The following is a 144,179-nucleotide window of genomic DNA, read 5'->3' on the forward strand; positions in this document are numbered from 1 at the left end:
TTGAGCCAGTCCTGGGAACCAAACTTAGAGAGGGGAGAGCACATACTATTTTACATTGCTTGAATCTTTTCATAAAGACATTTAATTAATGGAGAAAAAGTTATATACCCAAAAGTAGAAAAGAAGCGGAAAGGAAAACTGAGCAGCTTTGAACGGCAAACTAACCTTTATCTGTTTACTATCATTTACTGTTATATCTCATTGGTTTTTTTCTTAAACATAGTCGTCCTTTTAAACGACGAACGTCAGAAATTGAAAATCCCACTCAAATCATGTTAAGAATTTTCTTTGTTTTTTTTCCCCCCATAAAAGTATCCTATACTCATTTGATCTTCTGCATTTATAAAGCCATTCATCTTATAGCTGCCGAAGAAGGTTGACTTAAGCGACACACAATCTCTACCACCACTCTTTTCAGGGCGGTGGGCGTAGTCGCGCGGGGTATTGTGGGTGTGCGCGCGCCGCGGTTTTGTTTACAAGCGGAGGAGGAGAAGACGCAGAGTGCAGAGATGGGGAATTGTCACACGGTGGGGCCTAACGAGGCGCTGGTAGTGTCCGGTGAGTGGGGGGGCAGGGGCTATGAAGGGAACTTGATCTGGAGACGAGGGGGGGGGGCGCCCATGGGGCATGAGGCAGACCCGCTTTGGGGAGGGTCTGGAATATGAAAAGAAAACGATGGACAATATGGCCAGAGGAGCACTCACTCCGAGTGTGAGCAAGGAAAGAGACTTGAGAGACGGGCTGAGCTCTGAGGGTGACCTACCATATATAATAATAATAATAGGGTGGCATATGCAGAGAGGCTTAAGGTACGATGGTCCTGCTCTGTGGGCGTGACACGGAGGAGACTTATGTGTGCTGAAGAGAGGCCAGGGGAAAGGAGACGGAAGTGGGACTCCTCCGTATATAGTAAGATGGGGTGACTAGGGTTTGGGTTTCTTTATGGGTGGCCCATTTGTAGTCGGGACGATTGTGAAAGGATTATTATTTTTTTCCTGAAGATCCTAGTGTTTCGCTTCCAGGTCCTGGATCTGTTATCTGGGAATGCTGTAGGGAGGTGTCATTCCGCTGGATTAAATAAACGTTTGCTATGAGGCTGTGTAATGGGGAAATATTTAAAGTGGAAGGCATTAACATAAAGGAGTGTTGAATTAGCGATTATTTTTGGTTGAAGTGATGTGAAACTAAAATGTGTGTGCGCTTTCTCTTTCAGTTGGAGAAGGATTGCATGCCCATGGGTCTGTTTTGTTTTTATCCTATTAGGGCGTGTCTCTTTTGAGCTCCCGTCTTTTTGGACCGGGTTCATTGTGAGAAATGATAAAGGCTTGGACCACTTCTTTAAAGGTGTCTGTACCGGTTACAGTTATTAGTAATTATTTTCTTGCATGTATACTACAATTTTAAGATGCTTTTGTATATGGAAGTAGACTTCTAATTCTGAAAAAAATATTTATCTGACATTTTCAATGTGATAAATGGATTTTGCAACTGTAGCAGGGTTTTGGACTTTTCTGTAGATGGATTTTAAATGTACACTACACTATAGTGAAAACTCTAACTTCTATAGGAGAATGCAAACTCGATAGAAAATATACCAACCTACCAAGAGGAGTTTGATTAATATAAATAATGGTAGTATGGAGGTGTCCCTTCAAATTGGTGAAAAACAAATTTTATCACCCCTTATATCACTTAAGTCTTAACAAATAGAACCTCAAACCTCCTAGCAAGGAACAATACCAAAGTATTACCAATCCTTTGCATAAACAGGAGTAGGTTAATATCATAGGTTCTGTTTAAGGGAGAAAAAAGAGAAAAAAACCCCAACGCAAAAACTCATGCTGCATGAGAAAACCGTATGGGATAAAAAACTCTCTTCCCCTCTTAAAGACTATATGCAAATTGTAAATTTAAACGGACACCAAAAAACCCAAACTACCCCCAAACTGACCCCAGCCAGTAAAGGACTACCTACAAAAGCCCCCTAGGAGGAAGAAAACCTGAAGTTCAATTAGAGATAGCATAAAGCCTCAAGTAGATATACAAAGAAACCTTCTCTATCCTGCCGTAATATGTAGTGAATAAGGTTTACTTAACTTAATCCAGGCATGGCAACTTCAGGAGAACTTTCAATCAAAAAATCCCCCCTAAAGGGACTCCGGAGCCCTATAAAATTTCTGCAGCGGCGAAAAAAACCGCCAACCCTTCAACAAGAGCGCCTTGTTTCACCAACCTCGTGGCTGCTTCAGGAAGGGCGCTTCACATCCATCTGGAAAAACAAAGCCAAATTTACACTGAGAACTAAAGCGTCAGTCGTATGGATCCCAAAGATGGTGCAGGAGCCATCTTTGGGATCCATACGACTGACGCTTTAGTTCTCAGTGTAAATTTGGCTTTGTTTTTCCAGATGGATGTGAAGCGCCCTTCCTGAAGCAGCCACGAGGTTGGCGAAACAAGGCGCTCCTGTTGAAGGGTTGGCGGTTTTTTTCGCCGCTGCAGAAATTTTATAGGGCTCCGGAGTCCCTTTAGGGGGGATTTTTTGATTGAAAGTTCTCCTGAAGTTGCCATGCCTGGATTAAGTTAAGTAAACCTTTTTCACTACATATTACGGCAGGATAGAGAAGGTTTCTTTGTATATCTACTTGAGGCTTTATGCTATCTCTAATTGAACTTCAGGTTTTTTTCCTCCTAGGGGGCTTTTGTAGGTAGTCCTTTACTGGCTGGGGTCAGTTTGGGGGTAGTTTGGGTTTTTTGGTGTCCGTTTAAATTTACAATTTGCATATAGTCTTTAAGAGGGGAAGAGAGTTTTTTATCCCATACGGTTTTCTCATGCAGCATGAGTTTTTGCGTTGGGGTTTTTTTCTCTTTTTTCTCCCTTAAACAGAACCTATGATATTAACCTACTCCTGTTTATGCAAAGGATTGGTAATACTTTGGTATTGTTCCTTGCTAGGAGGTTTGAGGTTCTATTTGTTAAGACTTAAGTGATATAAGGGGTGATAAAATTTGTTTTTCACCAATTTGAAGGGACACCTCCATACTACCATTATTTATATTAATCAAACTCCTCTTGGTAGGTCACTACACTATAGTGTACATTTTATAATATCCTGGAGAAAACTGAATTCTTTGCCGATTGATTGGAGTGCACAAACTATTCCAAGAACTTTGCACATGAGTTTTTGAGATCACACGTCCCCTCAGGTACAAAGAATCAAGTTGAGCCAGAGACAAAAGAATATAGCGCTATAGAAATGATAAGTAGAGGTAGAACTGACTTTCTGGTTGGCTTTAGGAGGAGGCTGGTTCATTTGTTTTTGTTTTTTGTTTTTCTTGTAGCTTAGAGCTGTTGCTGAGGGGATCCAGGGGGAAAGGCATATTAGTTATTTTATAATAATAATAATCATCATCATAATGATCAGACTTGACTGTTACAATGTTTGGCATAGATGGAAGGGAAGAATAATAGCCATACTGAGTCAGACCAATGGTTCATCTAGCCTAGTATTCTGTTTCTCAACAGTGACGAATCCAGGTCACAAGTACCTGACAGAAACCCAATTAGTAGCAATAGTTCATGCTACCAATCCTGGGGTAAGCAGCAGCAGCTTCCCCTATGTCCATCTCACTAACTGCTTATGGACTGTTTCCTCCAGGAACTTGTCCCAACCTTTTTTTACTACTACTACTACTTAACATTTCTAGAGCGCTACTAGGGTTACGCAGCGCTGTACAAATTAACAATTAAGGACGGTCCCTGCTCGGAAGAGCTTACAATCTAAAGGACGAAATGTCAAGTTGGGGTAGTTAGGTTTTCCTGATTAGGTGCCGAAGGCAACATTGAAGAGGTGGGCTTTGAGCATTGATTTGAAGATGGGTAAGGAGGGGGCACGGCGTATAGGCTCAGGGAGTTTGTTCCAGGCATGGGGTGAGGCGAGACAGAAGGGGCGGAGCCTGGAGTTGGAGGTGGTGGAGAAGGGTACTGAAAGGAGGGATTTGTCTTGAGAGCGGAGGTTACGGGTAGGGACGTAAGGGGAGATGAGGGTAGAGAGGTACGGAGGGGCCGCAGATCGAGTGCATTTGTAGGTGAGTAAGAGAAGCTTGATCTGTATGCGGTATCTGATTGGGAGCCAGTGGAGTGACTTGAGGAGAGGGGTGATATGAGTATATCGGTTAAGGCGGAAGATAAGACGTGCGGCAGAGTTCTGGATGGACTGAAGGGGGGATAGATGGCTACGTTGGAGGCTGGTCAGGAGTAGGTTGCAGTAGTCAAGGCGAGAGGTAATGAGAGAGTGAATGAGAGTTCGGGTGGTGTGCTCGGAGAGGAAGGGGCGAATTTTGCTAATGTTATAGAGGAAGAAGCGACAGGTCTTGGCTATCTGCTGGATATGCGCAGAAAAGGAGAGGGAGGAGTCGAAGATGACACCGAGGTTGCGGGCAGATGAGACGGGGACGATGAGGGTGTTATCAACTGAGATAGAGAGTGAAGGGAGAGGGGAAGTGGGTTTGGGTGGGAAAACAATAAGTTCAGTCTTAGACATATTCAGTTTCAGGTAGCGGTTGGACATCCAGGCAGCAATGTCGGATAAGCAGGCCGAGACTTTGGCCTGGGTATCTGCAGTGATTTCTGGTGTGGAGAGATAAAGCTGGGTGTCGTCAGCATAAAGATGATAGTGGAAACCATGAGAAGAGATCAGGGAGCCTAAGGAAGAGGTGTAGATTGAAAAAAGAAGGGGCCCAAGGACAGATCCCTGAGGAATTCCAACAGAGCGGGATAGGGGAGGACCATGAGAGTGTACTCTGAAGGTACGATGGGAGAGATAAGAGGAGAACCAGGAGAGGACAGAGCCCTGGAACCCAAGGGAGGACAGTGTGTCAAGAAGTAGGTTGTGATTGACAGTGTCAAAAGCGGCGGAGAGGTCGAGGAGGATGAGGATGGAGTAGTGGCCTTTGGATTTGGCGAGGAATAGGTCATTGCAGACTTTAGATAGTGCCGTTTCTGTTGAGTGTAGGGTGCGAAAGCCGGATTGAAGCGGATCGAGGATGGCATGAGAGGAGAGAAAATCAATGCAGCGGCTGTGAACGGCGCGTTCAAGTATCTTGGAGAGGAAGGGTAGGAGGGAAATGGGGCGGTAGTTGGAGGGACAGGTAGGGTCAAGTGATGGTTTTTTGAGGAGTGGAGTGACGACAGCATGCTTGAAGGTGTCCGGGACAGTTGCAGTGGAGAGAGAGAGGTTAAGGATATGACAGATGGTGGGGGTGATGGTAGGAGTGATGGTGTTGAGTAGGTTAGTGGGGATGGGGTCAGAGGAACAGGTGGTGGCTTTCGAGGAGGAGAGGAGATGGGCGATTTCCTCTTCGGTGATAGCAGGAAAGGAGGAGAAGGAGGCCTGGGTAGGTTGGATGAGAGAGTGAGATATAGGCTGAAGAGGAGGAGAAGGAGTAGTGGTGAATTCGAGGTTGATCTTCTGGACCTTGTCACGGAAGTAGTGGGCCAGGAATTGAGGAGAGAGTGAAGGGGGGGTGGGAGCAGAGGGCACTTTGAGGAGGGAGTTGAGGGTGGCGAAGAGACGACGAGGGTTAGAGCCGAGGGAATTGGTCAATTGGATGTAATAGTCCTGCTTAGCGAGGAATAGTAACATAGTAACATAGTAGATGACGGCAGAAAAAGACCTGCACGGTCCATCCAGTCTGCCCAACAAGACAACTCATGTGTGCTACTTTTGTGTATACCCTACTTTGATTTGTACCTGTGCTCTTCAGGACACAGACCGTGTAAGTCTGCCCAGCACTATCCCCGCCTCCCACCACTGGCTCTGGCACAGACCGTATAAGTCTGCCCAGCGCTATCCCTGCCTCCCAGCCTCCAGTCCCGCCTCCCACCACTGGCTCTGGCACAGACCGTATAAGTCTGCCCCGCACTATCCCCGCCTCCCAACCTCCAGCCCCGCCTCCCACTACCGGCTCTGCTATCCAATCTTGGTTAAGCTCCTGAGGATCCTTTCCTTCTGAACAGGATTCCTTTATGTTTAGGGAGGATTGGAATGAGGATAGCATGAATTTGAAGTGAATGAAGTCAGTAAGGGTGCGAGATTTCCTCCAGAGGCGTTCAGCCGAACGGGCGCAGGAGCGAAGGTATCGGGTGCAAGGGGTTAGCCAGGGCTGGGGATTGGTACGCCTTGTGGGCCGGGAGGTGGACGGTGCAAGGGTGTCTAGAGCAGAGGAGAGAGTGGCATTGTAAGTGGAGACAGCTTTGTCAACAGATGTGGAGGACAAGATGGAAGGGAGGAGAACAGAGATAGTAGAGGATAAGGTGGAGGGGTCAACAGCCTGGAGATTTCTGGACTTAGTAGTTAGTGTTGGGCGAGATTGAGGGGGAGGGTGCTGAAGTGTGAATGTGATAAGGTGGTGGTCGGAGAGAGGAAGGGGTGAAACGCAGAAAGTGAAGGGTGAGCAAGTAGAAGAGAGGACGAGATCAAGACAGTGGCCAGATTTGTGAGTAGGGGTGTTGGGGCTCAGTTGGAGGTTGAAGGAGGAGGTAAGAGTAAGGAACTGAGAAACATATGAATCGGAAGGGTTATCAATGTGGATGTTGAAATCACCTAGAATGAGGGATGGGGATGAGGGCTCAAGAAAGACGGAAAGCCAGGCATCGAAGGCGGTAAGGAAGGATGGGAGGGATTTATCAGGGGGGGTGGTAAATGACTGCAACTCTGAGTGGCAGTGGGTGGAATAGACGGATGGAGTGAACTTCAAAGGATGAGAAGCTGTGAGACTGAGGTAGGTGGAGAGGTTGGAAGCTGCAGGAGGGCGAAAGTAGTGGTCCGACGCCGCCACCGCGGCCGACTGGGCGGGGCGAATGGGAGAAAAGATAACCTCTGTGGCATAGGGCTGCGATTGAGGCAGAGTTGTCCGGGGTGAGCCAGGTTTCAGTTAGGGCGAGCAGATGAAGGGAATGGGAGATGAAGAGATCGTGGGTGAAGGCAAGTTTGTTGCAGATTGAGTGGGCGTTCCACAGGGCGCACGAGAAGGGGAGGAAGGAGGGGGGGAGGAGGGGAATAGGGATGAGATTGGAGATATCGCGGGAACGTTTGCATAGATGAGATGAGGACGAGGACAGGACAGGAGTAAACCCAGATAAGCTAACTGCCATTACCACATCCGGCAGCCAGCTCTAGAGCTTAACTATTCTTTCAGTGAAAAAATATTTCCTTTTATTTTAAAAGTATTTCCTTGCAACTTCATTGAGTGTTCCCTGGTCTTTGTACTTTTTGAAAGAGTGAAAAATTGATTCCGTTTTAACCATCCTACACCACTTAGGATTTTATAGACCTCAATTATATCCTCCTGCAGCCTTCTCTTTTCCAAGCTGAAGTGCTCTAACCTCTAGCCTTTCCTCATATGGGAGGAGTTCCATCCACTTTATCATTTTGGTCGCACCTTTTTGAACCTTTTCTAATTCCGCTGTATCTTTTCTAAATGAAGGGCTGTGGTGCCAACTTGTTGCTAGAATCCCAAAAGGACTGGATGATAATAATAATTAAAAGGCAAGAGGGTGGCTTATAAGGGTGGATTTCATTTTGTTGTGAATGTTTATTGTAGGTATAGTTGGTGTATATATTTCAGAAATGATGTTTCCTTGGCATTCAGATATTCCATATCATCATGCTGATCAATCCATAGACTGGTGGGTTGTGTCCATCTACCAGCAGGTGGAGATAGAGAGCAATCCTTTTGCCTCCCTATATGTGGTCATGTGCTGCCGGAAACTCCCCAGTATGTTCTCTATCTCAGCAGGTGGTGGTCACACACAGCAGCAGCTCTGGCTAGGTCTCCAAGCCTAATTTTTAGGTTTTGTTGAGTACCTGGGGTTGAGGGCTCTTCTTGAGCAAGTGCAAACCTGGTGGCGCCAGGTCTCTCCTTTTCTCCCCCCTCCCGCTGGCTCCGTTAAAGGCGTTTATTTTGACGTTTATTTAAACGTTTATTGCAGCTACTCACTGGGACACCAGGTCGTTACAGCTCGGAACGAGAAACAGGTAATTTTTACCTTTTTATAGCGGGCAGGGGGTTCCCCGATCGATCTCCACGTGGCCTATGGCGTCGGAGGGCGAGGGCGCGAAGAATCGCTCCCCGGACCGCGTGGGCGCTTCTAGCGGGGATGCGGGGGTCTTAAAGTCTGATTCGCCCTTGTTGGGTGTCAGTTCGGAGGCCGGTCAGTGTCCCGGGTCTTCCTCCGGTGCGGCGGTTTTTCCCGCCATAAACGCCCATCCCCCGCTGCTCGCCTCCGCCATCTTGGCCGGCCACTCTGCTCGGACGGCTTCTTCTTGGGCCGCCTTTGAGCTGGGAGACGTTAATGCCATGGCCGCCCTTGATTTGGGCGACGGCAAAAAAGCGGCTAAAGTTAAGCGCCGTTCTTCCCGCGCGGCTCCTTCGCGGAGTGTCGCACCGGACGCCATCTTGGATGCGCAGCATGTTTCTCCCCCGCTCTTGTGAGCGCCGATTGAGGGTGCGTCTAGGGCTGTGGCCCAGGCTGCTGAAGTGCACAGTCTGGGGGGTTTCTCCCCCGAGTTATTTTGCTGCTGCATCAGGCCTTCCTTATGCAAAACGCTGCCCCTTCTCCCTTGTCCGATAAAGGGGTGAGGCCCCCGGAAGTAAACGCCCTCGGGTGGATTCCCAGGCCTTAGAGGACTCTGTTTCCTCTGATGTAGATGAGGGCAGCGTATCTGAGTTCTCCCAACGGTCCTTTGGGGATTCCTTGGAGGAGACGGATTCCCGCTCGGATGGAGCGGATGACCCCTCTGCAGCGCGGATCTTTCGCTCAGAGGATTTGCCCAACCTGTTAGTGCAGGCCATGAGCATTTTGAAGATTTCCTCTCCAGAGGACGTCTCTCCCTCAGCCCCTGTTGGCTCCGCCATTATGCTGGGGACGAAGCTCCCGCCTAGAACCTTCCACGTGCATGATGCCATGCACACCTTAATTTCGGCTCAATGGGACGTCCCGGAAGCGAGCCTCAAAGTGGCTAGGGCTATGTCCCGCCTTTATCCTTTGCCTGAAAGTGAACGGGAGGCCTTTCTTTGGCCTACCGTGGATTCTTTAATCACTGCGGTGACTAAGAAAACGGCGTTGCCGGTGGAAGGTGGCACGGCCCTAAAGGACGCCCAAGATTGGAGGCGGCCTTAAGGTCGTCCTTCGAGGCGGCTGCTTTAAGTTTGCAGGCCTCAGTTTGCGGCTCCTATGTGGCCAGGGCGTGCCTCACGATTGTGCAGCGGGCTTCCCCCTCGGATCCTTCCTTGAGGGCTGATTGGCCGGCCCTGGAATCGGGCTTGGCTTATTTGGCCAGACTTACTGTATGATGTCTTGAGAGCCTCGGCTAAAGGTATGGCTCAGACAGTCTCTGCGCGGCGGTGGCTTTGGCTGAAACATTGGTCTGCTGACCACGCCTCTAAGTCCCGCCTGGCTAAGTTGCCTTTTAAAGGCAAGCTGCTCTTTGGGGTCGAGCTGGACAAAATTGTGACCGATCTCGTCACGTCTAAGGGCAAGAGGTTACCAGAGGTCAGGGCTCGGGCCAGTGCTCGCCCCGGTATCTCCAGAGGACGGTTTCAGGAAGCCCGGGCAAGTCGGGCTCCTCTGCCCCCTCTTCCTTCAAGAGGAATTTCTCCCCCAAGCAGCATTTCTTTCGCAGAGACCGCCGTCCCGGAGGTGCGCCCTCCGGTCCTCCCCCAGGGTCTCGTACCCAATGACGGGGTCCTGGTCCATGGCCCAGTGCAGATTGGAGGACGCCTGTCCTCGTTTCTGGGCGAGTGGACCAGGGTAACTTCAGACGCTTGGGTGCTGGAAGTCATCAGAGACGGCTACAAGCTAGAGTTCTGCCGACCCTTAAGAGACGGGTTTGTACTCTCTCCCTGCAAGTCTCCGGTCAAAGCTGTGGCAGTGCAGCAGACCTTGGACAATCTGATCCGCCTGGGTGCGGTCGTTCCGGTGCCAGAAAATCAGCTTGGCAATGGACGTTACTCCATTTACTTTGTGGTACCAAAGAAAGGAGGTTCTGTACGGCCTATCCTCAACCTCAAAGGGGTCAATCGGGCCTTGAAAGTTCGGCACTTTCGCATGGAGACTCTCCGCTCTGTTATAGCGGCAGTGAAGGCAGGGGAGTTCCTGGCATCCTTGGACATCAAGGAAGCGTACTTGCATATTCCCATCTGGCCTCCTCATCAACGCTTTCTGCGTTTTGCAGTCCTGGGCCGACACTTCCAGTTCAGAGCCCTCCCGTTCGGGTTGGCTACTGCTCCGCGGACCTTCTCCAAGTAATGGTGGTCATCGCGGCCTTCCTGCGAAAGGAAGGAGTACAAGTCCATCCTTATCTGGACGACTGGTTGATCCGAGCCCCCTCTTATGCAGAGTGCGGCAAAGCTGTGGACCGGGTGATTGCTCTTTTGAGCTCCCTGGGGTGGATCATCAACTGGGAGAAAAGCCAGCTGCGCCCGACTCAGTCCCTGGAGTATCTGGGAGTTCGATTCGACACCCAAGTGGGCAGAGTGTTCCTGCCGGACAATCGGATTGTCAAACTTCAGGCTCAGGTGGACCAGTTCCTAGTAGCCTCTCCGCTTCGGGCTTGGGACTATGTGCAGCTGTTGGGCTCTATGACGGCCACGATGGAAGTAGTGCCCTGGGCCAGGGCTCATATGAGACCACTACAACACTCTCTACTGCAGCGCTGGACTCCGGTGTCGGAGGATTATGCTGTGCGCCTTCCCTTGGACCCAGCAGTGCGCAAGGCGCTGAGCTGGTGGCTGAAGACAGACAAGTTGTCTGCAAGGATGCCTCTTGTGACCCCGGAGTGGATTGTCGTCACGACGGACGCCTCTTTGACGGGCTGGGGAGCCCACTGCTTGGGAAGGACAGCGCAGGGGCTCTGGTCTCCTGCAGAGGCAAAGTGGTCTGTCAACCTCCTGGAACTCAGAGCCATTCGGTTGGCGCTTTTGGAGTTCCTCCTGGTACTGGCGTTGAAGCCAGTACGGGTCCTGTCGGACAATGCCACGGCTGTGGCCTATGTCAACCGCCAGGGAGGTACCAAGAGCGCCCCTCTAGCCAAGGAAGCCATGAATCTATGCCAGTGGGCGGAAGCAAACTTGGAACAGCTGTCAGCTGCCCACATTGCCGGAGTCATGAATGTCAAGGCGTACTTTCTCAGTCGCCATACCTTGGATCCCGGAGAGTGGCAGTTATCGGCTCAGGCGTTCTTGGACATCACGAAGCGCTGGGGCCAGCCGAGCCTAGATCTGATGGCGTCATCGGCCAATTGCCAAGTGCCGCGCTTTTTCAGCAGAGGACGGGACCCTCGATCTCTGGGAGTAGATGCTCTTCTCCAACAGTGGCTGACACAAGAGCTTCTCTATGTGTTCCCGCCCTGGCCCATGTTGGGCAGGGTACTAGACCGGGTGGCAAAGCATCCGGGCCGGATAATCCTGGTGGGTCCGGACTGGCCCAGACGTCCCTGGTATGCGGACTTGATCAGGCTCTCAGTGGACGACCCTCTGCGGCTGCCAGTGGAGCAGGGCCTGTTGCATCAGGGTCCCGTGGTGATGGAGGATCCCTCCCCCTTTGGTCTTACGGCCTGGCTATTGAGCGGCAGCGTCTGAGGAAGAAGGGCTTCTCAGACAAGGTCATCGCCACTATGCTGAGAGCGAGGAAGCGCTCTACTTCTACTGCTTACGCCAGGGTTTGGCGTACCTTTGCAGCGTGGTGTGAAGCAGGCTCACTTCACTGCTCCAATTTCTTCAGTGCTGGTGTTCCTGCAAGAAGGTCTGGAGAAAGGCCTGTTGCTCAGTTCCCTTAAAGTCCAGGTAGCGGCTCTGGCTTGCTTCAGGGGCCGCCTGAAGGGTGCTTCCCTGGCTTCGCAGCCAGATGTGGTACGTTTTCTCAAGGGAGTTAATCACCTGCGCCCTCCTCTGCACTCAGTGGTGCCTGCGTGGAATCTCAACCTGGTGCTAAGAGCCTTGCAGAAGCCGCCTTTTGAACCCTTGTCGAGGGCATCTCTGAAAGACCTGACGTTGAAAGCAGTCTTTTTGGTGGCTATCACTTCAGCCAGAAGAGTTTCCGAGCTCCAGGCACTCTCTTGTCGAGAGCCTTTTCTGCAGTTCACTGAGGCAGGAGTGACTATTCGCACAGTGCCTTCCTTCCTGCCCAAGATTGTTTCTCGCTTCCATGTGAATCAGCAGCTCTGTCTCCCTTCCTTTCGTAGGGAGGACTACCCAGAGGAATACTCTGCTCTCAAATATCTGGATGTGAGACGAGTCATCTTCAGATACTTGGAAGTGACCAATGATTTCCGGAAATCGGATCATCTGTTTGTAGGTCCTCGTAAGGGTCTGCAGGCTGCTAAGCCTACAGTGGCAAGATGGGTCAAGGAAGCCATTGCAGCGGCTTATGTGGCCGCGGGGAAGGTGCCGCCTATCCAGCTGAAGGCTCACTCCACTAGAGCTCAGGCGGCCTCGATGGCAGAGGCCGGGTCCGTCTCCTTGGAAGAGATTTGCAAGGCGGCAACTTGGGCATTGGCCCATACCTTCTCCAGGCATTACCGCTTGACTGTGGCTGCTCGGGCGGAGGCCCGGTTTGGAGCTTCAGTGTTGCGGTCAGGGATTTCAATGTCCCGCCCTGGGTGAGTACTGCTTCGGTACATCCCACCAGTCTATGGATTGATCAGCATGATGATATGGAAGGTAAAATTATGTATCATACCTGATAATTTTCTTTCCATTAATCATAGCTGATCAATCCATAGCCCCTCCCAGATATCTGTACTGTTTATATTCTGGTTGCATTTCAGATTCAAGTTTAGTCTTCAGTTCCTGTTCAGGAGGACTTCGTGTTCAAGTTTTTTCAATTGGATTCTTCAAGAGTTGAGACGAGTTTGTGTTAGTGAGCTGCTGCATTCCTCTCCCCTCCGTTTTACGGGGCTGGATTGAGACATAAATTCTGCCGGCGCTCCCTCCCGCTTCGTGCGGCTGTAGGGCAGCTTTGTACCCCTCCCGCTTCGGCGGTGTTAGGGTCAGTCAGCTCCTCCCGCGGTTGCGGTTGCAGGATAAGCCAGATCCCCCCGCATCGGCGGAGTGGTGTCCCTCCCCCGCTCCGCGGGGATGAGCTGGACGGATTCCCCTCCCCCACTTGTGTGGGGATGAGCTGGGTTAATTCCCCTCCCCCGTTTCGGCGGTGGTGAGCTGGGCAGAGTGTCCCTTTGTGGGTGTAATTCTCTAAGTGCTGAGTCCTGCGGATGGAGCTTGGATATCGACTTACTGAGGAGTTTCCGGCAGCACATGACCACATATAGGGAGGCAAAAGGATTGCTCTCTATCTCCACCTGCTGGTAGATGGACACAACCCACCAGTCTATGGATTGATCAGCTATGATTAATGGAAAGAAAATTATCAGGTATGATACATAATTTTACCATCCATAAAGAACTTTCAGGTATGTTAAAACTAGAAATGTTTGCAAATGAGTCAACAAATTGGGGTGGAGGAGCGGCCTAGTGGATAGAGCACCAGTCTTGACATCCAGAGGTACCTGGTTCAAATTCCACTGCTGCTGCTTGAGATCTTGGGCAAGTCACGTAACCCTCCATTGCCTCTGGTACAAACTTAGGGCCTCTTTTACAAAGCCACGCAACTGAATTTCTGTGCAGCAAATGAGAGGAAGCCCATTCTGCTGACAAAGCAGTAGAATTTTAACAGACACCCAACTGTCCCTGTTTCTCACCTAACCTACCCCACCTTTTTCCTGTGAGACTCATTGGAATGCTTTTGTGTTTCACTTATTTGTAAACATTTGCTTATTTATTTATTATTTATTTATTGCATTTGTATCCCACATTATCCCACCTCTTTGCAGGCTCAATGTGGCTTACAATTCATCATGGGTACTGGAAATAGAAGAGAATACATGTGGTTTTACAGCGGGTTATGTGTTACATGGTGGTGAAATACATGACAGTGTTAAAGCAAAAGACATTATAAGACAATTCTGGAAGTTTTAGAGATTGTACAGTTACACATGTTGATTTTTGTGATATGTCTTGTCGAAGAGAGAGGTTTTCAGTAGTTTGCGGAAATTGGTCAGTTCATAGACCGTTTTCAGGTTGATGTGCCGAATATTAGTCTGGCTGCCGTGTTCTGGGCTGTCTGGAGTTTTTTAAGTATTTGCTCTTTGCAGCCGGCATAGAGTGAGTTACAATAGTCCAAATGACTGAGTACCAATGATTGTACCAGATTGCGGAAGACAGTCCTTGGAAAAAATGGTCTAACTCATTTTAGTTTCCTCATTGAATGAAACATCTTTTTAGTTATGTTTTTCACATGATTCTCAAGTGTTAGGTGTCGATCAATGGTGACTCCAAGAATTTTTAGGGTATCCGAAACTGGTAGATTTAGTTTCGGTGTGTTGATGGTAGTAAATTTATTCTTGTTGTATTGCGAGGTGAGTACCAGGCATTGGGTTTTCTCTGCATTGAGTTTCAGCTGAAATGCATCTGCCCAGGAATTCATAATATGTAGGCTTTGCGTGATTACATTGGAGATTTCCCTTAGGTCTTGTTTGAATGGGATGAAGATCGTTACATCATCAGCGTATATATATGGGTTTAGGTTCTGATTCGATAGTAGTTTGGCCAAGGGTGTCATCATTAGGTTGAATATGGTCAGTGAGAGGGGGGATCCCTGTGGAACTCCGCATTCAGGTGTCCATGTAGCTGATGTAGTCGAATTTGATGTCACTTGATATGAGCATGAAGTTAGGAACCCCTTGAACCAATTGAGAACGTTACCTCCGATTCCGAAGTATTCGAGGATGTGTAATAAAATTTAATGGTCAACCACGTCAAATGCACTTGACAAGTCGAATTGTAACAGTAGAATATTATTGCCATTTGCTATCAGTTGTTTGAATTTGGTCATGAGAGTGACTAGTACGGTTTCAGTGCTGTGATTAGAGCGGAATTCCGACTGGGAATCGTGTAATATTGAGAACTTGTTTAGATAATATGTGAGTTGATTGGTCACCAAGCCTTCTGTTATTGTAATTAAGGGAATAGATGCTACTGATCTATAGTTCATTAGCATTTTTCTTTGCATCCTTGGGTATAGGGGTGAGTAAAATATTGCCTTTCTCCCTTGGGAAGAGTCCATTTTGTAGCATAAAGTTCACATGGTTTGTTAGGTCCGTTATGAATTGTTGGGGGCCGACTTCATGAGGTTGTTTGGGCATATGTCTAATTTGCAGTGAGATTTGACGAATCTTTTAAGCGTTTGTGAGATGAGGACTTCCGGTAGTATTGTGAATTCAGTCCAGATCCTATCCTGTCAGCTGGGTAAATTCCAGGGTCTGGATTTAGGCAGTCTAGGAGTGTGGTGTATTCGATGGGGCTGACAGGTATTTTAAGTCGCAGTTGTATAATTTTCTCCTTGAAGTACTTCGCCAAGTCGTCAGCTCCTGGTGTGTCTTTGCTGTTGTTGGTGACTGGAGTGGTATCTAATAGTTTATTCACGAGTTGGAAGAGTTTGTGTGTGTCTTTGTAATTTGGTCCAATTTCAGTTTTGTAGTATTGTCTTTTGGTTTGTCTTATGGTATATTTATATTTCCTTCGGAGTTGCTTCCAAGTGTTAAGTGTGGGCTCATCTTTCTTTTTGTTCCACGCACGTTCTAGTTTCCTGACTTGTGTTTTGACTTTTTCAGCTCTTCGTTGAACCATGGTATTGAGTTCTTTCTGTGCGAGGTTCTGGTTTAGATTGGGGCAATGTTGTCTAGTATTAATTTACATCTATTATCCCATTTTGAGAGGAATTGGATTGTGTCTGTTTTTATTGTTCATCCGTCGTCGTAGATCTGTTGCCAGAATTTAACCGGATCTGTTTTTCCTCTTGTGGTGTAAGTCTTTCGTATTTGTTTGTTAGGTAAGTCTTTCATTCTCCATTGGAGGGTAATATGTGCTTTGTAATGGCCTGACCACAGTATAGGTGACCATTTAGTATATGTTAATATAAGGTTTGAGTCTTGGTCAAATTTGTGTGTTATGATGTCTAATGTGTGTCCATTTTTGTGTGTTGGTTGCATATTTGGACCTTGTAGATCCCATAGTTGCAAGAACTCTTTGCAGTCTTGGGTGCTTGTCGTGGTGAGATCTTCCAGGTGTAGGTTAATATCTCCTATTATGATGAGGTTAGAGGAAGAGATAAAGGTATTCGAGATAAAGTCCATGAAGTGTGTTTGGCAGTCTCGCCAGTTGCCTGGTGGTCTGTAGAATATGACTGCGTTAAGGTGTTCCTGCAATTTTGGGTGACTGATTCTTATGGAAGCGATTTCAAGTTGTCGCATTATGGATTCAGCTGTGTTTGTGATATTGAACTCAGATTTGTATATTATGGCTATTCCTCCTCCTCCTTTTTCCATTTCTTGTCCAGTGTGTGATTTTGTATCCTGGTGGGCATAATTGTAAGATTATAGGATCTTGAAGGTTGTGGACCCAGGTTTCAGTAATGAATAGGAAGTCAAGGTTGTCTAATCAGAAGAAGGGTTACCTTCGAAAAATAATGAAAAAATATATTGTCAACTAAAAAAGGTATCATTTTATTTTATTTTCTATGTTTTGATATATTTCTATTTATTACCAGTTATTAAAGAATTTGATATATTGCCTATCATAGCTATCTGGCAGTAGAAGAGCCTAGAAAACAATTATTAAACACCATTAACACTTTTTAGGGTCTGCACTCACAAACAAATCTACTAGAAAATATCTTTGGGGATGGACATCCAGGTGGACTATATGGTCAAGCATGGTTTTGGATCAGCACTTGACATTACTTATGATGTTGAGGGATGGGTGAAGGGGGACTCTGGGGATCTTTTGTTTTAAGCTTTTGTTTTTGTTTTGTCTTTCTTGTAATTGTAATAAAAGACTAAAAAAACATCTCTGGAGAGAATGCCGTTTTCGCATCCTGTTCAAACTTCTTCTACTAACCTATAAATGTACTCACTCTGCTGCTCCCCAGTATCTCTCCACACTCGTCCTTCCCTACACCCCTTCCCGTGCACTCCGCTCCATGGATAAATCCTTCTTATCTGTTCCCTTCTCCACTACTGCCAACTCCAGACTTCGCGCCTTCTGTCTCGCTGCACCCTACGCCTGGAATAAACTTCCTGAGCCCCTACGTCTTGCCCCATCCTTGGCCATCTTTAAATCTAGACTGAAAGCCCACCTCTTTAACATTGCTTTTGACTCGTAACCACTTGTAACCATTCGCCTCCACCTACCCTCCTCTCTTCCTTCTCGTTCACATTAATTGATTTGATTTGCTTACTTTATTTATTTTTTGTCTATTAGATTGTAAGCTCTTTGAGCAGGGACTGTCTTTCTTCTATGTTTGTGCAGCGCTGCGTACGCCTTGTAGCGCTATAGAAATGCTAAATAGTAGTAGTAATTTATGCACATCAGCTTGCTGATATGTGTGGTGCCATAGCCCCCCCCCCCCCCCCCCCCCCCCCCCCCCCCGTTTACTAAGCGTCGCAGCAATGCTAACACAGCCTATTTAAAGTGAATGGGTTGTATCAGCATTAGCTCAGGGCAGTCGCTAGCGTGGGTTAGTAAAACATGGGGGTAGCCTCCTAGAATTCGTTGAAGCCTCCTAGAATTTAATCCTTTTTTGTATCCAAACTTGTATGTCTGTGAATTGGACAACCATGCCTTCTTGAAGTCAGCAATTGAAGCTCTTTTTTTTTTTCACAGCAGAGAGCACAGTGTTGCATATACATTACATATAATGGTACTGTTTTCACAATTCCAGATCTGTAAAGGACGCTGCAGGTGTGAAATATGCTGTACGTATCTCTTATCTTTGTCAACAAATAGATGAATTGGACAAACAGGTGTTGTCATCTAATGGTGCTAACAAGGAATAGCGCTCTGAATTCAGAGAAAACATGCAAGATTTTTCTGAGTATGCACCGGAGTTCCCATACACCATTCATAAAAGGGTCATCATGACCAATTTTAGAGGTACATATTTTATCTTTCCCATGCACCTGCCCCCCCCCCTTTAGTTCCATCAGTCTACTTTTATTCATGCTATCATCCAGCCAAGTGCATTCATTGCTTTTTCAAAGTTGTTTCTACAGCTTACGATCACCATATATTTTCCTTAATCTTTTCCTCATTTGATTTTTTCCCCCCATCCAAATCCCCCCCCCCCCACCAAAAATAAAATAAATAAAAATACTTTACTTTTTCTCCTCCTTACCCATTAACAGTTGAGTTCTATCTAGTGAGCTGGGTCTTCATGTCTGTGAGATTCATGCACTGTCCCTGTAGACAGAATGTGGCAGTTTCTGACACCTGTGTTTGTTAGTGTTGCTGTTCTAAGTGTTATTTCCCAGGGTAAGAAAATAGAGAACCTTCAAAATGAAGGGTCTACATTCATCCATCCCCAGCTCTACTACATCTCCATGGCGGTAAAATTCAAAGGCTAATCAAAAAAGACATCCTTGGAAAGAGGAGCTTGCTCCCCACCCAACCCCCCCACCCCCCCCCCCCAAAAAAAAAAAGTGGGGGAAAAAAAGTAGATCTCAAAGCATCTCAGTTTCTGGGGCAGGGATCTTCAGTGTAAGAATTGGCAGTCATTCTTACAAAGCTACCTGTTCTTTTACTGTTGGCCCAAAGATTTGGCACAAAAGCACTAATTAGTAAGTACAAAGTTCATTTAAAGCTGAGAATTAGTGTTGCAGCATAGATATTTACATCTGAAAAAGAGGAATCCTCTGGTCATGACACATGGTGCAGAATCCCTTGGCTCAATTCTTGGAGCATAAAGAATCAGAGCACCACAGGAGTCTACAGAATGAAACACTCTTCTGTAACACCAGTTGTAAAGGAAGTGCATGTTTTACCTTTCTGCATATAAAACAATTTGCCACCTATCAAGACACATCAGAATTCATAGATCTAACCAGGTCAGTCTATAATGACACTTCTCCCGCATTCATAAGGAAAAATGATTCAAAGAGCAAAGACCGTTCTTCTTTTTCGGACTCCCATTCATCTAAACAGCTCTGGGAAGGTTAGACAAGGAGCTGCCCACAGTTCTTCTCTACTATTTATTTCTGGAGTGCTATTAAAGGCATAGGAGCCTACTTTTCAAAATAATTGGGAGTTCTGAACCCCATGGAAATTACTTCTTGGACACAAAGAGCTTGCTCAATATTGGGAATGCTCAAGCATCCACAGAGTTGGCTCCTATGACTAGATGTATGCAGTGCTGTACACAAATATGTAAGAGACAATCTTTACAAATTATTGAAGATAGACAAAGAGGAGAAAATGGCCAGGGAGTTTAATTATAGGAATTTATTTAAAAAATGAATATTAGGAGAGTCACGTGACGCTATGGTGAAGAGAGGTTGCAGGTGAATCTCTCTCCGAAGCCTGCCTGAGAATCCCCGCATTTCAAGGAGAATTAAACCCTTCTAATTTGCAATAATCGCTAGAAAAGAACCCAGGGCAACAATCTGGTCGAGCAGAACGAGAGAAAAACTAGATATGACGACGAAAGCAGCCCAAAAGAAAGACAGAGGGGAAGGACGGCCGAAGACAAAATGGCGACGGCCTTCCCCGAAACCAATCCATCGGTGTCTTCGGCGTGGGTGGCTGAGATCACCTCCGAATTAACGGGGGTGATGGAAGATCTATTAGATCGTCGGCTGATTCCGCTTGACCAAAAATTGGATACTAAATTGGAACAGTTGAATACGAAAATAGAGGATTTGACTAAGGAGTGCATAGCGTTCCAAACTACAGTCAGCGAAGTGGAAAACAGGCTGACGGGAGTGGAGGACTCTCAAAAAACTGTGCAGAAAACGATATCCGATTTGGAATCTAAAATTGAGGATTTGGAAAACCGTTCCAGACGGAATAACATCCGATTGGTTGGCTTACCTGAAGCGCTCGGGGGAAAACAGCTGGAGAGGATTCTAGAACAATGGCTGACCAAAAGTATTGAATTTCCAGCAGAGCTTGGTCCTTTAAGAATTGAACGAGCGCATCGGCTGGGAGTTCGCCAGATGAACGCTGTTAAGCCACGAGTAATTATCTGCAAAGTACTCAATTTTATGCACAAGCAATACATTTTGCAGGCAGCAAGATCAAATAACTCTTTGACTTATGAAAAAGCAAAAATACTCTGCTTTCAAGACTACTCAGTAGGTGTTGCAGCCAAGAGAAAAGCGTTTTCTACCGTGTGTTCAAAATTATTTGCTTTGAAGATCCGTTTTAGCCTGCAATATCCGGCTACATTGAAAATAACACATGGGGGCAAACTACGATCATTCACGTCTGAAAGGGAGGCAAAAGACTTTATTGCGCAGATAGAACACTCGGATAAGGCTGTTCCTGAGGACACAGAACCTGCGTGAGCCCGAAAAGAGCGGCAGCTATGAGGCTGGGAGGAATCTAGCTCTGGATGCGATTAACTATATTCAACAAATTTGAAGCAGGAGAACTCTTAAGGGGCAGATACCATTGAGAGACTCTGGCACAGATGGTGATAGAACTGCTAATCGGTTTTGTTGGTATTTAAATTTTATGTTAATACTGTTATGATGGTTCTGCTCAATATAAAGGGGGGAGTTTAAGAAGGGGAGTATATTTAGAAGTTTAAAGGTTGGGAAATGTTAAAATGTAAAACACGAAAGAATAAGGTTCTAGAAGAACTAAGAACTAACAGAAATAAGGGGAGAAGGTGGGTTAGCGTTAAAAAGTGACAGCTTCATATAAGGAAGCACATGGTAAAGGGAGATGGGGAGGGAGAGGGAGGGATATGGGAGGGAGGGATGGGCTAGCGGGGAATTGGAAGCGGAGAGAATTGATGCGGAGGGTTAAATATGTCAAAGAAATGGAAGGAAAGACAAGTTGTACCATAAAATGCATTAACATCAGACTAAGAGAGCAGCTAATATGTGACGAGATGGGGAGCCATAGGCTGGGATGGCTTCTCATGAATTTAAATACGAGTTTGTCAATTAAGGATAATGTGAACTTATATTACACAAGATGATTAAAATTGTCACTTGGAATATAGGTGGTATACACTCCCCTATTAAAAGATCTAAAATTTTGCAGCACTTGCAAAGACTAAGGGTAGACATAGCGATACTGCAGGAAACCCATTTATCTGATGAAGAGCACGCAAAGTTGGTTAAATGGTGGGTGGGAGACTGCATTGCTTCACCAGCGGTGGGCAATAAGGGGGGTGTGGCCATCCTTATCAGGAAAGGAGTGGTGACCCAAATTCATAATCAGCATAAAGATACAATGGGTCGCTTTGTGTTTTGTAAGGTTACTATTGCCAGGAAACAAATAATTTTAGGTGGTGTGTACGCCCCAAATACACTGGACCTTAAATTTTATAAAAAAGTAACTACAACCATTGCCAACATGGAGGCCTTACCGGTGATATTGGGTGGAGACTTTAATATGCCATGGAATCCACAAATTGATAAGTCTCATCCATCAATGGCGCGAGGGGAAAGGAACACTAGAGGTTTACCTGACATGTGCATTACACTAGACCTTTTAGATGTATGGCGCACGTTACACCCAACAGAGAGAGAATATACACATCAATCAAGGGCTCATCAAACCCATTCTAGAATTGATTACCTGTTAGTGTCACGCAAGATTTTTACCGATATACAAGAAGTAGAAATTGGGCCTTGTTTGATTTCAGATCATGCCACAGTTTGGATGACTTGGAAATTAGGAGATAATAATTCTCAAAGAGGGGGAAATTGGTCATTTCCTAGTTACCTTTATAAAAGTGGGAAATTTAGAGAATATTTAATAGCTAAATGGGAGGAGTACAAACACTTCAATGAAGGATCAGTACTAGAGGCGCCCACGTATTGGGAGGCAGCAAAGGCAGTCATCCGAGGGGAAATTATCAGCTATGTTAGCAATTACAAAAAACAACGTGATAGAGAATTATTGAGATTAGAAAAAGAACTTTTACGCTTGACTACTCGATATGGGCAAAACCCGGCTTCAAAGATACATAAAGAAATAATTTCAGTCCAAACAGAGATAAATGCACTGCTGCATGAGAGGGCAATAAAGTCCCAAAGTTATTATCGTTTCCAACTTTATAAACATGGGAACAAAAGTGGTAAATTCATGGCTAAACTGATTGCACCACAATCAACAGCAAGATACATAGGTGCTATTAAAGGCAAAGACGGAAAACTAATAAACAAGGATGAAGAAATCAATAAAGTTTTTCAGGTTTACTACCAACAGCTCTATAGCGCAGGGGAGAATCAGGGTTTACAGAATGATCTTTACTTGCAAAATATTGACACCCCTTTGCTGAGACAGACAGAACTCCAACAATTGAACGAACCCATAAGTTGTGATGAAATTATATGGGCAATTGGCCAAAGCAAATTGGGAAAGGCACCCGGACCTGATGGCTTAAAATCTGAATTTTATAAATTGTTAGGTGAAAATATAGCCCCCATATTAAATGAGGTATTTAATGAATGGGTGATGAAGGGGAAATTACCGGAAAATCTTAACTTGGCTCAAATTATAGTGCTGCCAAAGCCTAAGCGCGATGCGCAATATGTATCCTCCTACAGACCTATTTCACTTCTGAATTGTGAAGTCAAATTATTTGCAAAAATATTAGCCAAGAGACTAGGGACGGTACTACCAAATTTGACACATGAAGCACAGGTGGGGTTTGTGCAGGGTCGATCTGTAACTAAGAATTTGCGAAGTATTCTATTATCTTTGGAACATCTTAAAGGGTCTGCAGAAAGTGCTTTATTGGTCAGTTTTGATGCTGAAAAGGCATTTGACCGTGTGGAATGGCCTTTTTTATTTTCAGTTTTAAGTAGATATGGGTTTTCGGGATGGTTTGTACAAGCCATTAAAGCACTATATACCGCCCCTAGAGCACGGATCATGGTAAATGGAATGGTATCGGCAAATTTTGAGATCATGAGAGGGACACGCCAAGGATGTCCACTCTCCCCGTTACTATTTGCATTATACTTAGACCCGTTGATACGAGACATAATTTCAATAAGATCCATTAGGGGAGTGGAGATTGGATCGATGACATTTAAAATTGCAGCATTTGCGGATGATTTGCTGGTAGCACTTACTGAACCAAAGGCATCACTTGCAGATCTTCTAGAAATGATTAAGGAATTTGGAGATCATTCAGGATTCAAATTAAATCTGGATAAGTCAGAAGCCCTGGCGATACCAGTTAATACCAAATCTCTTTGGGGAGCAGAATTCCCGCTGAGATGGGTAGAGGGTTCTTTTAGGTACCTGGGAATTTTGCTTGCTTCTCAGACAGGAGACATATACAGCCTAAATGTCAATAGATTGTTCAGTCAAACAGAACAACAGCTGGCAACCTGGAAGATGTTACCGGTGCCACTAATAGGTCGAATTTGTCTCATACGAATGGTAATATTACCCAGATGGCTATATGTATTACAAGTCCTGCCATTGAGATTGTTACAGAAAGATATCAAACGATTCTATCGAATGATAGGACAGTTCTGTTGGGCAAAGAGAAAGGCTAAACTGAAGTTGCAGTTGATGCTGGGGAACTGGCAGCAGAGTGGATTGGGATTGCCTAATCTACAATACTATAATCTGGCAAGCCTGTTGCGGTTAGTGAGAGATTGGATTTTTTCTGCAAATACACACACCCCGCTAGAATTAGAAAAGATATACTTTAGCCCTTACAATATGGTGACCTTGCTGCATCTCAATAATAAATCGGTGCCAAAGAAATTTAAGGGTAGTATAATACTGGCTCCTCTACAAGAGGCATGGAAATACTTGGGGACAAAACTGGGGGGACAGCCGAATATGACAGAATGGTTGACCATAAGGGGGAACCCGTTGTTTACGCCAGGATTGGAAAATCAGGTGTTTCGGAGGTGGGCAAGGAGAGGGCACACATGTCTAAAAACAATAATAGATTTAGAAGGGAAAATTAAACCTCTAAGTCAACTAATACCCACTGACGCTGCACACTGGGAGGACGTGTTTGGGTATGGTCAGATAAAACACTATATACAAACACTTAATGCAGAAGAGCTTAAGTTTCAATTGGGGGAGAAAATTAAACAGTTTTATGATGAAATATCAGAAGAAGCCCCCACAATTTCGCAGCTCCACAAACAATTGTGGACTTTGAGGTCAGATAGAGATTGGTCACAACTTCGCCGTAGGTGGGAAGCAGATACAAAAGTAGATTTATCTAATTGGGACATAGCAGCACACATACGGAACATCCCTAAACTGATTAATGGAGCAAACTATAGAGAATGTGCATTTAGAATAATACATAGAGCATACTTCACACAACGCCAGTTCTATAAAGTAGGAGGGATTGACACACCAATCTGTATGAAATGCACACTGGAGGAAAATTCGTTCTATCATGCATTTTGGGAATGCACAAAAATACAGCTTTTTTGGGAAAAGATACTGGCATTTATGAATTCAATCATTTCAAGTACTATAGTGGGCACTCCGGTGCAATTAATATTGGATTGCCCAAGAGCATTCAGTGGCCTTACGGCAGATGAAATATTGTTAAGTCGCAAATTATGTTTGGTAGCCAAAAAATGTATTTTGCAATGTTGGACTTCGGATAAACCCCCAGATTATTGGCAATGGCGAAATCAGGTGCATCTTTTAATGACATGGGAAGCAAGGAATGCAAAAGGCTCCTGTCGTGGGAAAAAATGCTTCCTTAAAGTTTGGGGGCCTATGTTGGATACCTTAACGCAGAGAGGTCGGAGTCTTGTACTCAATAAGCTTTGATAATATTATAGAATAATGGTACACTTACCTGAACTCATAAGCACAATTTAATTATTAATGAATAGCAGGGGGGAGAGGGTGGGGAGAGAAGAAGGAAGGGGAGAAGGAGGGGGGAATATAAAAGATGACTGTGATGTATATTTAACAAAACACCCCCTCCTTAAATGTACGTTTGGCTGTTAATGAGCATGTTTGGGAGGGTAGGCAAAGAGACCAGGGGAAGATGCATAAAACTATTGATGATGGAATTTATTGCTGTATACAAGTTAATATGCTGTATTACTTATAATGCTCAATAATAGAAGTATTGGCAATGTTAAAATGTTTATAATGTTGAATCATCAATAAAAACAGTTGAAATATAAAAAATGAATATTAAACAGTGCAAAGGGGTTAGGATTTAAAAGCAGCCTAAAACTAAAGGTGAGCGCTGCGTATGCCTTGTAGCACTATAAGATGCTAAATAGTAGTAGTAGTAGTAGTAGCTGGGTTTTGAATAGGGCCAGAGATGGAGCATGACCTACCGACTCTGGAAGGCTATTCCAGGTGTGTGGCACAGCAAGGTAGTAGAAACGGAGTCTGGAGTTGGTGGTGGAGAAGAAGGGCACAAATAAGAATGATGACTGAGTAGAGCTCAGAGGAGGGATGTAGAGAGATACTAAGGAGCTGCAAAATTAATACTTGCTGAATAACAAGTGTATTAACTGTAAGCAGAGAGGGAGCCAATGAAGTGAGTGTAGTAAAACTGGCAAAAAATAAGTATTGCATCAGATTTCTGAATAGATTGAATGGGAGAGAAATGGTATAGTGGGAGACTGTGAGGAGCATGTTGTAGTAGTCTAAACAGGAGGTAATAATAGTGTAGGTAAGGATTTTGGTAGTGTATTTTGAAAGAGATGAATTTTAGTGATGATAGATGGGTTTTAGCGTTTGTTGCTTATGTGCAAGAGAGAGTGGAGGCTGTATGAATTTCAGATTTGGTGCTGAAACTGGCCCGAAATCTGAATTCATCCTTGTTTTGTTGCAGTTTCACCTACTGCCTCTCTCTCCTCCCCCCCCCCCCCCCCCCCCCCAAATAGGAGTAGGTTACCACACCCACTCTGGACATACCTTTAGGCCCACCTCAGGCCAACCTTAGAGTCCCTGCCATCTAGTGACTAGTCAGGGCAAGAGCAGCCCCCAGTCGCTTTTGCCTAGGCCAACTCCACTGTCAAAATGGCTGCTAAGAACCCCATCTGCAGTCTTACAAGGCTGCCTGCTGGGGTTTGTGACAACTAGTTTGAGATTGGAGCTGGTATGGGCAGGAATGATGCCTAATTGGAGCCAGCATGAACAAGAGTGGCACTAGTTAGAAATACCATGTCCTTTACTGCTGTGTTAATAAAATAATGTCTTTGCTGCAGGTGGTACTCCTAATTGCAGAGTTACAAGCCACATAAAATGGGTGGTACATAATGTAACTGTGAGGATATTAGGCATCCAATAGAATACGCTAGTAAAGTCTGTTCACTGAATCTCTTCGCTTCTCAAAATGGGTTACTGTCTCTAGGAATTGAGTCTTTCCTCTTCTCACTCACAGTAACTTCATGGAACTCTGGCATGTTGCTGTTAAAATGCAAGTGTAAAACATTCAACATCCAACATGCCATTTGAAGTGTGATAAGAAAATGGTAAATCTTTGTTCTGCTTATTGGAGTTAGGGAATGAAAGAATGTTGGCAAATGATGATGTCACCACTAGGTAACAGACTAGAAACTTCAGGATTCAAAACATTCATACATGCTGACGATGTTACCATATATCTAACCTTCAAAAAGAACTGTCAGGTTCTCAGGTTCAGAGCCCGCGGGGCCGGGCTCTGGAGCAAACGTGAGCCCTTGGGCTGCTGCCGAGGAGCGACAGCAGCAGGCAAAACCCACCAACCAACACTGGGTAAGCACACCGGTAGGGACTGCAGGCACTGCCCAGCGAACCGGAACACATGGACTGGAATCCCCCGGACTGGAGGACACAGGACTGGAACACTGGACTGCAATCCCCCGGACTGGAACACACACCGGACCGGAACACACTGGACTAGTCCCCCGGACTGCAGGACACAGGACTGGAACACGGGACTGGCGCACACTGGACTGGTCCACACAGCTTCACCTGCACTTAGCTACTAAGCCCCCCAAGAGTTGAGCTCATGGGTTCGAGTAGCCGGCAGGACTTACTGGACGACACAGGGACCAGGACTAGAAGAAGCTGTAACTGAAGTGCACCTAACTCCTAAATTGACCAAAAGTGTTCCTAAGCCTAAACTGATCTACGTGCTCCCCAATCCCTAAACCAGCAGGAGTGTTCCTAACAGTAAACTTACAAAAGGACTTCCTAAGCCCTATACTAAACAGGAGCTCCTAATCCCTGCTCAAGAAAGGGACTTCCTAAGCCCTAAACTAACAGAGCAGGGAACTAAACACAAAGCTAACACAGGTGCTACTAAGCACCAAGCTACAAGCAGAGCTTTACACTAATAAGCTAAACACAAAACTAACCAGCTACCTAAGCACTGCTCTAGCTAGCTAGATACAACTAACAAGGTGCTTCCTAAGCACTACTCTGGCAAGCAACCAGAAGAGCTCCTAGCACTAAAAGGGAAGACAGGGGAGCTACAAGGAAAAAGCAGTGAAGCTCACACATAAGCCAAAAGTGCTTCTAAAGCACCAAACACCAACAGCAAAGACTGCAATGCTCCCAATAGCACAAACACCAGAAGTATTTCTAACAGCAACTCAGGCAACACACAGCTGTAGTAAAGTAAAACAATTAACCCCATGCTGCTGGAAGCTGCCAGCACAGAGAGACAGAGCCAGCTCAGAAAGGACAGAGAAAAGAAACAAGCCAGCTAAGAAGCTGACCCCCAGGAAAGAGGTAAGTTTGAGAGGGGTTCAGACCCCAATCATAACAAGAACATTCAAGACATCAGACATCTTATAAAAGACAAAACTTGGCTTAAATTTGATGGAAACCTGGCCCTCAGAATCCAAACTAAAGCTAAATAAAAAACCTAAATTCATGGTAATTAACAACCTATTTTACCAAAACAACTACAACAGTTTCACAATTGACAACACTTGTTCCCCATTGACAATAATCTGAAATTTCTAGGTATAATGATAGACAAACATTTAGCGTTTGATAATCAAGTTTCCTCAGTAATCACAAAATCTTTCAGGTCTCTTTGGAAACTAAAAAGGATCAGACCCTATTTCCCATCAGAAACATTATTGGTACAATCACTAACGTTATCCCAATTTGATTATTGTAATGCCTTTTATGCTGGCTGTAAGGAGTACCTGTTGAAAAAACTCCAGCTCAAAACACTGTATCCAGGTTCATAGACAAAATCTCTTGTTTTGAAAGTGCTTCCCTTTTATTAATCAAATTACACTGGCTTCCCATCAAAGCGAGAATCACCTTCAAATTATGTACCTTTTTCAAATCCTAAATGGCATGGCTCCAGACTATGTGGTACCATTAATAAACTTACCTCAAAGAAACGCTAAATATGAGGCAAGAAACTATCTTGGACTACATTGCCCAAATTGCAAAAAGTGATATACAAAACTGTCCACTCTGCAGACTTCACTTACCTAGTAACCAAATGGTGGAACTCCTTACCACCCAAGATAAAAATATATACAGGAATATACTAGATTCTGCAAAATCCTCAAATCGTTCCTATTCAAACAAACCCTCACAACGAACAACCATATCTCAAACAACTAATTATTACCTGGTTATTACTCTATTTACCATTAACATTCTCTTTGCTTCATGTACAATTTCTTATTCATAATAGATTTTCTAAATGTTAAACATCCATAGCTATCCCAGTACATTTATGATACTGTATTGTAAAATTGGATTCTTAACAACAAATTACTTTCTTATGCATTATTCTTTATGTATCCTATACTGTTTATTGTAAGCCACATTGAACTCAAACTTGTTTGAGATAATGTGGGATATAAATGTTATAAATAAATAAAATAATCCCAATGTATGTAGTGCTTTTCTTCCTCTTCCTACATATACTTCCAACTCTTAGACTGTATATAAACTTTCCAAAGGAAGTGGGAACAGTGTTCTTCAGCTACAACTAGAGAATCTGAGAAATAGGGGGAGAGAGTGGGTGACTTCAATTGACTCATAGCTGGAAGTTATTAAACTCTTGGTTAGTAATGTTTAAATGCATTTCATGTGCTATGGTTTGTCTCCAGGTATTTCTTACATGTTTCTTGTGTTTGTGAATACGTGCTGCTTATTTCTAATTGAGATGCTAAAGTTTTAAATCCTGATTGTGTCATTACATGATTGAAAAGAATATGGCATTAAGGGCTTCTTTTACAAAGCCTCACTAGCGATTCCTACACGGCAAGTGAGAGGAAGCTCATTCAATTCCTATGGGCTTCCTCTCATTTACCGCACAGAAATTGCTAGTGTGGCTTTTGTAAAAGAAGCCCTTAATGCCATATTTTTTTCAATCATAATAAGAACAGTTGAAAACTAAATGGAATCTGTTTATGTAACACTGTATAACACTGTACATGCTCCCAAAATTGTTGAATAGGTTTGTGCAGCGCTCCGTACACTTTGTAGCGCTTTAGAAATGCTAAATAGTAGTAGTAGTAGTAGATTCACAAATCTAATACATGACCTAATATAACTGCCCCTTGGTGACATTGCTTTTGGTAAAAACTCTGCTGACCTCTCAAAATAGATTTGTATTTACTTATTCCAATTTACCATCCTATCTTGGGTGGGGGTGAGGCTTGCAGATCGCCTCTAAAATTCATCTCTGTTTTTAAATTCAGAAGTCCTGTAAGCTCATGCTTCTAATTAGAATGACATAGTTTAAATTGTTTTTGAAAATGTGCTTGTGCCCATATGATGTCTGATATTATCTGTGTGCTGCAGGTGGCTGCTGCGGATCGGATGAAAAACAGTATGTGTATGGAGGATGGGCATGGGCCTGGTGGTGCATTTCTGACACACAAAGGTAAGGAAACCTTGGAGCCCAATTTTTATGTAGCAGTGACACACACTGTTTATTTCTTGGGGAATTTTGTGCAGTGTTTAGAAATTCTGCATACTTTGTGTCAAAATAGCACAATATAATTCACTCTGAATAATTAAAGCTGTTGTACATATCCTGCAAAAGTAGATTCCATCAGGCTGCCTCCCACTCTTTCCTCAGTCACCCGATTTGAAGTTCTTTCCCTAAGCTTAAGCCCTCTGCATGTATTTTTTTTCTCTCTCTCTCATGTGCGTTCACTCCTACACTATCATTTTCTTTCAATAAACTAAAGCTCTCTGCACGTGTAGCGGCTCCTCTTGCCCAGCCTCCATTCTTAGCTCCATGAAGTGATGTAGTAGCTGTTGCCGCCTCTGTCCTGAAATGGACGTCCAGCTTGTGAAGCCTCTGATCCTCTGGTGATGATCCCTACGCCACAAAGGATGGAAGGACAGGGAATCCTCCAAGAAGGAGAGATAGGGATCCTGATATGACAGGACATTAAACTTTCCTGCCAGCCCAGCAGCTGTTGATCTCTTGTGGTCTGGTCTGACTTCACCATTACCTGCTTCCTTGTCTTTAGCAGCGGATGAATCCATTACGAATGGGTTGTGTCCACCTACCAGCAGGGGGAGATAGAGAACACTGAAAACCATAGTGCCTCTAGGACGGCTAGCTTCATCTGCCTCTCAGTATTTCTCTATCTCCCAGCAGGGTTGGACACAGCTTGTTCAGCTCCTTGAAAATTCTGCCTGGGGTGGATCCTGTGCTTTTGCCAGTTGTAGCAGGGGTGTTGAGGCTAAGTGGAGCCCACTTTAAAGGCACATAGGTTCGCCCTTTCCCTGCCTTTCCCTTCCCCCTGTGTGGATGCAGGCATATAGGTTCCCCCTTTCCCTGCCTGTCCCACCCTCTTCTGCCTCCGGAGTGCCTCTGCAGCTTGGGACTGGAGAAGATCTAGGGCAGTTGGGTAAAAACCTGAGGGACTTCCAAGTCTCGGAGATTGCCAGGGGACGAGTTTAAGGATGATTTTTAACCCGCTTGGTTTTGTCGTAGGTTTTGTGGGGCCAGGAAAACCACTTTCAGGGTTTCCACTTCCACTACGACAAGCCACCTGGCTGCTGATAGAATGAGCTCTGTTTCAACTCCAGGCCAGCCATGCCTGCTGCATCCAATGATGGAGTCTCAGTTCACTCCTCAGGCAGGACTCCTGTACTGGTTTCAGGAGGAGTGGACCAAGATTACCTCAGTTCAGATGTGTCTTAGTTTTTCTATTGCACAGTTACAACCTGGACTGCACTACAGATTTTTCTTGGAGTCTACATGCAAGCTCAAACGCTGTCAGGCAGTTGTTGCCACCTTGCCAATGTTTCTTCCTTTAGGCACAGTCGAGTCTGTGCCCAGTTGCAATTGGGGAATGGAAAGTTGTTCCCTTTGCTTTGTAGTTCTAACCAGGGAGCTTCCTTCCAGCTGAGTTTGGACATCATAAGAGTCTAGGGTGTTCACGTTTCAGCTTTTCACAATGGGAACATTGCAGTGTGTAATAGTTCTGTCTGGTGGGGAGAGTTTCTAGCCTCCCTGGACCTCAAGGAAACTTACTTTCATATTCCCAGTGCTCCTTGCTGCAGAGGGATCTTAGCAATTTATGACCATGTCATTCAGCCTTTCCATGTTGCAGATGACATTTTTGCAAGGTCATGGTGGCAGCTTTCCTTCGCAAGGATGGATTGCAGGTTCAGCCATATCTCGTGACTGGCTGATTTGTGGCTCTCTCTATCAAGAGACTCTGCAAACTTTACCCAAGGTACCTACTCGTCTTCAGTCCTTAGGATTGGTAATCAGTGTCACCAAGAGTCAGTTGTTTCCCTTACAAATCTTGGCTTATCGGGGGAGTGCTGTTCCATATAGGCTTAGGAAGTCCTTTCTTTCTTTTGCTCCTCAGCAACAGGTGCCAACCCAAGTCAGGTTTTACTTTCTCTACCAAGTCCAGGATATGGGAATAGGTTCAAGTTATGGGCACAAGGTTCTCTTTTTTGGACATTCCCCCATGGGCCTGAGTCGTATCAGACCACTTCAGGGGTTCCTTCTCTGCTTTGGTCCCCATCTCTATGGTTCCCTTCAAGCCAACTTAGTCTCCATGGGTGATTTCAACACAGCTTTCTGCTGATATTTCAGTTCTGTCTCCCTGAAGGTGGCTATCTGCAACTTGTAGGCTGCTAGGCTGTGCCATAGCTGGCGGCAACAGATTTCAGAGCCCTTCCAGAAGGCAGACAGTCAACTGCCTCCTCACTTGCCAGATGTAGTCGAGGCAGGCTTATTTGCCAGTTTTCTTCTATGATTTGTTTTGGGTGTCACATCAACAGACATTTGTGGCAGTCACAGCCTGCCATTTGATGTGGTTGCGCTGCTGGGTGGGGAATGCAGCTTCTAATGATGGCTGGTTCAGCTCACTTTTCAGGGCAGCTATTGTTTGAGGACTCCATGAAGTTGGTGGAAGACCTGGGTGACTTATAGACTCGGCGTCTTCCTGAGGACATGTTTAAAAGTTCTTTTCGGTTGGGTCAGGCTCGCCCTTATATTTACGATACCAGGGCTATCGTCCTGGGCAGCCTAGTTTTCTTTAGCGATCCAGTCCAGGCAGGTTCTCGGAACTCCCAACTTCATCTGTTTGAGATCCTCTGGATTTCTACTGGTGACGGGCGCACAGTGCTGTCTTTTCTGCATACGGTGGTTTCTGCCTTCCATCCCTTTTCACCTTTTTCTCTTCCCGCTTCTTGGATGTTGACCATATACTCCTGTACTATTTGGAAGTGACCAGCGAGTTCCGTGGGTCAACTCTTTGCTTCTTGCTTTGCTCAGGACCATAGGAAGGTACCATAAGAAGGCTCACCATTTTTAGATTGGCAGATGTGGGCATAGCGGTTTTGATGTCATGAGGAGCAGACCTTTTGTAGAATAGGCGTCAGTGTGAAGCTGAAGAGCTGTTTCGCATAAGTGCCATTTTATTCAAAATCCTTTTAGGGGAGCAGCTGCTCCCCTTGCACTCCACCTAGCTATGTCTCTGCATAGTGGGATAGTGCCTGGGATGACCCACTTAGCAGAAGTGACTTCCTACATAGCCTTATGCACTGCTAAAGACTGTAGTGGTCTTCTAGTGCTCACCATTTTAAGATTAGCAGATGTAGTGGTGGCAGGATCAGAAGCAGACATATTCAGAACCTGGAGAGCCTTAGGTTTATAGGAAGGTAGTGACTCCTTACGAAACACCCACACTGCAGTAGGATCATCGGATTCCTGACCTGCTGAGCAGAAACGCCTCCCGGCATACCCTCATATTGTCCTCTTGCTGGTCACAAGAAAGGGCATCTGGTTTCAAGAGCCACAGTGGCCGTTGGCTAAGAGAGGCAATTTCTTCAGCTGGCCTCTGTATGGGACAGTCTCTCCCGTTGCGAGTGGCAGTGCTTTCTTCCAGAGCGCAGTTGACTTCCTTTTCGGTATCCCGTCTGGCTTCCATGGTTGCCCTTTGCAGTTCGGCCACTTGGTTCTCTGTCCTGCTGTGGATGGCTTTTTTGCAGATCACCCACTTGGTCTGCTGTCCTTCCCTTGCCAGGCTTTGCAGGCTTGGCATGGCAGTTCTAGGCATTCCAGATTTGACGTGGCAGCGCATGTAACCGCGGCCTGTGGATCATTGCTCCAGTCTGCTGAGGTTGTAGTACCCCGCCCCACTTGAGGACTGCTTTGGTACATCCCACAAGTCTCTGGATTGATCTGTGGGACGCTATGGAAGGTAAAATTAGTTCTTACCTGATAATTTTCTTTCCATTAGTCCCAACAGATCAATCCAGAGGCCCGCCCTTTGTTATTCTGGGTTGAGTGTTTTCTTCTAGTTGCCTCAGTTTCATCAGATTCCTTCATTTGATTTTTGGCTACAAAAAAAAAAAAAAAGCAAAACATAAAAGAAACCTTCTGTTACCCTCCTGCAGGAGTGGTTGAGGAGCTTACATGGGCTTTATGCAGGCAGGAGAGGACTTCTTCTTCCTTCTTCCACTGCTTTGGTATCGACAATACTGAAGTTAAGGTGACTACACATGACCACATATAGTAAACCTCTGAAGTTCTCTCTATCTCCGCCTGCTGGTAGAGGGACATAACCCACAAGTCTCTGGATTGATCTGTTGGGACTAATGGAAAGAAAATTATCAGGTAAGAACTAATTTTACCTTACTGATGTTTGCCACAATAGAACAGACTTGGGGAAAACCCCAAGTGAACTGATGCAGAGATGGGGGGCTACCAGCCAGCTCTAAGATAGAGGAAGCAGCGTCTTGCAGATGTAAGACAGACCAGAGCTCTTTAGACATGAAATAGAGCAGCCTTCCACAGGTCTGAGCTAGGGCTGGCAAGACAGCAGATAAACTAAAATATGCTACTTAAGAGGTGAAGTAGCACAGGGTTCCACTGACCAAAATCAGGGCATGCTTGTGCAACCCCAACTAGAGTAGGCTCCTGGCAATCCAAATTAAGGTAGACACTAGCAGAGCTCTTTGCAGCCCTAAAATACCAGGATCCTCATTAAGTATGACTTACACCAGGCTGCTGCAAGTCCAAAATAGAGCCAGGTGCTGCAGGTCTGAATCAGAGGAGTATTCACCACTCTAAAGTATAGCTATCTTCTGAAGATTAAATTGGAGCAGCTTTCCGCAGCTGTGGAATAGAGAGGACATATACACATTCACATAGGAGGAGAACCTAGTAGCCTTGAAATATCAGACCAGTGTCTGCGGCATCCAAATAGAGGAGACATGCATAGCTGTGACTATAGCAGAAGAGTGCAACACTAGAAAGTAGTGAATTAATTCACTGTAAATGTTTAGGTCTTTTTACCACCTCTCCAAATCTTCATATACCAGTTACCCACAATTCGTAGAGATAAAAAACTGAAGCTGCCGCTTATGAGAAAAGTAATTTATTTACTTACCAAGTATTGATACAATTAATATTTTCTCATGGGGGATAGAACTGCTGCATACATATGCTCTCTTTATCTATCACTCCAACATACTGAACTGAAACAGCTATTTTTTATACACTTGTATTGAACAATGATGATTTACAAGGCTTCAGCAAGTTATCTTACTCGGGATCATCTGGTCTTCTTTCAAAACTATCTGGTTTCCCTCACCTGCTAGACCACTTTCTCATGTTTGTTTATGCTTCCTCCTTTCCCAGGCCTGTCATGTCAACCCCTTTACAGATATCGGGCTATGTGTAACAAGACATTGTGGTTATAGTGAAATGTAAGTTGCCCCTCTTCAACCTTCCCCGGGCCTTATGTTACTTACAATATCTTCCCATCTAAATGATCCCGGAGGAAGATAACAATGCTAGACAAAGGAAATCATAAAAGATTTAAACATCATCAATATACATCTTCAATCTGTGTTAATGTGTAGTTTTTCATACAGAACATTGTGTCCTATGGGTTCTCTCTTACTTAAAGCAGTTTCAATTAAACGTTGTACTAAGCTTCTGATACAAGGTATTACACAACAGCCAAGAAGTACAAATACAGCAATAATGATTATCAATGTGGTCAAACCAGATAATATGAAGGTTTTCCATAGCATGGTGAACATTGTATAAGCAGTTAACATCAATAGTACATAAAACAGCCCACGATGCAAGGAGATAATTCGGTAAGAAAAATAAAATCTTTGGAAAAGTCCATAGTATGTAAACGATTAGAAATCAGAGTATTCAAAGTCACTTAAAATTTCGTTGATCTGATAAATAGACAATCTTGACATTAGAGAAATTTATAAGTCAGTGTAGGTTCTGGTATTGTGAAGCAGCAGTCTGTATATGGTTGAGAGGCTCACACAGGCAGGAACCTAATAAGAAAATGAGACCCTAATTCTGTACTGAATGAACATTACACTTTAGCTGTAACCATTATATTTTAGCTGTAACTAATGCATTAGAAATGTTGATAAGAGACAGAATATAAGTAGTTAACAGGCCTAGGTCTCCTGTAAGTCTCCTATTTATAATGCTTTTGCTACCATCACCCCTTCTGTCTGGCATTTTCCTGGGAAAGGCAAGGCAGAGATGTTTGGGCTTATAAACAGTCACCTTCCGATGAGTGATAGAGTCTGGGAGAATCAGCTAACATTGACAGTGTTACATCAGTACCATCAATCAGACCAGTGGGAATTTCAGTTACTTCTTTAGCCAACTCATTAGCCATATGATTACCATTAATTTCAAATAAAAACAGTGTCTGTACGTAAATTTTCCTATAGCGTTCTTATAACACAGCAAACACTCTATTTCACAAAGTGATGTAACTCAGGAAATGCCCAGTAAAAGAAAGCATACTTCTGATTCCATTTCTATATGTGTGAATGAAATGAGGAAAAAAAACATAGCTAGAATCTGTGACTATGTACAATTTCAATAAGTATTTCATCCGCAGTGGAATGTATGTAAGGGGTAACATAAGGACAGACCAACAAATGAAAGACAAAGAACCAAAAGGTTGTAAATTAGATCATGCTATTGAAATGCAGTACTGGGCAGGGCATATCCTTTAAATAAACATGGAGTTATTCACAAGTATGCATGATAAAAAAAATTTTTCTTTTATGATGCAAAGGTAGTGCCAGGTCAGCAGTTAATTGTTTCGGGCTAAGAACAAAAGGTAAAAATCCTTATCAGTAGTGCTGGAATGCCGCTGTAGGTAGTTCATTCAGCTGGCCTTGCTGGCCCTGACTGGAAAAAAAAAACCTGTTTATCATTTAAATGGAGACCAAGCTATTTACACGGGAACATTGCTAAGTAAACATAACAAACAGAAACGCCGATAATATACTTAAACCAAGCCATTCATGCCAGACAAAGGAAACAATTCATCTGTGCACTCAGATGATCAAAAGAAAAATGCTGCTTACAGCTAAAATTAAATATATCCCTAGTTACAGTGCTTTAGAGTCATGAAATCAAACATTCAAAAAAATAAGGATGTAGAGAAGTTTCCTGTGGCCACCAAGAATTTCCTCCAGCAATCCTGTACTCCTTTTTGGGGTTTTTTTTTCATAAAGCACTGTAGCTTTAGCAATCCAAGCAACTGTAACCATCTGGAAATAAGAAAACTACATCACAAAAATTAGCATGCCATCAGAAATACAAGAGAGTAAAAGTTTGCAACATATAGATAAAACAGGAAAAAATAATGTTGGCATGAGCATGTCAGGAAATCTAATAGCTAATGTAAAAGCTACCTAGCTATGAACCATACAACAGAATTCAGAAGAATTAATGGCAGTAAAAAGTACAGATCCTAATGAGGTAGACAAAGGTGCATCCTTGGCTGACCTTTACAAGATTCACATAGATCAGGCAAGAAATAGCACATAAACATTTGCAAGTCTTATGAACAAATTTGGAAATTAAATATTGTATTGTATTTTAAATATAAATCACATTCCTCCTCTGTGGTGTGAATCGGGCCCTGAAACACAAAGCAGTGGGAAAGAATGGTATTCCACATACTGTAAAAGAAAAGCAAATTTGGTGTAATTTAAATATAAAATGCAGTTAAATCAGCAGTAATAGGGACAGCCGAATAATCCCATAAGATTTGAGTGAGAAAAAAATCATAACGAGAACAAAGGCACTGTCCCAGAGAAAGTTCAATACAGGACATAACTGATGGGCAAAACGAATTTGCACAGCTCAAAGAAGATAGCAAAAGGCAATTTAAAAAAACCCCAGTTTATTTCAAAGAAAAAGTCTCTGTACAATAAAGTTCAGGAATCTCTTATAATGCTAAAAGTTAGTGCTCTCAAACAAAGTAAAGTTTCTGCCACGTAACTTAAAACAAGGCAATTAACAAAAGAACATGGCTAAATATACAGGCAGCTGATCTTCCTGAAAGAAAGCACAAACTGGACTTCACTCACGCCCACACCTTATGAAGGATAGCAAAAGAAAGAAATGATCGCTGCTTTCAATCCAGACAACCTCTGCTGGGAAGCACGGAAAAGAATGTTTAAAAAGATATGACTTTCCTATCCCCCAGATCAACTGCCAAAAAAAATAAATGTTTTAGTACACAAAACAGCTCTCTTTTATCAAGTAACACAGACTGTTTGCAACTAAAAAAAATATCCCTCTGTTCGCTACTAAGAAATCTCTCTGTACAATAAACTCTCCACTGTTTCTCAACTTATTTCAAAGTTCAAACAGTATTAAATGCTGTGACAAGCTGTTAGCCCTCTCACAAATATCCAAGTCTCTCAACAAGAGTACAAGATAATGGGGCAGGAAAGATCCCTCCTTAAACCAGGACAAAAAAGAGGTAGACTTTAGCAATTTATGGCATTTTACATTGTACAATTTAATATCCTGAGCCATTCTTAAGGAAAGAACAGTACATACGCAAACTACAGATACTGACTTTTTATCATGCACCCTCTTCCACAAATCATTTACAAGTTCTTTCTCCAATAAAGAATTACTGGTGCACGCAATTTTAAATGCACTATCCATTTCCTACCCTCAATGAAATTAGTTGAGAATTAAAAATTAACTTCTCTCTTCAAAATCTAAATAAAAAAACATAGCAATACTTACAGCAGCCGACTTCAAACTTATTTACGCGCACACTTTCAAGTATACCTGCGACGTCTGTACCTCTCACCACTTTTATGCTGGTGAACTTTATCGCACCCTGTGGCCTTCCCCCACAGGATTCAATACCACTTCTCAATTTGTCAGCTCCGGAGGATCCCTTCTCTGAGCTATCGATAAGTCTCCACAGACCAGCTGCAGGAATAGTCCAAGCTTCTTTTATTGGGGCAATCATGTGTAATCCTATCGATGTGTTAGGTTTATTTGAAGTGTCAGACATGACGATCAAACCAGGATAAATTTGTTTATATCCCACGGCTGTACCACAGGGAATTAGCTTAGTTTGGGATAATTCCCTGGTCACGGGATCCGCTGATGCCTGCTCGTATGAAGGAGGGCATGATGGGTTGGTTGGTGGTGGTGGTGGTGGTGGTGGAAATTTAGAGGAGTCAGGTAGACTCTGGGATTCAAGCAATTTTTCATCCACCAAAATCCATTTATTAATAGCTTGTAAATGTTTCAAACGTGCTTTACCCTTTTTATTTTTCTCATCATCCTAATTAATAATTTGCACCTCCAACGTTCTATGTCTGGCTGCCTGGGTTCGTAACATCTCCTGACTTCAGCCAGCCTCCAGCGTTCCATTCCCCCTCACTGTCCCGCCCTCGCGTCAAGACGTAGTGACGTCAGGAGGGATGTTATGAACGGAACGGAAGCCAGCACCAGCCAGCCAGAGAACGTTCAGGTACAAATCGAGGGGAGGAGAGAATCGCGGGAGATCGAGGGGAGGGAGGGCAAGGCAGAGGAGAATTGATGGATATGGATGGGATGGGAGGACAGTAGAGGAGAGAATCGCGGGACTCGGATGGGAGGGCAGGGAAGAGGAGAATCGCTGGACATGGAGGGGAGGGCAGGGGAGAGAGAAAAAAAAGCTTACATGACAGCCTTCTTAGGGCCCGTTTCATTGTTGAAGAAACAGGCATGGTTCCACTAGTAATCAATTAATTGTGAATATAGCAGAAGTCTGCAATACTGTAAAGTGAGAAGACTTGGTGCAGTTGTGAACATTTCTTTTAAAGTATTTTGTACTAGCCCTCCTGCTTCTCCCCCACTTTTTTCTCTAACCTGTTTTTCGCTGGCAGCAAATAACTAGTTTTAGTCACTGCATGGCAGATTCTTCTGACCACAATGTGGAGGAAAAGTGCTGCTGGTTTTACTATATTGCATGCTGCAACTGTGTTTATCGTTTTTTACCATTAGGGGAGAGTGTTATTTTAGTCCCCCTATAGGTTCTTCTTTATAGTTTACAAGCTTTGTATTATCTTGTGCATTTGACATATGCATTTTTGGACCTATGTATTGTGGATTCCTGATGCAGGCTCTATAGCCGAAACACAGCCTGTGTCGAGTCCTTTTTATGGTTGTGTATTTCTCCATGTGTTTTCATGCAAATTGCTGTCAGTAAAAGGTTTTTAAGAGACCTTTCTGGCTACACACTTATCCATGGTCATCTCCAGAGATTTAATTGAAGTCATTCACAAGATAGCTGTGAAATGGGAAGTAATATGCCGGACATTGATTGATGTGTCCCTGATGCAGAGTTGTCTAGAAGCAAGGGAATCTTCGATTTGCTACAGGAAGAACTGTTCCAGCAGTTGGTAATGGAACGCATGCAGGATGGAGCTATTCTGGACTTGGTGCTTACAAATGGGGAGAGTGTTTCTGATGTTACAGTGAGTAACCATTTGGCATCTATTGATCACCGAATGGTGTAGTTCAATATTGAGAAAACGAGGAATGGAAACAAGAGTCGGGCTCTTCAAGAAAGACCCGAGACATTGAGTGAGGGTGGTGAACTTTAATAACTCAACAAGGTACCATATTTCAGCACACAGGGTGCCTTCTTCAGGAGTCTGCACAGATACAAATAAATGCATATCAACAAAACGTTTAGAAAAGTATGCTAAAGTTTGACATGGACATTGAATATGCAATAGGGAATAAAAAATCTAAGAAGTATACAGACAATCAATTGAACTTTAAAGTGAGTACTAGGCGTATATAAACATAAAAAAAAAATTTAATGGAAAGCTTTATAAAAAAAAAATCTTGGAAAAAGTACAAATCACTATATGAAAAGGGTTACAGGGAAGACAAACCAATGTACAAAATTGCCATTATAGGGTCGACAGAGTTTTATGTTGCATTATGTACTGTATATGAAAAAATGTAAGTGAGGCAGGTGAAACCAGTGATTTCTAAGACAGAAGGTAGTGGTAAATGGAGTTTGCTCTGGAAAAAAATGATGTTATCTGTGGTATGGCGCAAGGATCCGTCCTTGGGACGGCTGTTCTTAACAGCTTTGCAAGTGATATTGCGGAAGGACTGTCTAGTAAGGTTTGTCTTTTTGGGATGATACCAAACTCTGTAATGGGGTAGACATCTCAGAGGGTGTGGATAGCATGAGGAGAAATCTAGTGAAGCTTGAATAATGGTCGAAAAATTGGCAGCTAAGATTTAATGCTAAAAAATGCAGGGCCATGCACTTGGGCTGAAAAAATCCCAGGGAATCGTGTATAGTATAGGGGGTGAAGTACCTCTGTGTACAAAAGAAGAGAGGAACTTGGGGTTGATTGTATCTGATGATCTTAAGGTGGCAAAACAGGTAGAAGAGGCGATGGTCAAAGCCAGAAAAATGTTTGGGTGCTTAGGGAAAGGAATGGCCAGTAGGAAAAAAGAGTGAGAGTGCCATTGTATAAGTCTCTGGTGAGGCCCCATTTAGAACATTGTGTGCAATTCTAGAGACCGCACCTTCAAAAAGATACAAGTAGGACAGAGTCGGTCCATAGGGCAGCTACAAAATTGGTCAGTGATCTCTGTTTTATAAACGTATGGAGACAGACTTAACATTCTCAATGTATACGCTTTGGAAGAAAGGCGGGAGAGGGGGGATATGATAGAGATGTTTAAATATTTCTGTGGCATTAATGCACAGGTGGTGAGCCATTTTCAAATAAAGTAAAATTCCAGAATGAGAGGGCATAGGATGAAGTGAAGAGGTTATTGTCTCAAGAGAAATCTAAGGAAATACTTTTTCACGGAATGGGTGGTGAATGCTTGGAATAGCCTTCCAGTAGAGGTGGTAGTGATACTATGAATGAATTCAAGAAAGCATGGGACAGGCACATGGAATCGCATAAGGAGAGGAGGAGATACTGAATGCTGCGGATGGACAGACTGGATGGGCCATTTGGCTTTTATCCATCTTCATGTTTCTAAGTCTGCAGCACTTGAAAGTGAGGAAATATATGTAGCTGTGACTATAGTAGAAAACTGCTGCACTAAAAGTGAGGAGACTTGTGCAGTTCCGACTATAATAGATGTCTACAGCGCAGAAAATGAGAAGGCCCAAGAGGCCTAAAGAGAGAAGACTTCTGAAGGTTTGAAATGTAGGAGATGGCTACAGCTCCAATATAGACTTCCTACAGCTGTGAAAGAGAGGAGACTTCTGGAGCTCTGAAAAATAACAGACGTTTGCCTCTGTACTGGAGAAGAGACTGCTGAAGCTTTGAAATAAAACAAAAGTCAGAAACTCTGAACATCTGAGGCTCCCAATGGTAGCAGCTATCTGTACTTACAGATGCCATGTGGAGCTGTGAAAAATAAGAGGGCCTCAACTGTGAAAGAGAAATCTCCTGAATCTCAAAGGCCAGCATTCCACGGGATCAACATATATGAGATCTGAAACCCATGAACTGCTTTAGGGTAGATGCCAAGAACTTCAATTGCCATAACAAAGACAGGGATTGACTGCCACAGAAAACTCAGCTTGAAAATCTCTGTAGTACTGCCCTGTAAAGCTTTGCCACATCGAGCTGTCTCCCAGTTCATCTCGTCTTTGGGGGTGGTTTCTTGTGGAATGCCAAAATGTTGGAGATTAAAACACACTAGACCAATAGAAAAATCACAACTGTTCCCCAAAGTTACAAGGCGCTAGTGTCCCTCTTGCTGCAAATAAACAAAAACAACTGGAGGCCCAAGAGACTTCATTTGGTTTTGTTTTTTTTTTTTAATTTTTATTTATCATTTTCACATTTTTACAAGCATTTACTACTTGAATAGGTAATACAGTTAAGAAATCACCACATAATTAGGCAAAATAAAACAGGAAAATATTTCAAACTTATATTAGACCACCAAATTTGGAGGGGCTAAGAGCCGTTGTCTTAGGAGAAAGAAATTTAGTGGATCACATGGCAAGATTGAAATAAAGCAATAGCAGATTAAACAAACCCCAAATTTATATATGATTACTCTCCCCACATCTTAATCTTAAGGCAAAACGTAACGGTTTAGATTCAAAAAGCATTATAGTAATTTTTTCTGTGAAATAAATTGTTTTAAGTGTTCGGGTTCAAAGAAAACATATTTTACCCCTAAATATTTAATATTGCATTTACAAGGATAGTTCAAGTGGAATGAGGCTCCTAGAGACAAAGTTTCAACTCGAAGTGCTAAGAAGTCTTTCCTTCTGCTTTGAGTTTGTTTAGTCACGTCCGGGAATACCCAGATTTTCTCCCCATAAAATGGGGTTTGCAAGTTCTTCAAAGCCATCCTTTGTTAAGGAACTGTGAAATTCACAAGATCTGAAGGACCCCACGTATCTGGAGTTAGCCAAAGATATTCGGGATGCAGAGTAATGCTCTAAGGAAACTTGTGGTTGCTGAAGCTACCTCTGAGCTCCCAATGAGGAAAAAATGACATCAAAACTAAAGCCTCCCCCACCCAAAAAAAAAACAAATCCTGCAGGACTGCCAGAGAAATAACTTCTATTCATTTTTTAGTTCCCTGTTAAGGCAGCTTTCTCACCTTGCAGCCAAGCTGAGGTAAACCAAAAGACTAGGTGCCCAGGGAAGCAACAAAATGCCATGCGACCAAGCAAAGGAGAACTAGATAGAGGCGTCTGATGAACAAGTAACAAACTTACCTCAAAGCGCCTCCCCCCCCCCCCTTTTTTTTTTTTAAGAGAAAAAGTGAAGGGGAGAAGGAACCTGGCAACACCAGCCTCACCCTGGCTCCTGGCAATCTAGAGCCCCAGTTGCCTGTCCATACTCTGAATAGAGAAAGAGGGGAAGTAGGGATCCAGCACCACCAGGTATCTCCCCAGCTCCAGGGAAGCTAAGCATAATGAAAAGGGAGCCTCTTCCCATCGGCTGGACTCTGTGTTCAACTGACACCCCGGCAATCCACCGGATCAGGAGCTGGTTGATAAGTACCACATGGGAGCTGGAAACACAAAAATGCTGAGCATTCTGGGACTGTGCAGTGCCCTTAAAGGGCAAATTGCACAGAACAACTTTCTTTTTATGTCTTCATCCACTGGTGGGCATACACAACAGTCCGATTGCTCTGGTCTGGGATGGATGCAAAAGAATGCAATTGTAAAAAAATTTCTTCTGATGAGTTAAATAAGACTTTTGGGGGAGATATTGGATAAAACCAGTAATTTTTTAAGAGAAGCAACAAGACGTAAATAAAATCCTTGTAAAGCAAGTAATGGGAACAATTGGGCTGCTTATCTCATCTTATGTACAGCCTTCAAACTGGGGATGGCCTCATTTGTCATGGTTTTTACCAAATAATTTAAAACAAATGCATATTTTCAGTTCCGTTCCTTGAAATGAACTGAATGGCCACCTGATCAAAAATAAGTTTGATCCATTATAGTCAGAAAACCACCCTCTGTCCTTGCTTGGCCAAACCAAGGAGGTTTAATGACAGGAAGACAGCACAACGTCAAAAAGCTAAAGCCGGTTCCCCCAGCAGCTGCCATCCTGGTATGTCCAAAACAAACAGTCAGCTGCTGCATCCATGTTGTTGTGCATTGTTATTATATCTCAGTTATATTTTGAAATGTGCTGGCTTGTGCAGCATAGGGATGTACACAGAGGAACTACATTTGGGAAGCTTTCAAATAATTTTTTTAAAAACTGTCTGAGCACATGGGGCAGTGAAAGGCTTTCAGGGGTTCTGTGTGCGCGACAATGAGCTGAAAGAGAGAGGAAGACGGAAACTTGCTGGTCAATATTCAGCCCATACCAAAGCTGTTTAACCGGGCAGGAGCCTTTTCTGCCCAACTATATTGCTTTGCATTGGGCAATTGTAGTCTAATCACATCAGACAGACAGGAATTAATATTCATTATGTGCTAGATGCTAAATGTTAGAAGGTAACCAATTTTGTAACTTGCACATGTATCAACTTTTCATATAACTTGCAATTCGTGTTCTCTAATGTTGTTTTTTTGTTTTTTTTTTTTAGATAAATAAATAAAGGTATATAGCACAGCACTGAAATCCACAAAACAAGGTCTGGAGCACTGACAAAAACATAACCCTCCTCCCCTCCACAGAGCCTCAAACTCCCTGATCCCCTCTTAACAGAAATAATGCAAAACCAAGGAGGTTTAATAAAATAATATAAACCTCACAAGTTTTGCTATTGTTTTCAATAGTGATTGCTATTTTTTTGGACAAACCAATATTGCAGCAAGTTCCGCCCACTGTCTTCAGCCCAGATAATGGGCCAGATAGGCTTATTATTTGGATTTTGCTCACATGTTGTCTCCAGTCATTAAACCTCCTTGGGCCAAATACAGCAGAGCTACCTTGAGAAAAAAACAAAGACGCAAGAGTTGACTTGCCAATCATGTAGAAAACTGTTTGACAAGTAGCAAAAGAAACATGTCCCAGTCTCAAGTCTTTCAAATCCCATGGTTTATGATGTCAGCAGGAAACTGAAAACAAATCATTTTCTGTTTATTTACTTTTCTAGATTTCACAGGAATAGAATGGCTTGTTGACTTCATTCTAGGAAAGTTTTTTTACAAAAATAAAGCCAATAATATCACATTTAAGCCCCGATGCGCAAAATTGGTGCTATTCTGAATAGCACCGTAAAAATACTTTTAGCTTGGATGCCTACATTTAGATGCAGGAAACAGATGCCAATGTGTGTTCTCACTTTAGGTGGTTTAAATCTTTTATTTATTTTTGCATGGATGCTTTAAATTTAGACGGAGGAAACAGGTGCTAAAGTGTGCTTTTGCTTGGGTCTGGTTGTACGGGCTTCTTTCTGCTTCCAAAAGCAATAAAACTGGCAGATTTTGCAGAAAGAAGCATGAGAATCCATGGGAAATCCTCTCTTCCAACACCCTTAAACCTGCTCTCTTTCCTGGCGTTATTTTTTTGCAGTGGTAAAGCAGTTTTGTATCGGGCGTTCTTTTGTGAACATTGAGGAGGAATACAAAATTACCTCATTAACATGAGCTTCACTACATTCACATGCTACTTGAGTTGTTTGTATGCTTGTTTGATTCCACACTCCGGGCCTCTGAACATTCTGTGCAGGTAAATGCGGACGCCAGTACGGCGCTAATGGCCTCTAGTGCCGCATTTTACTTTTGAGCATTGGGGCCTTAAGGCTCTGGCACAGTTAGAGAGGAGCTGAGCTGCTGTACTGCTATGTATTTACAGCCTGCTTCACTGACACAGACTACTCAATAATTACTGTGGATTCTTTTGGATTCGTATTAGGTAAATGAGACCTTTATTAGAGGTGCTAAAATCTACAATGATTAAGATATATACAATGATTAAGCTATATACACACAATGATTAGCTATATAACTAAAAAGATAGCCTATCTATAAACAATCATTACATCACTGGTCTCTACATCCTAAGCAATGCTAAGAGTTCCTAGACCAGGAAAAGAAGCAATAATACACTATACACAATCATCACTGGTCCTTACATCATTCAGGCTCTTATCAGCTGGGGGGGGGGGGGGGTGCCCTGTTCACAGCGAAAGCCAGGAGTTTCTTGACCAGGAAACATGGTTCTCTGCACAGTTCGTACGTTACTCACAGATGAGCTCCCAATTTCACTGAAAGAAACTTCCCTTTTTATTAGGCTTAAAACTCATGTTCAGAGCTAAGGAAAATTACAGGATGCTTCTCTGTTTAGGTAAACAATCCATACTGTGGGAATGTGGTCACATGTTTCCTAGTCCAGGTGGTCAGTCTGAACTCAAAAACAGGCCCTATCTTTCCCTTCACATAACAAATGAATTAGAGCTGTGTCTTCTACATTCCAACTTATTTTCACACGATCAAAGTCAATCATTCCCAAACAGAACCACTTCTAATAAAAAATGTAGACCCCGAGTGCACTGGTCGGTCAAGGCAGAGTTGAAAAACAAATCTTTTAAATTCACTTGTATTACAGCTGCCTGATCCAGCTTTTCAGAAAAAAAAAAAGCTGCTTGTCCTGCAACTGTGGACTGTGCATTAGAAAACAGAGGAGACTTGACTTTGAAAGAGCAGAGTTCAGGCAGGGGAAATTGGGGTTAAGAGTATATAGACGCTGTCTTTGAGTGTGTAAGTCACTCTGCTACCAAAGTCTAGCATGCTATGTGAGTGCATAGTGACCACCCTTACTAGTCAGGGTAGAGATCACATGCATACACTGCAAAAATAAAAATTCCGGATTACTGTAGGAATGTAGCTATATAAGATAACTAAGATAAGTGCTGTATGCTAACTGAATAATGATAGTGGCAGTGCAAAATTGATAAAAGATTAAAAAGTATAAAAATTAAAGAAAACGGAGGTTTTTGAGCCAATGAAGAATCCAATCCTTGAGAGTCACACAAAACATTGAAATAGTGACCGGGGATAAACAGAGGCTTTTCCCTCCATTAATTAGAAAAATTAGTAAATACAACGTTATAGCAACCACTGAGAAGGTATTTGGAAGTAATTTTATTGATTTTGTGATTGAGTCCTTTTGTTTTAAAGGTACCTATATAAGATCAACAGACTGGCTTGCTCTAGCCATATATTCTCAGGATGGATAGTGGTACACAGCTTTAGAGGCACTGCTTCAATATGCATTAGAATTCTTCATTGGTGCTGCTTTTACCTGCCTCCTGGTCTTCATTCTGCTACTTTGATTTCACATGTTGGTCCTTTTGTCCTAGAAGCTGTATTTGTGGCTGGTGGAATACAGATGAATGTTGAAGCTGTGATCTTTTCAGTGTAGGGGCCCTGTGTGTTTTTATGTGATCTTTTTGGTAGTGCCACAAAATAGGCTTTTGCTATCAAATTCTCCTGGGCAAACCCGTGTGTGGGAGTAGGTGGACTTGGATGCTCCTTGCTGGATAAATCTATGAAAGGAATTTTGTTTGTGCAGCACAGCTTTAAGCATATGTTACGCAAAAACTTTCGTAAGTATCTTGGAAGCCAGACAAAGTTGTTGAGGGATATCTGGTCTTCTGAAAAAGTATGCTTGGGGCCAGTGGCGTAGCTATGGAGGGCCTGGGCCCCCCCCCCAAATTGGCTCTGAGGCCCCAGGTTTGGCTGGTGGGGGTCCCTGAACCCAACCCCCCGCCAGCTGCAGCGTTTATCTGTCCCGCACTGGTCTCGCACTTGCCTCTTCTCCTTCCAGTCGCGCCATGCATGCTCTCATTGTAATGAAATTGAGTATGCTCGCACATGCTCAGTTTCATTAAAACAAGTGTGCAGTGTACGGAGCGCTGAAAACAGGAGAGGAAGCAAGTGTGAGACCAGCGCGGGACAGATAAACGCTTCAGCTGGCAGGCAGCAAAGGTACCTGGCAGGGGGAGGGGTTGGAAGCGGCAGCAGGGGAGTTCAGAAGTGGCGGGGAGGGGCAACGACTGGGGGAGGCGGGCTAAAATGTCCCCCCTCCACACACACACTTTCGGCTGTGGCCCCACCTCCCGCCGAGATCTGACTACGCCCCTGCTTGGGGCTCAGATTCAGTGAAACTCAAATCCAGAAATTTTGAAAAAGTAGATTGTCTACTGCTGTACTAGTCGCTGTTTGATGTGTGTTCATTAACTAAAAGGCATTTATACATTTGATTAAATATTTCTTTAGCAAAGGTAGCAACCATTTTTATTTTGTCTTTTTTTATTTTTTATTTATTTTGTCTTTACAAATATGGTAACCCTAGTTTTCATGGCACTCTTGATGCTGTTGAATCTGTGCCAATGACAGCCAGCAAGTTTTAAGCAAGTTTGATTAATAGTGAGATTTTCTATCCATTTTTAAAAGTGCAAAACTGCTTCCCCCATTATCTCGAATGGAAACAAATGAACCAAACAAGGTGATCTGAAAACAAATAGAACAAGTTTTGTTCGGTGCATACTGCAAACCTATTTCAAAGAAGATTTCTAATGAAACACTTGTCTAAGATTGAACTACAGTGGTCCAGTCTCTAATTCAGTTCATTCAGGTACTTATATACATGGTTGCAGAGATTGTTTAGACAATTTGAACGGATTACTGTCTCAAGCTCCCTGTTTGATCTTTGCAGTTAAAAAATTTCAATTACTGAGAAATTGAGTGACAGCTTCATGTGAAATTGTCTATATAGTCTAGCTGGTTACATCATCCATACTTTCAAATATCGTATGCAGCTTTGGATTACTGATAACACACCAGTAATCTCCATTTAGTCTTCTGCACCACATAATGTGAATTATTAGTTCTCATTTTGTGACAGGTGGTTGTAAAACAAAATCTAGTAACACAAATGGAATACTTCAGCTACCCAGCCGCTAACCCCAACTATTGCATGAACAGAAGTAATTGCATCCCATAAGCACCTGGCATTTGATCAGGATCAATGCAGTATCTTCCATTGTAAGGCCCAGATGCCCGTAGCAGTGCCCATTGACTCAAGTACAGCTTCCTGACTCTTTGTCCACTCCCCCCTTCCCAGCTCCTCCAGAGACTTGCTGCTGGCATTGCCTCTGGACTAGAGATCCATTTTTTTGTTTAGTGCTGTGCAGCTCTCAATTTAAATCATACAGTTCCTTACCTTCTACATCATTCTCATAAGACTCTGAACACCATTGCAGTTTTGGCACTGCACATCTGTTACTTGCGTGATTATGGTGACTTAAAAAAAAAGCTAGAAAAACTGTTCCAGAGGGGGTGCCTGCAGCAAACTTCTGAAGAAGGTGAAGGGGGAGTTAACAAATGGAAGGCGGTTAGCTTAGCAGAGTTTAAAAAGGGGTTAGACAGTTTCCTAAAGGACAAGTCCATAAACTACTACTAAATGGACTTGGGAAAAATCCACAATTCCAGGAATAACATGTTTAGAATGTTTGTACGTTTGGGAAGCTTGTCAGGTGCCCTTGGCCTGGATTGGCTGCTGTCGTGGACAGGATGCTGGGCTCGATGGACCCTTGGTCTTTTCCCATTGTGGCATTACTTATGTACTAGGGGAAGGGGAGAAAAGCAAGCTTCATAGGGATGTGGATGGAGACGGGGATGAGTTTGACTGGAATTTTTTTTTTTGTTACATTTGTACCCCGCGCTTTCCCACTCATGGCAGGCTCAATGCGGCTTACATGGGGCAATGGAGGGTTAAGTGACTTGCCCAGAGTCATTGTGGAGAGAGTGTAGGATGAGATGCTGGAAGGGGAGAGAGGGAGTGCAGCAGAGACGGGTTGGGGAGGCAGGCTTTGTGTAGGAGCAGACAGTTTTATGTGAGTTGCTCTGAGTGCTCCTAAGTAGCCAGACTGACTGCATTATTGGAAGGGATCATCCCGCTAGGCTGGCCACATCACTGGAGTGAGGACTACTTCCATCCCCACCCCTCCAACCTGTAGCACCAGTTACTTTTGTTCAGCAATGATCCTGGTGCTCACATTGAAGTTTATTTGCCCTTGTGAGAATAGTAACAAGCACTACCTAGAGCCTTCACTATACCAAGACCATCTAGTTTTAGTTCTTGTTAAAGTTGCAGTACATTTAATTGAATGGTTTACATTCACTTTCCCCAGGAATTGAAATGTCCTAGTATCTGGCCCAGTCTCACTAAAACACCAAATTAAAAAAAAAAAAAAAAAAAAAGGCAAAACTTGTAACTTTCTCAAACTACTGTGTCCCAGGCAAAACCAATTTGTTTGCCTAAATTCGCAACATTCAAATTACATGATGAAAAATGTAAACATTAAAACAACAAACTTGAAAATCTTCCTTTTATAGCAGAACCCATTATATCAAATGGTATTTAATATTTGCAAATAGAATCCCAATTCATGCTCATAACTTAGTGTGCCCCAGCTTTCCTTTTGGTGGAATGAGTGTTCTCTCTGGTAACTGCTTTGTGTGTTTGCTGTCCTCCTACCCTTATTTACTGCTGTTCAGACTGTCATTGGAGGTTATGACCATCCTTTGTCGCTGCGAGAATATTGAGACATCGGAGGGGGTCCCGCTATACGTAACAGGGGTTGCACAGGTAATACAGCACAAGCTTCCTAACTGTGTGTCTAATTCTCTTCTCCTTTCTCTATTTTTGTGCAGCAGCAGCAGCAGTGGAATTTCAAAAATGAAAAAACACTAACCTTTTTATTTTTCCTGATGGTACATGAAACTTTGCAATCTCTCGTCTCCTCCATGCTCTGGTTCTTGGCAGTATAATGCTTCCTGCAGTTGTTATAGAGGTAATGTAGAGTGAGGGCTTCTAAAAAAAGCTATCTTGATCATGGCAGCAGAACTGCTATCTTGGGGAAAAAAAAAACTTAAGATACTGTTTTAAGTATTTTAAATAATTCTTTTGATGATTTATGAATAGTTTTTGATGTTTTTGAAATATATTTTAAAATGAATGTGCATTCTTCTAGTGTCCATATGAAAAACATCTCAGAGAAGGTCTTAGACACACTATGCTGTGAGTAGTCCTGATCACCGAGTAGTAGACGGTGGGCCCTACTGTATGCCGTTTGTTTGTGTACATGTTATGCATCCCTAGCGCCTCAGCAGTATGGGTTGTGAAGCTCCCCTGTAAAAATACTTGTAATTCATGCGTAAAGGGCATTTTAATGATAGTTTGGCATCATTTTATGACCATCAATTTGACTATCAGAAGTGTATAAAAACAAATTCTTTTATAAATCATGGGCATGTAACATTATCCCTTATCACTGATTTTTTTTTATGTGGATGCAGGATTGTGACTGATAGTTACAAACAAGATAATTGGAGTTGCACAGATATGAAGCATTCATCTACATGCGTGCAAAAGCATAACCTATCTGTGGACCCGTATTCCTGATCAGCCAAGTTGAGTTCGCAAGCTGAATATGGAACTCAAAAAAACTGAAAGTGGGAACTTGGTCAAGGCAATAAAATTACTGCTTTGTAGTCTTAAACTTGGATATTTAACTGCATTAGGTGCTCACACTGAACATTACCTGTATACTTTCTGCAGCTAGCAAGGGGGGAAGGTGATGAGCTCACGTGTGTTACCTGGAATCGTGCAAATGTTTTACATTTTTTGGCAGGATTTCCCTAGAGATAATGACGTTACAGCCAAGGTGTGAGGACGTAGAGACGGCCGAGGGGGTAGCTTTAACTGTCACAGGTGTGGCACAGGTACAGTAATTCACAAAACCTCATTTTGGGGATGCATGTGTCTAATTTGTTTCCTCATTGTTTTTCTGTCTTCCAAAAGTAACTCCTAACACTGGGGAAACTCTGTATTTTGCATCAATGCAGTGTTCTGTTCACCAGCATCCAAAAGGGATCAAAACAAGTTTCTGTACTTGATGTTTACTTGTGGTGTTTTTTGGTTTAATGTTTTCATTTCCTTGCCAAAATAAGAAATCTTTAATAAGGAATTGACTGTTTGGTTCTAATTGGAGATGTAAAATTGCTGGAAATTTTGAAGTGATTGGAAACTTTACCATTATTTTTTGAGGGGAAATGGATATTTTGGCGAAATATGCAAAGTAAACATTGTGTATACTATTTAAACTTTACTGTTTCAAAATACAGCATGAAACTATGTACAGCTCAATTAAATTTAATATAAAGCCAGTACCCAACAGTTATTACGGATTATCCCATGCTAGAAATCAAATCAACCTATGAACTGCTGCAGCCCAGATATCTGAACATACAGTATCTGAAATTTTACCACTAGAAAAATTAAGGAGTAGTGTTAAAAATAAGAACCATCAACAAAATAGTAAATTGTTTCTGACTTCAAATAATAAAAGTAATATTTCTGCAGTCAGCATTAGCTGGAATGAAACTCATTCTTTTCTGATCCCACCCTTTTCCTTAAATATCACAGTAGGAATCCCTCTTTTAATCTTCAGTTCTTTAGAAAACAATCTACAATTTCAGCCGATTGCTATAAAGGCACATATGGATTAGCCATGCTTTAACTGACTACTACTTAAACATTCAGTCCACAGCAGTCGCTGGGCACTGGCATTGAATATCCAGGCCAGCCACTGACATAACACCCATGTAATTTAGTTTTCAAGAGCTGTGCTCCCTTCATCAGATCAGTGAAGAAACATCTTAGATACTCTGGGATTCATATGGAGTGGAGTCTGTGTAGGCAGGAGAGTCTCCTGCCCACTTAAATCCTGCTCAGCAGGCTGTCCCTGAATATTCAGCGACATCTGCACAGTGCAATTGAATATACCCTCTGACTGCTGTGGCACTATGCAGTTGATGTTGGAGTGCTTCTGACTGGTGTCAGGGAGAAGGTAGCAGTTATGTGGGTACCAGGCATATGTGGTACAGATGACTTTTGTGCAGTCCTGTCTTTGCCTGTTTAGCTATGCAGGTGCTAGGTGAATATTATTATTATTAACATTTGTATAGCGCTATCAGACGCACACAGCGCTGAACACCTGACACAGAGAGACAGTCCCTGCTCGATAGAGCTTACAGTCTAAAAATATAGACAAGACAGTTAAGGGCGAGGAAAGTACTGGGTGAGAAGGAACAAGGATAGGGGAATTGAGTAGTGGTTAAGAGCCAAAAGCAGTGGTGAAAAGGTGGGTTTTCAGCATAGATTTGAAAACAGGTAGAGATGGAGCTAGGCGTACAGGCTCAGGAAGTCCATTCCAGGCATAAGGTGCCACGAAGGAAAAGGAACGAAGCCTGGAATTAGCAGTGGAGGAGAAGGGGGATGACGAGAGATTTGTCCAGTGAGCGGAGTTTACGAGGAGGAATGTAGGGAGAGAGGAGAGGTAATGGGGGGCTACAGAATGGATGCATTTAAAGGTCAGTAAGAGAAGTTTGAACTGTACGCGGAAGCAGACAGGGAGCCAGTGAAGTGACTTGAGTGGGCTAGTGTGGGTAAAACGATTTTGGCGGAAAATAAGTCGTGCTGCAGAATTTTGGACAGACTGGAGAGGAGAGAGATGGCTGAGCGGAAGACCAGTGAGATGCAAATTGCAATAATCCAAGCGAGAGGTGACACGGGTTTGGATAAGGGTTCTGGTAGCATATTCTGAGAGGAAGGGGCGAATTTTGCTAATGTTGTAGACAAAGAAGCGACAGGTTTTGGCCGTCTGCTGGATGTTAGCGGAAAAGGAGAGGGAGGAATCAAAGATGACTCCTAGGTTGCGAGCAGATGAGACAGGGAGGATGAGGGTGCCATCTGCTGAAATAGAGAATGGTGGGAGGGGCGAGGTGGGCTTGGGGGAGAAGACAATAAGCTCAGTTTTGGCCATGTTCAGTTTCAGGTGGCGGTGTGACATCCAGGCAGCTATGTCGGTCAAGCAGGCTGAAACTTTGGCCTGGGTTTCAGCAGTAATGTCAGGTGTGGAGAGGTAGAGCTGAGTGTCGTTGGCATAAAGATGGTACTGGAAACCGTGAGATGAGATCAGAGAGCCCAGGGAAGTAGTGTAAATGGAAAAAAGAAGGGGGCTGAGGACAGATCCCTGAGGAACTCCAACTGAGAGTGGGACAGGGGTGGAGGATGATCCACCAGAATATACTCTGAAGGTACGGTGGGAGAGATAAGAGGAGAACCAGGAAAGAACAGAACAGCCATGAAATCCAAACGAGGACAGTGTGGCAAGAAGAAGATTGACAATGTCAAAAGCAGCAGATAGATCGAGCAGGATAAGGATGGAGTAATGGCCTTTGGATTTGGCGAGGAATAGATCATTACAGACTTTAGTGAGCGCTGTTTGTTGAATGTAGAGGGCGAAAGCCGGATTGAAGCGGATCAAGGATGGCATGAGAAGAGAGAAAATCAAGGCAGCGGCTGTGAACGGCACGCTCAAGTAACTTGGAGAGGAAGGGTAAGAGGGAGATGGGACGGTAGTTGGAAGGACAGGAAGGGTCCAATGACTGTTTTTTTGAGGAGCGGTGTGACCACAGCATGTTTGAAGGCGTCAGGGACAGTTGCAGTGGAAAGAGAGGGGTTGAGGATGTGACAGAGGGGGTGATAGTGGGAGAAATGGAGTTAAGTAAATTGGTGGGAATGGGATCAGAGGGACAGGTAGTGCATTTCAAGGAGGAAAGAATGTGTGCGATTTCCTCTTCGGTGATATCAGGAAAGGAAGAGGAGGCATTGGTTGGGTGATTAAGGGAGTGGGTTAAGGGAAGAAGAGGAGGCGGCGGCTTGGCAGAGAATCCAAGGTTGATCTTCTGGACCTTGTCATGAAAGTAATCAGCCAGTGATTGAGGAGAGAGAGAGGGGGGTAGGAGCTGAGGGTACTTTGAGGAGGGAGTTCAAGGTAGCGAAGAGGCGACGAGGGTTAGAGCCAAGAGAATTAGTCAGTTGAGTGTACTAGTCTTGCTTGGCGAGAACTAGGGAGGACTGGAAGGAGGTCAGCATAAATTTGAAGTGAATGAAATCGGCATGGGTGCGAGATTTCAGCCAGAGGCGTTCAGCAGAGCGGGCACAGGACCGTAGGTATCAGATACTAGGGGTTAGCCACTGCACACATAACTGCTGGCTCCTCCTCAATGCCACCCATTGATTGCAGTGGTTATAGGGGGACACAGCAGCGCTATGCAACTTAAGTGCCACTGAATATCTGGGATGGCCTTCTGAATGGGATTGTCGCCTGCCTGCTTTAAACCCTGTAGAATATCAACCTCAATGTATTTGTGCTATTTCTTCACTAATCTGATGAAGGGAGTGTAGCTCTTGAAAACTGCTTAGACGGGTTAGTCCAATAAATAGGTCTTGCCTACAACTTACTTGTTACAGAATTTATAACCAACCTTCAAGCCCCCCACCCCCCACAAAGAGCTGCACAATAATTGCTCAGGACTGGAATTGTAATCATCTTGAATTTTCTGTTGTCTTGCATTCCCATATTATATAGCTATTAGCAATCAGTGTGAGAGAATAAAGAGAAGGTAGTGCTGACATTTTAAAACATCTTAAACACATTTTACAAATCACTTGAAAAGAAAATTTCAAAAGGAGCTTTTTTTATTTTTTATTATTTTCAAATTTTCCAAAATAACATTTTTTTTCTGTTTCTGGGGTAAAAATGAAATGTCTTCCTGAAATTTTTCCTTTTTTTTTTTTGCCTTCAATTCCCTAGTTCTAATTAGACGTTTTCAGAAAATGTGGAAATGATTGTGTTTCATTCCTCCAAATTTTTGACAGGTTGTAAAAGTTAATCCAAAGGCTCTAACTATAGTGCAGATGAAGAATCCTAAAATTATTTTATCTCTTCTGCGTATCTTTAGCCTTATTTGGATATTTCTTGTCATACCTTGCCTTGGATGTATTTGCAAGAGGTCAGAAACAATATAAAGCATAAAGGGGTCCTTTTTACTAAGCTGTGGTTAAAAAAAAAAAAGTGGCCTTAGTGTGCTTTTACGCAGGTCCTTCCTGTTCTCTAAGGCCATTTTCACTGTACCCAGATAGTGGCCGATTTATGGTCATGTGCTAAGTTTGCTATTAGTGCGTGGCCATTAAAATATTAGCACTTGAGCACAAACCAACACTTATTTTGTAGGTGGTAAGGGCTCATACAGTAATCAGCGTGTGGTAATATAGATGTGCTAACTGATTTAGCACAGAAATGCCTACTTTCTGCCCCGCCCAGATGCGCCCCCCCCCCCCCCCCTCAGAAAAATGTAAAATAATTTTTTTAGTGCTTGGTTTGCATGCACAGATTCAAAGGTTATTGCAGGATGCCTAAGGTCATCCCACAGTAAGGCATTTTAATGTGCGATAAGCGCACACTAGCCCTTCAGGCTTAGTAAAAGGACCTCAAAATCAAAATCATGTAACAAAGCATATGCTGAGCAAATAAGGACCATGCTCCAATTATTACAAATCATAATGAAGTTTATAAAATGATGGCATTGTGTTCTCAAAGCAAGCTGAATATAATTCTGAATCCAAATCATAAACATGATAAATTATGCTTCTTAACCTACCTTAACTATACAATTGCTTTGCAGATACTTGTAATCTTTATTTATTTAAAATATTTCCACACTATCCACAGTTATAGCCGATGTACATTCTCTGAGGACAAGCGGGACATTTTCTCATATATAGGTGGATGTCATCCAATGTAGCCCAGTGCAGATGCTTCCGATCATAGTTATCTCTTTTGGCAGCGTCCCACCGTGCATGTGTGGGTGCCTTCTCACCTGACATGCAAGCGCAGGACCAGCAGTCTTTCATTTTCCACTGAGCAAAGAGGTTGTATCTGTGATCTCTTAGCATGGCCAGCATTTTTTCTTTTTGTGGTGCCTTCCGTTACAGGTTTTTGCACTCCTTCCTTAATTTTCTTTACTTCAGTTTTGTGTGTTTCTGACCCCTTTTTTTGTTTTGTTTTGTTTGGCCCTAAGGCCTTCTTAGACCCAGTTTTTGGGTGTAGGTGGGCCATTTTTTCACTACATGGTGCATCAGAATTATTTTGGACACTGACCTCCATATCTGGTATATCCACTGTTTGGGACCAAACCATGAGGGTATTGTTTCTTAGATTTTTTTTTTTTTTTCCGACACCCGCATCAGTGACAGGTCTGATGGTTGTTGAGTCTATTCCAGACACAGAGACTATGGGCATCGACATCAGCTGCTGAGCCAGCGCCTCAAGACCAGTTAGTATCAGGCTCGACACCATAAGGGCATGCACTTTGGTATCTCATGTTTCCAAGAACTGGCACTGTGCATCGGCAGTGAAGCATTGGCATCGACCCTTGGTGCATCGTGCTAGGAGCTCTGGAGCATCAGCATTTCTGGTTCCCAAAAGCCGTCGGCACCGGGAGGATTGTTAGTTCTTCCTTGGTGATGATGCTGAGCTGCCCAGTGTCCTCTGGCCATGACCTTGCCCCTTCTTCTGCACCAGCAAATCTGCAGACTTCCTCTGTGCCAACTCCCTTGTCTTTACTCATACCTGCCCTTCATTAAGAGATCTGGGCCATGCTCAAAGAGCAGCTTGGGGGCTTCTACAGCTGCAGAGTGCTTTGGCATCAAGGGTGCTTGCGCCAGCCACAGCATAGTCCTGGTGCCCAAGAATGCTCAGTGAAGGAAGAACTACTGGTTGTTGGTCTTGCATCAAGTGCTAGGGTCAGCGTGCAGCCCTCGACCATTGAGGAGAAATTTCTCTGGGATCTGAATGCAGACCTATACCTTGATGTTCTTCAACACATAGCCCTCAGTCTGGCAAGCAAGTGCAGACTTGTACTTCCCATGAGTCAGTGGTTCCCCTCCAGTCAGGTTTTCAGGATATCCACAATGAATGTTCATGAGATATTTGCATACACTGCCTCCACTGCATGCGGTTCTCTCTCATGAATATTCATTGTGAATATCTCGAAATCCTGACTGGCTGGGATGCCTCCAGGACCAAGTTTAGGGACCACTGCCATAAGGGGTACTTCGCACAGTCTGCTTCAAGCCTTTCCTGAAAGTCTGAGGGGGATCCACTGTACTTCTCGGTAGAGGAGTCCTTTGAGATACCATCTGTCCCCTCCCTGCAACAAGAAAGATGTACATTTCCTTAGACTGTGAATCCTCCAGGAACAGGGAAATACCCAGTGTACCTGAATGTAACTCACCTTGAGCTACTACTGGAAGAGGTGTGAGCAAAGTCTAAATAAATAAATAAAGTTTCCTCCTGAGGGCTTATCTTTTACGAGCTTTCTACAAGAACTGGTGAAGTCCATATTTTTCAGATTGAAGACTTAGGGTCAGCTGAGCGCTGTGTTGCTCACTGTTATGGCCTATTACCTAGGCCAGGGGTAGGCAACTTCGGTCCTCGAGAGCCGCAGGTCAGGTTTTCAGGATATCCACAATGATAGATTTGCATACCATGGAGGCAGTGCTTGCAAATCTATCTCCTGCATATTCATTGTGGATATCCTGAAAACCTGACCTGCCTGCGGCTCTCGAGGACCGGAGTTGCCTACCCCTGACCTAGGCACTCTGTCCAAGGGGCACCTCATAGGACAGACACTTTGTGTAAAAGCCAGAAAGGTCTAGTTACCACACCTCTCTTTGGTGGTTGAGTCTGCTCTTGAGGGAGCACGGAGATCAATGTCCCATTCATCTGCTTCTTTGGGCAAGGTGGCCTGACCCCTACACTTCCCTGTGAGGTATCTTTATCAGGCCTGGCTGTTTGTCAACCACATTCGAACCTATCAGTTCTACACTACTATCAAGGAGCAAACTGCGCTCGTATTTATTGACTATTTCCCCATGGATAAGACTATTGGGTTCCTAGGCTTGTAAAAAAATATCTGAGCAGAAGCGCCTTTGATGTTTTCATATTACATCCAGTCTCTCCATTTGATAGAAGAAATGAGCACATTTTCCGGACTGCATGTCTCAGATCTTGATGTTCTGTGCTGAGGAAATAGTCTTTTGGTGGCCAAGGTGAAACAGGTTTCTGACCACATTCAGAATCGCACCATACAGCTCCCCTTTTCTGCCATCTCCAATTGTGTCCTCCTCTTCGGGGAAGTCTTTGGGTGGGCCTAGAAGCTGTAGTTAGTGTTGGGTGTACATTTACTCCTTCCCATACTCCTCAGCAGAGCTAGTTCCACTGCTCCCTCCTGCATTGGCAGCATACCCAGGAGTCCCAGTCCACTCCCCACTTGTAGTAGGTAGCGCACTTTTGACTTCCTCCTGGGGAGCTTAGCCACCTTCGAAGAAGCACTCGGAAGTTCTGCCAGAAAAAGAAGGAAGCTAAATTTTTTCAAAGGATGGGTGGACTAATTCTTCAGATAGAGCAGCTCAGCTATGCCCTGAATTAGCAAAGGAGACCATTAGCTTGCCCACCAAGATCTTCATACCTCAGCTCTCCATACAAAGGAGTATTAGCAGAGCAGCTCTCTGCCCTTCTCCAGACTAATGTGGAAGGCACATTCCACCAGGGAAAGAAAGGACAGAATTCTATACCAGCTTCTTCTTTGTGACATGGAACAAAGAGGGAGAGGGCTTTCCTCCCATCTTGGTCCTTGGAGCCATGAGCAAATATCGAGTCAAGGGGAACTCCAGGATGATTTTTCTCTGTACGCACTTCTAATGATTCAGGTGACCTGATTTGGCTATGCTGTCTGGCTTTTAAAGACGCATGCACTCACATTCAGATTCTTCCAAGCCATAGGAAGTATCTCAGATGTTGGGTGGGGCAACATCACTGTCAGTACCGTGTTCAGCTGTTTAGCTTCGTGCCGACTCCCAGAATGTTCATGAAGTGTCTAGTAGTTGTGACTTTGTTCTGCAGACTGGGAGTCCATATGTTGAGAAGAAGAGAATCCCTCAGAAACCTCTCAGACTCAAGGTCTTAGGTTGACAACTGGTATATTGTGCCATTGATTAGTCTCTATCATAGGGATTCATATACACTTCTTCTCGTGGCTTCTTCAGGGACTTACGTTGCAGATATTGGTTCAATTTTTTTCAGATTGCAATCCACAAAAGAAAATGGCGCCATGTGGATTGCAATCTGAAAAAAATTGAACCAATATCTGCAACATAAGTCCCTGAAGAAGCCACGAGAAGGTGAAACGGTGGCGCCGTTGGACTTAAGCTAAGTGTTGCCTTACTTTGATTGGCGCTTTCTGTATAGATTGTATATCTTAGATTCAAGTCGTTAAATACTATTTATGAGTCACAGCATTGAGCACTTTATAGAATTGATATAAAATAAAAAAAAGAAGTGTATATGAATCCCTATGATAGAGACTAATCAATGGCACAATATACCCGTTGTCTGAGTCCGAGAGGTTTCTGAGTGATTCTCTTTTTCTCAAAAAATCATACAATAGTGGATTTTTTCTAGTGTCATTGTTTGTCTTGTATAGATTTACCGTATCCAGACACTAGATTTGCTGCAGCATTTTGTTTGGAGTCCATATGTTGCTTTACTTGGGTGAATGGTAAGTCAAGAACACGTTGTGGAAATGTTTCACCTGTCCACGCACAGAATTGTTTGAATGCTGGAACTCCTGCTGTTTCTCCTCAACTACCCCGAGTCCCACTGGTGCATTGCAGCCATGCTGGATATAGTGCAAGCTCAGGCCATCCTCCCTTGAGCTAGGATGAATGCCTTCATCACCATTGTCAGTTTAAGTCTGCTGCAGCTAGCAGATTGCAGCTAGGCAGATATTCAAGTTGCTAGGCTGCAAGACCTCCATGTTGCACATTATGTACCTACTCTTCAGAAGCACCCAATGGACCCATAGCAAGTTAAGGAAAGCCTAGCAGAAATCATCCAGATCTCCATAGAGCTGTCTTAGTCATTGCTCTAGTGCACATTCCGAATCACTGATCCTGGAATTTCCATTTCCAATCCAAATCTCCACTCTCTGGGCTTGGACTCATGTAGACTGATTTCACATGTAGGGGGATGTAGTCCGCCCTGGAGGCAGAGTTCCAATTCAACCTCTTGGACCTCTGGCCATTTTGAAATGCACTGATTTCATTTTTAGAGATCATTTGTCCAACCAAGTTATGGTCACTTTAACAGACCAGATAGCTATGCACCCTGTGAACAAGCAGAAACTTGTGGGATCCTACCCCTTGTGGCAGAAAATGGTTGGAATGTGAACTGGGGCCACCGACCACAAATTGTTGTTTGGACCACATACCTGGCAGTGTAGAAAAACAAAATTACTAATCAGGGGATAACTCTTTTAATTCCAGAGTCACTTTTAATATCGACTACACAAAGACTCCAGTATTTTTTCTTTATCACAAAAACATTTTATTGTATTGCAATGCCCGCTAACCTCACTAGCACTGCTGCCTACTATTAAAACCTCACACATTCACTCCTCCGCTCACCTTGCACACCTGTATTTAATTTAAATACAAAACAGTTGATTTTACATTTTAAACTGCATACTTGTACTGTTTCGTATTGTGCATATGTTTTGCCATGCTTATACATTATATCGTACTCAAATAATCAAAACTCAGTCCTACCATCAAAATGGTCCTTTTCCTACAAACGCCACGCCTTCCGCATGGACGCAGTGAAAATGTTTCCACATAAACGCTGGATGACTGTTCTTCATGGACAAACTCTGTATGTCCGTTAAACCTCCGTTGGCTGTTCAAGTACGCCACCTCCAGTCATTAGTATGCATCACAATACAGGTGCTGTGTGCTCGGTGACTAACTCAACAGTCCACAATATCTGTTTCATGTTATGCCGGCTCCTCAATGCAGGACCGCATTTCACAAATCTTCCTCAGGAGGAACCACCATCAAATCTATAACAGTTTAAATATTACCATTACTATCATCAATGCTTCTCTTACAATCTTATAACGCTATAACATTCCAACTAACACTTACTTGTTCTACACCTCCAGTGGCTGCATGCCGGATTGAAACTCCCTTAGGGCTGAGCCACAGACGCTGCCCAGGAAATCACGGCACGTAGCACATCTATTGTGCTTTTAAAAGGGAAACACTGGAACACCTCCCTACATCCTTAAAGGGGAAATGCCTTACACGCATTCAACCTCCAAATTGAGCCCATTCGGGGCTACCGTCCCCCATGAAAAAGTATACCGTTGTTCAATCACCAGCAACCTGGCACTAACATCACCACCCCTGTTAGATAAAGGAAAATGAGTTATGACAGCGAGAAAAACAGCCTGGTGAACAAACTGAGCAGGGTGATACAACCCATTGAGTTGTCTCTCAATATGAGCGTCACTCTTCAGCTCTTCTGATATTAAAGTGCCACATTTTTGCCCACATTTTGGTCACATAAAAGGTTGGTGTTAGCTTTTCTCCTGCATTGGGAATGAAACTTCCGTATACATTTTTTCCAATCCCTTTTGTAGGGAGGACCTTGTTCAAACTTGGACAAGGCTAGGGGGGTCAATGATTCTCATCGCTCTGTTCAAGCCGAGGCAAATCTAGTACACTTTGGAGTTTTCCTCCAAAGTGCTGTGAAGATTAGCCTGTTTTCCAACTTGATCTCTCAGAATAAGGGGTCTTTTCTGTATCCCACCTTCCACTCCTGGCAGACCCTTACGGCCTGGATAATGGGAGCATACTTTTTGTCTCCTTGCAGCTGCTTGAGGGTGTCTCCAAGGTCTTGCTGGTAGACCCAGACCGTTTCTCAGAAGACTATTCGTGAGGAGCTAGCTAAACTAAAAATAGACAAAGCGATGGGGCCTGATGGGATACATCTGAGAGTACTTAAGGAACTCTGAGAGGTTCTGGTGACTCTCTTAGGAATGGAGTGGATTTTGAGGAAATTAAAGATTTAGTGCCATGTTTTGATAGATTTCCCTCTTGGCAGCATCAACCAAACACATTAGCTCTCCCAATATTTCCCTTTTTCTTAATTGAAAAAAAGACAACACTCTCAACTCAACAGCTTTCATCTGCATGTGGCTCCAGCTAGCACTTTGCTCCTGTCTCCCCCCCCCCCCCCCCCCCCCCCCGTGGTACCACGAAGTCGGCAGCGATTCACCAAGGCCGACTCCGTGGCCATCCTCCTGCCAAGTGTCACGCTCTCTGATGCTCCAGCCAGCATACTCTTGTGCCTACCCCCCCCCCCCCCGTGTCACTCACACTTTCCTGCAGCCAGCCGGCAGCTATTTACCAAGCTCCATGGCCTTCCTCTTGCTAAGTTCCGCCCTCTCTCCTGCAATTTCCTGTTTGACGCTAAGCAGGAAGTTGCAGTAGAGCGGGCGGGACTTGACAGGAGGAAGGCTATGTAGATGGCCTGTGTGAATTGCTGGTGCTGCCGGCTGACTGCAGGAAAAGTGTAAGTGACTCTACTTGAGGGGCACCCACGGGGAGGAGAGGAAATTTTACCGCAGGAACAAAGCTTTTTACCATTGCTGTGGGGCAGTAAAAAGTTTTGTTCCCACATTCGCAGAATTTTTTATTTTTAGTGTTGCCGTTTTACCATAGTATATTTGCGGTAATGGTAACGTCATTCTCTAGTTTAAATACCTCTGTGGCATTAATGTACAGGAGATGAGCCCCTTTCAAATGAAGGAAAGCTGTGGAATGAGAGGGCATAGGATGGTGTTAAGAGGTTATAGGCTCAGGAGTAATCTAAGGAAATACTTTTTCTTGGAAAGGGGGTGGATGCGTGGAATAACCTTCCAGTGGAGGTGCTGGAGACGAGGACTGTCTGAATTTAAGAAAGCATGGGACAGGAATGTGGGATCTCTTATGGAATGGAAGAGATAGTGGTTGCTGAGGATGGGCAGACTGGATGAGACATTTGGCCCTTATCTGCCGTCATGTTTCTATATTTCTATTTCACCAAGAGGTGTAAAATTTTCAAATGGAGGAAGTTTTTATTCTAGTGTGGCGCAAGGCCCTTCTACTTCCCCTGCACAAAGACTGCTTAAATACCTCCAGCACCTCTCTGAGTCTGTTTTGAAGACTAACTCTGTAAGGTTTCACCTTAGTGCGAACAGTGCTTATCAGTGTCTTGGGGGTAGACCCATGTCTGTACAACCTTTAATTGTTCTCTTCATGTGACGTGTTGACCTTTCTCAAACTTCCAACTGTGTCATGGGACCTCAACATAGTTCTCGCCCAGCTGATGAAAGCGCCTTTGAAGCCACTGACAGCAATTGTTGTCTAGGGATGGTCCCAGGTCTAGTTCACAGAGGCAGTAGGTTCATAGAGGCAGTCGGGTCCAGTTCACAGAGGCAGTGGGTTCCCAAAGAATACACAATCCACACGGGTTTGGATATATATCGAAAGTATATTGTATGTACATATATAGGCTCACAGCACTTAGTACAGGGAAATAGTACAATGCTGTATCTGTGTGTGTGTTTAGATGGGAATCAATGAGAGAAAAGTAAGACGGGGGGGGGGGGGGTGCAGAGAAAGAGAGAGAAGTGCCTAAGAAAGCAGAGCCATGTGCTCTGGGAGAGAAAGCTTTGGGGTAGAGCTGGGGAAGAAAGGGGGGCCGGGGCTTTGGTGGCTGGAGATGGGTGTGTGCAGAGAGAAAGACAGAGAAGTGACCTGAACAGAGCCGTGTGCTTCTGCTTTATACCGCAGGAACAGAAAGAGATCAAAAAAACTTATTTTCTTCCCAGCCTTTGATTTCAGCTCTTTCCTTTACCAACTGCAGTTTGCTTTCTGAAGTCAGGAAGGTGACCATTTTCACAGGTTATCCTCTTTGAAGTCCCTAGTTCTGGAGCCTATCTGTCTGGCTTTCTTTTGTTCTCCCTTAGAGCACTGCTCCCAGATGCCCAGAGAGTATATAGGTATGCTAATCAAGAGTAACTGAGAAACAACAAGGCTTTCAGCCAGCTGGGCAACATTTAGTCCATTTGCTATCCTCAGTGATTCTTGAGGGAGGGGGGAGTTACAGAAGTCAAAAGCTGGTTTAATATTAATCTAAGTATGTCAAGCTGGTTTCATATTAATTTAAGTATGTCCAGCAATCCTGACAACCGCTACCTGACCTGGAGGGTCTGTTTTAGTGGTGGCGCTTATATTTACAGTCAGTGAGCTTTGGGCCCTGGTGACGGATTTGATTTAGATCCTATTTCATCGCAGTGAGGTAGTTAAATTCCTAAATTCCTTCCTAGGCTGTTTTCAGACTTCCATCTTAATCAGTTATGTGTCCTAACAACATTCTGTCCCAAACCTCATGCCCATCCTGGTGAGAATATGTTCCACGCCTTGAGCTGCTCACGAGCCTTTCCTTTTTATCTAGAGAGGACAAAGGCCTTTTGACAATCCACCCATCTTTTTGTCTCTCTTAATCTGTACAGATTGAGGGCAGACATTAGTAAATGCATGTTGTCTTGTTGGCTTTCAGACTGCGTTTATTTCGCTTCTGCACAGGCTGGGCTGGCTCTGGAGGGTCATTCCCTCCTCGCATTGTCAGAGCCTTGGCTGCATCACTTCCCCTATTGAGGTCAAATAAATTAGATTTACAAGGCTACAATGTGTGCTTCCGTCTACTCATTCAAATCTGCCTTGAGCAGAGTTCCCAGTGAGACAGCCAATTTGGACAGACAGCTCTGCAGAGTTTGTTTGGTGTCTAGAATCCAGCTCCATCCTCCTAAGCCTGTTTTTTTTTTTCTGTCTCAAGCTACACCTTCCTATACCAGTATGTATATAGTATTGGGTTATATACTTTTCCAGGGTCTTGTTGTGAGTTTCTCTGGGCTTAATGATATTGCTTTCGGTGAGCCTGATAGCTAGGGATTCCCATATGAGAAACAATGTCCTACTTGTCCTCGGAGAAAGCAAAAGTTACTTACCTGCAGCAGGTGTTCTCACCTCAGAGTTGTATTCCTTCAGCAATAGTATTGTACTGCTGCTCCCGCACTTGCGGAAAGGCACCCATGCATACATGGTGGGATGCTGCCAAAGGCAGAACAGTGCACAATTTTTTGGATGCTGACTTTGTACTCACTATGTTTATGCCTTTATAAATTCCCGGTTTGACTATTGTAACATTGTATACATAGGCATTTCTAGGTTTAATTTAAAACATTTACTAGCTTTTCAGAAGACTGTGGCGAGGATTTTATGTAGGGCAAAAAAAAATGATCACATCACCCCGCTTTTAAAGCAACTACATTGGCTTCCTTTAGACTACAGGATTAAATTTAAGATCTTGACTCTGGTCCATAAAACACTATACAATAATTAAAAAAAAAAAACTGACAACTTTGTTTCACTTGTTTCTTGCATGCCTCTCCACACTCTTTGCTGTCTTACAGATGATAGATTGGTACTGCCCCATCCATCTGAGGCAAAATGGGAGTCCACTAGGCCTAGCACTTTATATTTTCTGGCTCCAGCGCTATGGAATTACTGCACTATCTGAGACTTGAGACATAATATTCCCCCTTTAGATCAGAATTTAAAAACATACCTATTCTCTGCAGCGTTTGATCACTGGTAAGTTTGTATTGGGATACGTGGGCTTGGGGTTAGTGGGTGTTGGTTTAAGAATGAATGCTGCCTCCTTTCTGTTACTGGATGAATGTATTGCTCTATCCTATCTAACTGTGGCATTCCTTTCAGGAATCAGTTTTTATAAATTGTATGTAAACCACCTCAACTCGTGCTTGAAAGAGGCAGTATATCAAATTAATAGGCAATAATATGCTGGGCAGTGTCTGCACTGGGCTCCGTCGGTTGTCACCACTCATATGTGAGAATTCATGTTCTGCTGTCCTCGAAGAACACCTGCTACAGGTAAGTAACTTTGCTTTATAGCTGAGAGGTTCCAACTGACCAAACCAAGAATCATAAAAGCTCCTTCTGTAACTGAGAACCAAAGGTATTCCATCAACATACTTGGTTCTTTGGTAGTTTGGTTCAAATAGTTGAAATAGCATGAGGGGGAAAAAAACAGGAATAAGCAGCTGTTTAATAGAAGGGCTTGGCATCCTGCTATTTAAAAGAATGGGTGGAACATACTGAATTAAATTTTCCTGAGGTACAGATATTGACATGGAAAAGCTTTAAAAATTAATCAGTCTTAATTTGTGCTTATCCTAATACAGTGACTTGACAGTAGTTTTGCATTTCCTTTCAAGTCCTGAAATTCCTTCATTTACTAAAAATGCCTCATGAAACCTGTTTTTAAATATTTCAGTGTAGCTTATTTTTCTCCCTATTTAATATGATTTTCAAATACACCTAACATATGCTAACCTCTTTCTTTAATATGCTCTAAAACATGTTTGAGTAGTACTCATCAGCTCCAAACCTGGAATTTGATCCAGGAACTACAATTATTTTTGTTAGCAGGTCATATTTAAGGAACAATAATCAAACTCTGCATTTGACGTAAATTCAGGTAATTTTTACTCCTGGAACTTGCACCAATAATGTAAGGGCCTCTTTTACTAAACTGCTCTAACAATTCCTGGTGCGGCAAATACACCCTGAATCGAGGGTCCCCAATCTAGGCCTTTGGAAGACGTCTTTCTGGCCCTTCTTGGTTTTTGTTGTCCCCAAATCAGAGCCAATCCCCAGAGTAAATAATTTTTTTGCTCATGTGCTGCATCCTGCCTCTTTAATTCTCCATCGCTTCCTGTTGCAGCTGAAGAATTTCAGCTGCTACACTGAACAGTCACAAGGTCCTCCTTCCACTGCCCCCCCAACCAGCTTTTTAACTTTTTTTTTTCCCCAAGTTCAACCAATTTTATTAAAGAATTTTTGTCATAGCTTACAAATAAAATGGTTATACACCAATAAATTGAAACAACTGTCATCTCTTCCAAGCACCCCCCCATCCCCTCTCCCCTATGCATTCCACCCACCCGTCTCAGATTAATAGAAAGTTGTATTTATTCTCTAGAAGGCATTTGTTCTTACAACCTCTTTGAGTCTTCAAGATCCCTCCTCCGCCCCCCCCCCCCCCCCCACCCGAACCTTCCCTACAATGCTCCTGGAGATGGTCGTGATGGCACACTCCTATGAAGCAACAACTCAAGAGAATTCCAAATCACAAGGTATTGAAAATGAGGCTTCTTCCAAGTTTGTTATTAAAAAAAACTATGTATGTGTTCCAGATCTTCAAAAAATGTCCTTGTGTTTGGAGGAGCCACAAGCTTCCCAAACAATCAAGAAATGTAATTGATTTTTCCAGTTCCAATATGCAGGGGGCCACTCTAGTGTCCCAAGACTGCAAGATGCATTTTTGTGCCAGAAAGCTTTTTCACTTTTTAGATAATTGTCCTCTTCCTGTGTCCCAGGAATAAGGAGCAAGAGAGCATGACAGTGGAGAATAGTAGATGCCTCTGGAACACGGGACTGCTAAATATGCTAAAAGTGAACCTACTGACTGTCCTCAATATCTGTGATCACACCTCAGCCCCAGTTTGTACTTGTCATGGGATGGGCACCATTGCTATGGGGATGGGGATAGAGGAGAGACACCTGTTTGACCTTGCCATTGCAGGGATGAGGGATGGTGTGTCATGCAGATTACATAAGTACATAAGTAATACCACACTGGGAAAAGACCAAGGGTCCATTCCTCAGCAACCCTCCAGACCGGTCAAGACGCTTGGGTTATGCATGCCTACCAGCAGAGGGAGACTGAGAACACTAACTTCAAACTGAGTACATATAACCTGTGCTAGCCCTCTATCTCCAGTATTTTCTCAGTCTCAGCAGAGGGTAGACATGCAGCCTGTGCAGCTTGTCCGGTCTGGTAGGATTTAGGTTCCGTGTTGTGAGACTAGTTAATTTTCAGTTATTTTCTGGGGATAAGTTGGTGAAAGAACAGTTAATCCCTGTGCCTGGAACTCTGTGGTGTGCAAGGGGTTGGTAGGTCCGGTGGGGCCTGCCATTGTCCCCTCTGGGGTGTCACACCCGGGTGGCCGGGTCCCTCCCCCCGACTGGCTCTCCAGTTTTGGGCAGCGTTGTGCCTCGGCTGCAGTGTTAATCCTGCAGCCTTGAGTGCCATTCAGATTATAGCAGCAGGGCTCAAATAAAGTTTAAAAAAAAAAAAAAAGCACACCTCGTGTGGAGAGCTGCAGGAGCTGCACTCCGGTGTTTCTGGAGTTGTTCAGCCGATCTGGGAGAGCTGAGCCAGTAATTAAGCGCCGGTGAGTGTTGTTTCTTTTCTTTTGTTTTCGCCGGTTGTTGTGATCAGCTGTTTCTGAGGCGCGAGTATGTCGGGGAAGTTGCTTCGTTGCCGGCTGTGCGCGCGTCGGGGTGTTGACGCGGCTGGCGGTCCCTGCCGGTTTTGTGGAGAGCCCAAGGCCCTATCCCTCGCGCCACCGGTGTTAGCAGCGGAGGTTCCTTCTGCGGGATCGCAGGAGGTTTGTGCGGCTCAGTTTGGCGCTTCAGCGGCGGTTCCGATTTTGGCGGGAACCGCCACCATCTTGGATTCAGGTCTTTTGGACGCTGAGACGGTCGTGGGGCCGCAGTCTCTCCCGATTTCGAGTCCCGCTGGGGGGGAGGCCTCGGGCAGCATGGGGTTCCCTCCAGAGTTTGTTTGGAGTTTGTTTCAGGCTTGGAAGGCGGGCCCTTCGGGTGCGGAGTCCCTTAGTCCAAGATTGGGGGGGGCTACCGCTAAAAGACCACGAGTGGAGTGCTCTGAAGATGTAGAGGTCTTTTCTCCTCCGGATTCTGAGGGCGATTTTAGCCCCCTGGAAGAGGAGGAGGGGTCGGTTGCAGGGCAGGATGGGGATCTGTCTTTGCCTGGGGAAGACCCCTCTGTGGTTAGGATTTTTCACAGGGATGAATTATCTGAACTCATTGAGCAAGTGTCCGCCACTTTAAGGTTTGATCCGGCGGCGGCTCCCATTGGGGATGGGAAGCAGGTGGATCCTTTGTTTAAGGGGATCAGGCGGGTCTCTCGTTCTTTCCCTATGAATGCGGACTTGAGAGATATGATCACGCAGGAGTGGCATTCGCCGGAGGCTCAGTGTAAGGTGGCTCGGGCTATGACCAAGCTCTATCCTATTCCTCAGGAGGACAGAGAGTCTCTCAGGCCCCCGACGGTGGATGCCGTGGTGACGGCAGTGACTAAGGCTACTGCTATTCCAGTGGATGGGGGGGCCGCGTTGCGGGACCCTCAGGATAGGAAATTGGAGACCTTCATAAAGCGGAGTTTTGATCTGTCTGCCTTGGCGCTGCAAGCGTCTGTTTGTGGAGGTCTGGTGGCTCGGGCGTGTTTTCGCTGGGCTGAGAGGCTCCTGGATAGCCCGCAGGCTGATAGGGCTTCTCTTGTTCAAGATCTGGCCAAGTTGGAGATGGGGTCGTCGTTCTTGGCGGATGCGCTGTACGATTTGTTGAGGGCCTCTGCTAAGAACATGACCTTTGCGGTGGCGGCTCGGCGGGCCCTGTGGTTGCGGGGCTGGGTGGCCGATGCCGCCTCCAAGACTAAACTTTGTTCCCTCCCTTTTAGAGGCTCTTTGCTTTTCGGGGAGGAATTGGATAAGTTGGTGAAGGGTCTTGGTGATGCTAAGGCCCCTCGGCTTCCTGAGCTTCGTCCCAAGGTGTCTAAGGGGGCAGCAGGGCGGGGGCGTTTTCAGGAGGCTCGGCGTTATCGGCCCGGTAGGTCTTCTGGGGGGTCTAGGGGTCGGTTTTTCCAGAGAACCCAGTCCTTTCGAGGTGGCCGTCGCGGGGGGCAAGGCTCTTCTTCGGGAGCGTCCGGTACGTCCCGTGTGTCTCAATGATGGTTTGGGGACCCAGCCTCTGGTTCGCGTGGGGGCTCGCTTGCGCTTGTTTTACCAGAGGTGGGTCCAGATCACGTCAGACCAGTGGGTTCTGCAGATAGTGCGAGACGGGTACGCCCTAGAATTCGACAGTCCCCTCTCCGATTTCTTTCTCGTGTCTCCCTGTCATTCAAGATGCAAGGCAAGAGCAGTACGGACCACTCTGTCGCGTCTAATGGGTTTAGGGGCGGTGGTACCTGTTCCCAGGTTAGAAAGAGGTACGGGCTGTTACTCCATTTACTTCGTGGTGCCCAAGAAGGAAGAGGGTGCCTTCCGGCCCATTTTAGACCTCAAGAAGGTCAATGCAGCTCTAAAGGTTCCCTCCTTTCGGATGGAGACATTGCGCTCAGTTATTGTAGCGGTGCAAGAAGGAGAGTTTCTGACGTCTCTAGACCTGACAGAGGCTTACTTACACATTCCCATTCTAGAGGCGCACCAGCGTTTTCTTCGCTTTGTGGTCTTAGGGAGACATTTTCAGTTTTGTGCGCTTCCATTCGGCCTGGCGACTGCGCCTCGCACCTTCTCCAAGGTGATGGTGGTGGTGGCGGCGGCGCTGCACTTACAGGGCATTTTGGTTCATCCGTATCTGGACGACTGGTTGATTCGGGCCAAATCAAGGTCAGAGAGCGAGGAGGCCACCGGCCGTGTGGTGACCTTCTTGCAGTCGCTCGGTTGGGTGGTCAGTCTGGCAAAGTGTCACCTGGTACCTTCCCAGTCCCTGGAGTATCTGGGAGTTCGCTTCGACACGAAGAAGGGCCGGGTGTTTTTGACAGCTCCTCGCATCTCCAAGCTGCAGGAACAGATCCGTCGGCTCCGAGCGCAGAGAGCGCCTTCGGCTCGGGCGTATCTTCAGGTGTTGGGTCTGATGGCAGCAACAATAGAAGTGGTTCCTTGGGCCAGGGCCCATATGAGAGAATAACAGAGAGCTTTGTTGTCTCGTTGGTCCCCTCAGTCTCAGGACCTGGAGGAGAGTTTCCCTCTGTCGGGGGTTGCCCGTCGCAGCCTTCGCTGGTGGCTCCACTCTCCGAATCTGGCGAAGGGCATGCCGCTGGACACTCCCAATTGGACGGTGCTGACCACGGATGCGAGTCTCTCGGGCTGGGGAGCGCATTGCCTGGGTCAGGTAGCCCAGGGACGTTGGACGTTGGAGGAAGCATCTTGGTCCATCAATCGCCTGGAGACTCGAGCAATTCGGTTGGCTCTTCGGTCCTTTCACAGTCTGTTAGAAGGCAAGGCAGTCAGGGTTCTTTCCGACAATGCCACGGCCGTCGCATATGTAAATCGGCAGGGGGGAACGAAGAGCCAAGCGTTAGCTGTGGAGGCGGCGGAGTTAATGTTGTGGGCAGAAGCTCATCTTCAGGGTCTCTCGGCGGGCCACGTGGCAGGGGTGGACAACGTGAGCGCGGATTTTCTAAGCAGGCACACGTTAGACCCCGGGGAGTGGTCCCTCCATCCCTCAGTGTTCAATCGACTGGTGTTGGAATGGGGTCGGCCGGTGCTGGATCTCATGGCATCGGCCGACAACGCTCAGGTCGCTCGCTTCTTCAGTCGTCGAAGAGATCCTCGGGCCGAGGGCATCGACGCGTTAGTGCTCCCGTGGCCGACTCAACAGTTGCTCTATGTATTTCCGCCGTGGCCGCTGGTGGGCCGCGTGGTGCAGCGGATCGGGCGCCATGCAGGTCTAGTGGTTCTGATTGCGCCCAGTTGGCCTCGACGTCCGTGGTACGGAGACCTGGTTCGGTTATTAGTGCAGGCTCCGATCCCGTTGGGGCCCAGGGTGAGATTGGTTCAGGGGCCGATCGAGATGGCCGACCCTGCTCCATTCTCGCTTACGGCCTGGCTCTTGAGAGGCTCAGATTAAGGAAGAAAGGTTTTTCGGCCAGGGTAATTGATACCATGTTGCATTCTCGTAAGAAGTCTACTTCTTTGGCTTATGTGCGGGTGTGGCGCATTTTTGAGAACTGGTGTCAAGAGCGGGATTATGTTCCTCTACGTGTTTCGGTCGCGGAAGTTTTGGAGTTCCTGCAGGACGGTCTTGACAGGGGGCTCTCGCTCTCTTCCCTGAAAGTGCAGGTTTCAGCGTTGTCTTGTTTCCGTGGAAAGATTCAGGGGTTTTCCTTGGCGGCTTCGCCGGACGTGGGGCGGTTCTTGAAAGCTGTCAAGTTGCTTCGTCCGCTCGTCGGCCGACGGTTCCGCCTTGGGATTTGAATTTGGTCTTGGAGGCTCTGGTAGGCCCTCCGTTTGAACCGTTGGCTTCCATCTCGTGTAAAGATCTTACTTTAAAGACAGTGTTTCTGGTGGCCATTACTTCGGCGCGTAGAATTTCGGAGCTACAGGCTTTGTCTTGTAGAGAGCCTTTTCTCTCCTTGGCTAAGGAGAAAGTGACTTTGCGGACAGTTCCTTCGTTTGTTCCTAAGGTGGTATCCTCCTTTCATGTAAATCAGGTGATTTCGTTACCAGTGTTGGGGGATAGGTCTGGTGATCTCTCTCAACGTCGTTTGGCTAAGTTGGATGTTCGACGCATTTTGCGGTCGTATTTGAGCAGAACGCAGGACTTCCGAGCGTCGGATCGTTTGTTCATTTTGTTTGGAGGTCCCAGAAAGGGGGAAGCGGCTTCCAAGGCTACTCTGGCTAGATGGTTGAAGGAGACTATTGCCTCGGCGTATTTGTTGAAGCGTCGGGCAGTTCCCTCGGTACTGAAGGCACACTCTACTCGGGGGGTAGCCGCCTCTTGGGCGGAAAGTAGTTTTATTCCTCCGCAGGACATTTGTAAGGCGGCGGCGTGGTCGTCCATCCATTCTTTTGTAAAGCATTATAGGATTGATGTGCAGGCAAAAGAGGATGCTCGGTTTGGAGCGGCTGTGTTGTCTTCTGCTTTTCGTGGGTCCCACCCTTAATGTGTCTACTACTTTGGTACTTCCCAAGCGTCTTGACCGGTCTGGAGGGTTGCTGAGGAAGGTGAAATTAGGCCTTACCTGCTAATTTTCTTTCCTCTAGACCCTCCAGACCGGTCAAGAGCCCGCCCTGTCTCTTATCAGAAGTATTTTTCAGCCGTGTCAATTATCAGAAGTATTTTGAGCCGTGTTCTGCTATGTCTGTTCATTTTATATTCAGTATGGTCGGAGAACTTTCTTTGACTCTAATATTATGCAGAGTGGGACGCCTGGGCGTTTCATCTGTTTAAGCACACTGTTGGTGTTTAACTATTAGTTTTCCAGGTACAGGGGTTTTATTAGTTTCAGAGTTACTGTTCCAGGGATTTGTTTCTCTGCTTTGCTAAGTGGATACTGGAGATAGAGGGCTAGCACAGGTTATATGTACTCAGTTTGAAGTTAGTGTTCTCAGTCTCCCTCTGCTGGTAGGCATGCATAACCCAAGCGTCTTGACCGGTCTGGAGGGTCTAGAGGAAAGAAAATTAGCAGGTAAGGCCTAATTTCACCTTGAGCCCAGCATCCTGTCCACGAGAGCGGCCAATCCAGGCCAAGGGCACCTGGCAAGCTTCCCAAACGTACAAACATTCTATACATGTTATTCCCGGAATTGTGGATTTTTCCCAAGTCCATTTAGTAGCGGTTTATGGACTTGTCCTTTAGGAAACCGTCTAACCCCCTTTTAAACTCTGCCAAGCTAACCGCCTTCACCACGTTCTCCGGCAACGAATTCCAGAGTTTAATTACGCGTTGGGTGAAGAAACGTTTTCTCCGATTTGTTTTAAATTTACTACACTGTAGTTTCATCGCATGCCCCCTAGTCCTAGTATTTTTGGAAAGCGTGAACAGACGCTTCACATCCACCTGTTCCACTCCACTCATTATTTTATATACCTCTATCACGTCTCCCCTCAGCCGTCTCTTCTCCAAGCTGAAAAGCCCTAGCCTCCTTAGTCTTTCTTCAGGACTATGTGCTTTTTCCTCCTGACTGCAGGCCCAGAGTGTATGAGTGTAAGTGCATCCCACATTAGGACTGTAAGACTAGGGGGTGTGCATTTGTTGGTACTTTCTGCTTTTCACTAATGCAGTATGACTGTATGTACGCTGGTGCTCCCTGCTCTGAGACTACAGCACTGGGAGAATAAGATGGATGAAAGGGAAGAGAAGGGATGAAAGAAGAGACAGAGGGTAAAATGAGAGGTAAGGGAAGGGACAAAAGAGGGGAGTGAGTAGGAGAGTATATTAAGGAGGAATGAATGGAAAGGAATGTGTGCCACATGCGGACCCTACAGTCCGTTTCTCTGGGCTTCATTCCCACAAGTGGCAGATGGCTGGAGGAAAGCAGGTATGAGAGTATCTATCTTACTCCTGGGAATTATGTTTCCTACCACTTTTATCCCAATATGCCCTTTCCCCAACCCCCTCCCCACTATTGATCAGACTTCTCCCAGGGAAGTCCCTCGCAGTGATTTAAAATACCTTAGGTAGCCCTGCACATAAAGTCTGATATCCCTGATCCAAAGTAAATATGCACAGACAGTTTTGCTTTATTGCATCTGGAAAAAAGTACTAGCAGAGATTTGGACCTGCTTTTTCTGCAGGTACCATTTTTTTTCCCTCAGGCATAATGTGCACAGTTTTTGAAAATGCAAACTATGTATGTCATTCCCTCCTCAACCCAACTCCAGCCCCAGGAATTTCCTCTGCCCGTGGGTAAAAGTGTGTGTTCTCTTCTGCGACTTTGTATAATCTCACTGCATAGAGGTAAGCAGGTTTTGGGTTTTTTTTTCAGAAGTCTATTTCCATTGGTAACGTGATGGCTTCAGTTGTGCTTATGTGTAAGCATACTATAACACCAGATGAGTTACTTATTAGGTGAATATGGTGTACAATGAAAAGGTTCCACTTTAATTTTTGTGTTTTTCAATCCAGCTGCCACCTGCTAGTCCTCTAAGCTTTCCACTCAATTTAGGCTGCAATTCAGTGAACCTTTACTTGCGGTAACCCAGGTCCTAAGATCAAAAACTAGTCTTGTATCAAATTTATGTCTTGCACATTATGCTACCACTTTGGCATTGTTCTTGTTCCTTTTACAAGAACATTTTGACCATTTCTCAATCCATACAGATAATGGTAAAATTCCCTTTAAATATAGGAACATTTACAGGCAGTTTATTACAACTGGAAAAGATGATGCTACTTCAGTACTATATTCATCTTTAGCAAAGATTGGAAATCATTCGAGACAGAGACTCAACTTTAATGTCAGCAACCACGAATAGAACTGGCCAGGGCTGAAATGTACTTGAATAGTAATAAACATGTTGAAGGTGGCAAGACAGATCACCAGAACTGACTTGGTGAGGCCAAGCTGTTACTGTCTTCTTCAAAAAGGCAACTAGATAAATTCAGATTTTCTTTAATATTAGTGCTTAGTGCATAGAAAACATGTGTATTTGAATTTGTGTGTGATCAGTTGCTGTTTAAAAGAAGGCCAACTGTGCTACCTGTCTGGGGGCCAGACTGCTGTTCTTTTCTGGGAATCATGATGAACACTTGGATTACAAGGTCTTGGCACTGAGATATAAGTGCTTTTCTAGCATATAACAGTTGTTTCAGAAAAATTAAGTGGAACAGTGTCCACTTCCTCATCACATCTTTTGCACATCTCTCAAAATCCTTATTTATGTTTGTCTCCTGTGTAAAAAAAAAAAAGTGTTGTGATGTATAATAATCAAAACAAATATCAGCTATATAAATAATGCAAATTTTAAAATTTACAATAAAACTAACATGAAAACAGTTTAATTGAAACAGGTCACCATCTTAATTCTCTTCTTCCTTTGTGTGTGTCTGTCTTCCTTCTCCACAGTAGTTTCTAGGATTATGCCCTTCTACTTTCAGGGCAGGAGCAGGGCAAGTGACACCTTCCTCTGCCCCCTCTTCCCCTATACCTTTTTAGTTCTGCTGTAATCGGCAGCCACTTGCAGGGCAGGGGTTCCTGTTTGCACAAGAGGCTCACATTCCACTTATAGTGGGAGCAGAACTCTGCTGTTCATAGCAGAGTTATGAGCCAGAATGTTGTCAGTCTTTTGAGAATCTGTCCAGTTTCCCCCTACCACACAGTAACCCACGCAAAAGCTATATTTTACTTCCTCCTTTCTTGGTAGTGTTCTTACCTTGGAGCTCCTCCTTTGTGCTCCTGATGCCTCCTATAGCCATACAAAGATGATGTGAGGGTCATCAGTTGACATTCCATGTTAAAAGAATCCCAGGTTTTTGTGAGGTATGCAAATTCACTATTGGATTAAAACAACCAAATCCGAGAACGAGTAGGATTGAGAAACAGTTCTTGCTTAGTCTCTCATGACATCTTTAAGTGTGACCTGGTATGACTGGTGTCTGCCTTAAATGTCAGGTATGACCAGTCAACCATGGAAAAGCCCTGACTCAGTTCAGTTTTTATTTTGATGTAAAATCTGAAGTGATTGATGTTAATAGTATCCATGGTTTCCTTAATGACCAGATATTTCTAATATCAAATGATGGTCATACAATGTAAACATGAAGGTGGCAGAAATTATCTGCATGGTTGACTAATAAGAACATAAAAATTGATTTGACTGCCAGTATTGCTAGTAGGGTCCATGTGACAATGAGATGTGTAAAGTTTAATTCGGTAATAGTTGCAGCATGGATTTTAATGCACTTTGTTTGAGTGCCGGCTCAGATCATATGTTATGAGTTTCTTTGCAGTTTGGGACGTTGGCAGGTAAGAGAAGAGGAGTTTTGCCCTTTGCTTGCTTTACTCTAGAGGAATTTGCTGCTGCTGCTGCCGCTGCCACCCACTGTTGGATGACAGGTTTTCCATAGCTGAAATCTTGTTTGTTCTACCTGCAGGTGAAAATAATGACAGACAAGGAGCTTTTAGCTATTGCCTGTGAGCAGTTCTTGGGGAAAAACGTTCAGGATGTAAAAAATGTCGTGCTTCAGACCCTGGAAGGGCATCTGCGATCCATCTTGGGTAAAAAGAACACTTAGGCTGCTACAGTCTTTAAGCCACTTCTTTTAACCTTTTAATTCAAAGTTCTTCAAATTTTACCATTTCATTGAGGGATTTTTACCTTTCAGTAGCATCACATCATGCAATGTTAATCACAGGCTTGTCCCCTCCAACACTGCCACTGTACATTAATACTTGCCTACTGTTCAGACTTTGTACTCTACCTTCCCCCATCCCTACACACAAAACTTTTGACTGTGCACCTCTGTTATGACCTGCAGTATACAAGTGCCAGCTCTGTGGGTGCTGAATATCCCCAGTATTGAACAAACTCCTTCATTGTGTCCAGGAAAGAGTAATTTACCTTATGTTCATCCTCGGTCATTGTAGAAAGTTGGCACCTGTGCTACAACACCTTGCTTTTTCAGCATTGGAGCTTTATCTATTGATTCTTATTCCTCCATGACTGTATTTTATTTCAAATTATATTCCTCACATCATATCAGATTCACTTGTAACCCATATTGTTCTAAGCTTAGATGTATGTATGGCAGAGCTGGTGGTTGGGAGGCGGGGCTAGTGCTGGGCAGACTTATACGGTCTGTGCCGGGGCTGGTGGTTGGGAGGTGGGACTAGTGCTGGGCAGACTTAGACGGTCTGTGCCAGAGCTGGTGGTGGGAGGCGGGACTTGTAGTTGAGAGGCAAGGATAGTGCTGGGCAGACTTATACAGTCTGTGTCAGAGCTGGTGGTGGGAGGCTGGGTTGGGAGGCGGGGATAGGGCTGGCCAGACTTATACGGTCTGTGCCCTGAAGAGGATAGTACAAATAAAAAAGTAGCACATATGAATTTATCTTCTTGGGCAGACTGGATGGACCGTGCAGGTCTTTTTCTGCCGTCATCTACTATGTTACTATGTATGCAAGAGTGCCAAAAGAAGTGGGTGCTGGCAGGGAGAAGGAGGAAAACATTCAAACATTTGAAACAAAACTTAACTCTTTGTGATTGTGTGGAAGTAAAATGCCTAACAAAAAAAATGTAAGGTCCTTTCTTTCATTGGACTAAGTGAATAGTTCTTGGAAGCTAACATTTCCTTCACCGCATCTGCATCCAAACAGAATGAGCTTGAAGTGGACTAACATCATAACTACACCACGTGCTTCTGTATCTGCTGAAGAACAACTAAACACTTTTACTTTACACAGCCCACTGCTAATATTTTCTTGTAAAATCCACTCAATGAACTGGAACAAAATAATGGTTGGAAAATGTACAGGTGTTTGTCCAGAAAGAAGCATCAAAGAAGGTGCTTGGTCTATATATAATCCTGTTAAGTATAATTATTGATCCCAGGTCACTGAAGTGTCATAGATCTGTTCTTTATATAATGTGCATAATCCAGAAATTCACTATGAAGCTAAAATGTCCAAAATAGTCCACAAAATACTTTCTCCATGCACAAAAGAAATATTTGTGTTTGGGCCTTCTGTGTTAAGTAAAAGGAAGTCCCAAAGACTGGATATTGTAAACCATGAGCTAACAAGGCTTCGTTACAATAGAAGAACTGTTTGAACATTTAGATATGAGTGAATTTATATGGAAAGCTGTTTCATTGGAAAGGTCAGAGTCCAAAAGCTGCAAAATCTTGCATTGCATCTGTCTTATTTGACAATATCAATGCACAAGTAATAGATAAGATTCAGAATATGACGTTAAATCTAGTGCTTTTTTCCTAGGAAATAGGATGCTGGAACTCTATTCAAGGCCAATCTTAAGGAAGGACCTTAAGGGGTAGCTTGAATGTGGCTCCACCCTCAGTAGCCACACCCCCTGCAACCAGCCACAGCTGAAACCATGAAACAGGCAGCATTGCAAATTTGTGCCAGTCCCCAGAACACACCAATGTACCTCTTATTTGGAAAACACATTTCTTAATACAGGCCTGTAGAATACCTCACCTCAGTCACCAAATATAAAATAAGTGACCACAAATTACAAATAGAAATGTGTGATGAAAAAACTGAACTGGAAACCTCAATAAACCTGAAGAAACAAAGAGCTACATCTCTTACTGCCTTTCCTGATTTTCAGGGTAGAGCATAAAAATAAACACTGCCTTAATGCTGCTGCTGCTTATTGTCATTATGATGGTGTGACTCAATGAGTCCAATCACTTGGCTACAAATATAATCAGATGAGGCAGAGCAGACTTATAATATGTACAGAAAGGATAGGGCAGGCAGAAAAAGGCATGCATAGAACTGAAATGACTGGTATATAAATCCACAGAGTTATTTTCTAAATTATATATGTTTAACATTTTTTTAAAAAACTATAATAAAAATACATGACCGCACATATAGGTGACCTGTTATAAAATTACTTCCTTCCGCACATATAGGTGACCTGTTATAAAATTACTTCCTTTTTCATCTTTCACTTTCTCCTTTTGTATTCTCTCCTAGGGCAGATGAGCATACAGATTTCCCACACTTAGTTCACACTCAACACTGCTTTCTTTCATGCCTATCCACAAAGCTTTTTAATATTCTAAATCACTGACAGTATTCATGTGCTGTTACTTGCACATTTGGTTAGTCAAGCCAGGTTGCCTTAGCACCTCTGTTTCCGCATATACACTGAGAAAATTTAACAGGGTTTTGTGTGCTTGTCTTCAACTTGTTCAGCTTGTAGGAAACCAGGGTCTTTTTAAGAATAGGGAAAATAGAAATCTAAAATCAGATTTATACATTCCAAATTTTCTTAGTTTTAGTTAGACTGACTATCCCGCCTTACATGAAAACCATCTAGGTGGCGGCTTCCAATTTTAATTTCAGAAGTGCTACAATAGGACACAAGACCGGGGGGGGGGGGGGGGGGGGGGATTTGTGGAGGGAAGAAGGGAAAGAACTCCATTTTTAGACAGAAGAGGGGTGTAGGAATTTGTTCAGTAGGTATCTCCAATGTCTTTCAGGGTGAATTTGAGGGAAACTCTGACACCTAAAGGTGAGGGTTAGCCAATAGCATCATTGAATAAAAATGTTTTTGATCTTTTTTTAATGAAATTTATGCTTTCAATCAATCAACAAGATAACTTGTATACAAAAATACACATTCAGTAACAAGAAAAAACATTCTAAGGGGAAAATATAAGTACAATAAAGTCCATAATAAGAGGAAAGAATCCAAAGGAAAATAAACCCTTGAAGCCAGGGTACAAAAGTAAAGCTACAGAAAATATTGAGGGGTTAAAATATCCATTAAGTACAGGCTTACTCAGTTACTCTTTCAAGCCCAAGACATTCCAGTTTCTTAGCTTCCAAAAATGTTTTTAATTGTCTGGGTCAAAGAAAAAATATTTATTTGAGGAAAGTGTCACAAAACATTTACAGATAATGAAACTTATACCAGAACTGGACAAAACTGAACCCTCGATACTTGACTGCTTAATTCTGTCACCATCGAACTTTAACGCAATACCAGTTCATTTTTACTCCGGAAATGAACTCTCTATACCTGACTGCTTAAAGTACTTTGTCACTTGTGAACTTTAATGCAATTCCAATCTGTATTTCTCATTCCGATAATGGCGATCGCCATTACGGCATTATGTAAGCCACATTGAGCCTGCAAATAGGTGGGAAAATGTGGGATACAAATGCAACAAATAAATCCTTGGAAGGACATGTGTTTAGTGACTGAAAACAGGCAGAGGTGCTGCTAATACTCTGGAAAATTCATGAAAGTATGGATGGGAGAGGGTGTAAGTGCCTCTGAGCTTCCATAGACTCTTTTAATTTTGTTGTTTGAGAGATTGGAGAAAACCTATTGTCTGCCCATACTTCAGAATTGTGTTAGATCTTTAAATTTGAAAAACTGTCATGTGACTTGTTTTTCTAAGGGTGTGACTTTTTAAATTTCCCTTCAGGTACACTGACTGTGGAACAGATTTATCAGGACAGGGATCAATTTGCTAAGCTGGTGCGTGAAGTGGCTGCCCCTGATGTTGGACGTATGGGCATTGAGATCCTGAGCTTCACTATCAAGGTATGGCAAAACCATAAAGAAATCAGACCCAGTACAATATATTATTGCAGTTATTTCAGTGGGGCTCCTAACTTTCTAATTAATTTTTTTTTTTTAGTAGCCACGATGAGTAATTGCTGATTGTATGTGCATAGGTTTGATCCAAGAACCCAGTCATTTTTTTTCATACTTGATCTGTTTTGAAAACAAGGCCTATTTGTGGCCATTGAGAACAAGTGTTGAAAACCTATATGGCAAGACTCCCTTTGCATGCACTGGGCAACCATATTGGAGTTGTTTCCCCAAACAATCAGGTTTAGAAATGGAGAAATGCAGTAGTCTTAGGCTGTCAGAGCTTGCTTGATTTTTTTTTTTTTTCAATTCAAGAGACCTCTATTAAGCAAAGATGCACTTTTTAAAAATGTTAAGTGCTAATACTATACATCAGTATTTATTACATACAGTGCTGCTTTGTGAATGTACTTTTATTTTAGCTTGGCAATTTCATTCTGCTCTTTTGGGCTTCCAGCACAGTCGAGAATTAGCCTTTATTTGGGTTGTAGGGCTATGAACCTTCATTCACAACTTATGGAGGATCCAGTTGTTTGTGACAGCTGAGTATCCAAAATATATTTAACTGGATAAGTTGTGACCCAAAATAGCCTTCAACCTAGCTGTCTGAACTTAGCTAGCTAGATTTAAGCCAGCTATAGAAGTGCTAAGAGACAGCTAGCTAGGGATTGGATTTGGATTTAGTTCACACCTTTCTCAGGGGCCAATGCTCAAAAGGTTCACGGTAGAGATTTCACTTTACTGTGAAAGTAGCAAGAAAAAAAAAATGTCCCAGCCTGCTCAAAGTAATGAGCATGCAAATTAATGCCATGTTAAAATTGTGATAGTAATCTGCTGCTCAGTGCTCAGCACTAACATTCCTGTCATTGGCTGAGCCAATCAGCACTCAGGTACTGACAAAGTTGACATCTTAAAAAAAAAAGGAAAAAACACAAACTTGCCAGGGCATGCATCAGCCCTTGCCCTCCCAACTCAACCCAACCCCCCCCCCCCCCCCCCCCCCCACACACACACACACAATCCCCGACGCCCTCCTTCCTCCACCTAGGTGCTAAAAAAATTGTGGGGTGGCTGACCGCCCCCCCCCCCTCCCCCCCGCCAAAAAAAAATCATAAATTCCCTGGTGGTCTAGTGGAAGTCCTCCCGCCATACCTGGCAAAAGGTTTCTGCACTAAATGCACGTGAGAAACCTTTTTTACTTTGAGCAAGAGCAAGGCTGCTGGGTTCATAATGACCGCATTAACATGCATTTTAATGTGGTCTGCAGTAATGGTTTCAGCACTAGTTAATACCCAAGCTGAATCCTTTTGAGCATTCGCCACACAATAATATGCATGCAAACCCGACGTTAACCACTGGCAGTAGTTTTGAGCATCCACCCCTCAGTAGTTCAAGGTGAGTTATGTTCAGGTTTGGTAGGTAACTTCCTGTCCCTGGAGAGCTTACATTCTCTTTGTACCTGATGCAGTGGAGGTTAAGTTTGATTTATTCTTATGGTACATCACCACCTTGAGTGAATTCCTTCAAAAATGCGGTAAATAATTCCTAATTAATTAATAAAGTGACTTGCCCAAAATCACATGGAGGGCCAATAAGATTTGTACCTGGCTTTCTCAGCCTGCTACTACAACCATTACGCTGTTCCACTCCAGTTGTTTATTTGGGTTCCAATCAAACTTAATCTTCTGAAATGGCCAGTTTTTGAGTAGCTAAATTTAGCTACCTAGAGAAAATCCTGTTCAGCAGGAGGATCTTTACACCTCAAGGGATCTAACCAAGTAACTCCTTGAATAACTAGCTAGAACACCTTTGGCTTTTAGTAGATAGATGGATTTTACTCAAGAATTTTAAAATGTGCCTCAAATTGTGGTATAAATCCAGGTATTTCTTCCAGGAATGGAAGATTTGTTGTGCAGCTTAAACCAGGGCTTTCCAATCTTGTGGTGATCCTACCACCATTTGAATGTTCAGAATATTCACAGTCAATATGTATATATGAGATTTGCATATTATTCTTGCTGTACACCGCCTTGAGTGAATTTCTTCAAAAAGGCGGTAAATAAATCATAATAAATAAATATACTGAATCTCATGCATATCTGTACTGGATATCCTGACCAGCCAATGGTTGTGGGGTCGCCAGGACTAATTGAGAATCTCTGACTTCTCCTAACCTTAAACCTAAACCAGACCCTCTAGTTCAGGCACCTAAAAATTCTCAGACACTTGCTAGATTTGGCTTGACTACCAGGAAGTTTTGTTTTTTTTCTAAAGTAAGCCTCTGGCTCCTTCACTCCAGCAAAACAGTATTGCAGGTCCCTTCTACTGCTGGGTTGTGACCCAGTCTGTAAGTGAAGACATCTCAGAGACACTGGTTAGGTTTTCTCAGCATGAATTCTTTAATCCTCCTCTTTTTTTTTTTTTTTTTTTGTAGCTGGATTTAAACAACCTCAAGAGTTCAAAGGGGACTTTACCCTCCCTCTGCAGTGCTGAGCATTATACTTCCTTGGTCTTTGTGTGTGAGAGATGCTCCACTGCATGCACCTTTATATAAGCAGACAGATATAGAACATAGCAACATTCTGGATGTTCTATTGACCAATTATTGCTTTACAGTGTGTTATAGTATGTTGAATTGTATGGTTTCATTACTTTGAATGTTTTAGGGATTTCTTTCTTCATATTATACTAACACTGTAGGGGAAGCTTAGCCGAGATTGGGTTGCAGAGCTGGTGGTGGGAGGTGGGGCTAGTGCTGGGCAGACTTCTACGGTCTGAGACCTGAAAATGGCAGAAATAAATCAAGGTCAGTTATACACAAAAAGTAGCACATATGAGTTTATCTTGTTGGGCAGACTGGATGGACTGTGAAGGTCTTTTTCTGCCGTCATCTACTATGTTACTATGTTATGTCAGATCCAGTACATGCTTAATGTTGATTTGGAAGTGTTTTCTTTTCAGGATGTATATGACAAGGTGGAGTATCTGAGCTCTTTGGGTAAGACTCAGACAGCAGCTGTACAAAGAGATGCAGATATCGGTGTGGCTGAAGCCGAGCGAGATTCTGGGATAAGGGTGAGTTCTTTACTCTTTGTACATGTGACAACAGCAGTTTGAAGTTGAGTGCCAGATTATGAAAACAGCACTTCAGTGTTCAGGCAGATATGATTCAGAGCACCCTTAGATTTGTATTACAGTGTCTTTACTCCTTTTAAGAGAGAGAGAGAAAAAATATTGGCAGGAAAAAACTTCTTGGTTCACCCAGACTACCTTTCTTTTACCAGTCTGTTGTGTTACCATAGATCCTACTTGTACACACACACATACTTTACTAAGGTCATTTTTGTATCTGTCCCATATATGGTTGAATTCTATCATTTTGGGTCACACAAAAAAATTAAGCCAAGGAAAGATCCTTGCTCTCCTTGGGAGGAGCCTAAACTAAAGCAAACTAATTTTAAACCTGATAGATTATAATATCTTTAATGTTCTAGGACTGTATCAATGAAGTTCAACCTAAGGGAAAAGAATTTGACTATTTAAACAAGCTAATAACTGTTTGTTGTAATTTCAATAAAAAAAGCAGGCTTCCATCAGCCAGGACCCGCCAGACAGGAAGCAGGAAATGACATCAGCAAGGGACCCAGCTGATGGAAGCCTGTGGGGCCAGCACCGTTAGCAATAATGGATCACTGCAGGCACCGGGAATGCCTGTAAGGTACACCGGGAAGGGACAGGGTTCAGCGATGAGTGGACAGATGCTGGGGTGCCGCAGAGGAGGAGAGATGTTGATGTGTGGTTCCGCCGCTGGGTGGGCTTAAGCCAAGAATGGGTGGGCCTGTGTCCACCCAGGCCCACCCATAGCTACGCCACTGGGAGGGTAGGGGGGGAATTTGGTTTGAGCATCTTATGCCATGTTGGGTTGTTTTACTGCCGCATGCCAAAGAGTGATGGTATGTCTTTGCTGTTATTCACACTTGAGATTGTTCATTGTTTATGCATTTGGATTGTTCTGTTTCTTTCTACAAAACTTGAAATAAAAATAAATTAAAAAAAAAAAGTATGCATCAATCTCCTGAGGAGTAGCTTGTACTTCTGAAGTATGTAGTTTTTTTGTTTTGTTTTTTTAAATTATTAAAAAAAAAAAAGAAGTAAGAAAGCATTGTCTCAGCTGATCTGGCTCTCTAACATAATGTCCCTCATCAATTCTTATAGATATTATCTGAGTTTGTGCTTGTTTAGCTTTAACTTGCTGTTCTACCAGTGTGCTGGCTTTGTCTCCTTCTTCAAAGTATTTTTGGTTGATCATATCTAACTCATATTGTGTTTTCCCTACGCACAGACTTTTTTCAGCTGATCTCTGTTTAGATAATTTAGGGCTCCTTTTACTAAGCCGAGGTAGTGATTCTCGTGCAGCAAATGCGACAAAGCCTATAGGAATTGAATGGGCTTCTTCAGGTTTGCCATGCCAGGAATCACTACCACAGCTTTGTAAAAGGAGCCCTTAATTTGCAACTTTTCATTGGGTTGTCTAAATAATTCCTGTTCACATTGTTCTATTTCCTGGCACAGCTGCCTATCCTGTCGATTACATCATTTGTTCAGTCTGCTAGTCCATTTGATAAGGTAGTGTTTCCCAAGTCCAGACCTGGAGTACCCCTCGCCAGTCGGGTTTTCAGGATATCCACAATGAATATGCATGAAAGAGATTTGCATATAATGGAGGCAGTGTATGTAAATCAAGTTAATGCATATTCGTTGTGGATATCCTGAAAACTTGACTGGCAAGGGGTACTCCAGGACCAACTTGGGAAACACTGTGATAAGGTGACCTCTAATGAAGGCCTTACAGCCATCCCATAACATACTCAATGAGGTGACCTGAGTACTATTAGAAGAATATTCTAGTATCAATTGAAATAAGTCTGCAATGACTTCTTTGTCTTCCAGAATACATAAGTCTCCAGAACTATAATTTTTTTTATCAAGATTTCCCATCTTGCAAGTGAGCCACACTAGAGCATGGTCAGACCACACTATAGGCTCAATTACCAAGCGAGACACACATGGCAATATAGTTTTATCACAAAATAAGTAGTCTATTCAAGAATGGTGTTTGTGATGAGCTGAGTAGAATGGGTATTGATGTGGTTTAGGGTTGAAATCCACTGAGCCCATCCTTTTCATAAAAGACTTAAGGGCTGTCCAATCTATTCTATGATATGGTACTCTTGATGTGTTTCCCAATGGAGGGTGAAGAGTCGTATTAAAATCTCCACCTATCCACAAGGTAAAGTTTGCCTTTTTGCGGATGACACCAAGATTTCCAACAGAGTGGACACCCCGGAGGGAGTGGAAAACATGAAAAAAGATCTGAAGAAGCTAGAAGAATGGTCTAACATTTGGCAATTAAAATTCAATGCAAAGAAATGCACTTAGGGAGTAGAAATCCAAGGGAGACGTATGTGTTAGGCGGGGAGAGTCTGATAGGCACGGACGGGGAGAGGGATCTTGGGGTGATAGTATCTGAGGACCTGAAGGCAACGAAACAGTGCGACAAGGCGGTGGCCGTAGCTAGAAGATTGCTAGGCTGTATAGAGAGAGGAGTGACCAGCAGAAGAAAGGAGGTTTTAATGCCCCTGTATAAGATGTTGGTGAGGCCCCACCTGGAATATTGTGTTCAGTTTTGGAGGCCGTATCTTGCGAAGGATGTTAAAAAAAATGGAAGCGGTGCAAAGAAAAGCTACGAGGATGGTATGGGATTTGCGTTCCAAGACGTATGAAGAGAGGCTTGCTGACCTGAACATGTACACCCTGGAGGAAAGGAGGAACAGGGTTGATATGATACAGACGTTCAAATATTTGAAAGGTATTAATCTGCAAACGAATCTTTTCCGGAGATGGGAAGGCGGTAAAACGAGAGGACATGAAATGAGATTGAAGGGGGGCAGACTCAGGAAAGATGTCAGGAAGTATTTTTTCACGGAGAGGGTGGTGGACGCTTGGAATGCCCTCCCACGGGAGGTGGTGGAGATGAAAACGGTAACGGAGTTCAAACATGCGTGGGATATGCATAGCGGAATCCTGTGCAGAAGGAATGGATCCTCAGAAGCTTAGCTGAAATTGGGTGGGGGAAAGAGGGGTTGGTGGTTGGGAGGCGAGGATAGGGGAGGGCAGACTTATACGGTCTGTACCAGAGCCAGTGATGGGAGGCGGGACTGGTGGTTGGGAGGCGGGAAATACTGCTGGGCAGACTTATATGGTCTGTGCCCTGAAAAGGACAGGTACAAATTCAAGGTAAGGTATACACACATGAGTTTGTCTTGGGCAGACTGGATGGACCATGCAGGTCTTTTTCTGCCGTCATCTACTATGTTACTATGTAAATTGTAATAAATGGTTTTCCAATTCAAGATAAAACTCCCTCTTCTCATTAAGTACATACTAGCTTATTAGATAAATCCATCTGTTTAGTAAGCTCTGTCACACTAGCTGCCTGCTCCTCCAACCGGAGTTCAGTTTCCTCTAGCCGCTTTCCCAACTCTTATCATGTTGGCCTGGAGCGCCACTCTCAAATGGTTGCTACCATTTCTGGCTTAATCTCTTTGAATCATCCTTGTAGTTCCTTGAAGTTGGATTTAGTAGGGTCCATAAGTGGTTCTTCTGCTGCTTTGCTCATTATCCATATGTTTATTTACGCTTTCAAAGAATTGAAGCAAGTTGGTGAGGCAAGACTTCCCTTGACTGAACCCATGCTGACTCTGTCCCATTAAACCATATTTGTCTGTGTTCTATAATTTTATTCTTTATAATAGTGATGTGAGCCACTAGGCAGCCGCCTATACTGTGAGCTCTGTGTGCAACTAACCCACAACCTCTACGGTCTGCCAGCTAGACAGTTTCTACTATAAGCTCTCAGCTGCAGTCTATCCTGCCTTCCCAATCTGGGTCATGGGGCAGCCTGTTGTAAGCTCTTTACTGCTTGCAGTGTATACCAATACTGTCTCTTCCCAGCTGATGCAGTTGTTTAAATTTCCCAGAAACATGTGCAGATAGCACTCAAGACATTTAATATAGTTAAAATAGCATCTCTTTATTTGCATACTGTAGATCGGTGATGGGCAACCTTTTGAGCTTGGTGTGTCAAAATTCGCCAAAAACCGAGCATAACTCTGGTGGTGTGTCACTTCGAGAAAAAAAACATAATTTCGCGATATTTATAGTTTAAATAACAAAAATGTATAATTGTAATATATAACTGTATTTAATAAACCAAAAACTAATTATTTAACTTACCTGCCGCTATTTCTAATGGGGGGAAATGGCACCCATAATTTATTTTCCCTTTTTGTTTTCCCTCTCTCATAACGAATTGCTACAAACAAGTAGTGAAAGGAGCATTATAAAAGCAATAAAAAGTGATTTCTTAGCTGGACCGGTATTTTTAGGAACTTCCCAAACAAGTGTGGAGCAGGAGCAGCAGTCAGTGTCCAAGTACAGCTGAGCTAAGGCTGCAATAGGATCACAGGAAGAAAGCGGCTGACCCGACTTTATTTGTCTGAAGAGAGCAGCAGTTGCCTGGGTTACTCGCACTCAGCACTCAGGTTCAACATTTAATCACAATTGCCTCGAGCCTCAGGCAGTTTTTTCACCTGGCTGAGCTACAACTGCAGTGAGCTGTGATTGGTTGTAGGGCGCCTGTCTGGCGCCTAAAAGGGCACTCCTAATTGGATGATTCTGATGAAGAGGACTGCTGGTTACCAAGGCTGCGAGGTGGGGCAGAGCAGGGGGGTTCCGACTCGGAGGGGGGTTCTGAAGCTGCGCGATAAGACCACCAACGCCCTGTCGCCCCTGCCTAAGACCGGCCCTGGCAGTAAGAGCAGGCAGGCTGGGTTCTATTTGCTGCCTGCTTTCAACCCGCGTGTCATCCAAAATGGCTACACGTGTCAATGCTGACACGCATGTCATAGGTTCGCCATCATGGCTGTAGATTGATGTATCTCACAGGATTAAGGTGAGCAGGTTTCAGGAATACAGCATACAAGTCAGAAGCCAGGAACCAGGAACATACAGAAACAGCATCCAAAATTCTTCCTGTCTGTCTTTGGAGCTCTGCCTAGCTGTAGAGCTTCCTTTGCATGAAAAAAGGCCAGCAGTCCCAACAAAGGAGGTGAAGAAAATGGGCAAAGACAAAAGGGCACCAAAATAGACAAAGACACTCAAGGATATACCTCAGCCCTGACCACCCCATGCTGGCTATCAGCCAATAGGGAAATCCCTGACTATGTAAGGGAAAACTGGTTTCTGGCTGAGGCTTCTTTCCTTATCAGGGGAAAACTGGTTTCTGGCTAAAGCTTCTCTCCTTATCAGATGGGAAGGAATGTGAGGAATCTTACTTTTACTCTCTTAGCTCAGAATGCAGTTCAGGTTTTAGCAAAAAGTATGCAGTCTACTAATACTAGCTAAAATAATGTAATAATGTAATACATAGGAATACATGTTATGCCTAGGCAGCTGCCTGGGCATCTGCTAAACTTACTGGACTAATAAAGTTACAAAACTAGGATACATATCTATATGTGCAGGTCAAAACAGGTAATTTGGTATTACTTAGGCAATTGCCTAACTTCCACATAGTTTGATTTTTTGCGGTTCCAATCAAATAGCTTCCACTATTTTGCCCTGGCACTGAAGTCAGGCTTACCGGTCTGTAATTTTCCGGGTAACCCTGGAACCCTTTTAAAAAATTGCCGTTAATTGCCCCCCCCCAGTCTTCAGATACTATCTTGTCTACGTGTTCTATAATTTTATTCTTTATAATACAGTGGTGGAAATAAGTATTTGATCCCTTGCTGATTTTGTAAGTTTGCCCACTGACAAAGACATGAGCAGCCCATAATTGAAGGGTAGGTTATTGGTAACAGTGAGAGATAGCACATCACAAATTAAATCCGGAAAATCACATTGTGGAAAGTATATGAATTTATTTGCATTCTGCAGAGGGAAATAAGTATTTGATCCCCCACCAACCAGTAAGAGATCTGGCCCCTACAGACCAGGTAGATGCTCCAAATCAACTCGTTACCTGCATGACAGACAGCTGTCGGCAATGGTCACCTGTATGAAAGACACCTGTCCACAGACTCAGTGAATCAGTCAGACTCTAACCTCTACAAAATGGCCAAGAGCAAGGAGCTGTCTAAGGATGTCAGGGACAAGATCATACACCTGCACAAGGCTGGAATGGGCTACAAAACCATCAGTAAGACGCTGGGCGAGAAGGAGACAACTGTTGGTGCCATAGTAAGAAAATGGAAGAAGTACAAAATGACTGTCAATCGACAAAGATCTGGGGCTCCACGCAAAATCTCACCTCGTGGGGTATCCTTGATCATGAGGAAGGTTAGAAATCAGCCTACAACTACAAGGGGGGAACTTGTCAATGATCTCAAGGCAGCTGGGACCACTGTCACCACGAAAACCATTGGTAACACATTACGACATAACGGATTGCAATCCTGCAGTGCCCGCAAGGTCCCCCTGCTCCGGAAGGCACATGTGACGGCCCGTCTGAAGTTTGCCAGTGAACACCTGGATGATGCTGAGAGTGATTGGGAGAAGGTGCTGTGGTCAGATGAGACAAAAATTGAGCTCTTTGGCATGAACTCAACTCGCCGTGTTTGGAGGAAGAGAAATGCTGCCTATGACCCAAAGAACACCGTCCCCACTGTCAAGCATGGAGGTGGAAATGTTATGTTTTGGGGGTGTTTCTCTGCTAAGGGCACAGGACTACTTCACCGCATCAATGGGAGAATGGATGGGGCCATGTACCGTACAATTCTGAGTGACAACCTCCTTCCCTCCGCCAGGGCCTTAAAAATGGGTCGTGGCTGGGTCTTCCAGCACGACAATGACCCAAAACATACAGCCAAGGCAACAAAGGAGTGGCTCAGGAAGAAGCACATTAGGGTCATGGAGTGGCCTAGCCAGTCACCAGACCTTAATCCCATTGAAAACTTATGGAGGGAGCTGAAGCTGCGAGTTGCCAAGCGACAGCCCAGAACTCTTAATGATTTAGAGATGATCTGCAAAGAGGAGTGGACCAAAATTCCTCCTGACATGTGTGCAAACCTCATCATCAACTACAGAAGACGTCTGACCGCTGTGCTTGCCAACAAGGGTTTTGCCACCAAGTATTAGGTCTTGTTTGCCAGAGGGATTAAATACTTATTTCCCTCTGCAGAATGCAAATAAATTCATATACTTTCCACAATGTGATTTTCCGGATTTAATTTGTGATGTGCTATCTCTCACTGTTACCAATAACCTACCCTTCAATTATGGGCTGCTCATGTCTTTGTCAGTGGGCAAACTTACAAAATCAGCAAGGGATCAAATACTTATTTCCACCACTGTAGCTTCCATTATTTTCCATGGCACTGAAGTCAGGCTTACCTGTCTGTAATTTCCTGGATCACCCCTTGAACCCTTTTAAAATTTGTCATTAATTGGCCACCCTCCAGTCTTAAGGTACTTTGGATGATTTCAACAACAGGTTACATATTATGTAACAGCAGTTCAGCAATTTCATGTTTCAGTTCTTTCAGTACCCTTTTGTTCCTTGAAGATCTAACAGGCTTTCTGCTTCTGATGTACCTGAAAAAGTTGTTACTATGAGTTTTTGACTCTGTGGCAAGGTTCTTTTGCATCTAACTTGCCAGTACTTATGTTAATTCTTATTTCCTTCATTTATCTCCTTTTTCCATTCTTTGAAGGATGTTCTAATAGCCTCTTTTACTTCACCTTTTATCTGTGCTGGTTGTTGTTTGCTCTTCTTCCCATCTTTGTTAATATGTGGAATATGTCTGGGCTTTTAAGATGGTATTTTTAAACCGTGTCTATGCCTGATTGCGACCGATCCTTTTAGCTTCCTTTTAACCATTTTCCTCATTTTAGCACAGTCGCCCATTCAAAAATTAAATGCTGCCACAGTAGATTTCCTTAGTGACCACTCCAGATATCAGCTCAAATTTGATCATATTATGATCACTGTTTCCCAGCAAATCCAACGCCATTACCTCTCATACTATGCCCTGCATTCCACGAAGGACTAGATCTAAAAATAGCTCCCCCTTTTGTTGGTGGCTGGACCAGTTGCACCAAGAAGCAGTTATTTATTACATCTAGGAATTTTACCTGCTTAGCTCTTCCTGATGTAACATTTATCCAACCAATATTGGGGTAATTGAAATCACCCATTATTATAGTGTTGCCCAGTTGCCAAGTTTCCTGATTTCTATAAACATTTCTTCATCTGTCCATTCTGTCCTGGTGGACGGTAGTACAGCCCTACCAGAAATAAGTGGAATTTCTATCCATAAGGATTTCACGTGGCTGGCTGTTTCATGTAGAATGTTTATTTTGTTTGACTTGATTCACTCTTCAACATATAGTACAAACCCCCCTCCAATTTGATCCACAATCATTGCAATATAATTTGTATCTTGATAACAGGTCTCATTGATTGTCCTCCTTAAACATTAAGCTAGCGTTTTATGGAGATACTGAAAAAGATTAGTCCATTATCTAGAATTTTCATCATTTTCATCATCTATATGTTTAGCTCGGAAAGAATGATGTGTAAAGTTTAATTATCCATCAGTTAAAAAAATAAAGAAAAATCTTATTTAGAATTCTCTTTTCTTTATCAGGGAATGAATGTCTGAAATGATCTACCCTTAAGGATTTGTAAAATTCAGTCATATTCACTATTTTGGAAATCTGTAAAGATTCATTTTTTTCGAAGATAAGATATAATGTAATTGAGATGAAAATTATTGATGTAATATTTTGATTGTCATTCTTCTGAAATGCAGAACTTTTTTTTTTTTGTCATCTGCTTAGAATCTCAGTTTTGGAAATTGGCGGATTATAAAAGCCAGATAGCATAGCATAGCTCCTTCCACCAGGACTCCTAGATGCCTCTTCATTTAGTGCTATATACTCTCCCATCTTATTTTTTAGGCTTCTAGAATTTGTGTAGAGACGCTTCAAATTGTGGTTTTTCCTTGCATCAGCAAGCTGCTTAGAAGTTAATGGGGATAGTTTGCATTCTTTGCTCTGTTGTCCCCTTAAACACTCCTAGCTTTTGTCCGTAGATGACATTTAACACATATTTTTCTTGCCAGTTACATAAAAACGATCAGAAAGAACAGTTGGTTACTCTGATTCTTACTGTTGTTTAAGCAAGGAGAATACAGCATTGTTAAATCTCTCTATTGGGATTCCTTCAATATCCTGTTTCAATAGTATCCTTCAAGGATACTGAACCATGCACTCCTGGGCAACTTTCAGCCCCCCCTCCCCCCCACAGTTTTAGTTTAAAAGCTGCTCTTTTCTTTTTAAATGTTACTGCCAGCAGTCCAGTTCCATTCTGGTTAAGGTGAAGTCCATCCTTTCGGACTAGGCTCCCCCTTTCCCATAATGTTTCCCAGTTCCTAACAAATCTAAATCCCTCATCCCTGCACCATTGTCTCAACTATGCATTGAGACTGTGGAGCTCTGCCTGCCTCTTGGGTCCTGTGTGTGGAATGGGGAGCATTTCTGGAAATGCTACCCTGGAGGATCTGGATTTCAGCTTTCTACCTAACAGCCTAAGGGCCCTTGTTTACTAAACTGCACTAATGTTTGTAGTGCACGCTAAACACTAGAGGCACCATATGTTCCTATGGGTGACTTGGCGTTTAGCGCGTCCTAATCAGCGTGTGTTAAAAATGCTAACGCGCCCTTAGCGCTGCTTAGTAAACAGGACCCTAAATTTGGCTTCCAGATCCTTCCTTCCTCCCTGTGTAGATCTGGTCAGGCTGTCTGGGCTGTATGGATTTGTTTTCTAATCTTATTTCAGAGCTTCACATGATTCAGTGATTGGAGAGTATTTTTCTGTAATGCTAATAGTGGAATTGCCACTTATTTCTGTGCTATTAACCTAATATTCCAGGAAGCAGAATGTAAGCGTGAAATGCTGGATGTGAAGTATCTAGCAGACACTAAAATGGCTGATTCCAAACGAGCCTTTGAAATGCAGAAAGCAGCTTTCTCCCAAGAAGTGAACACCAAGGTAAGATGATTCTCATCAGCAGGCAAAGAAGAACCTTCAGCTCCATATTTCATGTATCATTGTTCCTATTACAGTCAGAAACATTTTACTGACCTTCACAATGTTGTAGAAAACATGCAAGTCAGAAATCTACTTGTTAGCAAACATGTAAAATTATAGTAAAAGTATCTCTGCTGTTTGTGTCTTCTCATTCAGCAACCCTCAAGACCAGTCAAGACGCTTGGGTTATGCATGCCTACCAGCAGAGGGAGACTGAGAACACTAAACTTTGTACACTGTATATATAACCTGTGCCTTACCATATCCATCCAGTATTTTCTCAGTCTCCAGCAGAGGGTAGACATGCAGCCTGTCTTTCTAGTATGCCCTAGGGGTTTCTTAGGGTCTAGTTTGTCTTTTTCATTTCTAGTTTGTTTTGAGTTGTGGATTTGTTTTTTTTTTTAACCAACTTTATTTGAGCCCCGCTGTTGTTGGCTGTAAGGCACTCAAGGCTGCCGCCCTAACACGGCAGCCGAGGCACAAGGCTGGTCAACATGGAGAGCCGGATAGGGGGACCCACCACCCCAAGCACACCGAGGAGATCAAGTACAGGTTTTTTTTGTTTGTTTTAACCAATTCAAAGAAACTAGAAAAGAAGGCAAACTAGACCCTAAAAACCCCTAGGGCCTACGACAGGTTGCATGTCCTACCCTCTGCTGGAGACAGAAAATACTAGATGGATATGGTAAGGCACAAGTTAATATATACAGTGTACAAAGTTTAGTGTTCTCAGTGTACCTCTGCTGGTAGGCACGCATAACCCTAGCGTCTTGATCGGTCTGGAGGGTCTAGAGGAAAGAAAATTAGCAGGTAAGGCCTAATTTCACCTTATTTGGCTCATAATAAGCATTTTTAATCATTTGTTTTAAAGAAAACACAGTTGGGATCATAGCCTAGATAGATATTTAAACAAAACACATGGATTTGTGAATCTCACAGCATCCTAAAGCCAGACTTTACCAAAAAAGAGTCCCTTTGAATGTTTTGGAGCCATCTTTTTCATATGCTGGTTGTATTTAAAACAAATTGATTGTGGGGGGGGGAACCTCCATAGGCCCAGGATGAGATAATCCTCAGCCTATCCAGCCTGAAAACTGGCTGGGCTCCTTGGAAGCACTTTGAAGACTAGCAAGATTGTTTAAAAGTTACTTTGGGGGGGGGGGGGGGTTATAGCTGTGTGCACTGCAACTGCTTTGTAACCTGAGGAAGAAGGTCACGCTATAAACGCTGATCTGGTGTAATTTGTACTTTAGTCTTTCCTTTTTTGCTATAAGTGTAGCAATGAGTAATGGGAAGGATTTTCTTCCTCAATCTATTCAGCCACATACCTTGTGGAAGCTTTTTGGAAATAAGAGTGTCTCAAAATGTGTTTTCAGGCTTATCACAGATGGTAATAAGAGATATAAGGATAGAGTCATATCATCCTTCTGTCTTTCCATGTGCAGAAAGCAGAGTCTCAGCTGGCCTATGAGCTCCAGGCTGCCAAGGAGCAGCAGAAGATTCGACAGGAGGAGATTGAAATTGAGGTGGTACAGCGCAAGAAGCAGATTGACATTGAAGAGAAGGAGATCTTGAGAATGGATAAAGAGCTGATAGCTACCGTTAAAAGGCCAGCAGAGGCTGAAGCTCACAAAATGCAACAGATCGCTGAGGGAGAAAAGTGAGTCTTCCCGTGCAGGAGACTGTTCAGAAAAACTTATTTGTGAAGAGACTCCTTGGAGGTCTTGGGGTACATACATGGGATAGAGATTTGGAAATATTTACTACAATTTCTTGTTAGGTCTTGCTAATGTGACTGTTCTTGCAGGTCCAAGGGAGCCAAATTCCTCAGTAGTAAATTCTTAGTCTTCCTAATATGTAAAGCTGCTAATAAATTGCATTTTGGCTAAAGGTGACTGTTCATTCCTGTCTAGAGTACAGCAAGTTCTTATAGCACAGGCTGAAGCGGAAAAGATCCGAAAGATTGGAGAGGCAGAAGCTTCCATCATTGAAGCAATTGGCAAGGCGGAGGCAGAGAAAATGAAGCTGAAAGCTGAAGCATACCAGCAGTATGGAGATGCAGCAAAGATGGCCCTTGTGCTGGACTGCCTGCCAGAGGCAAGTTCTCAGGCTCAAAATATTTCCTGGTGGCATTTAGGCAGCTGATGGGGGTGGTAGAAAGAAGGGAGGCCTGTAGATATGCCAAAACCTGCATGCTTTTCATTCTCATGAAGGATAATTTGCATATATTTATTTATCTCGCACAGTAGTACCTGAAGATGAGTTACATTCAGGTACACTAGGTATTTCCCAGTCCCTGGAGGGATTTTGTTGCTCATGATCACAGTGAGCAGCAGCAGGGTTTGTCAGCCCAGGGCTGTAGCCACTAGGCTACTTCTCCACTTTTTCTGTCATGGAAAGATTAATAATGCTTCTGTTTTGAGGACTGATAGCAGGACATTTTGGGCTGCAAAGAATATGGGCCACATCCCTGTAGTGTTTGAGGGAACAAATAAATGTAGGTTAGTGGATTTGAAGGCAGTCATTAATGCAGGGAACTGTTGACTAAGGTGCTCTTATGCTGTCCTTAAATAGTCATTTTTTTTCCTGCAGATTGCTGCCAAGGTTGCTGCTCCTCTAGCTAAAGTGGACGAGATAGTTATTCTCAGTGGGAACAACAGCAAAGTGACCAGTGAAGTGACCCGTCTTCTGGCAGAGCTCCCTGCCTCTGTCCAGGCACTGACTGGTGTGGATTTGTGCAAGGTAGGCATCTGACCCGACCAATCCTCTCAAGTTGTTTCCCCTTTTATTGGGTTTAGTGATTTTACTGTGTACTCTGCTGGGATAAAGGAGAGGGAACTCTTCTGCTTTGTATGGAAGCAGAAGAGGTCAGCAGGTGAAGAGAGGGTGACTGGCTGAAGATTTTGTAGTTCATAAACAATTATCAACAGCTGTTTCTTCAGCATTAGTGTATTGGAGCAAACCACTTGCTTCTGTGAAACCAGCAAAAACTTTGGTGCTAAGCACCTGCTTCAGGAGTCAACAATGATCTGAATGATTTAAAATACAAGTAACTTGGGCACTGTATTTTCTCAGAGCTTGAAGCAGGGAAAGCATTTATACTGATTATTTCCCTTCAAAGATTACCTAACCCCCAATCACAGTCACTTCTGTTTTAAATCATTCAGATCATTGTTGACGTCTGCTACAGTAAACTTTGTTTTATTAATTCTTACTCCAGGGTTCTGCTATTCATTTTTATTGGTCCACCCCAACTTCCTTGTCTGTAGGATGTATATGTGGCATGCAGCTTTATAGGATGTGTGCAGTAGCATCCAGAGGAGGGGTGGCTGGGAAGGGAGGCAACTTTAATGGTTTCATTGCCACACCACTTAGTTCTGCACTTTTTCTCTTTTGTCCTTGTCCTGCAGATTCCCCTGATCCAAAAAGCAACGGGTGTTCAGGCTTGAACAGAACAATCGAGCAAAGATTTCATCCCCTTATGCACTCTCTTTAAAAACTAGGGAGCTTTTTATTTTACAGAGAACAGACAATTTGAATTTTGTGGGGTTTTTTTAAATCTCTGGTGCCTTATTTTATAGGACCAGAAACTAGGCATGTTTATATGGACTTAATTTTCCCTGTATCAAGTTGTGACTTTTAATTTTTTTTAATTGCTGTAAACAATTTTGATCCCTTATAGTCTCCAGCTTGTGCCTTCAGGTCCTTTGCCCTCTAGTGGTAATGATTGAAGTTTCAAGGGAGGAACTGAGTTCCTAAAATACATCAGTAAGGATGTGAAAGACAGCATCAGGGCCATAACACTAGGTGGGTGAGATGAGTCACGTCCAGAACATAAAGCCCTCTAAGGCAGAAAAATGACTGAAATGCAAGAATTGGGAAACAGCCCATGCAGAGCCTAACATCCAGGCTGGAAGATAGTAAAGAGCAGGAAAGAGAACCGGGGACCAGCATGGAGGAAAAGAGGATAAGGGTGGGGGTGATGGGAATGTAACACCCTGGGTGCTACAGTATTAAAGCTGTGGACATGACTGACCCCAACACAGAATGCTAACTTTTTATTTGTTGTTTTTTTTAATCCAATGGCCTTTTGTCCTGAAGGCAATGGGAGCAGCATGAAAGAAGAACTTGCTTCAGTTGCTATGTCTTTTTTTAGTTTTATTTTCCAGAAAGAAAGAGGTTGCTTTTGAAGTTGCTCACCTTCCCAGGATCCATACCACATATAGGGAAATTGATCATTTTTCTCATGCTCTTATGTTTTCAGCAAAACTGTTAACCAGCTCGATTGTAGCATAAAGTGCATGGACTGTGTACACTGAAAATGTGGCTCACACAGTATAGATGTTTTCCTTCTGAATTGCATTTACGAGTATTTAGTTAAAGGTAAGTTGCATTCAGGTACAATAAATATTTGCCTGAGGCAGTGGAGGGTTAAGTGACTTGACAAAGGTCACAAGGAGCAGCAGTGGATTTGAACCCTGGCTTTCCCAACTAGACTACTCTTGCTTTACAAATTTGATGCAGATTCCCTGTGCTTGACATTAGGGTGTAGTTTATGTACATCACAGACCTGCTTACCTTTCCCAGTCTCTGTGAACGTGATGAGATGGGTATGGGTATGGCTCATGCATGTGATATACTGCCTTTTTCTGTAATATAGACAGAAAGGTATCTGCGCACAGTCCAGTACACAAAACAGTACCATAAACTCATTTTCATCACCCTCGTGTCAGATGTGAAAAGTCCAATTAAAAAAAAAAAAAAAAAGTTTGACAGTTACAGCTCTTCTCTGTCACTGCTCTCTTACAGCATACACTATAGTGTATCTTTGAGATATTAAAACCAGTGAGAAAGTTCAGCACAGAAACCTTCCCCAGACCTGATACTGAGCCCTACAATAGTTTCTTTTGCCTGTGCCAACACACTGAACGTTTGTCTTGCATCCCTTGAGTACAGAGGCGCACTCTGAATGGATCTGTACGTGTTGGCTCTAGCCTGTAAGGGAAAGTCTGAGTTCTGAATTGTCTTCTGGTACTTGGATGTTAGAGGCATGTCCTGCTTTCACACTGACATTGGATGGACAGAGAGGTAACTGTCCTACCACTCAGATTTAACCTGTCAGTTAGAAGACCTACAACTCTGCAGTGTGAAAAACAGTTCCAGTCCACAGCTGTCCAGTGTCAGTTTCTTTTCTTGACCAGCTAGAATTATTTTTGTTTAAGCCCCTGCTTCTGTTAGAAATGTTACTCATCTGCTCAGCTAAGTTTGTTCTGGGGGCATGAGCTCTGAGGATCAGAATACCAAGAACTTCATTGGAAGGAAATATTTAAAATGGTTGTCACTTAGTACATGTGTGATAATATGCTTGTGCTTTCTTCCTTGAGTGAGATTTTGTTAATTACATTTATTGACACAAACTGTTAAGAAAAAACAGGTCCAAACTAGCCATAAAAGCCAGGAGCTGCAGCTGCACTCAAATCATTTGACTAAAATACTATAAATATCCATTTTGTGTGACTTTATATAGACATTTAAAATTTTTTGTTTAGACTTTTATTTGATGATGCCTGATGTTCTCGAAGTGGCTGCTCTAATTGTTGTCCTGTCTTATGTGACTTGTGGCAGACACAATAATCACTAATTCTGTAGTGTCCCAGTCTTCAGCATACAAAGGTTTTTACTGGTATCTTTCTCTGAGATTGGGCATGGATACAGATAACTGTTTCTGATAGCACATCAGCAGGGTTCATGAGTCAAACTGCAGACATGCCTGAAGGTGACACCTACTCGGAGGCATTTTCAGTGTGTGCACACTTTTGGTGATGTACAGAGTGCCAACACTAGCTGCCAGAACATCTTCACATCTCATCTTTTGATTTTTGTTCAGTTTGTCTTACTTTGGTAAGTTTCCCGCCTCATTTTGAAGGGTTATATTTACTTTGCCAGACCCACTTTCGTGTAAATGTTCTCCTCTCCCCAAGCACCTGTGTTCTTGTTTGTTCTGCATCTCGTGTGGATAGGGTATAGCTAGATATGAAGACTAACATTGTTAGAGAAGCTGTATTACTGTGATTCAGGTTGCCTATTACTGCTGGAACCTTCTGTCACTACTGTTTCCACTCACAGCCACATCAGTGAATTGAAGGTTCTTCGGCGATCTGAAAATCCCAAAAGGTTTTATATCCAGATAATTATGAAGTGTGGCTTTAAAACTCAATGTCATTATTTTAAACTTAGATGAGCATAAAAAGCTGCAATGTTGTTTTAGTCATACATGTAACCACTGAATTTATGTTACCTTTAGAAGAGTATTGGAGCAGAGGTATCAATTTTCAGGGAGAACGAACTAACTATGGTTATCAGAACCAAAAATGGTGCATTAATCTAGAAATGGCAGTAGACCATAACTGGTAGCACAAATGGAATATCAGTGCTACTGTATATTGTGTATTTTAACCACTGTAGCTGATGGTCATTCCCTCTCCTAAAATGAGGCTTACCTTCTACCTCTCAAATACTCTTCTGGACCTAGATTCTTCTCAAACAGCATGCCATGGTTCCTTCTCAGTCACTATCATCTTGACAGCTATGTAACAGAGGAGTCCTCTCTGGAGGCCTGACCTACAGCTGTGGTGTGTCTTGTTTTCTGGCAGGTAGCAGCCCTGAATTGAGAAGCAGTAAGGTCTAGAAAGACTCTTTTTTTTTTTTTTTTTTTTTTTTTAAAGTCATTGAAGGTTTTTTTTTTTTCTGTTTAAGTTGGCTTTTTCATGTAGATTTGTAAACAGCTGTGAAGCCATTGTACAAAGGGCAGTATATGAAGTGTTAACTAGATAAAATAACAAGCCACACTACAGTATTTAGAGGTGTAGCTGCTGTGAACATTTATATTTCCATCTATGGATGCTTCTGTGACTTTTTTTTTCTCCTCTTTAAAGCAGCTGCCAACAGATACATTTTGTAAGGGTACCAAACTTAGGGGGGCAATTTATTAGCAGTTAGCATGTGCTAATGCTGTTAATGAGCGTTCTCCGAGGACAAGCAGGCTGCTTCTTCTCACATGTGGGTCGACGTCCGCGTCTGCCCAGGAATCAGCATTTTGCAAGCAAAATAGAAACAAAGTTTTGCCAGAGTGTTCTGGCGCGTGTGTAGCGCGCACTGATTTCCCACCTGTCGCGTGAGCGTGTCTCGTCAGTTTTCTTTTCTCCGCATTGAGGTGCGGTAGGTTTTTATCTGCGCTCCTCTCAGGCCCAGGAAAGAGGCTTCGCGAGTTTTTCGCTTTTTTGTTCTAAATTTTCTTTATTTTACTTCAATTGTCATTTTTAAAAAAAGTTCCCTTATTTTTTGTGCCCCTTTTTCTGTTAACGGGCACAAACGAGTCTTTTGATTTTGCCGAAACCGTTTTTCCTTCCATGTCATCGAAGACACCCAGCGGCTTCAAACGTACTCTGTGTAACCGGACCATCTCAGGTACCGATACCCTTGCCTGGTGTATCCAGTGCCTTGGGCCTGACCATAGCCCAGCTGCTTGTAATCTGTGTCTTTGTATGAAGAAACGGACCCAAGCTTCTTGTGAAGCCCAACGAGAAAAGCTTTTTGGGGCTCGATCCAGTCCTTTGACATCGACCTCGGTACTGAGGTCAGCGGCGTCAACATCGAGGGAAGCATTGACGTCAGGAGCAGAGGTAATGTCTGCTGAAAGACCAGTTCGCGCTGGGAGCAGTGAGGCATCGAGTGGGTCTCCACCTGCCTCAAGGCCTCCTGTTATGCAGGCCCCCTGGGACCGACCTTCGTCGGACCCGGCCCCAAGGAGACATGAGGATTCCACGTCCTCCTCATCGGTATCGAGGAGTCTCGACAGGTGTCAAGCAAAGAAGTACCGTCATCGTTCTCCTTCGACACACGGTGCCGGAAGCTCCGGGGCATCGAAGGAATCGGCACCCGAGAAGCGTCAGCGCCGAGAGGATCGCTCCCCCTCTATACAGGAGGTGCCGATGCGTCGGTCTTCTGGCAGCTCGGTACCTGCTCCCAAGCCTTGACAGATTCTGCCACCGACTCCTTTACTGACCCCGCAGCCTTGGCCGACGGCAGCTCTCAACGAGCGCATTAGGGCCCTGCTTCAAGAGCTTCTGGAAGGATTGCTGCGCCAGTCTGCTTCGGTGTCTGGGGTGCTTGCACATTCTGTACCATCTGCTGCAGCGGCATATGGCCCTTCGCCTGTGGTGAGGTCCCTGACCTCGGTGCCGCCTGCGGCATTGGCATTGGCTGCCACCCAGGTCGACTCCCCTTCGACGTCAGTGGAGGAAGCTTCACCGCAGTCCAGGTGGGCGTCGACTTCTCGGCACCGCCATCGAGGACATTGTTTCTTGGCGTCGAGGCAGGCTCAGTTTCGGACTGCTCTGAGGGAAGTCTCGTCCGATACTGAAGATGAGCATTCGTGGGAGGAAGAGGAAGATCCCAGGTACTTTTCTGACGAGTCCTTTGGAATTCCCTCTGAACCTTCCCCTCCACCAGAAAGGAGACTTTCTCTACCGGAGAGTCTATCCTTTACCTCCTTTGTCAGGGGCTGCGGCTATTCCCTTCACTGTTTCACTGTGGAGGTTGAGGATGAGCCCAGGGCTGAGATGCTCGAGGTCCTGGATTATCCTTCTCCGCCTAGAGAGGCTGCAACGGCTCCATTGCATAATGTACTGAAGGAAGTCCTTATGCGAAACTGGTTGTTCCCTCTGTCTAATCCCATGATCCCGAAAAAAGTTGAATCCCAATATCGGATCCACGGTGAACCTGGATTGATGACATCTCAGCTACCTCACAATTCCATGGTGGTGGACGCCACCCTCAAAAGAGCCAAGAGCACTAGGGACTATGCCTTGGTGCCCCCAGGCAGAGAATCTAGAACCTTGGACTCTTTTGGGAGAAAGACGTATCAGGCCGCTATGCTCGCTGCCAAGATCCAGACATACCAGCTCTTCACGAGCGTCCACTTGCGGAACTCGGTGAGGCAACTGTCCAGCTTGGTTGATGCACTCCCTCTGGAGTAGGCTGAGCCTTTTCGCCAGGTGGTCAGGCAGCAGAAGGCGTGTTGAAAATTCCTGGCCAGGGGTACATACGACACTTTAGATGTAGCATCCAGGATCGCTGCTCAAGGTATAGTGATGTGCAGACTCTCATGGCTGTGTGTCTCTGACCTGAATCATTCGGTCCAGCAGCGGATGGTGGATGTTCCTTGCCGGGGGGATAACCTTTTTGGTGAGAAAGTAGAGGATGTAGTTAACCAGATCAAGAAGCATAATGATGCTATGGATTCTCTCTCCCTCCGGGCGTCTTCTGCTACTACCTCCTCATGTAGGAGGTTTTCTGGGGGGAAGAGGAGTGCTTCTTATTACTATCCTAGGCGTAGGTACACTCCTGCTTCTTGGCAGCCTGCCCAGGCTCAGCCCAGCGCACTCGTTCTTATCAACAGCGTGCGCCTAAGGCCCCTGGTGCTCCCCAGCAAAAGCAAGGGACGGGCTTTTGACTGGCTGCAGTTCAGCATGGCCTTAGTAAAAGTGTCCATACCGGATGACTTGCCGGTAGGGGGGAAGTTGATGTTTTTTCATCAAAGTTGGCCTCTCTTAACCTCCAACGGGTGGGTTCTTCAAATAGTCTGGTTAGGATACACCCTCAATCTGGAATCCAAACCTCCAAATTGCCCACTGGGAGCTCATTCTTACAGCTCCCAGCACAAGCAGGTACTTGCAGAGGAACTCTTCGCCCTTCTAAAGGCCAGTGCGGTCGAAGCCATTCCACCAGGGGAAGAAGGGCTGGGATTCTATTCCAGGTATTTCTTTGTACAAAAGAAAACGGGGGATGCGTCCCATCCTAGACCTAAGGGCCCTGAACAAATTTCTAGTCCAAGAAAAGTTCAGGATGGTTTCTTGGGCACTCTTCTTCCCATGATTCAGGAGAACAATTGGCTATGCTCTCTGGACTTAAAGGATGCTTACACGCACATCTTGATACTTCCAGCTCACAGGAGGTATCTTCGATTTTGGCTAGGAACGCAGCACTTTCAGTACCGTGTACTGCCCTTTCGTCTAGCGTCTGTGCCCAGAGTGTTCACAAAGTGCCTGGCGGTAGTCGCAGCATCGCTATGCAGACTGGGAGTGCATCTGTTCCCTTATCTTGACGATTGGCTGGTGAAGAGCACCTCAGAGGCAGGTTCTCTACAGCCCATGCGAATGACTATTCAGGTGCTAGAGCTACTGGAGTTCGTGATAAATATTGACTAGCTATGCACTGTGTCTAGTGAAAATCAGACCTGTGGCTAGGTTCTTTGTAGAGATGTGGACCTCCTGTACTGTGGAGTTCTTTTGCATGAATACTGATGGACAGTGGCCATAGCACTGTTGAACCTGCTTAATAGTTCAGCTTTTAGGTTTCTAGTGGGGTTTTCCTTGTTTTGTTTAAATATTTATGGGCTCTTTTGTTAAATGAAAGATCCATTTTTTTTTTTGCTTAGGCACACAGTGATTTGTCTATTTTTGATCCTGCTCTACATATTTAGTTGCATGTGTGTATGAATTCACAGCAATGTCTGGATTCTTCATAAATTCACAATAACGGGTAAGATCATAAAGAGATGTGCTTTAAAAACTTTAACACCAGTATCTCCTCTGTGATAAAACCCAGTACAAAAAGGTGCTGTACAGTGAGTTGCTGAGATTTTTTTCCCATTCAGTGTCTGTGGGGAAAGATTTGGCTGAATTAAAGGCCTAATTCAGCTGGGATCTATGTAGTAGCATAGATGCTTCATGTTTTGTTTTGTTTTTTGTGTGCATGTGTGTGCATGAAGAACGCTGCTGGCAGTTGTCCCAGTTCAATGTGAATTAAAGATTGAAGTGTGAATATACTGTACCAGGGTGTCTGCTGGCAGGAACTCAGGCTTAATTGTAACTTTAACAGGCATGCCTGGCGCTCAAGTCCACAACTTCTGAGGCAGACACAGAAAGGGAGGGGGGAGGGAGAGAGAGGTCACAACCAAAACATTTCAGATCTGAATGGAAATATAAAATGTATGTAACTGCTGCATATCTTGTTTGTTGAAAAACAAAATAAATGGACACTTTAAGAATATAGCTTTTACCTTCTACAGCCTTGCAATCCTTTTTATTTATTTACCAGTGGAGAGTTTGAAGCCACTAGTGCTGATTGTGACAGGCAGAAGGTGGACGCTGTTACCACTGAAGGGAATGATTTGTATTTCTTTTTTCTGCCTGCAGTCGAGCTCACTTACCATTACTGTTTCCTTTCCTCACAACTTCATGGTAAGCGAGGGCCTCTGTTCATATAAAGTTAATGCTACTTTGTATTTTTTTTTTTTTAATTTGAAGAACTACTGCAGTTACCTGCACATCTACACTAAATCGGTTCTTTTGCTGATTGCTGCAATTCCCTGCGGTTCACCTCAGCTTTGTATCCTTTCTGAGAGGGGACAAACTGGCAAAACTAATGTGTTTTTAAAGTGTTTCTGTGAAAAGCCTGAGGAGTTGGGAAGGATCATATCCACCACCTTTTTCTCCTCCAGAGATGGGGCTTGTATATTCCAGGTCGAAGTACGCAAGGGCATATAGAGGCATGCAGGTCTCAAAATACCAGAGGGTGTCGGAACCCTGCTTTTTTTGTTGTTGTTGTTACATTTGTACCCCGCGCTTTCCCACTCATGGCAGGCTCAATGCGGCTTACATGGGGCAATGGAGGGTTAAGTGACTTCCCCAGAGTCACAAGGAGCTGCCTGTGCCTGAAGTGGGAATCGAACTCAGTTCCTCAGGACCAAAGTCCACTACCCTAACCACTAGGCCACTCCTCCACTTAAGACATTCAGGAAGAAGATAATCTGGTACAAAGTCCAGGACCAAAACTAAGCAAGAATCGGTGGTAGTTAAGGTTTCTCTTTTAGATAGCAAGGACGTCCATACTCATTGCTGTTCAGTGTTCTTTATTTTTGTGTCCTGCAATTCTAATTCATATACAGTAGGGGGAACAATACACCAGTCGAGGAAAATGGAGGCATGGTACTGTCCCCACACTTCTGTGCCATGTCACTTCTCTACTTTAGTATTTGTGTACATTTCTACCAGGAACCAAATGGTTTGTCTTGTTAGTCTGACAGGGAAATAATAATAAACCAAGCCTTTTATAGATGCATGTGCACTGCATTACTGTGTGTTGTGATGTCAGGACTGTTGTTACTGGCACTGTGCTTCCTCTCTCTATTAAACATTACATTGTAACTAGCATCATCCAGACTCCTTCCTTGTAGTAGAAAATACATAGGTATATGTGTACATTTGCACTTGCCTCTGTGGCTATTTTGGTTATTACAAAACTTTGTAGATTAGGCTTTTTTGTCCTGATCTTTGGGCCAATGTGGGAGTGAAAAAAAGGCAAGTCCTCGTTACTAGAAGGGTGAGTTAGGCTTCTGTTGTCCAGCTTGGACAGCCTGAGCCAGTGCAGCACTGGCTTGTCCCTTAAGAATGCATAGATGCTCTTTTATATAAGATGATGAAGAAGAGACATCCCTGGATAAGGAGAAGTCTTGTAGGTGGTCACACACTGTTCTAGCTGGGATGTATCTATAGGAACCTGCTTTGTGGATGCATGAGCACCCCCAATATTGAGAAAATTCCTTGTATGTCTCCAGGGAAGGGTTATTTCCATTGGGCTTAGCACTCCCAATAATTTTGAAAAGTTGGCTCCTATGGATGTATCCTTTGAGTGTGAGACAGCAGCAGGGCTATCAGAAGAGGTGGGTGAGAAGGGTGATATACCCACAAAGCCCCTTGAGGCAGTGATGTGGTTGAAATACAGGAATATGGAAGTGGCAGATTGAGAGCCAGGCAGACTCCTATCATCTTGGAGAACAGGACAATGCTTAGTTTTCATGGACTGGATGCTATTTGTCTTTACCTTTGTACTCCATAAGTGTGGAGTAGATAAGCATCCAAGATACGCATTTCCTTTTCATCCATGCCAGACCACACCAGAAGAGTGGAACCAAGAGAAAAACAGCTTAGAGCTGACTTCTCTCATCTTATGGGGGCTGGTGCTGCCTCTAGCTTATCAGTATTTCTCTGGCTCCAGCAGATGTGTGAATTGGTGCAGGAACTATGAATAGGCCACTCCTGGGAATGCTGTAGGCCCAGATTCCCAGTGCAGCATAGACTTGAGTCGGGGATACTGTGGGCAAAATGCTCTCAGGGCTGATTTCCACCTTGGCTAGACAAGGGGTTCTCAACCCAGTCCTTGAGATATACCCACCCTGTCAGGATGAATATGTGATACATTAGCTTGCACTTATCTCTGCTTTATGCAAATTAATCTCATGCATATTCATTGTGGGTTTCCTGACCTTACTGACTGACTAGGTGTGTGTCCCAAGAACTGGGGTGAGAACTCGTGAGTTAGACCTGTGGGGATAGGATTGGCTGAAGCTGGTCTACAGAGGCCAGGGGTGTTAAATCCAGTGGTGCTGGATCCTTTCTCCTGTCCCTCCTTGCTGATCCTTGTTGGCGAGGGGGGGGGGGATTGTGGCTGCAGGGCCTACTCTCCTAAACTCCAGAGGGGGCTAGAGGTAAGTGCTTGGTAATCTATTCCTAACATATTTGATGTGATTTTTACATCAATATTGCTACATTTTCATGTGCACTATATGTTGTATAAGAAGGTTATTAGTGGCTGACTTTTTATCAGTACCACAAGGGCTAGATGTCCAGGTAGAATCAGGACTGATATCTAGTCTCTTGTTTGTGTTCCTGCTGAGACACAGGCTTATGCCCTGTTCTGTCTTCTATAAAGGGGCCACACTCTGCAGTGGTATTTCACCTTTATCGTCAGGTACATGATGGAAGATCCCTTCTATGCTCTTTTATATCCTTGGCTGTTGGGAGAGCAGGGCAACATACAAAGATACTTAGTGTCAAGTTCTACAGCCTTTGGTGAAACAAAAGAGGACCACATGGGAGTTTATGTTGCAGCCTCCGCAAGTTCAGGTTTTTTTTTTTGGGGGGGGGGGCGGGGGGGGAGAGGAGACACCCTTCCCTTTGAAGGACTTATTCTTTCTTCCATCCCAAGACATTAGTGAAGATACTTTCACAACTGTCTGAAGATGGGAGACTGGCTTTAGGACAGTCTCTCAAGTCAGTCCTAAACTACCTCCTTGGCAGTCAGGTTTTCAGGATATCCACAATGAATATGCATGAAGAGATTTGCATATAATGGAGGCAGTGTATGCAAGACAATTCATGCATATTCACTGGCTATCCTGAAAACCTGACTGCCAAGGGGTACTCCAGCCCTGACAAGCACTGCTCTAGGATAAGAGCTGTAGAAGTTCCCTCAGTTCTGGTTAAGATGCTTGCTGGAGCGTCAAACATGCACAACCACTATTTAGAATCTGGGTTAGGCCTAAGGCCTTAGTTCACCTTTCCTCTCAAGCAGGGGTTCTCAACGCAGTCCTCAGGACATAGCCCATCAAGTTTTCAGGATGTCCACAATGAATATGCATGAAAATTTGCATGCGGTATCTCCATTCTATGCAAATCTGTCTCATGAATATTCATAGGTCAAGACAGGGCTGGCTGTGTTCATTTCAGTTGTCTGTTATATTTAAAATGCAGGTAGGTGCTCAGATCCTTTTAAATTTGGGGATAAGTCTTTTGTCTATTGATGTGTCCTGTATGTTTTAAGGCATCAATTACAGGACAAGTCCAAGGAGATTACCTAAGACCCAGAGGACCTTCTAGTCCACACTTGTTAGAGCATCTATGCAGAGTTGGAATCTGTCTTTCAGAGGATAATAGTAGGGTAGTGCCATTGCCTCTGTTACACTCCATCTCTAAGTACCTCAGCATGCGTATGCAGGTCTGGAGGTGCCCTGAGAGTTATAGCCTCTGCACAGTGTGGTACATCTGGGTTAGTCTGACTTTGATTATAAGAAAGGGGAAATTTGGACTTACCTGTTCATTTCTTTTTCATTAACCTGCCAGACAGTTTCAGAACCACCTATGGCAGTCAAGCATTCTCGGGCTCGCAAATTCAGAAAGCTAACAATGAGTATCTTGTAACTTACTGTGAAGATAGTTGTATCCTTCGGGTATGGAATTCTCATTCATGAGTTAGCACCTATAAAATGATGATTTGGACTAAGTTTGGTGGTGAATTGGAAACCCAAAATATAACAATTGCCTTCAGTTTTCTTAACTTAGATCTAGTAAACTGAGGCATTGAGTTGGCAACAGCATCCTTTCACGAAGTAAAGTCATTTCTGATCTGTTTTCTCTGGCACTATCTGCTAACGGGTTATAACCAGGCCTGTGGCCTCAGTACACCAAACCTTTGACTCTAACTCCTACTATCTATAGTAAATCTAAGAGAAATTTTAACAGGATCTTTCTTTACGTACAAATTTAGGATGAACAGACTACAAACTATATGAAGCTTGAACAAAGAACCTGAACAAAAAAATTTGACATAATGGTGTGAGTTTGTATTTTGAAGCTGGTACATTTTTGCCGATTTTGACTCCACAGCCCTGGACTTTACCCCCTCTGGTCGGACTCAAGGAAAGGAAATAAACAGGTAAATCCAAATTACCCCTTTGGTATGTTGAAGGCCATGAACTAAAGTACTCTACTACTAAGTTTGGTGGTGGTGGAAACGAAAACGGTAACGGAATTCAAACATGCGTGGGATAAACATAAAGGAATCCTGCTCAGAAGGAATGGATCCTAAAGAGCTTAGACGAGATTGGGTGGCAAAGCTGGTGGCGGGAGACGGAGATGGTGGTCGGCAGACTTATACGGTCTGTGCCAGAGCCGGTGGTGGGAGGCGGGACTGGTGGTTTGGAGGCGGGGATAGTACTGGGCAGATTTATACGGTCTGTGCCAGAACCGGTGGTGGGAGGCGGGGCTGGTGGTTGGGAGGCAGGGATAGTGCTGGGCAGATTTATACGGTCTGTGCCCTGAAAAGGACAGGTACGAATCAAGGTAAGGTATACACAAAAAGTAGCACATATGAGTTTATCTTGTTGGGCAGACTGGATGGACCGTGCAGGTCTTTTTCTGCCGTCATCTACTATGTTACTAATCATTTCTGCAGTGCTATCAGACGTACGCAGCGCTGTATCCTCAAGTGGGGCGGGGTTCTACAACCTCAGCAGACTGGAGCAATAATCCACAGGCCACGGTTACATGCGTCAAATCTGGCATGCCTAGTGCTGCCACGCCAAGCCTGGCAAGGGAAGGACAGCAGACCAAGTTGCCGAACTGCAAAGGGCAGCCACAAAAGCCAGACAACAAGGAAAAGGAAGTCAACTGCGCTCTGGAAGAAAGCGCTGCCACCCACAACAGTAGAGACTTTTTTTTTTTTTTACAGTACTCAAACGGCATTTTTTTTTTTAAGACAGGAGAGGACGCCAGAGCAAAAGAAACCTCAGACTCCTTTTAAAGTCAGGAGAGTGAGAACCACAAGCCCCAGTCAGGCAGAGAAGAGGGGTTGAAGGGGGAGGAAGGGAGGGACCTGGGACCACCAGGTGTGCACCCAAGTCCCAGGATACCTCAGACCCCAGAAGCTCAACTAGACCCAGGGGACCAGGCCAGGAGCCAATCAATCCAGAGCTACAGAGAAATGACCATCCACCTGCTAGATAGCCAAAAATCAAATGAAGGAATCTGATGAAACTGAGGCAACTAGAAGAAAACAACCCAGAATAACAAAGGGCGGGCCTCTGGATTGATCTGTTGGGACTAATGGAAAGAAAATTATCAGGTAAGAACTAATTTTACCTTCCATAGTGTCCCACAGATCAATCCAGACACTTGTGGGAGAATACTGAAGTTAAGGTGACTGCACATGACCACATATAGTAAACTCTATACTTCAATCAGTTCTTGGCTCACGCAGGGTGCACAAAACTAGTGCTCCTCTGTGTTAATCCCATGTAACTTAAGAATGTAGCTCTTACTCCCTCTTGCTTTGAAGTTTAGCTTTTAAGGAATGTTTAATGCTCTTTTTTTTTTTTTTTTAGACTGGAATTTTTAATCCTTATCCATTGGTGGGACAAAATGCTGTGCTTTGTGTTCCTGAGTCCTGAACCACTACTCAACCTATGCTATGTGTCCCCCTTACCCTCCAAAACAAAAAGGTCACTGTAGTTACCTTTCCTGATTATCCTTTAATGCCAACCATTTTTTTTTAATGGTGGTGGTGGTGCATCTGAGGACATTAACTAGGTGAATTATCACCACTTTAAAAATGGCTGATTTTGGAAAAGCAGATAGAGTGACCTCAAAGGCTTCAGACGTCCACCAAGGCTGGATCAGAGAAACTCCAACTTTTTAAATGCAGTGGGTACAGGTGTTCTCTGACAAGCAAGATCAACATAGCCACACAGGTGCTAACAGCATTTGGATGATGCTGTCACGGTTGTGGCCGTGCCCTTATGTTCAGACCTACTGTTTCTCTGTGACCTCTTCAGTCTGCCTTTTTTTTCTATTGTTCTGTAAGCCAAACCTCGCTTTGGTCTCCCTGCTTCTGCTTCATTTCCCTCCCACACATATACACATCTACTCAGGCATGAGCATGTGTGTGAGGGTGACTGTGACACATTCAGGTTGTGTTCATTTGTGTCACACACCCTCTCTGGCACACTCACATGGTTGCTGTGTGCATGTTTGATATGTAGCATGGGTGTGCATTATTTCAGTTGCGTGTATGCTCATTGCAGCTTGGACCTGTGCTAAATGCCAAAATGATTTTACTCTCATTTTCATGGCCCAATTGTGTGCTAAACCATGAAGTAAACCTTAGCACTACCAATCAGGGCACCAAGAAGCCTCAGGAAATGAACACTGAGTGTGGCCAAACACTAATAAATTAATAATCAATATATGGATAGAATGCAGCTGCTTCTAACTGGCAAAATATGTGGTTATTGGTGTAGTAGGGGAGTATACACATACTTTACCTCTCGTGGATTTTGCTCCTGCTTGATAGAAACACAATGGCAGATAAGGGCCTAAAGGCCCATCCAGTCTGCCCATTCTTAGTAACCACTAACTCTTTCTTTCCTAAGTAATCCCACATGCTTGTCCCATGCTTCTTTAAACTCTGACACAGCCCCCGTCTCCATGACCTCCACCATGAGGCCATTCCACGCATCCACCTCCCTTTCCGTGAAAAAGCATTTTCTTAGATTCCTCCTAAGCCTATTTCCTCGTAACGTCATTATATGCCCCCTCATTCCAGAGTTTTCCTTAATTTGAAAAAGGCTCACCTCCTGTACTTTAAAGCCACTGAGGTATTTAAATGTCTCTATCATATCCCCTCTCTCCCATCTTTCTTCCAGTATATACATGTTGAGGTCCCTAAGCCTGTCCCTATATGTTTTATGACCAAGACCACTTACCAATTTTGTAGCTGCCCTCTGGACCGAATACGTCATGTTTATATCCTTTGGTAGGTTCAGTCTCCAGAATTGCACACAGTACTCTAAATGGGGCCTCACCAGAGACATATACAAGGGCACTATCACCTCTTTTTTCCTACTGGTCTTCCCTCTCCTTATGCAGCCAAGCATCCTTCTGGCTTTGATCATCTATTTTGCTACCTGTTTGGAGACCTTAAGGTCATCAGACACAATCACTCCCAAGTCTTGCTCTTATTTCGTACACAGAAGAACTTCACCCCTATATTGTACCATTCCCCTGGATTCTTATAACCCAAGTGCATGACCCTACATTTCTTAGTATTAAATTTAGTTGCCAATTATCGGACCATTCTTCAAGCTTCGCTAGATCCCTCCTCATGCTATCCACACCCTCTGGGGTGTTCACCCTATTATCATCCGCAAAGAGACAAACCTTACCAGACAGCCCTTCCGCAATGTCACTCGCAAAGATGTTAAAGAGAGCCGGCCCAAGGACCAACCCCTGTGGTACACCTCTGATAACATCCCTTTCCTCAGAGCAAGCTCCATTTATCACTACCCTCTGTCTCCTTCCATTTAAACAATTTTTAGCCCAGTCACTTTAGGTCCCATACCAAGGGCACTCAATTTATCAGTCGCCTGTGCAGAGCTGTGTCAAAGGGTTTGCTAAAATCCAAGTACACCACATCTAGTGCGCCTCCCAATTCCAACTGTTTGGTCACCCAGTCAAAAAAATCAATCAGATTCGTCTGACATGACCTGCCTCAGGTCCTGCAGTCTATTCAGTTTGAGAAACCTCACAATCCTCTGCTTTAGAAGAGTTTCCATAAGTTTACTCACCACTGAGCTCAGACTGACAGATCTATAATTTCAAACCTTCACTCTTCCACTCTTGTGCAAAGGGACCACATCTACCCTTCTCCAGTCCTCCGGGACCACTCCAGACTCTAAGGAAAGCATTGAAGATGTCAGACAGCGGAGCCGCCAAAACCTCTCCAAGTTCCTTGACCACCCTCGGATGTATCCCATCAGGCCCCATTGCTTTGTCTACTTTTAGTTTAGCTAGCTCCTCACGAACACAGTCTTCTGAGAATCAGTTCCAGTCTTCCATACATCCATCCCTGTTTGCATTTGTTTTCTGCTGTCCTACCCCCGGCCTTTCATCCGTGAACACAGAACAGAAATAATTGTTAAGCAGGTCAGCGTTATCCTTATCAGCTTCTACACATACCTTCCTCCTCAGTTTTGAATCTCACAGTGCTATTATGACCTTCCCCCTCAGCTTTAAATCTCACAATGCTATTATGGCATTTCCTCCTGTCACTTATATAACTGAAAAACATCTTGTCCCCCAATTTTCCTATATTTGCTACCTTTTCTTCCATTTGTCTCTTTGCATCCCTGACAGCTTTTCCAGCTTCTCTTAGCTTTTTCCGGTATTTTTTCCTGTCCTCCTATTTCTGAGTCATCTTGTAACGAAGGCTAACCTCATTTCCCTTACCTTTTCAGCTACTAAGTTCGAGAACCAGAGTAGCCTTCTTTCCCTCTTACTTTTGTATAGTTTTCTAACATAAAGGTTTGTCGCCTTTAAAATAGCTCATTTCAGTTTCGCCCATTGCTGTTCTACTTCCTTCAGCTGTTCCCATCCAACTCTTTCCTGAGAAATTCTCCCATCTCGGCAAAGTTCTTTTGCAATCTAGGACCTTCAATCTTGAATAAGCCCTCTCCTCCTTTGTCTTAATATTGAACCACACCATTTGGTGAGCGATAGATGCCAGATGATCTCCCACCATAACATCAGAAACATTTACCCACTGCTGAAACAGTTCTACCTATAGAGAATCCAAGATCTCTTTGCTTCTAGATGACCACGCAGCAGGACAGCCCCAATCAACGTCTGGCATGTTAAAATCGCCTAGTCCCCCTTCCTAGCTGTTTTGTGGATGTCTTCAATTAGGTTTCTGTTCATTTCTTCTGGCTGTGAAGGTGACCTATATATTACATCAATGTAACTACATTTTCCTTTCCCTGTTACCAGTTTAACCCACAGTGCTTCTTCCCTATCCCATATGTCCTGCAGTTCTGTCACTTTAACATTATTTTTAACATATAATGCCATATATAATGATGTGAGACTTTTGGACAAGTGTATGCATTATTTGTACTTTTATTGGTTTAAAATCACTCTGGCTACTCAGCAAATAAGGAAAACATGGCTGGCACCCTGGGCCAGAAGGATGGGGAATAGATAGCTTCTGGATTGGAGATCTTAGATCTACTACTACTACTACTACTACTACTTAACATTTCTAGAGCACTACTAGGGTTACGCAGCGCTGTACAAAATAAACAAAAAGGACGGTCCCTGCCCAAAGGAGCTTACAATCTAAAGAACAAAATGTCAAGTTGGGGCAGTCTAGATTTCTTGGGTAGAGGTGTAGAGGTTAGGTGCCGAAGGCGACCTTGAAGAGGTGGGCTTTAAGCAGAGATTTGAAGATGGGCAGGGAGGGGGCCTGGCGTATGGACTTGGGGAGTTTGTTCCATGCGTGGGGTGAGGCGAGGCGAGGCAGAAAGGGCGGAGCCTGGAGTTGGCGGTGGTGGAGAAGGGTACTGAAAGGAGGGATTTGTCTTGAGAGCGGAGGTTATGGGTAGGAACGTAAGGGGAGATGAGGGTTGAGAGGTAGGGAGGGGCTGCAGATCGAGTACATTTGTAGGTTAGTAGTAGAAGCTTGAATTGAATGTGGTAACTGATTGGAAGCCAATGAAGTGACTTGAGGAGAGGGGTGATATGAGTGTATCGGTTCAGGCGGAAGATAAGACGTGCAGCAGAGTTCTGAACGGACTGAAGGGGGGATAGGTGGCTAAGTGGGAGACCAGTGAGGAGTAGGTTGCAGTAGTCAAGGCGAGAGGTAACGAGAGAGTGGATGAGAGTTCGGGTGGTGTGCTCAGAGAGGAAAGGGCGGATTTTGCTAATGTTATAGAGGAAGAAGCGACAGGTCTTGGCTATCTGCTGGATATGCGCGGAGAGGGAGGAGTCAAAGATGACATTGAAGTTGCGGGCAGAAGAGACGGGGACGATGAGGGTGTTATCAACCGAAATAGAGAGTGGAGGTAGAGGAGAAGTGGGTTTGGGTGGGAAGACAAGAAGTTCAGTCTTAGCCATGTTCAGTTTCAGGTGGCGGTTGGACATCCAGGCAGCAATGTCGGATAAGCAGGCCGATACTTTGGCCTGGGTGTCTGCAGTGATGTTAGGTGTGGAGAGATAAAGCTGGGTGTCGTCAGCATAGAGATGATACTGGAAGCCATGAGACGAGATCAGGGAGCCCAGGGAAGAGGTGTAGATAGAGAAAAGAAGGGGTCCAAGGACAGAACCCTGAGGGACTCCAACAGAGAGTGGGATAGGGATGGAGGAAGAACCATGAGAGTGTACTCTGAAGGTACGATGGGAGAGATAAGAGGAGAACCAGGAGAGGACAGAGCCCTGGAACCCAAAAGAGGACAGTGTGTCAAGAAGTAAGTTGTGATTGACAGTGTCAAAAGCAGCGGATAGGTCGAGGAGAATGAGGATGGAGTAATGACCTTTGGATTTAGCAAGGAACAGGTCATTACAGACTTTGGATAGTGCCGTTTCTGTCGAGTGAAGTGGGCGAAAGCCAGATTGAAGCGAATTGAGGATGGTATGAGAGGCGAGAAAATCAATGCAACGGCTGTGAACGGCGCGTTCAAGTATTTTGGAGAGGAAGGGTAGGAGGGAGATGGGGTGGTAGTTGGAGGGACAGGTAGGGTCAAGTGAAGGTTTTTTGAGGAGAGGTGTGACAACAGCATGCTTGAATGTGTCAGGGACAGTTGCAGTGGAGAGAGAGAGGTTGAGGATATGACAGATGGGGGGGGGGGTGATAGTAGGAGAGATGGTGATAAGTAAGTTGGTGGGGATGGGGTCTGAGGAACAGGTGGTGCATTTCGAGGAGGAGAGAAGATGGGCAGTTTCCTCTTCGGTGATATCAGCAAAAGAGGAGAAGGAGGCCTGGGTTGATTGGATGAGGGAGTGGGTGATAGGATGAAGAGGAGGAGAAGGTTTAGTGGTGAATTCGAGGTTGATCTTCTGGACCTTGTCGCGGAAGTAGTCAGCCAGTGATTGAGGAGAGAGTGAGGGGGTGGGTGGGAGCGGAAGGCACTTTGAGGAGGGAGTTGAGGGTGTCGAAGAGACGACGAGGGTTAGAGCTCAGGGAATTAGTCAAATGAGTGTAGTAATCCTGTTTGGCAAGGAATAGGGAGGACTGGAAGGAGGATACCATGAATTTGTAGTGAATGAAGTCAGCATGGGTGCGAGATTTCTTCCATAGGCGTTCAGCCGATCGGGAGCAGGAGCAAAGGTAACGGGTGCAGGGGTTAAGCCAGGGCTGGGGATTAGTGCGCCTTGTGGGACGGGAAACAGACGGTGCAAGGGTGTCTAGGGCGGAGGAGAGAGTGGCATTGTAATTGGAAACAGCCTTGTCGACAGACTCGGAGGACGTGATGGACGGGAAGAGATCAGAGATAGTAGCGGATAAGGTGGGGGGGGGGGGGGTCAACAGCCTGGAGATTCCTGGAGGTAGTGGTTAGTGTTGGGCGGGACTGAGGGGGAGGGTGATGAAGTGTGAATGTGATCAGGTGATGGTCAGAAATGGGAAGAGCAGAGATTAGAGGGCGAGCAGCTAGAAGAGAAGACGAGATCAAGACAGTGACCAGATTTGTGAGTAGGGGTGGTGGAGCTCAGTTGGAGGTTGAAGGAGGAGGTTAGGGTGAGGAATTGAGAAGCGTATGAGTCGGATGGGTTATCAGTGTGTATGTTGAAGTCACCAAGAATGAGGGATGGGGATGAGGGCTCAAGAAAAACGGAGAGCCAGGCATCGCAGTCAGTGAGGAAGGAAGGGAGGGACTTATCAGGGGGGCGGTAGATGACTGCAACTCGGAGTGGCAGCGGGTAGAATAGACTGATGGAATGGACTTCGAAGGATAAGAAGCAGTGAGACTGTGGAAGGAGGAGGGGTTGAATGCTCTGGGACTGTTTGAAGAGCATCCCTGTAACCCCAAACCTGAAACCCAAATTCCTTCCCTTCCAAGACATAAAGAAGAGCAAACAAAATGATAAAGAGGATGGAACTCCTCTCGTATGAGGAAAGGTTAAAGAGGTTAGGGCTCTTCAGCTTGGAAAAAAGATGCCTGAGGGAGATATGATTGAGGTCTACAAAATCCTGTGTGGTGTAGAATGAGTAGAAGTGAATCAATTTTTTACACTTTTAAAAAAGTACAAAGAGTAGGGGACACAAATAGCTAAGCTCTGGAATTCATTACCAGAGGATGTGATTACAGCAGTTAGCATATATGGGTTTTAAAAAGATTTGGAAAAGTTCATAGTCTGCCGTTGAGAAAGACATGGGGAAGCCACTGCTTGCTCTGGGATTTGTAGCATAGAATCTTGCTACTATTTTGGTTCCTGCTAGGTACTTGTGACCTGGATTAGCCACTGTTGGAAACAAGATACTGGGTTAGATGGACCATTGGTCTGACTTATGGCTATTCTTATAGTCTATGTCAATCCTTTCAGAATTCAACCATGTCCTGTCTAGAATAATCCATCTTGACTCCTCTCCTCCCATCTCTATGCAGCCATGGAACTGTTCACTAGAGGGTACATAAGGGCAAAGCAGGGCACAGCATTTTTTCAAAAGGAGGGAATGTTACATTACTGTGGATCATGTCCTATGGTGCAATTCAAAGCACAGTATGCCTTTTATTTTCAACTAAGGATGATGCCATCAAACAGCTGAACTTGTGGCCTCAATATAGAGTTAATCCTAAGGCTAAAGGCAGGAGGGTGATGCTGCTACTTTGAGGTGTGTGTTTTTACCTGTCTTTGGATGGCTGTGGACACATAGGGTTAACAGTGGAAATGCATCTTACTTTGTTCACTGGGTTTTCTTTGGCAGTGCTCTGCTGCCAATGTGATAAGACTTCTTGCAGCCTCCCTGTTGAGGGATCCCTCTGATATTAAGGGTGCCTGCCTTATCAGGAGACCTGCCCTTGCAGTCAGGGAGCCAGCTACCCTACCCCCGCCCTCCCCTTAATGTTCCCTTCAGCAGGCATCAGTACTGCTTTCTGCTGATTAGGAAAACTCAACACTGGATTAAAGTGAGATGGTTCCCTTTGAGCAATATTTCTGCCTGCTTCTTTGGTCTGATTCTTTAGTGCTGGCCTTCAAGAGCTGCAAAAGTGAAAACTAAACCTCTTTTCAGGGTACCTTAATGCATTTTCATAGGTATACTTGAAGAATCAGATTAGGTATACCCTCAAACACCAGACTGATTTGTGACCCACAAGGACTAGTATTGAAAAAGCCCCGCTGTATCCAACATCATTCCCACTCATCTCTACAGCTTCCATGTCTGGGGGGGGGGAGGGGGGAATGAATAGGCCACAAGTACTTAAAATTCTACCTGTTCCTTTTTAGACTTGCAACTTAATTTAGAACCAGGGCTGAAAGTTGACAAGATACTTTTTCATTTGCAGCTACTTTGGGATTTTCTTTTTCTGCTTTTTATCCACTCACTCCCCTGTCTCCTGCCCCAGTCTTTCATCCCTCATCCACAACACAGCTAAGCCAGTCCTTGCAGTGAAGATCCCGGGCTGGGGCCATGCCCCATGGCTCCCTCCAGAAACTTCTAATCATGGGTACCGCATCCCAGAGGCAGCAGCTCATGAGTGATATGGGGCCTCATTTGTATAAGTCAGTAGGGGCCGAAAAGTGGCCATGTATGGAAAAACACAATCCCTTAACCGAGGGCGTGGCCCCGCTGAATGCAACCAACACGTGTCACCCTTAAACAAGGATCACAACTCCCTCTGTCTACCAGAAGTGTAGCCAGGTTGACGGTGCAGGGGGAGCGAGAGCGGACTTTCGCCGGCGCACATTTTTAGTGCTGCACAACGAAAAAAAATAGATGCCGGTGCCAGCAGAACTCCGCTTGGGGGAGTGGCCACTCCTCTGGTGCCCCCACCTAGCTACACCACTGCCGTCTACCCTTTGCCCCAGGGTTATGCATGCTGTCTCTACAACAGCCCCAGCTGCCTTGGGGAATGAATCAGAGCCCTTCCACATCACAGTCCACAGCAGTGGTGTAGCCAAGAAGGGGTCTGGGTGGGCTACGGTCCCTCCACTTTGGAATCAGGTCCACCCAGTCAGTTAGAGTGGCATGGGCCAGAGAGAGGAGAAGTGTAGACAGTGTTTGCATCCACAATACTTCAGGCCTCACCAAATAAAAAATCAGTCTTGGATACACCCTTGTCCATAGCACTACTCCAGTTTAAGTGGTTTCAATATTGAAGTAGGTTGAAGACTCTAACTATTTTATTGCATATAACCATTTGGTCCTTTGAGGTTTTGGTCCTTTGAGGAACAGACCTCCCACAGTTCACACACAGTGCCTGGTAAAAGGCAGCAAAGCAGGCTCCAGTGCACAGGTCTTGACCATATCATTTTATATGTCACTTTTCTAAGGTAGGTGCTGGTGGTGGTACACACAACTTACTCCACTCCAAATACCAAATCTTATGTTTCAGTCACTATTTGAACCATTTCATGACCAAAGATTCTAACACACAACAGTGATGTTTTGTATCACTAAAAATAAGCATTAACAACATTTGAAAATATTTGTTTCATGAGAAAGGTGGTGGATGTGTTGGAATTGACAAAAAAATGCAGCAACAATTCAAAAAGGTGCAGGCTAAACCCAGTGGCCAAGAGGGATGGTAACAAGTACTGTGATAACCTGCCCAAACCAGTACATTAACCCAAAACAGAAGTAAAATGATTACACTGTGCTTCCAAAAAGACATTGGGAGAAGGAGGGATGTTCAGGGTCAGACTAGCAGACAGACTAGCTGGGCCACTTTAAACTTTCTCTAAGGATAGTACATCCTCACATGTGAGTGATATTGTTGATGGAGTCTAGCCTTCAGAAAGCTCTTCCCTAGTTTTTCTAGAAACAAAACTTTTGCGTTCACTGTACATGAGCCCAAGTTCCCGTACCACATTGCCACCTCAATTTGGAAGATGACATCTTTCCCCTGCAGTAGTACTGTCTGATTCGGCCAAAACATTTTCGATTCAACCTCATATGAATCGTTTTTTTTTTATTTGATTTGATTCAGTTCTTTAAGGCTGCTATGGAACTGAGTAGATTAGCTGTGTGTTATTTATGTGAAGTCAAGATCTGAATATTGTGTGTGTTGACCTACTGTGTAAAATTGTAAAGTAGACATACAAAACAACTAGAGATAGTCAACAGTTTTATTCAGATGGGGTCTTTGATGCATAATACACTTTTACACACATAACCCTAGATTCTATGTAGTGTGACCAAAAGTGCACACGCAAATCCAGTTATATACTGCATTTGTGCACACAACTTAATTACTTAACAAGCCAATCAGCGCTGATAATTGCCACTTAAAAAAGCAATTATTGATACTAATTAGCATTAATTAGAATTTACACACACAACTTGCTAGGCGTATTCTGTAAAGTGGTGTGCATAAATTCTAATGCATGCCGCCAAAAAGGGGGCGTGGAATGGGCGGACCACAGGCGTTCCAAAAATCTACATACGCCTAGCAGCCATGACTAAGCCTAACTTAGGCCCCGGTATTTACTTAGATTTTTACTTGGTGCAAATGGACGCGTCAAGAGTTAGGCTCAGGCATGTCTGCTAGGCCTATTCTATAAACCGCACCTAGAACTAGGCAGAAATATTTTTTGCACCGATTTTTCAGGAGCCATATATAGAATCTAGTCCATAATGTCATAGCAAACGTAATTACATCAAGACAATTATCAGATTATTTATGCAGCTCTTGGTCATATAACAAACACCAAGAAGAAATTACCAAAACTGAAATACAGCACAATGTTACATAATTGTGGTACCAAAGAAAAAGAAACATCATCCCACTGGTGGTCTCTGATCCAATGGGGAGACAACAGCGTGACAACCAAGGCTACACAATTTTCAATACAAAATCTCACCCAAAAGAATCACCGGTCATACTCCTCCAGGCCTAATTTTATGAAAGAATTCACTGAAGAACGGTACAAAAACTTAAATAAGCTGTTACAGTAAGAAAATCTACAAGATGTGCCATGTGTATAAACACCTAAACTTTCTAATATTACAGAAATTCCTACAAGAAACATGTCAATAATTCTATACAAGCGGATAGTGGAGGCAAATGGCCAATTGGATAGTAAAGCAGCACTGTTAAACTAGAAAAGCACAAACTAAGTAAACAGTTCTAGTATATACTGCAGATTCATAGTTGTAAAGAAGCAAGAAGCCAGACAGAGACCTAGTGGCTATGGCATAAGAACATAATAGCCAGACTAGGTCAGACCAATGGTCCATCTAGCCTAGAATCCTGCTTCTAACAGTGGCCAATCCAGGTCACAAGTACCTGGCAGAAACCCAAATAGTAGCAACTTTCCTTGCTACCAATCTCAGGGCAAGCAGTGGCTTCCTCATGTCTATCTCAATAGCAGATAATAGACTTTTCCTCCTGGAACGTATCATATCCTTTTTTAAACCCACATAGATATGCTAACCACTGAAACCACATCCTCCAGCAATGAGTTCCAGAGCTTAACTATTTGTTGAGTGAATATTTCCTTCTGTTTTAAAAGTATTTCCAGTAATTTCATTGTGTCCCCTAGTCTTTGTACTTTTTTTAAAGAGTAAAAAACATTTTTTGATTGTTTTTACCCATTCTATACTGCTTGTGAGTATGTACTGAGACACTATGCTTCATCTTTCCTTTTCTCCTGGCTAAGGTTTATGATTCTATAATTCCTCCTGTTTTGGTATTATTTTATATTATTGTACAGCACTTTGATCTTCTTTTACATAAAGCGGTATATGAAATCTTCAATAAACAAATGTGTTTGATTCTTGAAAACTCTTCATTTACTTTCCTCCTTCTACCCCAGGACATCTTCTTAACCTGAAGGGTGAAAGTATGCATATTATGGAACAATGTGCTTACTTCTTCCCATGGGTATCTGTTTCCTTTCTAAAACTGGCACCCTTTCACCAGTTTGCTCACACATTCATACAGTAGCCATAACCCCAAACCTGCCTATGGCCTAGTGCCTGTGTGTACCCCAGCTCTAACTTCAGGAAGGTTGACTGCATTATTACAAGGTTGCACGCAAAGTTTGTTTCTGGCTTATCCTTTTGCCCAGACCCGCTGCTGGCTGGAGGAGATAAGTGCAGTATGCCTCAGCATCTTTCAGTTGTCCTTGGGAGGAGTAACATTCCATCCCACCCCACCATCACTTTACTAATTTGTATAGATCTAAACTAAATGGTTCCTACTGTTAATCACAATCCTTTATCTTGGCTTTGAATTCTAGAGTTAGAGAAGACAAACTCTATGAAACAGCTGGTAGAAAGTTTTGTGCTGGCCAAACACCTAATCATTGCCTTCACATTGTTCTGTAGTTTCTGCCCAGCTGAACAAACTGTTCTATGTCCTAGTCTTAGATTTTATATCCTGCTCTGTTTTATTGCTTAGCTTTTGTGTTTTGAGCCGTAGCAGTATTGTGGCTTCAGACAGCAGCCACAGTTGTTTCATTCTGTTGCATTAGCTGAGGTGCTGCCTCAATTCTGACATTACAATACTCTTAAGCTAGTCCAGATTTGTAATTATCACACAATACTACTACTACTTATTTCCATAGCACTACTAGACATATGCAGCGCTGCACACTAAACAAGAGACAGTCCCTGCTCAATAGAGCTTACAATCTAATCAAGACAAACAAGACAAATAAAGGATAAGGGAATTAGTTAAGGTGGGGATGATAAAACAGTGAATAGGAGTTAGGAGTTAAAAGCAGCATAAAAAATGTGGGCTTTTAGCGTACAATACCTGTCTAACTGCATTTATAGGAGGAGGAATGCACTTAGTGCTTGAATGCTGTGGGCACCTGCGTTACTGCTAACTGGAAAGTGCAGCTGGACTGTAAAGCACATTCTGGTTGGAAAGAGTAATGAAAATGATCCCATAAGAGAATTTTTGTGTTTAGACCCTACACACCAGGGAGACTGAAACTGCATTTGCTCCAGGGCAAGAGCTAGAAGTGTCTCAATTTATTTTCAGCAGACACATCTCTACCCTTGCAAGTTCTTTACACGTCTTTATGAAACTTGGGTCAGTTAGCCAAGGGCCAACCCAGAGAAGAAATGGTTAAAGAGGGAGGGAGCTGATAGGAGAAAAACACCACATATGCAAATGAGGCTGCTGCTCTATAAGTGACCAGGGTAGAGACCAGTCTGGAACGAGCAGCTTCGCTCCCAGTCTGACAATCTCCAACTGAGGAAAAGATGGCCAAGAGTTAGCACAAGACCTAGCACCGCACCAAGGTATGTGACACCCCCCTTCTACTTTTCTTCCCATGGCAGTCTATGCACAGGATGGATTGGGGGGGGGGGGGGCAGGGGTGATACTGCATATGACTGGGGGCAGGCAAAGTGCAGAGAGTCAGGAGCAAGAGAGCAGACCATACGTACCAGATTTAAAAAAAGTAATCAACAGTTTTATTGGAGTGTTTGGGGTGTTGTTTTATGCTTTTCTACTCCAATAAATTATGATGATTATTTTCTTATCTGGCACCTGTGGTCTGCTCTATATCTCTTGCTACTTCAGTATTTGCAGATCTCTGCCTCCTTTTTGTTTTTGCTAGAAGGGGTCAAAGACCCCTCTCAGGCCAGCTATAGTAATAGAGCATAGAGATAGACCGATTGAGAATTCCAGTTTGAGCCAGGAAAGATTCTGGTTACAAATCATTAATATGAATTATTCAATGTTGAGCCTCCATCAGGAAAAAGAAGGTAATTTTGCCTCCATAAGTCTCTAGTGAGATGGCATTAAAAAAAAAAAACAGTATCTGCAATTCTGAGGACTGCACCTTCAAAACAGTATATCGAATATAGGCTAAAATAATCAGCAGTCTTCAGTATAAATCACGTGGGGATAGACTTAAAAGTCTAAATATGTATATCCTGGAGGAAAGGGTGGGTAAGAGGATGTATAAGAGACATTTGAATCCTTCCAAGGTATCAGTACAAAGGAGGCCAGTGTCGGAACAAGGGGTCATAGGATGAAGGGGAAAGAGTAGACTCAACAGATTCTTACAGGAAAGGTAGTGGGGGACAAGATTTTGATTGAAATTCAAGAAACCATGGGCTGAACATAAGAGGACCTTTGAGGGAGAATAGGATTTCAGAGCAGCATTGGTGCTGTGAAGGGGTTCATGGTCTTTTCTCTTACATCATCACTATTTCTTGAAATGCAGCTGGATGTTGCCCCAAAGACCAAGCTGCCACATCACCACAGTGATCTCATTTCAATAAGATTTAAAATCCACAAGATACTACATGCATCTAATTATCTTTACTTTGTTTCAGCTGCTAGAATAATTATCTTCCACAGGGAACAATTCACAGTATTGAATTCTCCTTTGGTCACTGAAGGGGCAGGAGCTGCACTTCCCTACAGGTAAGTAACAGCCCATCTAGCACCTGTAAGAATTATAACATTTAGTAGTACTAACTGCAGAACCTCAAGCATGCGAGTGCCAATAGCAAAATAAGAAACCAGGAGCAGCTCAGAGTACTCCTTAAGACAGAGTTAGCTGGTCTCTAGCATTTTCCAGAAGGTACTGAGCTATGGCTGGAATCAATAGGTGTAGGAGGAGACTTAGAAGCATTACTGAATGTCCTCCATCTTTATAACATAATTTCTACTCACTGTGTTTTTATACAGCATAGGTGTCTCTATTTAATTATTTGAGATTAGTCAATGAATTGGGAGGAGAAGGGGGGGGGGGGGTTAAATGGTGGCTTATAGTTCTGTATGGGTTGGGGTTTTTTTGTATGTAGAAAAACCAATGAAAAAGTGACATTATTCCATGTTGGAAAAATAAAAGCAGAGCTTTTTTTTTCACTTATACATCCTCCTCTATACTTCCAACATGAAAGAATTATACAGATATTCAAAATATAATTAAGAATATGTAGTATTGCTTGCATAAGTCTTCCCACCCCTTAACCAAATGGTTGGCAGAAGCTTCTTTTGCAGCAATTACAGCTCTCAGTCAAGAACAGTGTCTACCAATTTTGTACAACTTCTAGTTTCTTACTCAATTTTGAATATTTCTATAACTGTTCTTGCTCATTTCAAGCGTAGTCATGAAGATCTTTTGAAATTAACTCCTACTTTAATACATTTGGAATTGTATTTTTTAGACAGCACACAAGGATGCGTAGACTTTTTACAAGGCACTTGCACCTTTCTAGGCTTAAGTGTTTACTGTATTAACCCTGCAGTAAGTCAGCCAAGAACCAATGCTGGGGTAAATAGTACCTATAGACAGCCACTCATCTACTCAGGTTTTTAGGATATGCCTAATGAATTTGCATGAAAGATATACATCCAATCAAAGCAGCAAGCAAGCAGACCTCTTATGCTTATTGACTGGCTGTAGGAAGCGCTGTTGTAAACATTAGAACAGTATCTTAGGTAATAGTCAGGAATAGGCAACCTCCTGTCCCCATATCTGCTCAGCTTTTTGGGATATCCTTAATGAATATGCATGAGAGTTGCATACAATTCCCATACATATTTGCTACAGCTATAATGAAAGCCAAGCAGGTTATTGCTTAAGGCACTGCCTGAAGATTTATACCAGAGCTTCCTACAGCCAGTCAAATTCAAGATAGATACAAGGAATATACATGAAATAAATTTGCATGGGTTGCTCAGTGTATGCAAATTTATTTCATGCATATTCACTGTGGATACCCTGACATCCCCACTGGCTGTGGGGTGCCCAGCCTCATTTGGGAAACCCTGAATTACTCATCCACTACTAGCGCTGCCTAAAGAATTATTACACGGGTATGCAGTAGCATGTAGTATTGTACATTCTAACAACCTAGGATGGAGATGACCAAGCATTGTATGAATGTATTTATACAGTGTGGGCTGTGTAGTACTTTACAACGTAGATTTTAATACCCTACTGTACATGAAATACAAGCAGTTATACATTTAACACCAGGAAATGCCAAGATTTTGCATACCACCTTTCTAACGCCCCTGGTCTTTGTGATTAAGCATTAGCACAGGCCCCTGATATAGGAGCTAAGAAACTGGGACCTAATCATAGCATGGGGTAATATAGAACTACTACTCAGGAATTGCTCCCCCTGCAGCCTTGTCCTATATCCAGCAGTGCTATAGTAATGCTAAGCAGGGTCTAGGCCAGTGGCAGTGCTGCATGTATCTGAACACATCATCTGTTCTCTGGAACTTAGCATGTTGCACAACCCCTTTTTGGGGTGGGTGGAGGAAGGAGGATCAGAAGAATCATGCAATTGTAACACCTGGGCTCTGGCAGGAGGTCTGGTGTTTAGTCCCCAGCTGAGGACTGTCACTGCAGTGATTGACCTACAAGGAAAGAGAAGAGGGGCTGTGAGGGTAAAAAAAAAAAAAAAAAATCCCTCAAGTCGATTCAAATGAGTGCTCAAGATCCTGGTTCTGTCTAAGATGGAGAAGGAAAGCAGCAGGTCAAAAAATTAAATTAATAGGCTTTCTGCTCCTTATAGTCTTGTCTTATTTGAGGAATTAGATGAGGCCAACATCTAGGCAATGACAACCGCACTGCATACAGAACACAACCTGCTTCTACCTCTCCCTCGGGGAAAGCTGTAGGGAAGGAACAGGGTCATTAAAATATTAATATTTTCTGACTCCAGGTCTTACAGCTGCCGTCTTCACATATAAGGAAGAGTTGACTTGCTGTAGGAGACCAGTTGCTGTGAGGCAAGATTTAGGTTAACATTTTCATACTCAAACAGTTTCAGGAGGTCTGGTTCTTTATACTGACTGCTCTGCAGCAGCTGACAGAAAGCAAACTTTAGGTCTGCTTTTGTGTCAGGATCTGTCTGAATTTATGCAGCAACAGATCTTCTTCCTGTTTGTTTTTCTCAGCTGTTCTCTCTCTCATTCTTGGAAGCAGCATTCCCTCAGCAGCTCCCACTCCGTGTAGGATATCATCATATACTGTAAGTTTGCTATAAGACACTACAGTATAGATGATGTACTACCCTGGGTGTCACCTTCGCTGCAGGACAAAAGTCACAGGAGCTAACCGTGGTTCTCCTCTCCAGCCTGGAGACATTGCTGCTATTAAAGCCTGGATTTTTTGTTGTACCTTACAAGTCTCCATGCATCTTAACAAAGCCTATGCCTTCCTCCTCAGTATTAAGCTTTCAGTTTACTGTACAAAATTGCAGCCTGAGATGATGCTACTCAAATTGCATTGGTCAGCAAATGTGTTCATACCATATTCAAAAGAGACAATCTGGAATTAGGCACTGTGGTACTAGGAAACTCTGGACCACAATACAAAATCTGCTAGCTCTACAATCTAACTTCTGCACTATTTTGTTTCTGATTCAAAGCTTTTTGCTTCTTTACCAGCATCACGATCTTCTTATTGGAACAGATCTGGCAGACCAGACAGATGAAGACTGAAACCAGCAGCTAAGAGGCAGCAGAGGGAGTGAGTAATTGTAAACCAGATAAATCTTATAGCAAGATGTAGCACTCATGAAATGTTGCCATATTTTCCAAGTAACCCTGTTACAGGTATCTTCACAACTAAGTCACAAAAACACAGTCAGGAGTTTCCCTGTGCACCAGCTCAGCTGAAGGAGGCATCCTGTTTTCCACAGAACCCAAGAGGCATCCCGGACACAGTACATGGATTTCAAATGCAAGACCAGAGTTTCTAAGGAGTGTCAGTTAAACCGTTACCATTACTGACTTTAGTAATGGTAACGGTTCTGCTGCTGCCCCTACAGTCACCACCACAGAAGGGCAAATGAAGGAGCACCACAGTCATGGCTCAGGACTCTCTTGCACTGGTTGTTATGTGTTTATACCATTTCTGATTGCAGCTTTAGTTAAGCAAAATAAACTGGCATTTCTCACTGTGAAATTTGATTTACATAATAAATGAAAACTCATGAATGAACCAATCCATGAACACCACAAACTTCTACAGCTCAGTCAGATATGATAAATTCTCCTCTCTTCTCTATATTAGAAAGGGCATCTGTCCGTCCTTCCTTCCTTCAGCTCAGATTATTTTTTTTTGTTGGCGGGGGGGGGGGGGGGGGGGGGGGGGAGGAATACTAGCATGAGTGTTTGCTGTTAAAAGATTCTCTACTTGTGAATTCTGGATTTTTGTACTTGTACAATATTTGATATTGTAATTGGTTATAAGGTTCTGGTTTGACTGCTGTATTTAAAAATTATACTTTAATAAATATAAAGTTAAAAAAAAACCTGAATATGACTACTGGAAGCAGGGAGTACACACAATGCATATACTAGTACCAAAGTACAGCAACACAATCATTTTCCACCATTCCCAGTACAAAGAGTGCCAACAAAATCACAAGTGAAAACCTCAGAAATATGAAAAATACATTTAATGTACAGTAGGCAAACAACTGACACCAACCAGAAGATAAAACAGATGTTCAGTGAGGTCCTTTCAGCACAGCTCTCTCATGGGAGGAGGTAATGTAAGGGAGACCTGTGACCATGTTCAGAATCAATCGATCTATTAAGAACTGCTCTGTACCTTTCATAGAAACGTGCAGCACCTCCTCACAGGAAGGTCTTGCGTCCCACTCCACAGGAATCTAAGCAAAGTTGAGACATTACAAGAGGCTTCCACCTATTCCAACCCCTGAGCCAGCAAGCAAGTAACATCCCAGAGTGATGCATCTGTACTGTCACACTGTTATTTCTGCTCAGTAAGCACATTAACGTATCTGTGTCATGTTCATCCACAAGAGATGCAAGTCCCATAGTATCTCGCCCAACAGGGAGCAATGTCCGTCAACGCTTTAACTTCACAGAGAGTTTTAAGAGGACATCGCAGAGGAAAACATTCATTAGATCCTTCCCAGCTTCCTGTGCAATCATACTGATCTGCTGACCTCCCCGACCAATCAACATTTTCTGTGAAAAAACAAAATATTTAATTATACAAACTCCATCTGTATACTTTCTATTCAGGACATCCAGAGCAGAGAACATCCTAAAACTAGTCAATAGAGAAAGAAAGTTCTACATCCCTAACTCCTTCCACGGCTTAACCCCCCCCCCCCCTACTTTCTGAGGCTGCTTTTAAAATAATAAAACTTGACTTTCCCTAACCAAAGTCTTCTCAGGTTTAATCCTGTTCACCGGGAGAAAACTTTCTGATGCTTCTTGGCTGTGCTGACTAGATTATATTTCTCTCTTCACTGTACACCTCCAGTAGCACTTCAAAAGGGGTTAAACAGTTATAAGGCACTGGATCCTTACTGGAGGATGCAGTTGTGAATGCAAAGCACAATCATGGAAGCAGGCCTACTGTGACTCCACAGAGGTGGTCGTGGTCATGGCCCCCCTCCCTCCCCCCCAAAAATAAATCTGTGCAACTTCAGAGGGTTACTCTTTCTGGCTGGTGTGTACAAGTTCAGCCTCCAAGGACCACAAAAAAAAAAAAAAGTCCAGTTTTCAGGATATTCCTCATGAATATGCATAACCTAAAAGAGTAACTACAAAACCTCTTTTCTAAACAACTTTATTTGCTATCAAAAAATCTTTTTTTAAAAATCATTTATATAATAATTCCAATACAGTTTCCCCTTACTGTACTTACATACCATAGTATCCAGTTCTCATAAATGTCTGTCTCACAATAATAATCCATCAAACCCAGCTTTAATCGCTGAAAGATTCAACAGGGAATTTGAGAAGTGTTGTAAAGCGGAACCACCACAGCATTGGATATCATTTGGATGATTTAAGTATATCACTCGATTACTGAAGGAGTTGAGAAGGACAGATACGGTATAAGAAATCTGGTACTGGAATAAGCTAGTCGTCTGTGGAGTTGATTTGATTTACGGTTACTGCCAGCAAGTTTTGTTTGTCACCTATGGACGGATTATTATTGTGAGATATTTATGTGAACTGGATACTATGGCATGCAATATACAAGTGTGCCCATATCATCACTGTAAGGGAAAGAGTGTGACAGAATTTTAGTTTGGGTAGAGGGTGAATGGTTGTGAGAGTGTGTACAAGTGCATTGGATCAAATCAGTAAGGGGAAACTGTATTGGAATTCTTATATAAAAGGGTTTTTTTTTTTAAAGCTTTTTGAAAGCAAATAAAGTTGTATAAAAAAAAAAGAGGTTTTGAGGCTACTTTTTTAGGGTGGTATTAATTTTTGTAACTAGATTGAAAATAATTTACTCATTAAGTAGCGAAGGTAATGAATATGCATGAGAGATTTTACAAGACCTATTTGTGGCCCTTCAGGACTGAGCTTTTGGCCCGTAGAGCAGAGGTGCACAAACTGTTTCTGCTCTGCCCCAGCTCCTATCTCATGGCCCACTAAGGATACTCACCACATGACTTTCTTTCTGCACCAGAAGCACCTGAAGGATGACTAGTTCCCCACTCGGACCCTCCTCCCACAGGACTGTGTCCTGCAAGATTAGAGCAGAATTTCAAGCACAGCAGAGCCCACTGGTAGGGGATAGGTTATAGTCTGGATAAGAGGTTTTCCCCTTTTCTTTCTATTCTTTGTTTCAGTACATACACGGAATTATATTATAAAGCTTAAAAGAAGCCAAGAAAGCCTGGGATAAGCATAGCTGAGTCTTACTTGTAATGACAAAGCCAAAGAGCACAGGAGGATCTGTGGGAAACTGTTTCTATGAGTTAATCCTCCAGTACTCCTAGCTATGAGGAGGCAATGCAAAGAAATCATAGCCCAAAGCAAAACATTTACAAATTCTGCAGGGAAAGAGCCGAGAAACTCAGTGCATTCCTAGTAGGCTCTAAGATTAAATATCAGTAGTCCTGGGAGCTGCGTCCACCAAAACACAGACCTGTGTTAGGTCATTTCTCTGGTACCTTTAAATAAAGAATCTTTCAACATTTTCTCCCAGGCTAGAAGTCAGTGTGTCGCCCTCTGCTCCCGTGTAGCTAGTCCCGGGAGCTGCCATACAGTCTATGGACAGCCAGATTCATACCACTATTTCACCTTTTTTCTAATGCCCTTTGGATAAATGTTGCATTTCTTTGTGCTGAAGTCCTGCCATTGCTTAGGTTTCTTCCTATTGACTCCTCACTGCTTCCTCTCCAGAAACCTAAAAGGTTACAACCCCTCTCTCTGCTCATCATTACAACTAATTTTATAACATTTGGACAAACTGCTCTTTATTTATACTACAGGCTTGTACCCCTCTTGAATTCTTGTAATAGTCTTCTTGCCGATTCATTCTCTTCACTGCCTTCAAGTCCAGAATAATCTGGTTCTCTCTTTTCTCCATTTTGGTTTACTGTTCTATACTGATGCTTCTGTTCAAGTCCCTTTTCTTTACCTTGAAGCGTACTCCTGGCTTCACCCCCTCCTGTACCTTTCAGCTCCCATCACCCATCATAGACCCTTATGCACTTTTTTTTTTGTAAACTATCAACAAAGTTCTTCATATTGTCTCATGCACTAAAGATGCTTCTCGTTCTGGGGTCTTCTCTCCTTGCACCGAGTCATCCAGGATGCAGAAATGTAAATTTACTCCTAGTTGCTTTCCATTACTCTATCTTTGCTCTGATTTTCATTATGCTGTTTCTCAGGCATTCTCCGAGGACAAGCAGGCTGCTTGTTCTCACGACTGGGTGACGTCCGCGGCAGCCCCCACCAACCGGAAATAAGCTTCGCGGGACGGTCAGCACGCAGGGCACGCCCACCGCGCATGCGCGGCCGTCTTCCCGCCCGTGCGCGACCGCTCCCGCCAGTTACTTTTTTTTCCGCGACTGAGAGAGTTGTGTTTTCCCCTCTCTCTCGTTTCAGCCGCCGGATTTTTTCGACCGCGTTTACGCGGATCGTCGCTTTTGGCCTGTTCGGCCTCTTCTTTTTCTTCTTTTCTTTTATTAAAAAAAAAAAAAAAAAAAAAAAGAATTTTGCGCGTGTGGAGCACGCGCTCCTTCTTTTCCCTCGCTTTCTAGCGGGGACGCCTCGTTGCGGCCTAGTGGCCGCTCGGTCGGTTACAATTTTCGTGGTGTGATTTTAGCCACCATTGCCGACTTTGACTTCGCCGACGCGATTTTTCCGTCGATGTCCTCGAAGGTCCCGAGTGGATTTAAAAAGTGTGGTCGCTGCGGCCGGCCGATCTCGCAGACCGACACCCACGCTTGGTGCCTCCAGTGCCTCGGGCCGGAGCACAATCTCAAGTCGTGCGGTTTGTGTCTCGGTCTCCGGAAACGGACTCAGGTTGCGAGGCAAGTTCTGCGGGACCGTCTTTTTGGAACTTGCGCCGGCCCCTCGACGTCGACCTCGACGGCATCGGTATCGAAGACCGGTTCTTCGGTACCGGTATCGATGCCCGAGACATCGGCACCGATGGCAGCGACCCCAGGAGAACAGGTCCCGTCGGCCCGCCGGTCCGCCGGCGAGAGTGGGGTAGAGAGACCGCGTGGGCAGTCGGCCCCGGTCACTCCCTCAACTCGTGAGCCACGGGACCGAACCCTGTCGGACCCGGTACCCCGAGACCGAGGGGGATCGACCTCCTCCTCCTCCATGCCCTCCGGCACCGGTGACGTGCACCGGAAAAAAGACAAGAAGCGCCGTCACCGGGAGCCCTCGGTGCACCCTGAAGAGGAGTCGACGCCGAAGCGTCATCGCAGAGAGGAGAGATCTCCGTCGGTGGTGGAGGTACCGACGCGTCGGGGTTCCGGCACCTCGGTGCCATCTCCTGGCCCCCAGCAGCTTCCGGCACCGACACCCTTACCGGCCCCACCGCCTTTCCCGGCAGCGGGCCTGGACGAGTGCCTCAGAGCCATCCTTCCGGGGATCCTGGAAGGGCTGATGCGCCAGGCTGTGCCGGCGCCGGGGGTGCTTGCGCCCTCTGCGCCGATGACTGTGGCGCCGGCGAGCTCTAGCCCGGCGCCGGGGCAGTCGACACCGCCGCCGCTTGCGGTGCCGGTCTCGACAGCCACGCAGGTGGAGTCCCCGTCGACGTCGATGGAGGGAGCTCCGTCCCCGCCGGCGCGGGAGTCCACCGCTCGACGACACCGAGACCTTGGTGCCTCGACGTCGAGCCGGGCCCGGTACCGGACTCAGCTACATGAGCTAATGTCCGATACCGAGGACGAGGACTCGTGGGGGGAAGAGGAGGACCCGAGATATTTCTCCTCCGAGGAGTCTACAGGCCTTCCCTCGGACCCCACGCCGTCACCGGAGAGGAAGCTCTCACCTCCTGAGAGTCTCTCCTTTGCCTCCTTTGTGCGGGATATGTCTATAAGCATTCCCTTTCCCGTGGTCTCTGTGGAAGAGCCGAGGGCCGAGATGCTCGAGGTCCTCGACTATCCATCACCACCTAGAGAGTCCTCCACGGTACCGCTGCACAATGTCCTGAAGGAGACGCTGCTCCGGAACTGGGTGCGACCACTAACTAATCCCACCATTCCCAAGAAAGCAGAGTCCCAGTACAGGATCCACTCTGACCCAGAGCTCATGCGGCCCCAGTTGCCCCATGACTCAGCGGTCGTGGATTCTGCTCTCAAGAGGGCACGGAGTTCGAGGGATACCGCCTCGGCGCCCCCGGGGCGGGAGTCTCGCACTCTGGACTCATTTGGGAGGAAGGCCTACCAATCCTCCATGCTCGTGACCCGCATCCAATCTTACCTGCTCTATATGAGCATCCACATGCGGACCAATGTGCAACAGCTGGCGGACCTGGTCGATAAGCTCCCGCCGGAGCAGTCCAGGCCTTATCAGGAGGTGGTCAGGCAGCTGAAGGCGTGCAGAAAGTTCCTGTCCAGGGGGATTTTTGACACCTGTGACGTGGCATCTCGTGCTGCGGCCCAAGGTATAGTGATGCGCAGGCTCTCATGGCTGCGTGCCTCTGACCTGGACAACCGCACCCAGCAGAGACTGGCTGACGTCCCTTGCCGGGGGGATAACATTTTCGGTGAGAAGGTCGAGCAGATGGTGGACCAACTGCATCAGCGGGAAACCGCTCTCGACAAGCTCTCCCACCGGGCGCCTTCAGCACCCGCCCCCACGGGTGGGCGTTTTTCCCGGGCACGGCAGGCTGCACCCTATTCTTTTGCAAAGCGTAGGTACAACCAGCCGGCCCGAAGGCCTCGTCAGGCACAGGGACAGCCCCAGCGCGCTCGTTCTCGTCAACAGCGTGCGCCTAAGCAGCCCCCTGCGCCTCCACAGCAAAAGCCGGGGACGGGCTTTTGACTGGATCCACGGGAACATAGCCGCCCTACAAGTGTCCGTACCGGACGATCTGCCAGTCGGAGGGAGGTTAAAAATTTTTCACCAAAGGTGGCCTCTCATAACCTCCGACCAGTGGGTTCTCCAAATAGTGCGGTGCGGATACGCCCTGAATTTGGCATCCCTGCCTCCAAATTGTCCTCCGGGAGCTCAGTCTTTCAGCTCCCATCACAAGCAGGTACTTGCAGAGGAACTCTCCGCCCTTCTCAGCGCCAATGCGGTCGAGCCCGTACCACCCGGGCAGGAAGGGCAGGGATTCTATTCCAGGTACTTCCTTGTGGAAAAGAAAACAGGGGGGATGCGTCCCATCCTAGACCTGAGAGGCCTGAACAAATTCCTGGTCAAAGAAAAGTTCAGGATGCTTTCCTTGGGCACCCTTCTGCCAATGATTCAGAAAAACGATTGGCTATGTTCCCTGGATTTAAAGGACGCATACACTCACATCCCGATACTGCCAGCTCACAGACAGTATCTCAGATTCCGACTGGGCGCACGGCACTTTCAGTATTGTGTGCTGCCCTTTGGGCTCGCCTCTGCCCCACGAGTGTTTACCAAGTGCCTCGTGGTGGTAGCGGCCTATCTACGCAAGCGGGGAGTGCACGTGTTCCCATATCTCGACGATTGGCTGGTCAAGAACACCTCGGAGGCAGGAGCCCTCCGGTCCATGCAGTGCACTATCCAACTTCTGGAGCTGCTGGGGTTTGTGATAAATTACCCAAAGTCCCATCTCCAGCCAACTCAGTCTCTGGAATTCATAGGAGCGCTGCTGAATTCCCAGACAGCTCAGGCCTACCTTCCCGAAGCGAGGGCCACCAATCTCTTGACCCTGGCTTCGCAGACCAGAGCGTCTCAGCAGATCACAGCTCGGCAGATGTTGAGACTTCTGGGTCATATGGCCTCCACAGTTCATGTGACTCCCATGGCTCGTCTTCACATGAGATCTGCTCAATGGACCCTAGCTTCCCAGTGGTTCCAGGCCACCGGGAATCTAGAAGATGTCATCCGCCTCTCCACCAGTTGCCGCACTTCACTGCTCTGGTGGACCATCCGGACCAATTTGATCCTGGGACGCCCATTCCAAATTCCGCAGCCCACGAAAGTGCTGACGACGGATGCATCTCGCCTGGGGTGGGGAGCCCATGTCGATGGGCTCCACACTCAGGGTCTGTGGTCCCTCCAGGAAAAGGATCTGCAGATCAACCTCCTGGAGCTCCGAGCGATCTGGAACGCACTGAAGGCTTTCAGAGATCGGCTGTCCTGTCAAATTATCCAAATTCGGACAGACAATCAGGTTGCAATGTATTACGTCAACAAGCAGGGGGGCACCGGATCTCGCCCCCTGTGCCAGGAGGCCGTCGGGATGTGGCGTTGGGCGTGTCGGTTCGGCATGCTCCTCCAAGCCACGTACCTGGCAGGCGGTAAACAACAGTCTGGCCGACAGACTGAGCAGAGTCATGCAACCGCACGAGTGGTCGCTCCATGCCAGAGTGGTACGCAAGATCTTCCGAGCGTGGGGCACCCCCTCGGTGGACCTTTTCGCCTCTCAGACCAACCACAAGCTGCCTCTGTTCTGTTCCAGACTTCAGGCACACGGCAGGCTAGCGTCGGATGCCTTTCTCCTCCATTGGGGGACCGGCCTCCTGTATGCTTATCCTCCCATACCTTTGGTGGGGAAGACCTTACTGAAGCTTAAGCAAGACCGCCGGCACCATGATTCTGATCGCGCCCTTTTGGCCCCGTCAGATCTGGTTCCCTCTTCTTCTGGAGTTGTCCTCCGAAGAACCGTGGAGATTGGAGTGTTTTCCGACTCTCATTTCGCAGAACGACGGAGCGTTGCTGCACCCCAACCTTCAGTCTCTGGCTCTCACGGCCTGGATGTTGAGGGCGTAGACTTCACTGCGTTGGGTCTGTCTGAGGGTGTCTCCCGGGTCTTGCTTGCCTCTAGGAAGGATTCCACTAAAAAGAGTTACTTTTTCAAGTGGAGGAGGTTTGTCGTGTGGTGTGAGAGCATGGCCCTAGAACCTCGTTCTTGCCCTGCACAGAACCTGCTTGAATACCTTCTGCACTTATCAGAGTCTGGCCTCAAGACCAACTCAGTAAGGAATCACCTTAGTGCGATTAGTGCTTACCATTATCGTGTGGAAGGAAAAGCCATCTCTGGAGAGCCTTTAGTCGTTCGATTCATGAGAGGCTTGCTTTTGTCAAAGCCCCCTATCAAGCCTCCTGTTGTGTCATGGGATCTCAACGTCGTCCTCACCCAGCTGATGAAACCTCCTTTTGAGCCACTGAATACCTGCCATCTGAAGTACTTGACCTGGAAGGTCATTTTCTTGGTGGCAGTTACTTCAGCTCGTAGGGTCAGTGAGCTTCAAGCCCTAGTAGCTCATGCTCCATATACCAAATTTCATCACAACAGAGTAGTGCTCCGCACCCACCCAAAGTTCCTGCCGAAGGTGGTGTCGGAGTTCCATCTTAACCAGTCAATTGTCTTGCCAACATTCTTCCCCAGGCCGCATACCCGCCCTGCTGAACGTCAGTTGCACACATTGGACTGCAAGAGAGCATTGGCCTTCTACTTGGAGCGGACACAGCCCAACAGACAGTCCGCCCAATTGTTTGTTTCTTTCGACCCTAACAGGCTAGGGGTCGCTGTCGGGAAACGCACCATCTCTAATTGGCTAGCAGATTGCATTTCCTTCACTTACGCCCAGGCTGGGCTGACTCTTGAGGGTCATGTCACGGCTCATAGTGTCAGAGCCATGGCAGCGTCAGTGGCCCACTTGAAGTCAGCCACTATTGAAGAGATCTGCAAGGCTGCGACGTGGTCATCTGTCCACACATTCACATCTCATTACTGCCTCCAGCAGGATACCCGACGCGACAGTCGGTTCGGGCAGTCGGTGCTGCAGAATCTGTTTGGGGTGTAAATCCAACTCCACCCTCCAGGACCCGAATTTATTCTGGTCAGGCTGCACTCTCAGTTAGTTGTTCTTCGTAGGTCAATTTCTGTTATACCCTCGCCGTTGCGAGGTTCAATTGACCTGGGTTCTTGTTTTGAGTGAGCCTGAGAGCTAGGGATACCCCAGTCGTGAGAACAAGCAGCCTGCTTGTCCTCGGAGAAAGGGTATGATACATACCTGTAGCAGTTGTTCTCCGAGGACAGCAGGCTGATTGTTCTCACCTTCCCTCCCTCCTCCCCTTTGGAGTTGTGTGTTTCATATTTTTTGCTAGTCATTCAACTGGCGGGAGCGGTCGCGCACGGGCGGGAAGACGGCCGCGCATGCGCGGTGGGCGTGCCCTGCGTGCTGACCGTCCCGCGAAGCTTATTTCCGGTTGGTGGGGGCTGCCGCGGACGTCACCCAGTCGTGAGAACAATCAGCCTGCTGTCCTCGGAGAACAACTGCTACAGGTATGTATCATACCCTTTCTGGACAAAGGTGACAGAGAAATGGAAATGCTTCTGCTGTTCCTACCTGTATCACATTGTAGGGCACCTCCTGAGGAAGATACTCCAACAACTTTTCCCGGATAATGTTATCACAGATGTCCTGCGGTGACTGTGTAGTGAGGACTTCACTGTGGAACTCCCAAGGGCTTGGTCTAGCCAGTGTCAGAAGGTATTTCTGGGGAATAAATCAAGTAGAAACTCATGGTGAGGGTTTGGAGGTGATTCGCAAAGCTCTTAGTGTACTTTAAAAACATTATTCTTTGCACTGTGCATGGAACACTGCTTGGGTCACAGAGACAGGCAGGACTGGTGGATAAAGACAGGTTATAAATATGAAAACTGTCACTGGCATATTTCTGTGCTGCACAGCCTTTCTACAGCCCTACTAATCAGAAGAAAAACATGGGGATTAGAAGTTAGATAAATCAATTCATACTACAGTAAAAATAGTCCTAGCCTCAAGAACTGTTCCACATATGCAAAGCTTCTGTACAGCTATATCATATATACGAAATGTTTTCATAAAGTATGGAAATGCATACTTCACATACATAGTAACATTTTCAATAAAGCATAAGGAAGAACGTAGAGAAAGCTGATGTCCAGACAGACGTCATTTTTTTCATTCAAATTCCTAGAACTCTACCTTCAGTGTATGCACCTCCTCTCCATTCACTGCAGACAGCATGAACACATCCTGGAAGAGAGGCCAACCCTTCTTCTCTCTCAGGTCTCGAAGCTGCTGTTTCTCAGTCTGCAACCGGTCTGTATAATCTGCTAACTCATCTGAGAAGAGTGACCCTGGGGTCCCACTGGTCTCTTCTTTAGAGCTTGAGGCCCACAGAGGAGAAGTGTTTCCCTCACCAGCGTCTGCAGAAGTTTTAATTACAGACTTCACATTTAGCTTCTTTCCTTTAACGATTCCCTCAGTGAGCTCCCATGTTAAGTCCAATAAAATACTCTTTTTCTTCAACAGGTCCACCTTAGTATGAAGAGAAAATGAAAGACGGCTCTCAGCTGCCTAACAAATTTCCAAGCACAGTAAGCCATCTATGATTAGAATATCCAAGTCTTAGACCTTTTTTTTGGGGGGGGGGGGGGGGGGAACAACAACTGAAATGTTTGGGACCTGGGAGAATAGGGAGTAATATAGGAGGGGGGTGGAAGGGAGGCAGGGTGGGGAGAGAAGGACTCTGAAGAGATTATGATGCTAGTAGCAACAGACCTACATTGAATTATATGCTTGGTGAAGGAGCCAAGAGTTTATGGAAGATTTACATTTTTTGAATGAACATTCAGCACAGATATTGAGGGGAAGAAAATTTCAACAGAAAGGGGCTGTGAAATAGAAAGCATGGTATCTAGTGGATTCAAGTATGACGAGTTTGGGACTGGGAAGAACCAGACGATAGTCACTGATGAAGTGGAAGAGACGGACTGGGGAGTATGGAATAGTAAGATTTGCTAAGAAATGGTTAAAACCAACAAAGCAGATGAACAGGAGAAGGGGTTAAGATTTAAAAAGCAGCCTCAGAGAGTGGGCTTTCAGGCTCCCATACAGCGATAGTCCCACCACGCCTGAAACGGGCTTCATCATTCTCACATACCTTATTCAGAACCAGGACACTTGAAACCTTGGGATGCAGGAAGAGGCACTTCAGCACTTCAAACCCGAGACTATGGCGAGTCCATTTATCTGAAACATCCACCAGAACAAGAACTAAAAGGAAAAATACCATTGGATATGGTATAACAGAGAGCATGGTTTTCAAGGCACATCTTTCACTAACTTCACCCCAAGATCCCTACCTAAATCTGCCATCTGCATAGAATCCCAAGGGTCCTGCAGCAATGATTTTTCCAGATCATGTCTGAAAAAGATACAATAGATTATGGATACAAATTATTGCAAACACACACAAGCATGAGTAAAAGCACTCGTCTCCAAATTATGCCAAATTCAATTTTCAAGGTACTGGAGTGAGTTAACACACAATCTACTGGGCTCAAATACTAACCTAAAATGAAAGAGATACTTTACCTTTTCATTTTAAGGCGACTGATAAGGCCAGGTGTGTCAAGAAGTATCTAAACAGAAAACATGAAAATCGGCTAAAGGCATCAGGATAGTTTTAAAACAGGGATTCCTAACTCAGTCCTTGGGACACACTAAGCCAGTCTGGTTTTCAATATAACCACGAAGAACATGCTTGAGAAATTTGCACATACTGCCTCCACTGTCCCCTGAAAACTTGACTAGTTTGGTGTGTCCTGGGGCTGGGTTGAAAACTCCTGCTATACAGTGATATCCCTTTTGGACTTGACTTAGCATTCTATACCCTTAAAACAATTCTTTTTTTTATATAATAATTATTATATTGATATTTATTTTGCATCTCTTGCGTTATAAATCGGCCTTGAACTGCATATGTAAATGTGGGATAGAAATGATAAGATTAGACTCAGAAGGCTAATAACCTAATAGGGAAAAATATTTCAACTAATCAATTAGCTGCATATTCCTATAGATGCTCTCCGACATATTCAAGATGAAACTTATGTGTTAAGATAAAAGCAAATGTCCCCTGGTGGTCTATCAGTAAAATATTTTGGACAGGTCTGGCTTAGCAGCTAGTTTTCATTTCACAGGCTCACAAAAGTTAAAATGTTTCTTAGAGACTAGTGAGGCAGTACATAACTCAAGAATTACTAATCTTTCCTAAAGCACAAAACTGTTACCTAAGAATCTGTTCCTGCCCATCTTTTCTTCAGGTCTTAAGAAGCATTTCTGTTAATACAAGGTAGGAGAATGCACAACCCCATGCCAACTTAAGAAGCCCAGGTCTGAGGAGTTAGGGCTTTTATTTTTTTTTAGGTGCAGTTCTTGGTAAGTTTGTGAATATGAGGGTAACAGAAGCACTATTTCCATTCAGCACTCACCAGTTGTGTGTCCCCCTCTGTAACCACACCTTGTGCCTGACAGCGGGTTGTGTGCACCTTCTTAGATACAGGAAATACCTGCAGAAAGTAAAAGATAACCATCACAGGCAGCACTAAAAGCCCACCTAACACTCGGAGATGCCAAGTTATCCAGTTCCAAGCTGGAGATTTTAAAACACAGTCCCGGATTTCTGATCATCTGGTGCATTATGAGGCTTGCTGCACTGATTTCAACAGGCAAGATCAGGCACTACAAAATCCCACACTGCTTTGGGATGAACCAGAACTGTCTGAAAATCTCCAGCCTGGAACTGGGTAACTTGGTATATCTGTACACTACATCTAGGTACATTTGCTATACCTTTCTCCCCAGAAGCTGATTGGAAAGGGTCGATTTCCCAGCATTAGGAGCCCCAATGATAGCCACTCGCAAGACCTTAGGATTTTCTGGTTGATCTGGTTTATGCACCAATAGATTTTCCTGCTCTGCTGCAAATGAAAAAAGTGTTTACATGAAAAGAAAAGGAAGGGAACAAAGTCTGGATACAAGATGTTCACAGATTGATTGTCAATGTCTAACATTGCTGGATGATGTGTTAACAGTAGTTGGAGTAGCATGGAATGTTGCTACTATTTAGGTTTCTGCCAGGTACTTGTGACCTAGATTTGCCACTGGTGGCAGCTAGATGGACTATTGGTCTGACTCCATATGGCCAATCTTATGTTAAAACCCATCAGACCTACAGACAAATCAGCACATGTTTATCAGGGGTGGATCTTACATACAACCTCTATTCCAATTAGCAGGTATAATGTTTTCTATTTCATTACACTGACAAAAGTAACCCTAGATACTGTTATTAGACTGAAATGCAATGGGTGGTCAGGAATTTACCTCCTCTGTTTTATGCATTTTTAGAGTGACTAATTATTTCGTAGGTCAAATCGGGCAGATCCCTTTCTGTAATGCTGTGCGATTGCCGTGTTGGTCCTCTTTAAAGATTAATAAATAGAAATAAGGCAAAAAACAAACAAACCGTTGAGTAGCTTTCGAAGGCTAGAACCTTCACCTAGTGTTGTGACCTGAGGAAACCAGACGCTCTCCCTTGGGTAGGGTCACTGTATTTATGTACACTTTATCATGAAGCTCCCCAGGCAGCTTAGAGCAACATATACAAACCACGAATTTTATATCAGGATAATAACCAGGCCCCTTCCTAGTACCTGAATTTACCTTTATTAAAGGACACTGCTGGAGGAATCTGTTGCCTGTCAGACTCTGGGTCAGCGACTCCCAGCAGATGGCCGAAGGCACTGGCAGCGTCTTTTCCGTAGAACCTTGCCGCCGTCTTTAGTCTTCGCTGCGTCGGCCGAAAACCGAAAAGCTCTGAAAGAGATTAAAAAAAAAACAAAACAACCCACCATCAGAAGGGACATCAAAGCCTATGTACGCAGAGAGCCGGAGCCAACCAATCGTCACCTGCTCCCCGGTGCCCGGCAGCTGCGCGTATCACTCTTCCCATCACAACTGCAGCCATTTCTGCCGCGGGGTATGCTGGGACAGTGGAGGTATTTGGGAGGAGGGTTGGGAAGAGTGAGCACGCGTGACCATAGAGTCCAGC

At 44.3% G+C, this 144,179-nt stretch overlaps 2 protein-coding genes and 1 long non-coding RNA gene across 7 annotated transcripts; 2 read left to right on the forward strand and 1 right to left on the reverse strand.

The window, feature by feature from the left end:
* Positions 1 to 465: 465 nt before the first annotated feature.
* Positions 466 to 99,286, forward strand: FLOT2 (flotillin 2). Of its 2 annotated transcripts, none has more exons than XM_030222288.1 (11): positions 466 to 558; positions 29,857 to 29,938; positions 50,826 to 50,916; positions 77,891 to 78,014; positions 81,920 to 82,038; positions 85,051 to 85,164; positions 95,087 to 95,206; positions 96,691 to 96,905; positions 97,159 to 97,342; positions 97,838 to 97,987; positions 98,656 to 99,286. In XM_030222288.1, exons 1-11 carry the CDS (start codon positions 510 to 512, stop codon positions 98,692 to 98,694), a joined length of 1,287 nt encoding a protein of 428 aa, XP_030078148.1. In that variant the 5' UTR covers positions 466 to 509; the 3' UTR covers positions 98,695 to 99,286. The 2 variants fall into 2 exon arrangements, with proteins under 2 accessions (XP_030078148.1, XP_030078146.1); XM_030222286.1 differs by lacking the exon at positions 50,826 to 50,916 and adding an exon at positions 51,962 to 52,052.
* Positions 99,287 to 125,031: 25,745 nt separating this feature from the next.
* Positions 125,032 to 129,923, forward strand: LOC115482509. Of its 2 annotated transcripts, XR_003944099.1 has the most exons (4): positions 125,032 to 125,167; positions 126,212 to 126,302; positions 128,564 to 128,641; positions 129,291 to 129,923. It is a non-coding gene; the product is annotated as an uncharacterized LOC115482509 (long non-coding RNA). The 2 variants fall into 2 exon arrangements; XR_003944098.1 differs by lacking the exon at positions 128,564 to 128,641 and having other exon boundaries at positions 125,066 to 125,167.
* A 62-nt stretch (positions 129,924 to 129,985) lies between these two features.
* On the reverse strand, positions 129,986 to 144,120 carry ERAL1 (Era like 12S mitochondrial rRNA chaperone 1). 3 transcript variants are annotated; one of them, XM_030222354.1, is made up of 11 exons: positions 144,038 to 144,120; positions 143,792 to 143,944; positions 142,919 to 143,043; positions 142,558 to 142,635; positions 141,659 to 141,705; positions 141,427 to 141,488; positions 141,225 to 141,337; positions 140,264 to 140,599; positions 139,643 to 139,792; positions 132,286 to 132,366; positions 129,986 to 130,844 (listed from the first exon to the last, which is right to left on the reverse strand). In XM_030222354.1, exons 1-11 carry the CDS (start codon positions 144,093 to 144,095, stop codon positions 130,722 to 130,724), a joined length of 1,326 nt encoding a protein of 441 aa, XP_030078214.1. In that variant the 5' UTR covers positions 144,096 to 144,120; the 3' UTR covers positions 129,986 to 130,721. The 3 variants fall into 3 exon arrangements, with proteins under 3 accessions (XP_030078214.1, XP_030078213.1, XP_030078215.1); XM_030222353.1 differs by having other exon boundaries at positions 142,919 to 143,046; XM_030222355.1 differs by lacking the exons at positions 129,986 to 130,844; positions 132,286 to 132,366 and adding an exon at positions 132,378 to 133,526 and having other exon boundaries at positions 139,599 to 139,792; positions 142,919 to 143,046.
* Positions 144,121 to 144,179: the final 59 nt, after the last annotated feature.

This window comes from Microcaecilia unicolor, chromosome 13 (assembly GCF_901765095.1).
Source record: "Microcaecilia unicolor chromosome 13, aMicUni1.1, whole genome shotgun sequence".
NCBI classification, from domain to species: Eukaryota; Metazoa; Chordata; class Amphibia; order Gymnophiona; family Siphonopidae; genus Microcaecilia; species Microcaecilia unicolor.

What these genes read in the sequence shown, in the direction of transcription:
- FLOT2 (XM_030222288.1), top strand. Translation starts at nt 510, where the DNA reads ATGGGGAATTGTCACACGGTGGGGCCTAACGAGGCGCTGGTAGTGTCC. An exon ending in CAGATCGCTGAGGGAGAAAA is followed by an intron (nt 96,906 to 97,158) that starts GTGAGTCTTCCC and finishes ATTCCTGTCTAG; the next exon opens with AGTACAGCAAGTTCTTATAG. An exon ending in TGCTGGACTGCCTGCCAGAG is followed by an intron (nt 97,343 to 97,837) that starts GCAAGTTCTCAG and finishes TTTTTCCTGCAG; the next exon opens with ATTGCTGCCAAGGTTGCTGC.
- ERAL1 (XM_030222353.1), bottom strand. Translation starts at nt 144,095, where the DNA reads ATGGCTGCAGTTGTGATGGGAAGAGTGATACGCGCAGCTGCCGGGCAC. An exon ending in ATCAGCTTCTGGGGAGAAAG is followed by an intron (nt 142,636 to 142,918) that starts GTATAGCAAATG and finishes TACTTTCTGCAG; the next exon opens with GTATTTCCTGTATCTAAGAA. An exon ending in TGCAGAAAGAAAGTCATGTG is followed by an intron (nt 130,845 to 132,285) that starts GTGAGTATCCTT and finishes GTTTTTTCACAG; the next exon opens with AAAATGTTGATTGGTCGGGG.